Genomic DNA, 143777 nt, shown 5'->3' with positions numbered 1-143777 from the left:
ATATTGGTTTTCTGTTGATGTATCACCAAATGAAGCCAGAAAGATAAGGAATTCTTTTTTTCAGAAAAAATGAATCCATTTCTTATCTTTGGAAAAATTTGGCTGATCTCTATCCTTGAGTGATGTTATGTTATTTCTCTGAGCTAATAAAAAGACCAATGACTCAGCATCTGTAAGTTATAATTCAATCTCAGGTGAAAAGTTTGAACAGCATGCCAATATTTCATCCCAGTGTTAATGTATTATCTTCAGGAGAGACCAAGGGGAGCCTTCTGGAATGCAAAGATGAATACATTTAGCCATAATTATTTTTAAGTCCTCTGCTTGTTTTCCAGGTGGCACCTGTTATTCCTAAATGACTTTAATTCCTCATTTGGATTGACAGATCAAATTTACCATCAACTCTGCCACTTCCCTACCAAAACTGGCAGGAAATATACTGATACAGAAAAAAGGACAATTACAGCAAGAAGTATTTTCTCTTCTGTCTGGCGACTTGGTTTATTTTAATCTTCTGCACTATCAATTATTTCCAAAACCCTCAAGTGGAAAATGCAGATGTAAACAGAATTATGGGACTCCATAGAGTACAGCTTGCACAGTTTCAGGAGAAAAAGTAGTTTCAGGAATTGAACTCAGGTGACTTTTTTTAAAATTGCACTTCAAAGTTGTGGGGAGAAGGGGGGTGCACAGAGATAGGAGGCAGCCTCAGAGTATTTGTGGGGAGGCCACTGTGCAGCAGCAATGTTTTCCATGAGTTCACCAGCCCAGGGCCAGGCTGATCAGGAGCCCTCTTGGAGCAAGAGCACCTTGTCTGGGTCTCTCTTGCCTGTGTCACTGAGCAGCTCACATGTGTCATGATCTGATACAGCTCAAACCTACTAATTCTTTTTGCAGAGAGAAGAACAAGAGTTTCTCAAGTTGCTCGGTCACTACTAAATTGCAACATAATTAAAATAATAACACAAAAAGCTCTATACTGTTTCATGAGGGTTGCCATGAGGCTCCTGTGCAATACAGGCAGCTGACTGCTTCGTTTAGCTTTTCACAAATCTGGTGACTTGTCTGAAGTGAACCCTTTCAGAACCTCCTCTCCTGGCACTTCCAGTTTGCATTGCAGTTCTAACAACAGCTGCTCTTTGAGGGCTGTATGACTTGGGTGGCCCAGCTGCAGAAAGCAGCTATGCCCTGCACATTCTTGGAGAGAAGGCTGAAAAGGATTCCTGTGCTAGGGCTGAGAAGTTGGTTCAGGAATGGTAATTGTATTTTTAAGCTAACATTTTCCAGAATTGATACTAAAAGATGTAGTGTTGCCTCCCTCCTGTTCATTCCTACCCTCTCCCTTGAGTTTGCACAAGCTTGGTCTGAACAACAAAGGTATTAATCCAGTTGATGTCAGCCAATGGGAACAAAACCACAGCTGTAATGTGGCTTGGGGTTCTGATGTGGTTTTCCATCCAGCCACGTGGACCTGTGTGCCCACAGGAGGCAGAGCTCGAGGGAAGGGAGAGAACTGTCCCTCAGGAGACCAGGGAGGAGGATGCAGGGTGGTCTCTGGGAGCCTGTGCTTCCTCACAGGGTGAGGTTATGTGCGATGGCTGAGCCTGGGGGTGCCTGTTAACCTGGCGACAGTGACACCGACCTCCAGCAGAGCTCTGTGAGCATTTGTGAAATTTTTCTGATCCTTACTGCCCTGTGCTGGGCTGGTGCACACATGAGCACCAAGCCCCATGCCACAGCATGCCACAAGCAGGATGGAAGTGCTGGAGCAGCATGAGCAGGAGCCCTCAGACAGCGTATCCCAGGCAGCCACAAAAATTGCAGAGATGGGCATGTGGCAGCCTGGGATGGCTATGCACAATGGTGTGTAGGACATGCTGGGAAGTGCCCCAAGCCCAGCTGTCCTAGAATTTCACCCACAAAGTAAGTCATGAGCATTTATTGTACAACTGTGTGTTCAGGATGGCTTTTCACAATGAAGTTGCATTAAATTGACTTCTTTGTGTGTTGAGAAACCAAGTCAGTTGTGGAGCACCTCTGCATCTACACATGAGCCCATAGTAGGGATTTTGCATGCTAACTCCGGGGTTGGAGAAAGAGGCATGTGGAAACTTGGGCTGTCCTAAAAATAGGGCATTGCAAGAAAAAGTTTCAAGGTCCTTTACTAGTAAATTGTTGGTTTTTTTGTTTTGCAATACAGGACAACTAAATATTCTGATCTTGTTGAAACCAATATATCTCTTTCATCACTTTCTTTATCACCGACTAGAAAAATATACATTAATTCCTGGAAAAGCTTACAAAAACCAAAAAGGTAAGTGAACTAATTTCACCTTTGTGGAAGAGGGCAACTTGTTGGTACTTGTTCATTGATTTTATCTGGTGGAAAGATGGTGGTGACACCAGCATTGAGGTGCCTTGCTCTAACAACTCACACATGTACAGGAGCTGTTGAACAGATGGAGAGAGCTCAAAGAAGTGGTAGAAAATGTAGCATCTTCCTCTGTGAAAATATACACAAATATATTTTTGTTTTCTCACTCTTCCCAGTGGGAAGATTTTTTGATTTTTCAGCCTAGATGAAGGAAGACTCAGCAATCCCAGTGTCCATCCATCTATCCCACTCTAAAAGCTTTGAAAACAACCACCAGTTTTTAACATCATGAAGTGACACAGAGCTCAAAAGAATTACAGTAGGATTCATTTCACCTAAGTTTAGCCTTCTGTAGTACCAATGTCTTCATCTGACATAATCCCTATGGTTGCCCTTACAGTTAGTGGAGACCAGCTGGCATATTTAACCATGATTCAAATGGCCTGATTTAGATGTCTATTTTGGGATAAGATGAATCATGGACTAAGAGTGCCTTTCTCTCTTTTCTGCTTCGTTAGGATGACCATCTGAGATGAACAGTGGGATTTTCTACACGACTTCTGAAGACTGTCTCTATATAAGAAAGGAAATTTAATGAGGCAAAGCTGAAGTGTGTGCTCACCAGCAGTGGTTGTGCCACTCACCGTGGGTGTCAAGCTGCGAGACAGAACATGTCCCTTGTCAGGGCTTCAACTAGATGGTATTTAGAGGTCATGAGAAGAAACATGCTGAAGAAGTACAGCTGAGGTGAGGAGAAAGTCATAAAGAGCTTTAGGAGAGGTTATTGTGTTGGGCAGGTATGAAAATAAAACATGAGTTCGCAATAATCCAGGCTTCACCACTTTTACTGTTTGTGGAATTAAATGATTATTCCCAGGAACTCACCACAGCTCTGTGTGCTGTGACTGCTCAGATAAAACAACTTCTAAAATAACCCTTTCAGTATTTAGAGGTCAAGCCCTACCTCTGATCAGCTTATGATGCAATTTAGTAATTTTCCATTTCCAAACTGATAATTTTCAAACACATGCTTTTGATGATTTTTCCAAGAAGCACTCTCTCTTCTCTGAAAAAGTCATTGTAAACACCTCATGGCCACCTAATTATTTTCTCTGAAAGTCCTCAGGCCCGTTAAACTCTTGTTGATGGTTGAGTAGTTGCTATCCTGAAACTGCTGCCTCAGAATGATTGTTTCTGTTTGCTGTTACTTTCTACCTCATGGCTCCCAGTCCAAGTGCTTCTGTTCAGACCTTTTCTTTGTTGAACACAATGAAAGTCTGAGTCAATACATCTCCCTGTGTCTATAAAATTTATGGTAATGCAAGTAAATAAATGTGAATACATTACTGTACTAGCTCTGTCCTGAATGTGTGAATGTTAGTGGTGTCCCTTCTAAACTGAAGGGTCTGGAAGCTGTTATGACCATGTCTCTAAAACACGGTGAGACCTGAAAAGTTGCCTGGTTAAGCTGGGCACTCAGTTGTTTGCGGGAGGAGATTGAGAAGCAGGATCAAGCTATACCTGCAGAAGGGGCAGCTATGGACAACAACAAAAGAGGAAACAAAACTGAAGAATGTGCCACATCATTTGCTGATCCCTGTGATACCACTGAATGAAAAGAGTCACCTTAATAACCTTGGTAGCAATTTGTGCTTTGTCACAGTGACTCTCAGCCTTTTGTAAGGCAGGGTGTTATTCAAGACTCGCCTCAGTGAAAATGCAGCTGCTCCCACAAGCATATTCTTGTCTTAGGATCACTTGTTAATGCATATTTATATAGTAATTTACTTTCTGGGAACAATTCAATTCATGTTCACTTTTTCATTATCAGCAAAAACTCATTACCCTGTTTTTCAGAAGGCACAAATGAGACAGCAAGTGAGCTGGTTGCTAGCTTAAAGCCATGGAGTGGGTCAGTGAGTCATCAGCAGAGCAGTTTGAATGTCAGGCAGGTTTTGTTTTGTGTTTCATTCCAGCAAAAACAAAAGAATGCAGGCTGGAAGAAAAAGTTCAAAACAAATGAACTGGAACAATCACTCCCAAGCTGATCTTGACCAGAATTTGGTCCAGAGTCCAATGCTGCATGATGATCAGTGAATGCTAGATCCTCATCTCAACCTCAAAAACCTATGTCCCTCCATAAAACTTCAGCAAGGTTGCTGTCTGTTGTCCATGATACCTCTGTTCGGGTATCCTCATCTTCCTCATGGGACAGTGGAAGGAAGCATGTCCCATGTCACATCCTTTTTGCCATCCTCTTGCAGAGGGAGCAGAGGCCTTCTGGTCATGATATAAATGAAGAACTCATCCTTCAGCATTTTCCAGTCTGACTGCTTCCATACATGTCCTTGGTTATTAACACGGACCATTCCTTTGAACTCATTTTACTGTTTTTTTCTGATGTTCTTGAACACATTAATTCCCATGTCACCCATAACTCCCCATAAGTACAATTTTTGTCCCTGTATACTGAAGGAGGGCCACAAGTCTGCCTTCCAGGGATTTTCTGGCAAAACACGAGTAAAATTTGGATTTAGGAAAATTTGAATTCAGTCTCTAGAGCTACCTGTGTGCACATGTATTTGTTCTGTACCAGCCTGTTAAGGCATGAGAATGTGAACTGTTGATGGACATATTTCAGGTGAGTAAAACAAAGCATGAGAGCTTCTAAAATTAAAAAACAGAACAGCCTCAGAATGAAACTTCTAGCCAACAAAATTTTCAAGGACAGAGAAAAACAGGTAATATCAAGATAGAGGCTCTTAAATTAACATGCCTATATGTAGGTAAAGATATAAACATGCTTGCTGACTATATTATGACTGTGGAGATCAATAGATAAGTGGAAACCAGTGGTTTGATTCATTTGCCTAAATGTTGGTGCCTTTGGATGAATTTAAGAAGTCTGAGATGTGCCTGGCACTTGAAATATAAGGGAAACTCATGTCCTGTTGGGATGGCTGGATGCCAGACAGGACACCCACCCAGCATACAGGCAGTGCTGGACATTTATGTGTGAATCTTGTCTCGAGCCAATACAGACAGTAAAGCCTAAGGAGCAACTTGGGTTATCCTACAGCAGGACTTGTGGGTGACCAAATAAATCACTTTATATGCCTGCATTGGCTGGCAGTGTACCTTTGACTGTACTGCCTGTAACTGAAGGTTTAATAGCTTGTGCAGATATAGATGTCTAAATTTATGCTTCCTGACCTTGGTTTGTCCTCAGTGTTTCAAAGGGCCAGTGGCAGATATGAAAGCATTTAGCTTACACAGCAGCTGATACCTGCAACTCCTCAGCTTCATGACTTGCATGACTGATCTGGCCTTTTTAAGTGGTCTGCCCTTCCAAAGAGATATGATCCTATGGGGATTCTTTGAACACTTGCTTCTCATATGAACAGATCCCACTTCTGGATAGTGACCCAAACTGGCATATTCTCCTGTTCTGCTTCTGCTGCATGAACCAGTCTCTTTGCTGTGATTCCCAGTAACAATTTCCATCCAGGAGACAGGTGTATCTTTTGTTTCAAAGGATTTTGTGAGAAGAATTCAAGCTGCTGCTAATATCTTAGGGTGGTATTACTCACATAACACCTTAAGAGAGCTCTGCATTGAGTTTTAAGACATGATTTATGATCTTTGCTTTCATTTTTCCAGCTTTGTTAAGATTCCTTTGCAGTCTCAGTGCTGTGCAGTTCACCTGGCCTGCCACATCTGTTCCTCCTTCAGAAGAGCTGATCTGTTACGTCTGACAATGTGGCCAAGGTGTCCTTTTGCCAGAACTTGTTTGACACCAGTAATGAAGCAAAGGGACCTTGAAATGTCACTGAGAGCCTTTTTGGTGGCTTCAGTGCACTTGCTGTTGTTCCACTGAGTGTGATCTAATGGAAAGCAAAATATTCTTATTATAGCAAACCATAATTCACTGGCTGAACTCTCAAGTGTATGCAGTGACCAGCATAACATCTTTAGAGCAGCAGCTGGGCCAGGAATCTGTTGGCTGCACCATTCTCCCAGCAACATAGGAAATAACTGTTTTTCCCATCTGCTAAATGTCAATAATTTAAAAAATGTGTTCATACTGCACTGGGATGAAAGCAAAATATGTTCTTGCAAGAACTTGTCCAGCATTTAGCAGACTGGCTTAGGAAGCTGAAAAGAAATGTATTTCCTACCCTACAAGGGTGGTAAATATTAAGTTATATATTCAAACTGGAACAGCTCTGACAGAGGAGACTGAAGAACTTTCAGATAGGTTGATGGTGAGACCGTGTATCTGTAACATACAAACCAAGTCCCAGCCATGAAAGATGTATGTCCTCCCCAGTCAAGCCCATGTCCTTTTCCCTGTGAAAGCAGGGATGGTACTCTCTTGTGGTAACCACAAATTCATTCTGAATACAATAAACATTTCCCTGATGCTAATGTTGTCAAACCTTCTGCACCGCTGTGCACTTTGATTTTAGCAAATGGGAATTTTTTCACCTCATCCTTGTTGAAATGCACTTTGCTTTTTTAGGATCGTGGCACCAGCCTGCTGGGATCATCCGGACGTATGAATCTTTTCTTCCAGGATGTTTATGGACAATAGATGGACATGAGAGAAGGGACAGTGGGCAGACCACTGCTGAAATGCACATTTTTACATGACACAACAACTCTCGATTTGAATGTTCTTCCCCTCTTTCTCCCGCATCCCCGGAGCCGCCAGCAGCGCTGGCTGAAGTAAGCACTTGCTGGCTTTCCCTCCGCCTTTCCCCGGTTCTGCCGCCAGCTTCCCGGTGGGACGCCCTTGTCCCCTTGTCCCCTCGTCCCCGCGGCCCGGGCTGGCCGGGGCGCGTCAGCTCCGGCTCCGCTGCGGGCCCGTCCCCGGCTGTCCCCGCACGGAGCCCAGGGGAGCCCGGCGCCATCCCGGCCTCTGGTGCCCTCCAGTGTCTCCTTCCCGCAACAATTCGGGAGAGCAAAACTCTTCAGAGATCCCGAATTGTTGCGGGAAGGAGACACTGCAGAGTGATGATCCTTCGGGATGCGTGAGCATCAGCTGCCGACTTGGGGATTGAAACTAAACTGGGCAAGTCCTGTGCCCTTGACTAAAGGCAAGAAATAGAAGCGCCCAGCGGACATTAAGCAAGGCTGAGAAGGACAAGCTTTGCTACGTTCAGTAAAGCAACATGGCATTTCTGGTTATCTGAATAACAATTTGGAGAGCAGCTTTATCAAAGATATTCCCTGCATAATCACTTGCACCGTAGTTAAAAGGTGGCATTACCCAGCGCAGAATGAGAAATTGTGATTTGTTCTGTGGCCGCTTTCACTGAAAAGAACGCAAGTTGCAGACTGAAAGACCTTTAATCTGAATTTATTATCTTCCTTTAGGGAAGTAACTTCAATAAATTTAGCATTTGGCTCAGGATTATCCCATACATAACTATCACAAAACAAAAGCAGTCTGTTCGATTTGGCTGCTTCTAATTAAATTCAGCAGAATTCTGACCCTACTCAGTTATTCTCACATCACTACAGAATCAGAGGGCCACAGGATGGGTCAGGTTGAAAGGGACCACAGAGGATCATCTGGTCCAGCCTCCTGCCTAAGCAGGGTCATCCTAGAATATCTGGGACAGGATTGTGTCCAGGTGATTCTTGAGTGAGGGACACTCTACAGCTTCTCTGGGCAACCTGTTCCAGTGCATGTTCTTTCTCATATTCAGGTGGAATTTCTTGTGCTACTTAGGAATTTTACTTATAAAATACATGGTATCCTTCAAATGAAAAATGAATATGGTGCCATAGGATTGAGTAACATTTATCTTATAAGCATTCCATGAAAACAAGCAGCATACCAATTTATGGGCCTCTATGTACTGGGTTTAAGTTGCTATAATGGACACCATAAATCTATGCAAGGCCTAGTGCTAAATTATAGATAATTTACAGAAAACCAGCTTTTGCTAAGTAAATATTTCACTCATACTATTTAACTGTTTTGAAGGGAAAAGATGACATAATAAGCTCTAAAAGATAACTGCAATACAGAAATATAAGTTTTCTCAAACCCTTAAGTAACAAGGCAAATAGAAGAAATGAAGGATCCAGATAGTTTCTACTTTAATTCATGTTTACTTTAGCAATGCTGGCAAATAATGCATTTGTCAAGACTTGCTTAAAATATTTCTGCTTTTATATCATAGTCTAATTGTAGTCTATTTCTAGCAGTTTTTATGATACAGACTCATGGCTTGACTCTTCAAAACCATCCTTGAATTTTGAAGCACAATCATCTCTTGTGTTTCCTCAAATCCTTATCACTGTCCAAGGCAGCCAGGACTAGTGGACATATCAGCATACACACAGGTCAGCCACTCACTCTGGACTGCAGTGTAGGAGCAGAGGGGCAAACAAGTCCTCTTCTCCAGGCTTGACTTAGTGGCCATAGCTGGACACCCAGTGCCATTTGAAATGCTCTGCAGCACCTGGGGCATCTGCACAAGAGACATTGAGACAACTGGATCCTGACCTGCTGTGCAGGTAAGCACCCTCACAGTCATGCAGTGGCTTTTCAGGTGCCCTGAGGAGCCCAGCTGCTGCTCCAGGTGTGCATGGGTGCTGCTTCAGAGCCAGCAGGCTCACCTAGCTGCCTTGGCTCTCCCAGCTGTGAGCAACCTGGTTAGAAGAGGAAAACTGCTGTACAGAAAAATTTGTTGGTTGAAAATCATGAGCGAGAAAGGTCTACCAGCCTGGGATTGTGAGGCTGAGGACTAGGCCTGGGAACTGCAAGCATCCTTGAAAAATGCAGCCAAAGACCTAGAAACCAGAGACATCCCAAGGTACCAGGAAGAACTGCAAACCCAAGAGACTGTAATAACAATTTACTGTCTGAGAAAATGGAAAACAACACAGGGATATAAAAGTGATGCAAAAACAAATCAGAAAACAGAATCATCTATTGCCTGTTATAGGTGAAAAATGGAAATTAACATCATTTATTAGATTCTTAAAGCAGAATCTCCTACACACACTTAAGGTCTCTCTGTTATAAAACAGACTAAAGTTGTTTCCCTCTGAGAACTTTCCAGGTGAATCCCACATGAACTGTCCATTCTCTTGGACTCAGTGGGAATGCTGGCTGACTCCACACTGCGTCAGGGATCTGTTTTGAAGGGAAACTCTGTCTCTTGTCTTACTACTTGGATCTTTCTTCCCCTCTTTTAGGGATGGCTGGGGTGTCCTCTCCTGGATGTTTGTTCCTGCCTTTTGGGCTGGTTTGGCTTCTTCTTAAGTCTGGCTAATTTGCTGAATGTAAATATAATATATATTAAGCATATTTGGTGTTATATTATTGTTGATCAGTTTGTTTCAGTGGCAAGCTCCAGTAATTGCAGTAGTACACACCTACTTGGCTGTTGCTGTCATTTGGTGTACTACCATACTGCTTGATGCTAGTGTTGATTGGCACCATACTATTGACTGATATTATTGATTGCTGATAACAATTGTAATAGCTTGACATTCATATTCATTCATATTCATTCATACTCATTCATACTCATTCATATTCACTTTATTGATCTTCATATTGGCTGTAATAACTATTGGTATACTTGCTAGCAGTTATCTTTGCAGTAATCTGAAATGAAGTAGAAAATTTTAGAGGATAAAGCCTTTGTGTCCTTGAGTGTTATGGAAACTTAGGAACCCACAGTCATGACCTCTGCACAGCCACAGGCCAGGCAATGTTGGAGATTTTTTCAGGGATGGCCTAGAAGGCAGCTGTGAGGAGCAGATTCTCACAGCCTGCTTCTGTGAACATCAGAGGTTCTCAGGTTATTTTTAACTACAGGTAAAAGTGACAAGCATGAAGGCCTTGAGAGCCTTGCACATCACAGTTCTCAGGCAGCTTTCTCATAACAATTGTATGTTCTATCTTTGGCTGTTTTGGGAAAGCGAAAATAATTTTGAGAACCTAAATCTTGGTATTGGAAACATAAGGAGGAGTTGGTATGTTATCTCTGACCTATTGTGAGCTCAGATTTTGCAATATGCATGAAGTGAATTAACACTGTTAAAAAAGGTGCCTGATTGATGAATAAAGGGGAGTCGATGCTGACCAACGCAAGGTGGGTCGTCTCCCCTCCAACTTCAATAAGGCAACCCTTCAGGTTGTGACCTATAGAATCACACTTTGAACCAAGTCCTTGGTGTCACAAAACAGGGATCAATTTTTGGCATATCAAATCCTCTCATCTGTGGCACAACTTATTTGCTCTTCAGAATTTGGACTAATTTTTTTTTCCTTGAAATGTAGATGTTTTTATTTTTGGTACTGTTAGCCATACAATCAAAATGAAAACATATTCAGTTGCTAGTCAGACATCTGATTTATCATCACTTCTTGTCAGGCACTTTGATTACAACAAAAGACTGTGAAGCTAATTGTAAAAAAGCAAGTTGTTGTCTTTGTTATAAAATGGAAACAATAAAAATGGCTCTAGTGTCACATGGTGCAGCTTATTGTGAAGGTGGTTTGATAGCCTGGGTGTAACAAACATTCCAGTTGGCTGATATGAAAGCAAGGATCAGCCCAGGGCTCAGAAAACAAAGCATATTTCAACTGCAACCAGGCGTTTGTCAGAAAGGCAGTCTCGCAGTTTCCAACTGATTTTACAATAATTTGTTTGTGCCATGTGTCAACAGTTTTATTTAAAGCACACAATGAAAAATACCAACATGCTGTTTTCCTCTTAATGACAACTTGCTGCACCACAAATTTTAATTTTTAAGTCGTAACATTCTCACATTACACTTACAGATTTTTTTTCTGTTGTATTATGTTCCCTTGTGTTATCACAGTCCATCTTTAAAGTGTACACTTAGAAAACCCTTCTGTATAAGCAATCTAACAGTTATAAGCCAGGAAAATGCTTTATACAAATAAGTTATATTTTTAACTTTTCTTGTCAATAAAGCAACTGATAAGACTGCAATTAGAGTAACAACATCTTCCTTTCACAGTGTATCTAAATGTATGTGTTCCCATTCTTACCAATAGAAATTGCCCATTCCTCATAAGTTTATTAATTGCCTATATTGTTACTGAAAATTTTCATTGAGACAAGTATGTCTTTTGCATGGCAAAACTTATTTGGTATTAACCAAATCTCTCATACCAGCTGTATAGAATTGCATGTATTTTCCTTTATTCTTTAGGGAACTTCTGGGAACAGAGCTCTGTGCAGGGTCACACTTGCAAATGAGCACCAGCAACTCATTTCTTGACAAGGTTGTGGGTTTGATCCCCATACAGGCCATTCACTTAAAAGTTGGACTCTGTGATCCTTATGGTCCATTCCAACTCAGAATATTCTGTGATTCTGTGATGTTTCACCCTTTTTACCCAGCAGGTATTTCAGAATGTTTCCTTTTCTTTATTGTTGCCACCAGCAATGAGATTTTTAAAGATTCACAGTTGAGCTTTTATGTACTGTTCACATGTGTGCATCTTCTTTGGTGCTCTGATAGTCATTCAGTTATGGATAAGAAAAGAGAAACTAAAAGAAACAAGAGATCTTCCTCTTTCAAGAAGAAGCCAAAGTATAAATCTGTGCATTACAATGTGCTTATACTCATTACAATGAGTATTTATACAAAGAAAATCTTTGACAAAAGAGAGGATTCATTGTAAAAAGGTCAAGAATCTATAGCAGGACTACTGGTTCCAATTGCATTCTCTGAGCAGGTGAATTCAGACTTTGAAAAAGATTTCCCAGCTTGGCTAAACAGTTAAAACGGACTGAAAATTCAGTTCAACTGAGAATTGAAGTTACAGACAATTGAAAACTGGTACTTGCTTTCCATCAGAAAGATGATGAAAATCTCAGTACTGGAACATAAGCAAAGCTGCTTATGGAAAGGGATATGTTCAAGTAGGTGCTTCTTTCCAGCACATTTTTCTCAAACATCCTTGAGGACTCGGAACAAAATCTTACTTTGCTTATGGCTCTAAGTGGCTCCATTTTAGCTTTTCCATAGACTACAGCACCTCCCATCCTTGTGTGTGGCACAAAAAAAACCTTTGGAGTATACACAGGATTTCACTGAACAGCCATTCCCAGGAAATATTATCCTTATAGAGTAATTGAGTCTCAGAAAATGCCATGTGCTGGTATGGTAAGTGAATGGTGATGTTGAGGATCAGTCTAACACCCTCATGTTGGTTTTAGTTAGACATTGATGTTTGCCTGCTCATGGATTTAGTTCTTATATTTTATTTTTCCAAATATAAATCCTTGAGAGTAACTTCTGTAGCAGAAGTCCCTCTGAATGCAAGAAGGTATGCATGCTCATACAACTATTTGTGTGACTGCTGGGTTTGCAACTAGAATTACCAAGCCCAGCTGCTAAGGAAAAACTGCTCCCAAATCCAGTATGATTTGGTAAGAGTTAGAACTGTGAGATAAACTAATCTAGGTTTCAGGATAATATAAATGTTCTTACTCAGTCATTTCATTCATTGCATCTTTTTTTCCTGCAAGAACTGCCATTTAAAAATCTCAACACAAAGCCCTTTTTGAGACCTCACTGAGCTTGGTTGATGCTAATTTTGCCTGCTTCCCTCTTTGAAGGATTCAAGTTTACTGGACTCTTGACTGATCCACAGATGATCTTGCAGGTTAACTTCAAGAAGAGATTAAATGATCATGATCTCGTCTTGGTTAAGAACTAAACACAACATCTTCCTTTCAGCACAACTTTCCAACAGTAAGTTCCTCCCTCACAATCTCTAACACACTCTCCCATACAACTAACAGTCAGGAATAAACAAGAAAACAAACCCTTGCAAACTGCTTCTCTCACAGACTGAAGAAGGGCTCTTTCTCAGATCTGAATTTGAAGCACAGCTATTTGAAGTACAAAATGCATGGGTGTTTTATACAGAATTTTGAGGATAACAGCTTACATTAATTTGTGTTGTTTGGGTTTTCTTTTTCTATTACTAATATAGCATTAAAGAAGATCCCTAGTGCTTTAACAGTCTGCATCTCAGACAGTTGGAAGTCCTCTGCTCTACTTAATATTACCACATACAGTACTTCCTTGCACTTTAAAACTTCTTTTTGGTACACACAGTATTTCAAGTTCAACTGAGATGTCATTATTAAACATGTAGAGATTGAATATATGGTACCAGACAATTAAAGAACACCATCCCATAAAACAGAACATACAAGTAATTTTCACAGTTCTAACAAAAGAAGGTCACACATAAAATGTCACAAATAGCTCAGTACATAGCATGATTCAACATAATATTAAGTCCAGCTAATAGTGTCACATATTAAGGGCCAAATCCTGGCTCAATGTGCAGTTGAAGCCTAAACAGATGTTTAGAGAAAATAATGTAAAGCCAAACTGCAGTGCTCTATTGGTAACAATAAAATTTGTTAATCTACCTAAGATTTTTGGCCTGAAATATGTACCTAACTTGTGCTACAGAAGGAACACATGGCCAGTGGTATTTGGCTCCTGTCCTAGGACATGTCTTCACGGATTTGCCATGGCCAAGGGCACTGGAGGCAGAGCAGCAGTCTTCCTTCTGGCTATGACACTTTCATCTACTGTTCTGCCAGAATTTGGCCAAGAGTTCAAAATCCTGTACATCTTATTCAGCAGTCCCACTGAAGTCAGTGGAACCTTTTTTGTGAGTAAGATGAAAAGGATTTGGCCCCCAAAGTTTTTAACCCTTTAAGTAGTAAGAGAGAGGTTTCATTGCACTTAGCCCATCATTCATAAATAATTTACTACTCAAAAGCAAGATGGTTGTTGATGTAATGAAGTGCTAGATCATAAACAGGAAAGCATGCAGCAATGTCTGAATATTCATGGCATTTTGGAACTGAATTCCTAAAGGGAAAAAGAGACACTTTTATATGGCAATTCCATCCAATATCCGTTTGAGGCCATAATAGTTGTTTTTTCAATTCATAAATGCAACCTCATGGATATGTTATAAATACTACATAACTACACCATGAATACAGTTACAATTGAATTTGTACAGGTATCTTCATTGGACTGGATGGATTAAAAAAATTACAAAAGAATATTGGAATAGATGGTTCTTTCTAAAGAACTTCCTAAATGCATTCATATGGAACATGTGGTCATGACTTGGGAAAAGAAAATTTTTTTCTCTCCTTCAGTAAAAGCTTTTGGTGACTGGAAGGAGCAAGAACAGAATTTTCATACTTAAACTAAGACTACTCTGTTACACTGTTCCACATTTGTTATTATTTGAATTATTCAGAGTACAGAACAACTACATGCCAATTAAATGAATCAAAATTATAAGACAGTGCTACTCTGACCACAAGTCATTGGTGGCAGTATATTCTAATAATATTCAGCACTCAAAAATACAATTTGAAACCTAAAATTGTGTATTTGGGATGCAAAGATGAACTCTAAGTTAGAACTGGAAAACAGGACTGAGTACCATGGAGTTTAATCCCAACCAACAGAGTGAATTACTTAATCTCTAATACAATGTCACGCTCATGCTGATCCTCAATATGCAGCTTTAACAAAGCTACAAAGAGCTTGGGTCCTGAAAATGCTTGTCTCGACAACATCTGCACTGACAGACAATTTTATAGTGTTCCCTTTTTGCAAATGAGATAAAAATTTGTCTGCCTTATAAGCGTTGCTAAGAGCATGGCTTCTCATTGGCACTGAAGCCTGGAGGTGTCAATGATAATCTGAGGAAACTGAATGTGAAGCCTCCATTAATAGGTTAAGGTGAGTGCCCTTCTGTTTATAATAAGTAATTATAATTCCTTGTATTCTGTCTTTCCTCCCCAAAAGAAGGATGTAGACATTTCATGCTGATGTAGAAATTTTGTGCTGACAGCAGTCCTTCAACATCAAATCTTCACAGGACATGATGGGCTGCATATCCCTTTGGCTATGGGAATAGGATCAGGTTTCATGCTTAATTCCCTCGCCTCATGCTGAAATCAGGAAGAAAAGTTCCTGGAGGCAAACTAAGTTGAGTGAAGACTCCTGGGAAAACTTGAACACAAAGAGCATTAGTCTAGCCTTTGGAATAATATGAATGAAATCTCCATAGAAAGGACTCTAATGAAGGCTTCAGAAGGAGATGCATTAGGTAACCCAGGAGAAGGTTACTGTGGGTGTTGTGCCTATACCTGGCAAGAAGGGTGTTAAGGTATCTCTTTATTTCTAAAACTCTCTAAGGGAGTTTTCCCATGATTTCCTGTTTTCCGCACAAATTCTGAAGGGCAGATCCTGAATTCTTTATTCAATCTTTGTTCCTCATTCCACTGGTTATTTCCTGGGGTAATGTAAGGGAGTTTGCTCTGTGCATCTTCCCCATGTTCACATGCCATTAGCCCTAGGTGTCTCCTGGCATGAACTCAGCTTCCAGGTTTTTCCACCTAGAATGAGAGGGGTGTCTCCCTGGCATGAGGAGGAGGATGAGGTGATGTTGCCTGGTGTATACAGAGGTCAGGGGAGCCATCTGGCACCCAAAGTAGCCCCTGGGGGCTGGCCCATAGTGCTTATGGGAGCTACACTATTTCGTGGATCCAGATCTTGAAAGCCATGTCACAGCATTTGATACAGGAATTAAAGGGTCTCATGGCAGAAGATGAGGAACTCTTTCTACCTTCTGAAGGAGAAAATGCTTTGAGAAGTTTTTGTGAATACCACTGCACCAAAAGGAAAGTATGCACATGCTATGTGTGGTATTTTTTGTTTGCCTTTTTTTCCCCCCTTCTGTTTGTGAAAATAGAAAATACTTAGAAAAGAACAAAACTGATCAATGTTATGATGACATGGCACATTTCTGATCTATGTTGAGATTTATTACTAGTCATATTTGACTTTCATTTTGGGTTCTGAAAGTGTTTAAAAATTAGTATTAAAAAGCCTCAAACTTCTGAAGCAAGTTTATCTCAATTTTACAGGTAAGGAAACCAAGGAATAAAGAAATTAAATGATTTGCCACAAACAGTATAGTATGTCAGTGGCAAAGTCATGAAGAGAATGAAATTCATGGTTATGGGTTAACTCTCTTTTCCTGCTAAGAAAATCGATCTTATCCCTAATGTGCTGTTTCATGCCCCCTGTACTAAAGTTCATGAAAACTGGCCAGTTTGCACTGTTACAAAGCACATTTGCAAAGCCAATGTTTTTTTTTTTCTATATAAGCACAAAAATTCTACTTAAAGGGTTAATTATATTGCCATGCTGGTAAACATTTTTACTTATTGCTGGTTAGACCTGTCTTTAGATACTGACTGGGACAGAAGAGACTGAGCTGGCCCTGGACTCCCTTGTCTTGGTGTTGGGCATGGATATAGTACAACAAGATACGCCCACAGTGGCCTCAGGCAGCTCATCTTCCTCTGTCCATTCATTGAGATCTGGGTTATAGCACTGAATGCATTTCTTGTACTTTTTCTCTATTTCATTCCAGCCACCCACTAAGTAAATTTTCCCGTTGAGGGTGGAGGCGCCAGCCGTGCTAACTCCAGTTTGAAGCGGCGCCACGTAATTCCACTGGCCCGTGTACGGGCTGTAACGCTCCACAGGGAGAACATCGACCCTCTCCGCTCGCCCCCCCAGCTGAGACCCACCCATGACATAGACCCTCTCCAGAAGGGACACTGCGCAGTGCCAGCCCCTCGGGGTGCTGAGGCTGGCCTTGTCCTGCCAGCTGTCTTTGCTGGGGTCGTACATGCACACCGAGCGAGAGTAAGCGTTATTGATGTAACCTCCCGTGACCAGGATCTGGCCATCCACCACGGCGCTGGCGTGGCAGCACCGTGGCACCTCCAGCGGGGCCTTCATCTGCCACTGGTTAGTTGCAGGCACGTAGCACTCGACAGAGGAGAGGCAGCCCTCGGAGTTGCGGCCTCCCACGGCGAAGAGGAGCCCATTGAACACGCTCAGGCTGAAGTGCGTGCGCCGCTGATTCATGTTCGCCAGGTGAATCCAGCTATTGAAACGAGGGTCATATCTGAAAGGATTCAGAAAAGAAGGTAAGTCTTACTTACTGCTCTGCTAAATTATACAGGACTCCTATGCCACTGCTGCAAGAGCAAAGTTGATAGAATTTTAGTTAGTTATTTAGCCTACTAAAAGTCAGCATAATGAAACTGGTATTCCTGATTCAATTTCAAAATAAATTTAGCTTTTGATTGCAGAAAAAATATTTTTGTATCATTCAAACCTGGTATTATTTTAAAGAAGTAAATCTGATTCTTCTGTAATTTCATTTTGTAGAATAATCTCATTAGAATACTGGGAAGAGATAATTTCAAGATGCAACAGAAATTTTAGAAGTTCTTTTGCAATTTACACCCACAGCAAAGATATCTAAATTTACTCAGAGAGTTTTTAAAAACTTTAGGTTGTGATTTATACTTGTACCCTCTTCGTACTTTCTAAATGGTGAGTATGCCTTCCTTGCCACTCCCATGGAGTAAGTTTTATGTGGAAAGAGCATCTGTGCTTCCTAACACCTTTGCTATCTGAAATAACATTCTTTGTCCTTGGCATTTAAATGGCCTACTTTGCAATAAGAAATGGCAAATTATGACTCCTGAAGATGCTGCGTGAAGTACATTAGTGGACCCACACACTTCTGTTGCATGCTGAGGGGACCAGAGAACCACATGAGAAAAAGACTATGGGAAAGTAAATACTAATTATCATTCAGCATTCAGCATTGTCATCTGCAAGTCCGCAGACATACTGATGTGACTTGACATGCTCAAGGTCAAAGGCACGAGGATTCATTCCCCCACCTCCTCCCTGCAACCAAAGTCAGCACTGAGGACACAACTTCTTGTGACAGCGTGAGGCATAGCTTAAGGGCAGAAGGTCAAGAGAGCAGGTATTTTTCTGACAAAGTAGATTACGCAATAAAATTGATTTAGAGAATGTTCCTCATTCATTAACTCCTGGTGTCCTCAGGAGAAGCAGACTGTTCCTTCTGGGAGCAGAAAAGGAAGCACTGGTGGGACTGTGGCTGTGTAATGCCATTGCATGTCCATAGTATGTTAGTAGATAAAAGGCAGATAAAAATTTTCCCACCTCCAGCCTTTGCTTCAAGCTGCTGTGCACTGCCAGCCTTTAGGCTGAACTATTTAAAAACATGTGACATTGCATGTTAGTGCATGCACTCTTCTGACCTTGCTATCACCAGTGCAGTCTCAGATGACTATAGATAGGAACTGCAAAATTGTAGAAGCAAGGTTTTATTTGGGGTACACTGTAAAAGACAGCCTTCAAGCAATGGTACCATTGTTTTTAAACTCCTGATGATAATAATTAAAAAAAGAGGACGTGAAATTCAATACAATAGCTGTTGAAAATATGGTGAATGAACAGAAAATGAAGGCTATATCTAAAAGATGTTTTTCCAAATTTTCTGTGAGGCATCAAAAGGTTTTGAAAATTTGAGAAATCTTCTTAGATCATCCCATGACTTCCTATTTATGTTCCTATCTATTTCCTTCACTTGGAATAAATTTTCTTCAGTTTTTCCTCACTTCTCAGCGTGCATGTGTAACCATGGTGAAATTTTTTGCATAACTTCAGTTGTATATTTCTGTTCATTCAAAGTTTAATATAGAATAGCATCTATACCTCCCCTATATTGTCCCCTTTTTCTTTATCCAAGTGGTTCATGTTGCATGACACAAGCCAGCTTAGTCTATCTACCTGCCTTCTGTGGAACAGATACCTACATCCCTTTTAAAGAAATAGCAGTTACCTGCAGAAATTGCTGACTGCATGCTTGGCTTGGTTCCTGGCATCATTCTGGTCTTCCCCACCAGCCACATAGAGAAATCCATCCATCACTGTGACACACTGATTAAAACTTTTAGCAGGCATTTCACTTAGCTTCTTCCATCCGTTTTCAGGATCTCTGTACAAGATGTCTCTGCTAAGAGACTTTTCTGTTAAAGCAGGGCGTCCCCCAACAGTGACTAAGACTCTGAAACCTCCACGGATCCTTGTTCTTCTGGACTGAAGTGTATTCTGGTGATAGGGAAGCAAGTGATAGTTCATGGCATCCACTAGGAGCTTGTGGCAGTCTGCATCTTGCATCATTCTTGGCACAGTTTGAACATAATTGACAAGGTCTTGGGCTGAGATGGTACCAAAACGGATATTACTTAAGAGGTTGGCAGCAAACTTTACTCTTTTTTGGTCAAATTCCAGCCATTTTATTGCAATCTGGAATGCAACAATTTCAGAAGGCAACTGTAAGTCATCATCTGCAAGAAGTTCATTAATCTGATCAAAAGTAAGTTTTAGGAACTGATCAGTTTCTGAAAATTCAATGAAGTTGTCCCTAATAAATTTGTGCGCTGCTTCCTTGGTGGATTTTAGTCCGTATGTTTCTGCAATATTGGCAATGTACATGCAGTTCTCAACACTGATTTCTTGGACTAGAAAATCACAGCACATCTTTGTAAGGGTGTGAATCTGTAGATAAATGGCTGTGGAAATAATACTACCTATTGTGTAAAGTGAGAGAGTAAGTTTTCCAGTGTAAGCATAGGCGATAACAGTAGCTAGACCCACTGGGGACACATCATTGAGGTCCACTCTTTGAGTGGATGGATCTTTCTTTAAGATGTTGTGGAAGTATTCACTGCCTGAAGCCATCACTACCTTATGAACATTGAAAGATTTGGTTTTGGTACTGATAGTCAAGTCACAAAGGAAATTTTCTTGTCTCATTTTGCTTAGACCTTCCAAGAGGTTTGGGCAGTATGATGGGTCAGAAACCTCAGATGAGATGCAGCTGAAACCATTTCCTCCTTCCAAGAGTCCATTCAAGCCATTTAGTTTACTGAGGGGGCTGTCTTCCACAATGATAGTTGTTTCGTTGACATCTGCTTTGTTCTTTTTCACATTCTTCTTCTTAGGGGCCATGACTGCAATGAAATATTACAGCCAAGCACTTGCTAAAAATAAAATTAAACACCACAGTTGTGAAATTTAATAGCTAAGTGATTATGCAACAAATCTAACCTTTGTCAACGCGTATAATGCCACAAAACCAAACACACAGGATAATCTGTCTTCCTAAGTTCTAGGTTGCAGCATGGCTCCTTATTAGTAACAATCAATACTCCAACTGTGAAGAATATACCTACAAGTAATTCAGTAATTCCTTTTTGTTTTAAATAACAAGATCATAAAATAACATTCACCTATTATCACCACATTCAGAGAGTTAAATTCTCTAAATGGGTTTGCCAGAGTTTGTCATTAGAGAATGGCAAATCCATTCTCTCAATGGGTTTGTCAAATTTAACATTCTGGCAAACCCATTTAGAGAATTTATCTTTATATAATAAAGTTATATATTTATTTAGAATTTAACTTTATATAACAAATTTATATATTTATTTAAATTAGACAGGTTCTAGACCTGAATTCATTAGCCTGAAGCACAGGAAAAATATGGGCCCCCAACTTCATTCATCCTTACTCCAGAGCTACAGACTTACAGGTGAGTTCAGAACTTGAGCAAAAAAAACTTGGGAAAAAATCTTTAAGAAACAAAAGCCAGATGAGACATAAAGAAAAAGAGGATTGTAATACGATGTCATATTCATTTTAGATTTAGGTCCTGCTTGAAACTGCTTCCAGGTTTTTGTAACTTTTGGTTTTATAGACTGATAGTGTTCTATTTCCTGTGTCAGATGTGCAAATACTTTCTGCTTATAGCATAGCTGGATCACTTTTCAGTATCAGTAACTTGAAATCACACTTCTAGGATTTTGTTGAGATTTAGGGAGAAGATATCTAACTTCTGTTTGAAAAAATATCACGCAAACTCTATCAGGATGTGTTATTTTAAACAAGTTCTGCACATGAGAAGGTAAGAATCAGTCCCATTGTTATGTTAGAACACAAATTTAAATTATATATATCAGCTCTAGGTGAGCTCTCAATGAAATAAAGTTCCACTTTTTTGTCAGATGCAATGTGAGACAGTCCCTAGTAACAAAGGAGTTACTTTGAAAAAATATATGAATGTACAAATATACTTGAAGGAAAGCACTGATCTTCAATAACACAATTTAAACAGAATTGTGGAGATCAGTTTTCAAATAGATTCAAACACAGCATTTATCTCCAGTGTTGATTTTAAAACAATTTACACATGCTAATTTTCCTTGTGATCCTTGCAGTCATAAAAACTTGAACATGAAAAAATGATGTTAATTAATTATAAATCAAATGACTGGTTTATTGTAGATAATGAAATCAAAAAACTTCAGTAATATTTCAATCTAGAATCTCAGCACACCACTTCTTCCTTAAGCACAGAGCATGTAACAAAATGGTGATTTAATTATAGAAAGGAATGGCTGCTGCCTGTGAGCGCCAGCAGTTTTTTGCTGCTGCTGGGTGCCGGCCATGTGCAGAGCAGGCGAGGGAGAGGGCCATGTGTGCCCGGAGTGTCAGTGTCAGCCTGCGCTGACGCGAGCTGCGATCCCTGAGATGGTGCCGTGCCAGCGCAGGGGTCAGCTGCTGCCCGGCTCCCCCGCCCTGGCCGCATTCCAGGGCTGCATCTGTTGAGACCTATCAGAGTCACCTCCCAGAATAGCAACCTCCCAGCAGCTTGCCATTTTAAGACAGGTTCAGTTGAAGGTATAGCTGGTGTTTTAGTATACTTGGCTGTTTAACACAACTTTTGTTGCAAAAACACTATGATGTTGCAAGTGTCGCATATGTTTGTTGGCATGAAAAAGAAGCAAAACAAAACTTTTGGATAACTTTGTATTTTACACAGTTACAGCTTTGCATATTAATAGCCACAATTTTAAAGCTGGGAAGGGCATATTCTTTCAGCAGCCTTATCTGTTGTTCTAAAAAATTTTAGAGACTTGTAACTTAAAATTTTTAATACATGTAGCACTTAATGTTTATTATCTCATTGCATCATTGCAGAGCTCATTTAAATACAACATTTTAAGCTCTCTGTTCAAAAATGCTCACTATCCAAAGTTTTTTCCTGAGAAATGCTTTTTCATCAGCAGAAATTTCACAAGATAGCTTAGTGTACAAGCACTGTGACGGGACATGCAAACCTACTGAAACAAATCAAACAAACCTATAATAAAACCAAGTTATTGAACTTTGAAAACACTGAGCAATTTGGTTTTCTATGATTGTTTGCTTCCCCTTACTTTATTTTAACTTAAGTACTAGTCATGCTAAAGGACACTTGGGGTCCCAAAACAATGCATTATACCAACCAGCCTCCCCCCTGCTTTAAAATGCCACCTTCTAAAAACTATCAAAGTGAGGAGTTAAAAACTTCTTACCCTCCTCAGAAAGATACTGTTCCAGAGCTGTCCGTGAAAATGCCTCTTCCTTGGAAAACGTGAACACAAAAAGAGAGGAATTGTGGGGAAAAAGAGTGAGAACGATCAGAGGCCACTTAAGTCCCAGCTCACCGGTTTTCAGTGAGGCACTTGGCTGTCACAGCGAGCAAGAGAGACCGGAGCCTGTGCTCGGGTGCTCTTTCCAGTGACCCCTCCTCTCCATGCCTTGCTCCCTGCCTCTGCCCAGCCACAGGAGCTCAGCTTCCCTGCGCTGCCTGGCCACTGGAAATCAGGAGGACAAGCCTGGACCCTGCAAATGCACAGGTCCATGGCAGGAAAAGGAGGGGAAGGTGAAGATAACTACAGCAGGTTGTTCACCAGTAGGGTGAACACTGGGAAAGCCCTATGGTTAGGGAAGGGCACAGGTTTAGACTGGACATAAGGAAGACACTTTATGATGAGGGTGGTGAGGCACTGGAACAGAGAGCACAGAGAAGGTGTGGATGCCCCATTCCTGGAAGTGTTCAAGGCCAGGTTGGACAGACCTTTAAAAATCTTTGTCTAGCAAAATGAGCAGAAGATGTCCCATGGCAGGGGGGTTGGAGCTACATGGTCTTTGAAGGTCCCATCAAAACCCATTCTATGATTATTATTATTCTATGACCTAAAATAACCCACAGAAAACACCATGAAAATTCTGGCACTTTACACTTTCTTAGATTTTCCATGCTTAACTCCAGGCAGAGGAAAGGAGACCAGCTGATGGGGATTCAGTCATGTTCTGTTTTATGGAGTTAGGTCACTGCTTCCATAAAGACCTGCCTCAGCTTTCAAAGATTATGTCTCACATCCCGATATATTTTCACAGATGTGAACTTTGATCTTCTGTCTCTCATGTGTGTATCCTGACTTGGGGCTTATACCACACACTGGAATAATTTGTCTCCGCATCCTTGCCAGGCAACCTCAGGAATAACATAAAGCCAAATTGCCACATCCCAGGAGAATTTCATCCCACAGGAGAGATAAAAAGAGTGCAAGGGTCTGCATGGGAGGGGAAGAGTACTGGGGGAAGTGGAAGTCTGAGAACAGGAAGATTTCCTCTTGGCTGTGCTTTGTATAATGCTTAATCATACAGATTTATTTGGCTACCTTCAGGCTCAGATGGGCTTTTACAACATCTGCTGCAAAGTAACACTTGTCATTTTGAACAAAAGGGCATCACTGTATGGGTGGAGCTACATCACAAGGAAAGAATGAAAAAACAGAATAGGAAATTAGAGTCAGTCAAATGTGCAAAATGAGAGTGGACAAGAGGGACATAAGGCTCAGCCCTCTCAACAGCAACAAGGTAACCAGCTTTCCTTTTGAAAAATAGGGCCACAGCTACAAAAAACTAAGGACAAAGCCTCATTTTCATAGAATCATGGAATACCAGGTTGGAAAGAATACCAAGGATCACCTGGTTCCAACTTTCTTGGCAAAATTATTGTCTTGACCACACGGCCCAGCACCCTCTTACAAATCTTACAAGTGTCCAAGCTTGGGGAATCCACCACTTAGTTCCCTGGGGAGATTATATTCTCATTGTGAACATTTTTCCTCTTGTGTCAAATCATAATCTCCTCAGGAGTAATTTGTAGTCACCCCCCTTCACCTTTTCCTTGTGATTTCCTGTAAAAAGGGAGTCTCCATCTCCTACGTTGTTGTGGTTTGACACTGGCCAAATGCCAGGCACCCACAGGAGTCGCTCACTCACCCTCCCCTGCTACAGCTGGGCGGAGGAGACAAAAATAACAAAGGTTTCATGAGTGAGATAAGGACTGGGAGAAATATTTCAAGGGCAAACCAGGCTCAACTTAAGTTGCAAAGTGAATTACTAAAAAAATCAGAGAAGGATAATGAGAAGTAAAATAAGCCCTTAAAACATTGCTCCTGCCCCAGCCCCTTCCTCCTTCCCACTGACAGTGCAGGAAGACAGGGCATGGGACTTTGGTCAGTTCATCACCCGAGGTTTTCTTCTGCTGCTCAGGGAGAGAAGTCCTTCCCCTGTGAGGCCATGGAGTCCCTCCCATGGGAGACAGTTCTCCATGAACTTTTCTGGCATGGTTCTCTTCCCATGAGCAGCAGTCCTCCCAAAACTGCTGCAATGTGAGTCTCCCCCACAGGCAAGCAGTCCTCCCAAAACTGCTGTGACGTGGGTCACTCTTCCCTGGGGTGCAGTCCTCCAAGGACAGGCTGCTCCAGCCTGGAATCAAGGTCTCTCCCTCTCCATTTGGGCCTCCCACTGGATCACAGCCTCCTCCAGGCATCCACCTGATCCAGCATGGGCACCTCCCCCACGGGCTGAGAGTGGATCTCTGCATTCCCTGTGGATCCCCACGGGCTGAGGGTGGATCTCTGCATTCCCTGTGGATCCTCATGGGCTGTGGGTGGATCTCTGCATTCCCTGTGGATCCCCATGGGCTGCAGGTGGATTTTCAAATGCACTAATCTGAATGTATTGGGTAATCACACCAGTAATGCCTTTTAGGAAGGATGAAATTGCTTACACAGACAGGATGTAACTGTGAAAGCATACTGAATTTCAGCGGGAACTGCAGTCTTTAAAAAAAAAAGAGATGGAAAAGAAATGTGGGGTTTTTAAGCTGCTGAATTAATGTAAAAACAACATTGTTAGGAACAAATGCACAGGGCTTGATTTCACAGAGGTGGCTCTGAGTTACTGTGTTCAGCAAGGCACCCAGCCCCAGTGGGCCACTCAGACCTCCCCCTGTACTTGATCATTTCCTCTCACCTCCTTGCCTAGTTTGGCCAGTCAAGCCTCATTGATCCATCCCCTGAAATTCTACCAGGCTCTTCCTCTGAGCTCAAACAAAGCCTATTTCTCTTTCTGGTTTCAATCTTTCCTTGGAAACTCACTAAGCACTGGAAGTAGGGCATAGGGAGGTCCTTAAAGGTCAGAAGAGAGTGTGCAAGCCTTCAGCAGAGCTGATGGTACAACACATCCCTTGAGCATGGAGTGTCAGAGCAATTTTTGGAGCAATATGTGTATGTCAAGCGCACTTCTTCCTAAGAGGAGTCATGCATCAATGCCAAACAAACAAATCCTTGTAATAACCAGCATTGGCTGCAGTTTTGAAGGACTGAGTAAACTTGGAATTCTTTCCTCTTGACAGTTATGACAAGCAATACCAAAAATGCTTCAGTTAGGTCTGGGCTAAAAATATTTTTTGTGTTCTATTGAGATTTTAAATATTGTCTTCACTGTCCTGAAATCATTATTTTGCAGAATAACTGGGCAGCAAGAACATCCTCCTCATCCCAGGAAATCCAGTAGTTTGATAATTAGGCTTTCAAACAAGACAGGGGAATTCCAGCTTCAATCACACAATTCATATGACAATCTGACCCTCAACTTCCCTACTCAATAAGGATTTTAATCATAATGCTGGTGTGGGCTGAATTTTTCTGAAGATTTCTTCGGCATAAACGCCACTCTGAACAAATAATGTTATATTACTTGGGCCAGAAAACTGAAGAGTGACTAGTTGTGAATGGCCTATTTTAAGGTAGGGCTGATGAAGTCTCTACATTCTGTGAAAATGAGTTAATTATTTCTGTAAAATAAAAACATGAGTATGGTAGCTGGAGAAACAGTCTGCATCAGGGACCTGGATTTATTTTTTAAATTTCCAACCAGAGTGCTCTACCTACTGTATTGCCCTATCAGCTATTTTGGTTTCTCTACTGATGAATTTGCTATAAAGTGTGGCAAGCTGTAATAAGATCTATTTTGCAAGAGCAGCAATCCTAACGTGCAAATATCAACTTTTGCCTACTTAAAATTCTGTTGTAGTTAAGACTGGATGCAATTTTTTTTAACACTTCCCTCAAACACCACTTTAAAGGTGAAAGGGGGTCTGTGCACCTGCTCTGATTACATCTATAGTAACTTCACAGGGAATTCTGCAAACACACATTTTTAGGAAGGACTCATTCATCTTGGGAGTCTCACAAGCACATGCTCAGCCCCAGCAAGCTCCATGGCAGAGACCTCACTTCAGATGCGCAGTTCACACAGCGCAAAGACTGATTCCTTGTCACAAGCTTTTTAGGTAATCCATGGGAGATCCCCGCTGAAAGTTGCAGGTCCCAGAAGGGCTCAGGCCCTAAAAAAACCCCAAACAACAACAACAACAACCAACCAAACAAGAACCTAAAAGGACCTAAAAAAAAGGGTGTCCCCTTCAGCCCGAGTCAGGAGTGCAGCGGGCTGCCTCCGGGCTTCACGGCTCGGCCTCGGCACCCCAACACACGGCACCGTTCCACAGGGCAGCCTCGCTGCCACAGTCACCAGGGATGCCTCGGGGTTGCTGCAGGTAACAGGACAAGTACCAGCAAGTGACACTGTCCGTGTGCCACCTGCCGCACGCAGCACAGGGCCCGCGCCGAGGCGTTCCCTGGGCAGGCCGCTCCCTGACCCCTCTGCAGGGGCTCGCCCCAGCTACGCTGTGCCAGCTCAGTACCGCTGCCTCAGTACCGCACTGTGCGGTCAAATGGAGCCCAGCGGGGCAGAGGAAAGCACACAGTCCGCGCTGTTGTTGCTGGTAGCTGGGCAGCCAACAAGCAGCCCGGCCGGGATGAACGGCCAATGGCGGAGCGGGCGCGGCTACAAGAACGCCAGGCGGCAATAGAGGAGCCCCGGCGGCGGTGCCAAGGCGGGGAAGGGGCGGAGTGGCGGCGGTGCCATGGCGGAGAAAGGGCGGAGCGGCGGCGGTGCCGATGCCGGTGCCGTGGCGGAGAAAGGGCGGAGCGGCGGTGGCGGTGCTGCCATGGCGGAGAAGGGGCGGAGCGCTGTGCGGAGGCTGCTGGGGCTGCAGGAGAGGCTGCGCCGTGCGCGGCAGCCCGCCGAGGTACCCGGTCTGGCGGCCGAGCGTGGCAGCTGCTGGGCTGTTGTGAGAAATAGATGCTTCTGCTTGGTTTTAGCGGCACACAGCAAAGAGGAGCGGGGCCTGTCACGCCCTGCCTTGTTGTTATTCCTGGTCCAAGGAGGACTAAGCTGTTCTTGTGAAACAAGCGCTGTAGGGTGTCGGGGTGCTCAGTAGCTGTGAGGAGCAGCTAAGGGACGCCTGAGGCAGGCAGAGATGAGTGGGGAGCGCGATCAGAGCCGGTGCAGAGGCTGCAGCGGGCTTTGGAGGGGCAGAGGGGACCAAGGTGCAGAGGGGACACCCCCTCGGCTGTGAGGAAGGGAGGACACCCCCAGGCTGTGGGGCAGAGGGGACACCAAGGCACGCCCCGCTCTCTCTGAGCAGCAGCCGGCACTCCCAAGGAAATGGGAGCAAAGTAGCGTGTGCCAAATTGGCCTCAACGTTTTGTGAAATAATAAATTATATTTGACTGAGGATGGTGTATTCGAAATAGTGATGTGGTTTCTGCTTTTTTTTTTTTTTAATTCAATTTTTGGAGGGTCACATTCGCTTTGAAAATACAGGATGCTTTTATCTTTATGGGCTTCAAAGGCATTAAAACTTGATCGGAGTTCGTGGTTGGAGGCAGAGGGCAGCAGTAAAAATGGCATTGTATTTGGTAGTTGATGAGAATCTTAGCTATTAATCATGTCTACAGCGTGTTTTTAAAGTATGTGTGTATACATATAGAAGAAATACTGGTTTTCATAGCCAATAATGGCTTATATTCTTAAATTGTGATGTAGACAATATCTGTCTAGAATGCAAATATCTGTGTAGGTGCTTCTTAGAAGTTTTAATTTGCAGTTCAATGAGCCTAAGATTTCTTCCTATGCTACAGAAACGATTAGTTATTACAGTGTCTGAATTTGTACTTGGGATTAGTTTTGATACACTATTTGAACAAGAGGTAGCAAAGGAAAAGAAAATAATTCTAGAAGTAATAAGTTTTTAAGTAATCCCAAACCAGTAAGTTTCAAAGCATTCTAAAGGGAAAAATCAGAACAACTCTGTCTAATTTGGATTCATTGAGGGAGGAGATACAATGTTTTTATATGGCATAGCTTCACAGGCGCTGCATAAAATGGAGCTAATGGTGGTGCTGCAGCACTTCTGTCCCTGGTAAAACTGTCTAGTGAAACAGAAGTATTTATGGGTAACAGCCTGAGGAGTGGCAGGGAAAGTGAGAAACCGATAGCTGTAAATTGGCAGTCATGAAAGGTGCTCCTAACAGAAGTTGAATCTAACAAGAGAAATTATGTGGTTAGTATCTTTAAAGACAAAAAGGTGAGTTCTAGAAATTTGTGAAAAGGATTGCAAATCAATATCACAGATGTGTATGTAGGCTAGTGTTGTTGTTGTCAAATACTTCTGTTCCATACTGAGAATATTTAGCTTTGGATTTTTTAATATTGCTTAAAAGTTTTTGATAACCACAAAGAACATCAATTGCCTATTTCAAAAGCTTCCTGATGTGTGAGGTTTGATAGGTACCCACTGAGTTTTGGGAGAATTGACAAAGGAAAAACCAGTTATTGAATGATGCTTATGGTTCTAGGGAAAGTATGGAGAAAAAAGTACTGTGCTAGCATTAAAGGTCAGTGAGATGGTCTTCATTGACATTGATCATACAGGAATGATGCATGAGGTTAAGATTGTACCTGATGTAGAATTGAAGGGTGGTGCCGTGATCCATACCACTTCATGAGATGTTATGTAGATACATTCTGCCAAATCTGTCTCAAATTTTATTTGGCTGACACTAATTGTTGTGAATTAGTGTAGGCAAGCTTCAAGGCATCTGACTTGCTTCTGTATGGTGCTGATTAGAGCAGCAGTGGCATGGGCCTGATACAATACATGAAACTGATTTCAGCTGCACTCGCCAAAAATAAGTGCCAGACCTCAAAAGGAAACAATGTTGGGTTGTGGGTTTGTGGTGGTTTTTGGGGGGTAGGAGAGTGATTATGCATCTCTTTGTGACGTGATGCTGCTGAAACTTACTTAATTTAGAAGACAACAAACATTGTAGGGAAATGCTACCCAGACTGAAGTCATTTGTATGAAATGAAGTGAGTCCCTTCTAGAAACCAAATTTGATCGTGTGGTAGGCTACATTCATTTGAGCAACACATGTTTTACCATGGCTCAGTGGAAAGTCACAGCTAGGAGCTATGAATATAGGTCATTCAGCATAGGAGACTGTATTTTGGAAAGCATTGACTCAGAAAATGATTTGGAGCTCTGATGTATTACCAGTTGAGCATGAAATTGCAGTAGAGTGCAGTGGCTTATGGGGTAAATGCTATCTTTGGGTAGCTTAGCAGGGTTATGTTATTATTGCTATATAGCATTAGAGGGACAATTACAGGAATATTATGTCCTGTTCTGAGGACTGTTTTTAAAAACAACACTGGCCTAGCTGGAAAGATTATAAAATAGCCAGGAAAGATTATAAGATAGCCAGAGAATGGCTGTAGCTCTGGCTAGCATAACTTAATGAAACTAAAGAGCCAAGGTAAAGTGTGTGATTACTATTTACATTTATTTCTGTATTGTGTAAGATGATTGGAAGAAAGCTCCTTTAGTTAATAGATCATTAGATTTAGTAGCTAAACCAAAAACTAAGCAATTATTTTAGGTGAACAGCTGTGCTTGTTTTATTTGTTTTGAGAGGGTATTTGTTCAGGATTTTTTTTGGTTAGCTGAGGGCATAGGGATTATCTGCTTGGGACAGAGTTGGGTTTTTCTAAGGTGTTTTCCTCAAAGTCCTGGTATTCTTTCAAATGAGTTGTTACAGAAGAGAATAAGCTAAAGAATCATGTGGATCTCTGTGCAAGGGAAATGCAGCTATTGAGTGAAGAGAGAGAGAAAAGAGGAGTTACTATCGAGAAATGTTATCAGTCAGGACAGATGGTTAGTGAATCCCATCCTTCCTGAGGTTCCAGTCTCAGAGGGGAAAATAAGAGGAGACTACAGCACTTGGATGAAGGATGATGGAGCAACACTGGTGTAGTGGGAAAGACCAAACCCAGTGCACCTGGCAGCTGTTGGTACCACTCTGCTTTCAGTTTTGGCTCTGGAAAATTCTGTTTGCTTACATGCTTCTTTCCCATTGCTTATTACCATTGATCTCTGCTTTCCAAATTCCAGCCTGCTTTCCCTTCTTCCCTGCATCTTTGCTTGCTTTTGTTCCTCCTGTCATCTTTGCTTTTGTCTCACACCACGATGTGGGTGCCAGCTCTCAGTTTGTCCATAAGGCTTTGCCTGTTTATATTGCATGAAGACCTAGGTCTTGGTTTTTCTTGGAATGTATTTTATGGGAAAAAACCCTGTTCTATAGGGTTTTGATTGTTCTTTATAAATCAGTATTTAGGAATTATGTAGACTAGTTTAGGAATTGTATATGAAGATAAATTTTCTTCAAAATTTTTCTATGAAGTTTACAATCTCTTTTAAAGTAGATAGTTTTTCCATGAGGATATAGCTGATAGTGATATGTGAGGTAAAACAGTCTGAAAACCAGTGGAGGGTTACATATGTATTGTGTGTATATGGAAGGTCTTCCCTGAAGAAATTGCTAGATCCAGTCCAGTGAGATAAGGGCCAGATAGGCCACAAATGCTGTGGTGAAAGAAATGGTTAGAGAAAGATCCCTTGATAGTCAGTCTTTATTTTGTTTTTGAGGGCCTGCTCAGAACAGACTTCATCATTTTGCCTTATTTTATGCAATAATTATAATGGCATACTATATATAGGTATTAGGACAACAAAGTTGGTGTTTCAAGCAAGCTCTGGTTTTGGTGACAGACTTTTCTGTATCTTGTGGATCACAGTATACCTTTGTCCAAAGCCCAATATATAATACTGGAGCTTTGTATTTGTGCTTTGTCTTTGGTAGAGAAATGACAGATCTCTAGCAAATAGGATAAACACAAAGTTTCCCTGCTGCTACAGATGCTTGCCACAAATTACATTTGCTTATTTTCTGATTGTTTCTGTAAGTAAGTTTGGTTCTACATCCCAAGAACTTGGAGATGTGTGATTCCTACTGGCAGGCTGGATGCAGCCATTTACTTTGTCCAGGTACAGAACAGAGTCTTGTACTAGTCCTGCACGTGCAGAGCTGCTGATTGCCCTGCAGCCTGAGTGGTTGGTATCACTTCTAAAAACCTTAGCAGTGTGTCTGATCCACTTTTTCTGTTTTTTTTTAAATGAAACAGTGTTTTTTGTCTTAGTTTTCCAAATGTGATACACATTTCAAGTAACCAAAATGAGCAATGTGGTCTGTAGTTTAGAAGACTTTGAAAGTTTTGTTTTTCATTAAAATGTGTTGACTGCTTTTGAACATGCTTGTCATCTAGGTACTTTTGTAATTTAGCCTGTTGGTTTGAAGTTGTATGAATAGTAATTGCCTGCTTCCTGAATTTTTTCTTCTGAAATAAACTTGGCTTTATGAGTTAACTTAGTCCAAAATCCATCAAGAGAAACTATTCAAAACCCTTATTCTCTGTATTTTGATGAAAACATCCCTTAGTATTCTTCCACAAATAGGTTTGTCTCTGGCAAAGTAAATGGGATTTATTCCCAGTGGTTTGCATTGCTTGATTTTCTAGACATGTTAAATATCCCAATCTAACATGTCAGCAGTGGGTTACTTCCTTTTTCATTGCAAAATAAATTTAATCAATGAGGATATAAATTTTTTTAATTAAATAAAAGTGAACTAACTTGACACTGATCATCTCAAGCATTAAAAACTATGTCAACCTTGTGAGCAATTACAATTTTTCTTGGGGATTGCCTTATTTTAAGATAAGCAGAACTTCATATGGCTTTTGTGCTGGTTCTGAAATCTTGGTGAGGAAGCTTTTTTTAAAATTAATTATTTTATTTAATTTGTTTTTAGGTGTCCTGCCATTTTGTAGCCAGCTGAACTTTTTGGGAGAGATTTTATTTGTTGCCTCTGGTCCTAGCTGTATGTTTTACCTTGTCTCACAATTTGCCAGGCTGTGAAGCATTTCTGCTGTGCTTGTTTAGACCCAGAAGCACTGTTTCAGGGTGGAAGATTTACAGAAGAGCTGCATGCCAGGCATGTAGTTAGATCCCACTGAACACAATGAAGATCAGTGTCAAGTGTGGGATTCCACTACTCAAATGCATTGTGGGAGCAATGAGACTTAGAGCAGCAGTAGAGCAATATATCTCTGGAGTGCAACTTGCAAATTGTTTCTTTGAGCTTGCTATTCATTTTTAGTACCTCTTCCACCTCCTGCAATGCCTTTTCAGAAACAGTATCTAATAGAATAAATGACAGTTCATTGGTTATTTAAATTAATATAGCTGCTTTTGTTGCCAGAAGATTTCTGGGTAGTGTGTTTTGTGTTCCTGCTGTTACACTGAGAAGTGTCAATGATCTGAAACACTTGACTAGTATTTCAGGCTTTGTGAAAGCCCTCTGAAATGCTGCTATTTCAGTTGTGCATTAATTCTGTCATCTCTGTAGCATAGCTCCACGTGTGTGGTTGGCAGTGTTTTAGTGTCCACACTAAATTGGGGAATGCCATTCTTAAACAATGACAGAAAGATAAGACAAATTTGCTGTGTATGGTTAGCTGCAAGGCTCTGGGGTGCTGTATGCTACCCATTGCCAAATAAATTGGGTTATACTGCTGTCAAAATTTATACTCGGCTCATAAATGTGACTTCTTTGTTATTAAAACACTTCTCATAGAAAGATGAGCATTTTGTACGTGAAAAAACTTTCCTGCTTTTATGGAAGTGTTGAGTTTGCTAACAGGTGTAAGCTTTGACAGTGGAAAAGAAAACAGTTGTTCTAGCTCGAGCTTGTTTTGTTAAAATTCAAATTGCAGTTATATTTTCAACACCTTCTTTTGTGCAGTCTGGGCTTGCACCAGCTCTGTTGTCCTTTCTTGGCCTGGATTGATGGAGTAGTGCTGCTGACTGAGAGGCTTGCTGGTTTTTGCTTGGTGGCTTTGCACAATGCAGCTTTTGCACTGGCTCTGTGGCAAACGAGGGCCACTGCCACAGCATGAGTAGGCAAATATGTCTAGCCTCTACTACTGTGTTACTGATATTTACTGTAATCTCTGTAGCAGTAATTTCAAACTACTTACTGGATTTTCTGTTGTTACTGAAATTGAGGGGTTGGCAGGACTGTACTGGTTCACAGCACTGACTGCAAACACTGCTTGATGTGCAGTAAAGGAGTGCTTATGTTTTCCAGGAGTTACGGAATGTTCCTTTTAACACTGTTGTGTATTTTTGGGTTAAATATGTGAATGAGGATGAGAAGAACAGAGTAAGATTTCCAAGTATTTGTTTAAAACAATAAATCTGATGTTTCCTTCCAGATTATAAAAACACTTAAGGTATTACAAGGTTTGGATTTATCACTGGATATTTTACTGGTAAGTGATCAGTAATAATACATTACACTCTTCTATAGTGAATTACTATGTAAATGCCAAGAATGTGCATTTGTAGAAGTAGTGAACATGTTTCATTTTACAATTTTAAATTTATATCCTGTTTGGTTAGATTAATTTCCCAAAAGCTGGTCATCCAGTTTGATTAATGCAGTATTATGTCAACAGTGATAGAACTGAGCACATAGAGGACACTTTGCTAATCAGGATGGCTTCTTTTCAGTGTAAAACTGCCTTTAATCAATGCTTAAAGCAAATACAGGTGAACCATTCTTTAAGTCAGTTGTCTAACTCTCCCATCTTTCATTAGCAGCTCAAAGGTAGTTTCTTGCATTTAAGGAGGAGGAATCCCCAGTAATGATTCTATCCTCATCCAAGCTGCATCCTGTCAAATTCTATATTAGATATTCTCACACTGGTCGGTGAAGCTTCTAGCTATTATAAGCAATGTGTCTGTGTTTTGAAAAGAAGAAAAATGTTGGTTTTGTTACAGTTGAATTCTTTGAAGAGTAAGAGGAAAAATATAGTTGCCAAGATATTTGAATGGTCTATTCAGGTAAAGGCATTTGTCTGCCTAGGCACAGGCAGACTTCTACTGAAATGAAGCAATATTTATTTTGTTTTCCAATAAAAATGCATAATGTCACATTGCAATTAGTGCTTTAAAATGACAAAGGGTTTCTGCAGATGATTCATGTTCCCAGAATTTTTGCATGCTTTGTAATGGGACAGACTTTGATGGAAGCCTTCAAGTCAAATAGAGGAAAGTGATGTCTTACAGCAGAGGGCTCCACATATTTTAATGCATTTGAAGAACATAAATAGCTTTATGAAGTAGTCCCACCAGGATTCTTCCATCTGTTTGCAATGACTGACTTACCAAATCAGGTTGCTCAAATTATATACAAGCTAAATATACTTGAAGTGAATTTAAAGAAGCCCTTTCTGGAGGCGGAGCTGTTTATGTGGGAGTAACGTGTATAGCTCAGGCTTGGCAGGAGTATAGCTGTTAGCAAGAGCATTCACAGGTTGCAGTGAACCTACTCAATTCCATATTTTGCCTCATCTTAAAAGTGAGGGCTTGTGAATCAGATATTTATTGATAATACATTGTTAAAATCACCTGTGATTCTACAAATGCTCGAAGTCTGCAAGATATTTTTGCTTAAACAAAACACACTCGAATGAGACTTGAAGACACAATGGTACTGTGAAAAGAACTCTGCTGCTCTGACCCCTCAACCCTGTACTGCTGGTTGAGATGTATTTTATATTACCCCATGCCCAACATATATGCTTTCTAATATGCTCAAATGTACTTCATAAGCCTAAAGGAAATTTGAATTGATGCATGTTGTGGGCTTAAGCCTTTGAGAGAAGTGAAATTCCTGAAATATGTACATTTAAAGGAGGAAAATTACTTATCTCAGTTTTATGAATTAAACATTCATTTTGTTCCCCATATTTGGTTATAAATAACTACTTCCTTCATTTCTGTTTGCAGTATAAAGAGGGCATTTATTCTCTGGCTGCCATAGGACTGTTCTGAATACGAGGCTAATACTGTTTGTAGCAGTTGCAGAGGAGGTTTTATTTGGGAGGAGAGTTGTGATTTATTCTCCCCATCTTTCTTGCACTATCTTCAACAGGAAACTGGCATGGACAAAACAGTTAAAAGTTTTAGGGAACATGCCACTGCTGGGAATGTAGCTAAAAGTCTGTTAAAACAGTGGAAAAAGCTTATTTCTCCAGAAAGTAAAAGGTAGGTGTGAACTTTTTTATTTGAATTTAATTATATCGTAGTGTAATTTGAAAATACAGATTGGAAACTTAGGAAGGTGTTTGGAATGACACATGTATGTTGAATGTGGTGGTGTTGAATTGAAATGTGAATTGAGAGAATGCAGCTGTAAAATATGAGGAAAACAATCAAACCATTATTGGTCAACTAGCCAGTTGGTACTCTGACTTCAGCTGGTTTTTGTGACTGGCACAAGTTCTTAGGTCCCAGCTGGTGCAAACAGACTAAACCATGATGGGCACTGCTCTGCACTTGAGGAAGTTGGGAAACTTGCTCTTTCTTCCCAGAGGTGGTGGTTAAATGAGGCAGCTCTCTAGTGATGTGGTTGTATAGAGGTTTTTCTTGTAATGTTCTTGTGGACTGAGAGGGCCTTCCAACACTGGAGGAGGCACAGTGAAGAGATGCAGTTTCTTCTGAGACTGAAACAGCCACCACTGCCATGGCCAGGTCTGCTCTGCTTTAGAGAGTTCCAAACAGCTGAGCTGAGAAAGCCAAGGGAATAGTTTGACTAAAAAGTGTGTTTTAAATCTGAAAATGTTCAAATGACAGAGAAGTAAAATACTAGAATCTGTGATAAGCAAGTCATAAAGGCTGACCTGTTAATCTATTTCACCTACAGAACATGTTGTAAATTTTTCTGACTCCTAGTTATTTCAAGCACCATGTCTTTGTTATAAAGCACGCAGGGAAGCTTTGTGAAAAGTGGTATCCAGCATGTTATAAGCAGATAGTACTGCCAGGTTTATGTCCCTACTCCCCACTTGTTTTGCTATCAATTCTTGTTTCAATATTTAGCAGTGCTGGGCCCAGGAGCTCTGTGATTCTGTACTGATAATGGAAGAATAAGAACACAGTGCAGAACTAAGTTCTGAGCTTTGGGAAACTATGATACATGGTGTGATTTTATGCTTTCAGTTTTACTAATATTGGAAAACCAGATTGTTTAAGAATTTAGCATCAGCTACAGAATGGAATGTAATTTTTTATTGTTGCAGTGATCACAGGGGAAGAAAAAATAATGAAAAAGAAAAACGTGAGATGAAATCTTCTGTTTCCCAGGAGATTAAGCCTTCAGAGAAGCCTGAAACATCTGTCCCAGCCTTTACAAGTTCCAGCAGTGCTCCCATTAGTTCAAAGCTGAATAAGGAGCATATTTGTAATGAAAAGACCCATCAAAGTACAAATTCTGAGTCTCCAAAAGAATGTGATGATAAAGTATGTAACAGCAGTGGTTCTAAGCATGCTTCCCAGGGTACCAATTCTCAGGCTAAAGAAAGTGAGTTCAAAGGGAGCACCTCCACAGAGAGAAAGAAAATTTCAAAAAAGCAGCCTTCCTCTGCAGCCAATGAAGGCTTATTGTGCCTGAAAGAAAATCCTAGTAAGGATGCTTCCAAACAGAGAAATCCTAAACGTGTGAAGAAACCAAAACAAAATCATGTCATGAAAGACCAAGCCAAATCATCTAGTGATGAGGAATTTGAACCCCCTACTATGTCTTTTGAATCTTATCTTACTTACGATGAGGTTACCAACAAAAGAAAGAGAAAAGCTTGTTCTACAGGTGCACGGCCAAAAAAGTGCAGTAAAGAGAACAGCTCATTACTACAAAAAACTTCAAAACTTTCTCAGGCAAAAGAGGGAGTTGAAAATGTAAAAAAATGTGAGAGTGATCAATCAGAAACTCCAAGTAAAAAGGTAAATCACTACAGGGTTGAGATAAAAGCAGATAAACGGCAGACAAACAAGTGCTTTAGACTTTTAATTTCACTGAAATTTATCTGTGTTTTTTTTAAGGAACAGGTTGCATGACCCTGATGTATCAGCTGCATTGCAATTGCCAATAATGACAATAATGGGTAGAAAAGAGATACAGTTTTAAATTTAATTACTTGTATTTTTAGCATTGTTTCCAATATTACTATGGTGTTTGATCCTTACCAACTAATCTGCATTTGACTTGCAAAGTGCAAAGTGAGTTACCTTTGGAAAGATGTCCACCTTATTCTTTCTTGACCATCCTGGTTTGTGGCTGCTACAGATCTTTTTGTATAGAACAGTCCTTTTGTCAGATGCTATGGTTCTTTAATAGTGAATGTTAATGTTTGCAGTGGAACTGAACATTCTTTAAATGCATTATTGCATATAACACTATATCATACATATAATACTCTGAGCTGTCCTAGTGTCTTGAAATGCAACAAGCTTAAGTAACTCCTCTGCGGAAATGTGTATGCAAAAAAATGTTTTAATTATACCTTTTAAATGGAGACCTTTTGTGCACTGAAAATTAGGGTTATCTTCAGATTTATATCTTCACTGCGATGTGAAAGCTTTAGGCTTTTTTTATTATGGAAGATCTGCAATCTGAATGTGGGATCTTCTGTCCCAGATGGGGAAGTATTAATGTAGAGGCTTATGTATGGTACTCTAACATAAACTGTTTGAGGAAAAACCTCAGATATTCAAGCAGTTGTGAAAAGTTACTATAGATACTTAAATGAAGTGCAGGGAATGTAAATTTTGGGCTGTAAGTGCCTGACTTGCAATTGGAGGACACCCGAGATGCAATTTAGATGTTGATGCATTTGTAGGGATGCTGATCCATTTGTAGGGACCCATACTTAACATGCTGCTGCATCTTTAGGTCCCTTTTTAGGGAGTTAGCTGTGAATGTTTTAGGCTGAATGGCTTACTGAGTGTGGTCTAGGAGACTTGATAGGACTAGGTGTAAAGCTGTTTCTTGTCGTTTAGAATTATGCCTTTTTCATCTTGCAGTTTTGCCTTATTTGCTGCATGCCTCAGTAGAGATTTATCTGAAAGCTCGTTAGCTCTGCATACCTACTCTGTTCTTTAATCTTTCTGTGTGCTAATTGCAGATGTCCCAATAAGTTCCTTCTGTGGTATAGTCTTGGTTAGTGGAGTATGAAAGGATATACTGCAAAGTAATCCTGTGAATAAATGTTAGTGTAGAAAAGCAAGAATTCTAGTTATCCTAGTTAATCTTGGGATTTGCATAAATGTTTGGGGGTTTATGTAGCTTGTTTTAAGCCTGGTTAACCCCAAATTTGTAATATTGAAGCAATCTTTCCTTAATTGTGCACAGGCCAAAGTGGCATCCCTCCAAGAGCTTCTTAATACTCCACTACCTAAAACTCTGCCAGGCATCTCAGAATCATCTCCCCCATATGCTGCAGACTTTACAGGTGAGTAATACACAAGGCCGATAAATGGGAAATAGTGCAGATGTTTATAGCTCTGCATAGAAATGTTTTATCCCCTTTTCCAATAAACTGTATTAGCTCATCAGTCCGTGGCAAAGAAGGGCCTCACTTCCTCATCTGTAGAAACTCTGTTGAAGCTGAAGGGAGTTACAAGGCCTTCCTTCTAATGGCTTACTGAGGAAAGTTACAACAGACTTAGACAAGGCATAAACCAAGTGGCTCTTCTACAGGCTCCGTTTATCTTTACTCATGTCTATACTTAGAGCAGGCAAAGCCGTAGCAGAAATGATCTTAGGTCAAACAAATATGAGGCACTAGGTCCAGCTTTGGCATAGGAACCATTAGTATCATTATAGGTAGGTGACATGAAGTGCCAGTGCTTCCCCTAGCATCTCATGTGACTTCTAACAACTGGGGTCTTGAAACATTGCTACTGCTATTGAAGCTTCTGGCTTCTCTGAGATAACTCAGAATGATTAGTGAAGTTCTGTGGATGGGTAACAGAGCAATTGAGATGTGAATACAGTTCATGTAGACTGGATATAAATAATGCAGGGCTGGTTTGAGTTGGTGCAGCTCACTTGCAGTGTACATCTTGGAGTTAAGATGATGGTGAATGGACTTCTGCAATTTACAATACATGCAAGGGTCCCATGCTGTCATGCAGTAACTTTGTATTAAGAAAATAATTTGTATATGTAAGTAAAAGTCATTTATGTTTATCTCAGAGCTGAATGTTTAAAGCCTGGTGAAACCTGCCTGATGTTTTGCTTGCAGCATTCACAGTACCTGCTGTAGAAGCACCCCAACAAGTCAGTGAGATAGTTCAATTCACAGGGCAGAGACTGAACTCCAAAATGCAAGTTTACTCTGGCTCCAAGGCAGTCTGCCTTTCCAAGATGCTTACACTGTACGAGCAGTGTGTCCGTGTGCTTCACAACAATATTGAGTGTGAGTACTTCAGGGGATTTGTAGCACTTGTGACTCTAAGGGTATGAGATTATTTCTCCATGCCAACTACTGGCCTACTAAAATGTATTGTCCCTCCCTACAAATGGTGACTTGGAGCAGGATGAAAAGCACTTGCAGAAATGGATTGATGACTGTGCTAAAATGTAGCTTTGTTTTGCAAGCTTACAAATTTTAAAGGTCCAAGTTTACTTAAAATAATGTCTTATAAATGATAAACTAAAAATTCTGCCCTTCCATCCCCATGTTTGTTGTGACCAAGACATTCTTCATTGCATTGGCAGAGGAAGAAATTATGTATATCAGTAAAGATGGGGCAATTACTATTCAAAGATACTTTATCCTTCCTCAAGTATAACTGCTAGTCAGTATGGAACTGCTGACTTATAAATATTTTCAAAGCCTGGCATAGGATGTTGTGTTAGTGCTTGCTAAAATTAACTTGTATTTTTTTTTTAGCTGAGTGGTGTTACCCACTGAGTAAAATAAGTGAGATACTGAAAGTACTGTCCTCTTTTGTAGTGCTACAAGAAGCAGGAGGTGTGCCCTTTGAAATTCTTGAGCCTGTGCTAACACGTTGCACACCAGAGCAGTTGTTTCGAGTAGAGAAATGTAATCTGGTAAATTCTGCCTTGTTAAATTTGGTAAACCACAGAGTTCCCTAACTTCATGGGCTGCACTGGTTTTCTATCTTGCATACTAATTTATTTGAATTCAGCTGTCATTATTAAGTCCCCCTTTCTGAAGTTTCAAACATGCAGGAGAATTACTACTGATGACTAAGTGAAAGACAGTGTGTATACAAGAGTTTCTGATAGTAAGAAAGAAAAAAGATGACCATAGTATTTACCAATGAAATACCTGGGAAAGTCAGAAACAACTGTATTCAAGTTACAAAACATTAAGCCTGCAACACATATCAGTCAGGAAGTAGCTGCTGTGAGATTGCATGTATGTGGTAGATTTATCTGCACTGTCAGGACCTGAGCTCCATGATGCACTTGGACATTGATATTCTGAGTGTGCAGTCCTTTGTAGGGCAAGTTAGCCTTTCCTCTGTGTGCCTCAAGTTGAGAGCTGGAGTGGCCTGGGCCTGTGCTGCAGACACAAGTCTGGCCTGTAACTGTGCTCACAGACTCCAGCTCTGCTGCTTGAAGCTGTGTCATTTCCAGGCTGCAGTCAGTGTCCCTGCATGGTATTGCCACGGTGTGGGTACCTGGGTCAGCACACGTGGTGGGATTTGCTCTGCACCTTCTTCCACCAAAGGTTTGGGTTGTGTCTGCAGGCTCAGAGAATAGGTACTCTTGAAAATGTTATTTTTAAATCTCTGATTTAAGATGTCTGTGCTTTAAATTAGATGTTTATAGAAGAGACTGACCACTTGTGGAAGAAACACTGCCAAAGAGACTTTAAAAATGAGAGCCTTCTGGAATATGAGTCTTGGCGTGAAATGTACTGGAGACTGTTTAATCAGAGAGAAGAAAAACTGAAGATCCTTACAAAAAATATTCTTTCAGCTCAGTCTGAGAAACCAAAAGGTAAAATCTCTGATTAGCTTTACAAAACCCCTTGACAATATGTTTGGTTTAGTGATTTCTTTGCAGTGAGTACTAATGCTGTACTTCCAGGAGAAATCATCAAGAGCAAACACTGTTACACTTAAAATGAAATTTGCTTAAAAATAAACAGATGCATTAATACAATACATTGGTGTATCCTGCAAATATTATGCATTAGACAAATCTTACCTTACTGGTTGGACTAAGGATTCTTAGCTGCAATGCAAAGAGTTTTGGACATTAAGGATGTGAAAAGTCATGTATCCTCTGCTCCTTGCTTTTATATTAGGCAGGCAAGTAAAAATGGCTTATGTGATTGGGGCAGCAAAACCAGCCAGGAACATTTGCCGACAGCATGAAATCCATGGGGCAGCAGGACCTGTCATCCAGCTTCATCCCACAGGGAAGTGCAAGTAAGTGCTATGTACTATGCTTTTGAGTTTGTGTCTTTCAGTTCAAAATTATACTTGTAAAATAATTTTCAAGTTCTGCATAACTCTATTTACTTTCCTTTTTAAAGTGTCTAGTAGCTAGAAACAAACTTTAAGTCTTGTGTACTCCTCGGCCATGTGTGCATTGTCATTGCACATTTCTCACAAGTGCCAGTGAAGTCACTGTCCCAGCTGGAGTGTAAGTGGATGCTGTTTCTTTTCTCCAGATTGCACTAAAGCTGCTTGGCATCCTAGGGCAATTCCATTGTTGATGTTTTGGGTGTATTAACCTGCCTAGTAGCCTCACGTGTTCTCCTGCTTTGATAAAATCCCAATCAGCTGCTTGGTGTGATACAGCTGACCAGAATGAACCTCAGGAACTTTAATACTTTTTTTCCCCTGTGAATTTCAGAAGCTGAGTCAAACAAACTTGCTGCTCAAGGTGGTTGTAAGTATGGGTTAGGAAGAGCAGCCTGGATGTAAGAATTTTCTTAAACTCAGCTTTTATACCAGATAAATTTTCATAACTGTGCCTTCAGCTGGTGAGATTTGGAAGGTTCTTTCCATATTGTTGCTATTTCCATTGAAAAGATAGTCCTTCACCAAGGCAGTAGCTTAAGGCACTTTGAGATTTACTTTTGCTTTCAGCTGCTCTGTGGGAGGTTGATTCTGTATTGTGACAGACCTGCCTTTCCAGTTTGTGTTTCAAGTACAATAGCATACAAGTACATATGTCCTTTGTGCTCCAGTAATCTCTGGACCAGTAGATGAATGATGTAGACCAAGCCTTGCATGATTTTTTTCTCAGACATGAAAGAAGTTCTAAGAAAGTCATTGGTTTGCCTTCTGGAGAACCAAAGGGTTTGTTTAGGCACAGTGAGTTAAACAATGAGTTAAACTTCACTGCTTTGACCTGTTGGTTTTTTAAGCTGCAGAATTTGTATAGCTGAAATTCTCACTTGAGAAGCTGGTCTTGCAGGAGCTAAACAATCCTGCTAAGGATTTGTGTGCAGACATGCAGCTCCTTAGCAGGCTGCTGTTCTCACTCAGGGTGCAGTGGTGCTGAGTGCTGGCAGAATGCTCAGTGACTGGCTCTGAGGAGCACAGGGCTGGACATTCTGGGTGACATTGTGCTGACACTGAAATGCTGTGTTGGGTTAATGGTCTTTAGCAGGAGGCACCAGCTCTGTGTATGGATCTGCCTCAGTCCTTGTCTAGCTGATTGAGGATTCCAACATGATGTTTAGTTAGTTACTGTGCCTTTTGCTAGTCAGATACAAAAGTTGTTTTTAAACATTTGCCCTCATTTTCTGTCAATGAGTCAGTTAGCAGTTCAGCTGTGTTCAAAGAGGAAAATAAACACAAGGTTTATTTTGTGCAAACTAGAGCACAGGGCATTATGAATCACAGTGGTATTGCTGGCCATTTTGATTTGTCACAGACTCTGATTATTTGACTTTAAAGACTAATAGGAGACATGAAATCTTATAAATGTAATATTTGTTCAACAATTAAAATGGAAAAGATGGTCGTCTGTAATCCCTTCTAACCTGAATTAACCTATGACTTTGAAATGTATAAAGTCTCTTAAATGTACCAAATCAAGCTGTTGGTTTTGATTTTTTTTTTCAAAATGAGCCAGAGCAAATAGTAGTTTGATATTAAACACTAACTTTTTTCTTAACTTGCTTGTTTTAAAAGAACAGAGATTCCAGAAATGAGAGACAGAAATAACACATTATCAAATCTGATATGTGCTGGCACTAGTAGAAGTTCTAGCTCAGGTGTCATGATTCAAGATGGAAAGAAGCCTCCCAAAAGTAAGTAGCATTTCCTAAGATGATCAATTTAATTGTTTTAACCTTCTGCCTAATTTTAAGTTGCTCATAGCTGTAATACTAACTGGTCTCTTTGTTTTGTTGTTATTGAAGAAATAGCACCAATCATGAAGAAAGCATTGAAAGCACTGAGGAGTAGAGTTGGACAATGATAAAATGAGGCTGTGTATTTGAAGCTTATTTGATGTGACTGTATGTATATTATGCTACAGTGAATGAAAGTAATGTCCATGTAAGCACTGTTCAATTTGCTTTAGTTAAAATAGTTCTGAAAAATTGCATGAGTGAATAATAAGCAATAAATACTGAAACCCCAGAGTCCTTTCATACTGCTGCATTCTTACTTGATTTGGAATAAGGTCAGTACACACTAATGACAAATCAGTTTATGTGAACCCTTATAGGTGATGTATTTATGAGTTTAAGCTGGTGAAGGGTCTGGGGCACAAGTTTTGTAAGAATGGCTGAGGGAAGGGGGTGATTTAGTGTGGAGAAAAGCAGGCTGAAGGGAAGACCTTATTGTTCTCTATGGGTACCTGAAAGGAGGTTGTACACGGGTTGATCTCTCCTCCCAAGTTACAGGACAAGAGAAAATGGCCTCAAATTGCACAAGTGAAGGTTTAGATTGAATATTAGGAAAAATTTCACTGAAAGGGTTGTCATCATTGGAACAGGCTGCCCAGGGACGTGGCTGTGTTGTCATTCCTAGAGATTTTTAAAAGACGTGTTGATGTGGCATTTGAGGATTAGAGTGCTGGATTAACAGTTAGACATTGAGCCCAAACAATTCTGTGATTCTATGATTGTATGTAAGTGTGGAGATGAAAGAAAACGTGGAATACCCTGATCTGCTACTCTGAGTCTGTCATGAAGAGGCCTAGCTCAAAACCTCACAGCCAGTTGTCTTAAAGTAAGGAAGCTATTTGGTCATGCATGGCTGTCCTTTCAAGAGTTAGGGACTGCTGCAATTTGGGATTGGTCTATGAATGGGTTTTGTTTTAGAAATGAGATTTCTTTGTAGTTTCTTTTTCTAAACCAGTTCATTTGCCTGAATTGTAAGCCTGACTTTGCCTTGAAGGCATGCCTTAGAAATGGAGGAGCTCTATCAAATGCACTCAGTAGTTGCAAGTAGGTCTCATTTCTTCCTTTGTACTTCCATAGGATTTGGCATTTTAGAACTCCTTATGAAGCACAGGGTAAGGTTGTCATGAAACCTTTGAGTTGATGTCTCTTACTCAAAACACCTTATGTGTGAATTTCCTCATCCTACATGTTAGGTACTACAGGTAGATTACAAAAATACTGCTACTAAAAATGGCTTTTACAGCCATTAACTTAGTCACCCATACATAACACCTTGTGCAAATGCCTTGTTTATACAGGTGTGCTGTTGTGTTGTGGGTTTTTTCCTTGTGTTACAGTGGCAGTAAAAAGAAGGGAAGTTGAAAACATGCATGTTGAACTGGAAGTGCTGGGGGAAGCTTTTGCTGTTTCTGGAATCAAAACATGCATTAACTAGTAGGAGAGGTAATGCAGCATCTGTCATACATACCTGAACAGTTCATCCCAGAAGCATTCTTTACAAGACTTAAATCTGGCTGAATGACCAATATACCACTCTTTATTGCTAATCAGTTGGTGGCAGAAGCTAAACTCAGCTGAAGGTTTCTATCAAGTGTGGTATCCTTTTGTGTAAGAAAAGACAAAGTCATTGTTTTGGTTCTGGCATTTGAGAACACAGCTGTAGCCATCCAGAACAGATATAGATGATGAGAATATCCACTATGGAGTTTGAAGGATAAATAGTTGTTTTAACTAATAGAATTATATTGTTGATTGGCAATAACTTTTCCTATCCTTGACAATGGTAGTAGAGTTATGTGGAGGACAAATTTTACTTCAAGATTAGGTGACTTTAATTTTCTCTTCTCACTTTCTCTCACTTCAAAGGCTCTAGATATAGCTCTGGTAAGAGGTGTGCAGAGGGTGCTTGTGGGATCAGATTGTCATCCTGACAATTTCTAATTTAGAAAATACAGTAGACAAGCAAGTCTCTTTACTATAAATTATTTAGTGCTACACACACTTTAGGGTAGGGTTTTCTTTTGCTCATGCTGTGGTCTGTTCCTATGGACTAATGCCTACATGAGGCTGCAGTATGCTGGGATGCTCTGGGAATGCATTTTTGTGAGGAATCTTGTTTTTGTGGTTTATGGTACAATAAACCACAACACTGGTTTATTGTATGGTACAACACTGCTTGATGGTACAATATAAATCAATTGTGGAGGCAAATTCAAAGCCAACTTCAAAGATATACCCTTTTAATCTGAACCAGAATGCTAATGTAGATGCTTCTGCAGTCTCCTGCCTATATACAGTTAGTTTAGTGTACAGGAATTATTGCTGGATATGTGTTCCTGGCATCTGGCATACCTAACAGAACAGATGGTATTGGAGTATATTTGCCTGAGGTAGATGATTTCCCTTCTGGTGGATGGGTGAAAGATGTTTGGTTGGTTTTGTTGCATATTCCCCAGGCTGGCTGCCACATCTCATCAGAGGAGACCTCTGATCCTTCTTGGACAAGGGATTATTTTCACAGAAAGACTGAATGTTACAAGTGCACGATGGAGTTCTCTTCCCTAAAAACACATTGCAGCTCTGAGTCCTCCTGCAGTATCTCTGGAGCCTTTTATCCCAGCAGCATAATGCTTTTCCAGGTGATAAGCAACTTCCATATTAATTTATGGAAAATTAAATAAGTAATGGGAGAAAAATATGGGCACAAAAGGAATGCCCTGCTGTTGTGGAAAGGACCACAAATGTGTAATGTTTCTTTTCCTCTTGAGCTTTTTTCTTTCAAGCATAGAAACCACTTTCCACTTCCTGACAGTGTTTGTTTCATAGCCTTCAGGAACATTTTCCATCCTCTTAGTGGTTGGGCCCAAGAAGAAAGCTTGGCCTGACTGCTATACCACTTAAAAAGGAGGATGTCTGATGCTACCATCTAGACAGTCCCTGTGGCACAAGGAAAACAGTTTTGAGGTGAAATGTTTGATCTTATGAGACTCTGCTCAGAAGGCATGTGAATTCCATGAGTTAAGCTCTTCTTGGGGACCTTGTAGGCATTTAAATGTTAGCTTTAGTGTAGGGCTTGGCATGATCCTTCTAGAAGAGTTTGTAGACATCATTGTAGCGCCCCAAGCATGCTGTTGTCAATTGTTGCTGTTCAGGGATCAGTATCTGAGCTGCTGCTAAAGCAAGGCACAGCTGGGATCCCTGTGAGCAGGGAGGTTGTTACAGCTCTGAGCCTGATGCCATTGGCTGTGTGGTACCTGGGGATGTCTGAGGATTTCTGGTAGTCATAGGAGATGACCTCAGCAGAGGGAAAAGAAATCCCCTTGCACAATGCAGATCTCAGACTTGCCATCTGAAAGCTTGGCAAAAGGTCTGTGCCAAGGTTTAGTGTGGTGAAAAATGTTGATGCACTGATGGATAAGAAGACCATCCTTTATACACTGCTGTTGGGGAAAAAAACCAATCAAACAAAACACTACTTGACAAAACCCCAAATCACCCAGTGAGAGTTGCCTCGTTCTTTATTTATTTCCTTTCTTTGCCCTTCCTTTAAAGAGAGAAAAGATTTTTGAGTGGGTGATTGAAGGTCTTGGTTAGACAGCCTACTGTCCCCCTTTTCAGCCACTCCTACCATTGAACAGAGGTAAAATTTATCAAGATTGTTTTTCTGCAGTTGTAACTAGTTACTGCCAGTGAAGGAACAAGTCTCTCCTGGGTCACCACAGTGGCAGAAATGATCTTGGGTTTGTTTTATTTACAGGACAAATGTATTGTTTATTTTTTCTTTTATTTTCTCTCTCACTAATTTCCATATGAGCAATTCTTGCCTTCAGCCCCCAAAATATTTCCTTTTTGATCTGCTGAATCAGTTGGAGGAGAAAAAGAATGCTGTTGGGTTCTTCTGATCAATCGTATTTGATCCAGGGTAGGGGCTGGGTTCAGCATTTCTTGGTGTGATCATTTGCCTTGGGTTTTCAGTGGTCCCTGTTTTGGGTACCATTGTTCAGCAGTGACACCTTTCAGCAAAGTGCTGGAGTCACTCTGCAGTTGTGCTGCTTGACACAAGAATGGGAACAGATTGTTCTTCTTCCTGCTTAATGGAAGTGATGTGCAATGTATCTGCCTCCTCTCTTACAAATTCTGGTAAACATTTTTTAATGTGCTTTATTCGGTTTTCTGTTTTTCACACATGAGTTGCATCCTTACACAGCTGTCCCATCTTCTCCCGCTCTGAACTTTTTTCACAGAGCTGAATTATGTTTCATTCTGTGGTACAGAATTCTTTGTGCAAAGTCCGTTTGATTACAAGTCTTGGGCTGTTTTTAAAACTTCAACCCTAATTGTTAGCAAAAAAAGGGGCTCTGTGACTACACACATTATGGGGACAGAATTGCAGGCTTTTCAAAAGATAAATATAATATGTTGACAGTTCAGATCTAAACCAACAAAAAAGCAGATGAAGAACAAGCATTCCCAGATGTGTAAAGGAATGTACTAATCCCAGAAGACTTGAGGAGATTGTTTCCACAGATGGACATACCAAATCCAACTTTGTGATGGCCTGGAGATCAAACATCCTGGAATATGAAGTCTAACAGTCCTGTACCTACCCAATGTCCTCACCAGTGTGCCCTAGACAAAAATGATACTAGAAATGGAGCTTGGAAGTACTAGGTTTTCTAGAAGAAAATACATGATGAGACTGTCATAGTTTTTCAGAAATGAAGCATCAAAACCTCAGAAAATTGCCAATTTTTTAAAGGCATAAACATCTAGTTTTAGAATCCAAGTGTTTCTCCTAATTTCTGATGATAAAACTAATTCAAGTCAGAATAGTGCGGGAGGTTGCAGTTTTATTTTTTCCCCCTTCAAATTGCAAAATTTTAAAATTCCTGCTTTAAATGTGAAACCACAAAGTCATGAATGTAATCTTTGTAGCTTAAGCCCTAAATGGTGTGCTTGCTGTGGGAAGTGCTGGTGGAAGCTTTCAGCAGCATATGTTATGTGAACTCTGTTTACAGAGAAGTTCCCTCTTTTTATCCCTGGTGACAGACCTAAAAATGGCACTTGCTGAGGGACAGGACTGAACAACTCTGGAAAATCTTCTCTAGCTGTCCTCCTACAGAACTGTAAATAGGTATCCCAGCAGTAGACAAAGCTTTTTATGGCATCTCCAGGGCCTATGCCTTTGTGTTTATGGAATTGCTGAGGCTGCAGAAAGAGATGCTGCTTCAGAAGCAGGAAACTTAGCTGCTCAGGCAGAGATAAAGAGGAGCAAAGTACTGCTAGCCTCTGGAAGAACTGAGTCTAACCTGCAAGACTGGGAAAAAACTGCTGAGACAGATTGGGAAGCAATATTCCCTCTTTTCAAGTTGCTGACCTCTCTGAGGGGCAAACATTGAAGCCCTCTTCCTTATACTATCTAGCTCAGTGAATTATATGAGTTTCTTTCACCAGACAAGGCACATTTGCTGCTTACAGCTCTTCACAATGCTTGGGGTTCTCAGCTTTTCTCTCCCACGGATGTGCTGTAGCTGGCTCTCTGCAAAATGCATTTTACCACAGATAACTTTGTGCTTTTTAATACTTTCAGACCTTTCAGATTAAAAGTTAGATAATTAGTCTGTCTCAAATTTTAGATAACCACTAAAGTAGTGTATTAAGCATCAGTATCGTGTTTGAGGTGTGCTGACAGCTGGGCTGTGGGCTTAGGTATTTAGAAAAGCATGGAGAGAATGAAATTTTTTAAAGAAGTCCCAAAGGCTTATGCACAAAGCAGCTTCTCCAGGTTTCCAGAAAGCCTGAGACTTGAGTTTGCTTCTGCAGCTGAGGGATGGAAGATCACAGGCCCTGACCAGAGGTAGCAATCCCTCTATAGATAAGGAGAAAAGTATTCTATGTGCCTCTGAAAAGGCAAAATTGATATACTGGGCACCTCACAACAAGGAGGTCTCTGTGCCACAAGGTTTTGTTGTGACCTGGATGTTGATCACCAGCTGATTAATTAGCTGGCATCATTTCAAATTCCTTTCTTGGGTAAGGTGCAAGATCCATCACTTGTCCTTGTTAAACTTCATATGGATGGTGATTGCCCAGCTGTCTGATTTGTCTGTGTTTCTCTGCAGGGCTTCTCTGTTCTCAAGGGAGTCAACGGCCCCCCTCAATTTAGTGTCACCTGCAAACTTGCTCAGTATCCCTTCCTGTCCTGCATCCAAGTCACTTATGAAGATGTGGAAGAGCACAGGGCCCAAGATGGAGCCCTGGAACTCCACCAGTGACAGGTCACCAGTCTCATGCCACCCCAGTCACTGTCACCCTTTGTGCCTGACCCATGAGCCAGTTGCTCACCCATCACATGATGTGTTTATTCAGCTGTGTGCTATTTTGTCCAGAAGGATCCTGTGAGAGACACTATCAAAAGCTTTGCTGAAATCCAAGATTACATCAACTGGCTTCCCTTGATCAGTTAGGTGGGCTACTTTGTTATAAAAGGAAATTAGGTTTGACCAGTAGGACTTTCCCTTTATGAAGCCATGCTGGCTGTGAGTGATGACTGTGTCATCCTTCAGGTGTTTTTCAATAACTTTCAGAATAATATTCTGCATAATTTTGCCAGTTATAGAAGATACACTGACAGGCCTGCTTTTCCTGTAGTTTCCAAGTTCATCCTTCTTGCATTTTTTGAAAATTGGGCCAACATTTGCCAGCTTCCAGCCAGCTGGGGCCTTTCCAGATTTCCAAGACCATTCAAAAGTCATTGAGAAAGATCTTGTGATGACATCAGCCAGCTCTTTAAATATCCTTGGATGAGTTGTGTCAGGTCCCATAGACTTAGAGGGATCCAGGTGGAACAGCAGATCCCATGGACTTTCAGGGTTGACTGGGATCATAAAAGGTTTTAGTGGTCTTAAGAAGCAGTTAAAATTTAACATTCTCAGCAAGGTATGGGTCCCTAGAAGGGAAATGTCTGTGGTCTGTATTGAATGCCTTTTCCAGAAGTTTCCTCATCTGGAGAGCTGTAGTAAGCCTGTGTTTGGCTTACCTGCCAAACCTGTGTTTGCTCTGATGTTGGTTCAGCAACATGTTCTTCATTACTGAGAGCTCCAGTCTCCTTGGCTTGCCTAGTGAGAGAAGTGTAGGAAAGAGTTTCCTCAAGAAAACCTTAGGGTTTGATTTACTATGAAGTTATTTAATCATTCAGTGTTATCAAAACTTTCAACACTCAGTGTATCTTGTTTCTCTATAATTTGTATCAAGATCTTTGTGGAAGAACTCATGCATAATTTATGAAGTGTTTTTCTAGATTGTTTAAATAAGACTGAGCTATATTTTGCATATAAGTCAGTGTTAAGCATTGAAAACATGGTATAATTTTCTAAAATTATGGCACTTACTGCACAGAAAGAATTTTTCTGACGATTTAAAGGAAAAACCAAGGATGGAACAGACCATGTTTTTAGTGCTGCTGTGACTAGCAGCAGCTGTTTACATTCTTAGTTCTGGTGGTTAAAACCCACTGATATCTTTGACCTGCTCAGTGAGAAGACAGCCATTCTTTTTCACCAGTATTTTTCTCATTGCTCTGCAATAGGAAGCTTCATCTCTTATCCCTTGTTTATAATAATCTGCTGAATTATTTTGAGAATGCTTTTCTTCTAGGAGTGAATTCTCAAAAAATGACTATTTCCTATGGCACTACTGTTTCCCTTGGAGAGAAGACACTTTTCCTTGGGTGCTGACTGTCTTCCTGGATGCCCATCTAGTATTCCCTGCTTTCTGTCAGCGTGCTGATACTGGGGAAGTTACGGGTCTTACCTGTGGGGAGAGAGCAAAGAGCTGCCTTTTGCTTATTATGCTTATTAAACCTAAGTTTAAAGGTTATTCAGTCTTTTAAAGGTAGTTATTAGGGAACAGAATGTGGTAAGAATTTTGACAGCAAAAGGCTAACAGTGTCACCACAAGAGTGCAGTCCTGAGGGTGGTAAGGATTTGGGAGGGTGCTGTGCATCCCATCTCCTGTGCCCTTCTTGGAGCATGGCTCCTGTCATTGCTTGTCCATCCTTCGTGGTGGCTGCTCCATTGCCCAGGAAGGATTGTTACTGAGGGTTTCAAGTGCTGCAAAGAAGCTCTGAGAACCAGGTCGCTGATTCCTCCTGAAGCTGGGCACAGTTGGACTCTGTAACTCCTCTGGGCAATTATGGAAATTATTGTTTGGGTCATTTCCGCCTTAACCGCCCCTTTCCGAGAATGCTGGTGTGCAGCTTAGAGGGTTTATTTCCTCAAGACAGATGCCAAGCCACAAGCATGGAAAATCTGAAAGATCTGGGAAACCTCTGAGAGGTCAAGAATAAGATAAAGTTTTTTCAGTCTGTCATCCAAAATGCTAGTGTAGCACTGTGCCTTGACAGCTCTCCCAGTAACACTGAGTAAGGAGAGTTTTGGTTCTACCTCTTTTTTTATCCAAAGCCTGCTGTGTCCTTACCTGCCCTCCCACCCCAACCTTCTGTGTTCACCCAGATCCTGCAGTCTTTGTGCCTCCTATTCTTATCATAATCCTTCCTCCTCCAGCTCCTGATGCCATATAGCAATGCTGCACAAAGAAATATCTCTGTGAGAAGCCCTAGGGTGTACTCTGCTTTCTCTTGTGTAGCACATGCTTTTCTTTTCTTATTTTTAGGGGTGTCACCATAGTTTAGCTCCAACATCAAAACCATTCCCTGTTCCTCATTATAGATAATTCCATAAATGTATTTCCAGTGGCATTTTTTATTTTTCATGACACTCCAACAGGAAATTAAAGCTTCCTAGTTTCAGAGATGCAGCTGTTCCTTGCTAATGTATTCAAAATAATCCCAAAAATGAGGATGTGTTTGCTGTCTTCAAGTGTTTGTTCATACTTTTCAATCTGCTAAATTTGTTTTCTTTGCACTTTGACTTGCTGATTTGTTGTTAAGTGTTCCTGAAAGCAGGTGCTTCAAATTCAGGTTTAGAAAGTAATTTCCTGTGCTTGAAAATGGGACTTTACAAAAAAGGGAGCTTTCTCTTTGCCCAAACCTGCCTTGCTCTGAGGTATTGCTTGTCTGCAGCTCTGCTTACAGCCTCAGATGATGAGTGGGCTGTCCCTCTTTGGAAGTCAATAGATAAACATGCTGTCCTGTGCTCACCTAACCCTGGCTCCCGTGCCTTTTGGCAGGTTTAAAAAAAGGCTGTTTTTTCCCTTGTTTTCACAGAGGAAGAACATTGTGCTATTTTATCTGAGACAGGATACTTCAAAGCAGTAGTAACTGTGTTGGTCTCTATACAAGACCACACATGGCTCTGGTGTCCTCAGCATAGCAGTCTGCAAAGACCAGAGAGCAATGTCTGTACTTGCATTTTTTGTAATTTAATCAGGTGTCACTTGTCCCTGTTAAATAAGAGGAAGACTTGCTGGAGGGAAGACTTCCTCAAATGCCTTGTAAGAGCATCATAATTTTCCATCTGGGCTATGCAAAATAAATCCTCTTGTCACACCAGTCCCTGTGGTCCAGCCTCGTGACAGGCAGCATGGCTGTGGCAGGCAGCAAACCTCCAGCTTTCATTCAGGAGGAGCCAGCAATTCACCTGAGTGTGCTGCTAATGGCCTGCCACTTTGCACTGCAGAAAATGAAGCACAAAAGGTTGATGGAGAGTGACATTAGTTTCAAGATATGCCATAAAGTGTCTGTGTACAAACTGTGAGGCCCACTGCTTCTCTTCATGGGGAGCTTCACTGTCCCTTTATACTCATCCTCTTTTTACCTGCTCTAAATAGAGCAGGTTGTTAGGTCATCTACAAATCTCTTGTTTGCATGAGATAAAGCTTACATCAAAATGGGTGTTTCAGAAAGTTAGAGAAACCCAGTGCTGCCAGGACAGAGAGGTGGTAATGCTTACCTTAGGGGAATGTTAACAGGAATCATCCACTGAAGTCCTCCAGACTCTGATTGGAAAGTAAATCTGAGTGGACATGTTGACTTCAAACACGGCAGTGGATGGGCAGGGGAGGGCATGCAGATTGAACATGGAAAAACTAATTTTCCATTGCTTGGACAATCCCTTCAGAATCTGTTTTTTAAGCATCAGGGCAAGATCCTATCTTTTTATTAATGCCTCTCTGGTGCCTGTGTTGGAGTGGAATGGGTGTTGGTGGATGAGTAGCTGTGCAAAGGCTGTTCCATAACCGGTCAGCAGGAGATAGCTGTGAAGCTGAACTATTTAAATCTGTGCTAATATGCAGCACTTGGGATTTATTCTAGAAAATTATGCTGGAACTTGAGCAACACAGGAATGGCAATATGCACTCAAACAGTCACATGATTTGTAATATTCACAGTCCATTAAGTCCAATAAAAAAATCCACTATCATTAAAGTGGAAAACCAAAGGCCTGTGATATACATCTGTTATTTTTCAATATGTTAAGCGTAACTTTAATCCATTCAAAATTCAAAATTGTAAGCTAATCTGGTGAATGGATGAATCTTTTCAAAACACAGCATATGTTGCATCACTATTTTCAAACCTCACCAGGAAATGGCCAGGAATTCTCTTATATTTTTTGGGGATCTTTTACAGACAACTGGGTTAGATCCAGATCACTGGCTCAGGCTGATACAGACAAAATGACGATGTTTTAACATCCGGTTTGTGTTAAAGGAGAGTAGGGATTTATTTATTTATATTTTTACTCTGCAGAGGATGAGCCATAGGTGCTGCATAACTTTCTGAATGTTTTTAGCTGAAAAGAACAGCTTTCATATATTATGAAGTGGAAGGGGGAGGGAGAATTTAGTCACTTCCACAGACATCTAAGGTTGATTCTTATTTCAATAATGGCTCTATAAACTTTGTACTACTGGAAAAATCAAAATACATATTTGCTGTTATTTTTTTACTTACCATACTTACACTTTTTCTCCCTGAAGTGGAAAGGATGACAAAATTTTTGCCTTTATGCCTCTCAGATGAAAACAGGCACTATGAAAGCAAATTAGACACATGAGCGGGAAGTAATGTGGTTGTTTTGTCATTTTTCAGCCTGCGTACAGTGAGGTTTCTGTCTGATGGGCTGGTGAAAGGAATGCAAGGATGAGTTGTTTGTCACTGTGTAATCTGTCAATATATAATTTGTCAACATATAATCTAAAGCAGCCTCTGGAGAAATAAGTGCATGCTTTGTGGTTGCACTCATAATGAATTCAATGAAATGCAGATACCTTGTGTAAAGCCCGGATAATCTAGCCATAAAACTATGCTAATTGAAAAGATCTTTCTCATTTCAGGATGAAGTTCTTGTCAGCTGGCAGGGGCTCTATGTAAAAAACATGTGTCAGTGCTGTTGAAGGAAGGAAAGGACCTTCCAGTATTGGTATTCAGTTGTTTTGCCAGTTTCAGCACAGGTTGCAACACCTCTCAGAGTTCCAAGCCACTTTTTCCCCACCTGTCCCTGCCTGCTGTCTGTAATTTAGGTGTGCCTTATGAGCTCCTCTGTGAAGTTTATGTAATTAAAATAACCTTTGTGGAGGAACAAAGAGCAATTCAGTTTGACTGGGAACCTTGACTTGACTTTGCTTAGTGCACTGGTTTTCTCAACACAATGTAAAATCAAGCAGCTGAGTATGACACTAATGGTCCAGAAAATATGCAAGATACTAGAGACACAGAACAATAAGAGTAATGGGGAGAAAAATAACCTGAATTTCTCACTCATGCTCTTTGCTTCCACATTCCAATGCAGAAGCTTATATGCTGTTAGCCAGCAGGCATGGCCTCCCCACATACCACCTATCATACAGGAACTTTTTAAGTTAGGGTCCAGAAATCCATGGTGGGATTCTCATTCTACTCTTCCTAAGTCCCAAGCTAGAGAAGAGAAATGTGTTACAATTCTAAAGAGTCAGTCTGTGAACACTACAGCTCTCCTTCAAAGAAAGTAAATTCCAGGTACTTCCCAGCACACTTTTTGCTCACCGTTTTATTTTTATGAGCTCTAAATATATGAAAATGAAATGAAAAAGCTGTAAAATTTTCAAGTCTAAGATAGAACAATGTGAACTGATCAAAACTGGCATTGATACAGTCTCTCTTTCCTCTTGCTGTATGCTCCTGGCACCTTCTTTACACCAAGCTGAGTGTTTTTCTGACTAAGCTGCGAGCCAAATTGGTAAAAATAGACTCCCAAACTGCTGACCAAACATTTCCTCTCCTTTCTTCAATCAGATCTAATGCTCATGTACTATATGCTGTGTTGATTCAGCATTCAAAACCAATGAAATAAAGAGCTGGTCTGTTTCTTTGTATTTCTCATACCGGTTTGGTTTCCCACAAGGATCAGCAAGCTTGCTCTTACCCCACAGCTGTGACCAATACACAGGAGAGCTTGAGGAAGGGGAGGCAAAGGAGAAGAGCTTTTGTTGTTGTTGTTGTTAGTAGAAGCCTAACTAGAGATGTTTAGGCTTAAGAGTGGTTCAGGATACTCAAAATTGACCTGAAGCCCTCTGAGAAATGGTCTTGCCTGTGCTTGGCTGCAAGAGCACTGGCAAAGTGTGAGAGAGTTGTCTTGCTGGGGAGTTTCAGGGCTAAACCATCTGTTTTGCTGATCACAGTTCTGGGTTCAGTTTCTGACATAGTGTAGAAGCCTAAAGCAACTCACTGTGTAAGTGGTTTAAGCTTAGACTGAAAGTGTGGCCTCAGAGTCTAAAAATGTGCAACTGATAAAAAGCATATTGAATTGGTACTTGTCCCATGGAATTGGGGACTGAAGTAGTTCAGAGAGCAGATTCAGCTACTGATGATGGCTGGATTGGATTCCAGTTGCATCAGCTTGCATGAACTGTCTATAATGTGCCTGCATGAGCATCAGTGCTGGCTGACACAGCAGAGAGAGCAGGGGAGAGGAGGAAAAGGCCATAGCATCATAGGCTTAAATTGCAATGACATTTTGTGCTGGAGTGAGCTGAGCAGCAGGTTACATCTGTCCAGGTGGGGAGACTTAATCAGTGCAACTACAATCAGCCTAGACCAGAAAAAAGAAGTGGGAGCAGAAGGTGGAGACTGCACCATGCACTCCATGTTGAAATGGATTGGTGGAGGGTGGGAGGAGGTCTGGGGTGCTCTTTTCCTCTCTGTTTTTAAGCACTTGGCTTTGCTGGTTCAGAGGTATGAATTGTATGAAGCACTACCTGAAAAATCTTCTGGGGCATGTAGATACAGTCCAGAGTGACATTTGTTCAAATCAGCTTTTGAGGAAGGTAAGGTTTTTCTTCTTGTTGGCCTTACCCAGCTCATCCTGGAAACTCAGCACAGTTTTGCAATTCTGAGCTGTGACATTCAGTTCCAAATGAAATTCAGTTCCTAATGTTGGGTGAGATGTTTCTTATAGCAGACAGTGATATTATACATGTTATACAGGCCATTCCCTAGGGGAATTCATGGCCTGCAAATGTGCAAAATCTCTGGTGGCCCATTTTCTTTAGATGTTACTTTACTTTTTTTCATATTTTCATTCTGCTTCTTCTATGTTCTGTACAAGGCACAACATTCTTGCCCTAGAATGTGATATTGTTGACTCACGTGTTACTGCACTTTCATGGCAGGAAAGCATGAATTTGATCTATCATTATTTTAGTTCTTCTCCTACTCTGTGCATTTAGAATTTAGATTAATTACTGCAACTATTATTGTAATATAGGAACTAGGTGTAAATATTCAAATTGGTACTTCTAAGGCTAAATTACTAAAAGCAAGGTGTACAACACTTGCTGTACAGATTGGTTCCAAAGGGACTGGCTAGGTGCTGAGGGTTTCTAAAACTCCCAGCCATGTTTACTCTCTGCTGGTAAATAAGAGACCTAGAGACCAAACTAGAAACATGATGGGACTTGGAAACTTGCATTTTATGAAATTGTTTTTACTTTTTTGTTTGTTTTTTTCAATGTAAATATCAGCACAAGCCTATGATGACAGGGAAGCAGAGAAAGAAAGGTGAAACAATCTGTTCTCGGTATTGCTGAGTTATTGGAGCTTGCCTCAGTTTGTCACAACCATGAGCCCTGTAATTAAATAGAATTCATTCCAGCACAGAGGATTTCTGTAAAAGTCTTTGCTCCACACACACCTATTTCAGGTCTCTGTGAAGGGCAGAAGTTTGGCATAACTGGTGAGGTTCTACCCCAGACATAAATCCTTGATGAAAATCCCAGTTATAATATTCAGCCACTGGATGTCCTCATTTTCAAAGGTCTGCAAAGGTTGATCAGCTGGAAAGCCACGTGTTGTTGACAGTTTGCAGAGCATTGCATAAAAATATTCTTGCATAAAAATATTCTGTGTGTATTGGTGTTGCTAAACTCCAAGCTTACCACCCATGTAGCAATGGAATCAGTTTCACTTATCAAAATAATTGAACTACTACTGGATAGAGAACATGTATTCTCAAATCTCTCTTTCTTTTCTGTTATTTTCTTGGTTTTTTGGGGGGCTTTTTTAATGACTTAACAGTAATTTATGTAACACTTTGCTTTGCAGGACTTGCATTCCTAAACACTGAGAAGTACACTACATTTCTTCCTTTTTCCAGTGCTACCTTTGCTGGAATTTACTGTAGTTTTTACTGTGACTTTGGACAGCTGGTTTGGTTTTTAAAGTTCCTGTGAATTCTCTAGGGCACATCCCTTTGCTTACCAGAGTCCTGATTGCCTGATCCCACAAAGACTTTGCCAGGGTTGGGTAATCACATTGTCTGTGTAGCTACACCTGCCCAGAGAGCTTAACTTTGCTTCCTCTCAGAATCATGGAATGGTTTGGATTGGAAGCAACCTCAAAGATCATCTAGTTCCAATGCCCCTGCCATGGACAGGCACACCTTTCACTCCACCAGGCTGCTCAGAGCCCCATCCAACCTGGCCTGCTTTCTCCTGCAGCTCATGAGCCATCATCACCCATCTTTCCTGGGCTGCAGGCATTTCTCAGCCCAAACTTCCCCTGCAGCTAAAGCTCTCATCCAGCCTCCTCATTCTTGCAGCTCTAACAGCATCATCCTCATTGCCAAACATTCCTGTCTTCTGATTATGATTTTACATTGCGTGTCAGACATCCTCCAACAACTCATAAAAATCTGAGCTGGCAGAAAGATTGACAATGGCCTGTCTGTAGTGTGTGTGGGCTTCTTGTTTGTTCATGAAATGTGGAAAAGCATTCATGAAAATCTGTATTGCTGATGTTTTCAGTTTGAAATTGCAAGGAAAAAAGGTCTACTTCTCTTATCTTTCTGCCTTTTATTTATTTAATATAAGCTGTTCTTAAACCACATTCTACCAAAGCAGCAGCTTGTACTTGCTTTATAAACAAATTATAATTTGTTTGAAATTGTGAAAGCAGGTTTTACTGTGAGTGGAAGACAAACTCAGAAAAAAAAAATTAAGGCTAGGCTTCTTTCCTTCATTAGGGAAACTGACCTTCTGGTATTAATGGATACACTTACATTAGATACCTACCCTTCATGTACCAGTTTTGTTCTTACCAGGCTGGTGCCTAAGGCACATCTCCAGCAGGAGTCAGCCTCTGTAGCTGCTGAAGTCTCTCCTAAGATGACTGATGCCAGCTATGCATTTATTTATCTCCTCACTCAGTAGTTCAGCACCAAGTGAATGCTTCAGAAAAAGAGATGTACATGTTATGTTTCCACACACTGTTCTGCAGGACTGGTAGATGCTCATGGAAAGTTGCTCACCCCCTTTGCATTCTTTCATGCAGACTGTTGAAAGGGAGTCGTGCCCAGGGCTGCTCAGGTGAGCAGAAACCTGGGGTGCTCCTGATAGGAGTCTCAGTCCTGGAATTTGCTCCAGCTAACTAAATGTGGTGATTTCTGGCCTCTGGAACAAGAGTTCATAAATTTCTTTCAAAATTCTTGTGAAAGATTCAGAAGATGGAAGACAGAAGAAAACACCATGGGCAGATCTGGATGACACAATTCTTGTCACAATTCTTCTGTTACCTTAATCCCAAGTATGTGCTTATGTTTCCATAATGGGGAGAAGAGCCAGGGGTGGTAGGAGCAGATGGCTCTGCAGACACAGTGAGGAGCAAAGAGCAGCTTCTGAAGGAGATGGATGTTGCAGGGCTTCTCCCACCCCAGAGCTGCCAGCAGCTGAGGAGCCAGGAAATGGTTGACTGGAAATGAGCTCTCTCCACTCTTGGAGGCTAACTTGGCTGTGGGAGTGAATCAGAAGTCATTTCCCTGCCCTAGAAATTGTGATACTCTGAAATTTGCTCACGTAAAGCTAAATGATTGTGTCTCAGAAAACACAGCTTCTAAACTGTGGAACTGTAGGAACTGGTGACAGTCTGCAGACAGCTCAGCCTTCTCCCTCTAGGCGAAGACTTATTGATCCCTTTTTGTCATTCTGAAGGGCATTGTGGGCCATGCAAGCAGTGGTGGCAAAAACAGGTGAAGAAGAAATGGGATTGGAGGCCAACACCTAAGCACTGAGGTTGGACACTTCCACTTTTCCCTCTGGTGCTCATGGTCATCCCTGGAAAGCTGAAGCCTCTGTGATTTTGCAGGGATCTACCTACTCTTTCCTCTTGTGGCTTTTGAAGAGCTCTTTGGAAAATGTCAGGTGCTGCTTTTAGGGATTGTAAAACTGGAGATTTAACTTGGAGAGATGAAAAGAGATTAAAGGTTTTGCAAGCACCAAACCCTAGATTTACAGCAAACACAGAGGATTTTGCTTCCTCAGGACAAAAGCCCTGATGCGGCTCAAAATCAATAATTGATCTATTTCCATTTACAGATACATCTGCATTCATTCAGGCTAGGAAACCTTAGTCCTAGGTGCAAATTTTCCTTTTAAGCAGCTTGTACTCAGGCTGCCTACATATGTATCTGTTCATCAAGTGGGCAACACTTAGTCCCTTCTAGAAATGAGCCAGGGACATTTTTTTCTACAGGAAGCCAAGAGTAGGACTGTCAAGACAGATGGAAGCTGCTGAACTGTTACACAGCTTGTTAGGGAAGTGCAGAGCCCTTTAAAGCTGAGGCTGCAGCCAGGATTTACCTCTTGAGAAATGGCAGCAATCCCCAAAGTAAGTAGTTTGCATGGGCTACAAATCTGCCTCAAAATAAGCAGCATGGATGCAGCCAGTAAGGCTGAACTCCAAATAAACCCTTTTTATTTCAGCTGTAATATGGGATGATACAAACATAGTGTGACTCTCCCTTGTTTGGTGCTCTGTGTCCCAGATCCCTGACTCTGCAACCACTTCAAGTTGTGGGTCACACATCTATAGACCACCTCTAGGTAAAAATTCCTGCTATGTTCACAAGAGATCTGTGAGGAATTTTGGTTTTGCTTCAGCTGGTTAATGAACCAGTGTTTTGCTCCAGCTGGATGCTTAATGCAGCACCTGGGCAGCACGACGCAGTCCATGGGGGATTTGTGGGATTTTTAGCTGCTAAATACTAGGCTTGTTACATGCACATGCTGCTGGCCTTTGTGAACTGTTTTGTTTTTTTTTTTCCCCAAAGGAATCTTGGACAAGTTTCATGATTGTGGCACCAAAAGGCCCATTGGTGGCAGGAGGCTGAGCTTGCTGCTTTCTGGTAAAAAGGCTCTTTTTTGTCCAAAGCAAATGGTCACAGCAGCAAAACCACTGTGCATCTTTTCAAGATACACATAGTGTATTGTCTGCTAAGTGTATTCTTAGAACCAGATGATCATTTCAGCTGAAACTTTGTTAAAATACCTGAATCTGAGCCAGACATGTAAGGCAGAAGACATTGTCCTGACAGCTGGAGTTTGGGGAGGTTGCAAGCAAGTAGAAACTAGATTTTACAGAAGGAAGTGCTGGGCTAGCTAATGATGGAGATTATAATCTCCTTGCATTGCTCCTGATGACAGAAGGACAAAAGGTGCCCTTCTGCTTCCTAGGGAGGATTCCAGATTAAAGAAAGGGCCTTTGTTTTTGGTGAGGGGGATTTTGGCTGAGGAAAGTTAGCAGGTAAGCCAAGATAGGAAACCTGCAGCAGCTTGGCATTGTGTGTGAGGTAGAAGCTGCCTATTTGGTGCTGAGTGTACCTCCAGGAGCTAGAAAGGGCAACATGCTTTTGGTTTTGGCTTTATTTATAGCTGCTGTGTACTCTCAACTTCCCTCTTTTCAAATTCCAGCCCTGAGATCAATTAAAAATACAGCATAAAGCTTCCCACCTTCCAGAAAATAAATTATGTGATCTCATGGTGGTCCTGTAGGAGATGCACAGGGTTGAAGTGGGAGATTGAAAAGAATCAAGGAAAAACTGCATCATACAGCTATATCTGTATTGGAGCCAACATCTTTATCCTGGGATCAGATTCCTGCTGAGATTTTGCTTGAGGGCAGCTTGTCCTTCCTGCTGGGAAGAGAATACAGGGTGAGCCACAAGATGACCATGGCTGTGTTGGGAAAGTTGGAGGAAAAGTGACATACAGGAAAGGGGGCCCTGGCTGTGCTCTGTTTCTTGGGGGTGGCCCATGACCTAGCAGCACTTCTATCTGGAGACAGCCCCATCTGTACAGCTCTTAAACCTGAGAGCACTGATGTATCTGGACAGCCTAAACCAAGGAAGCCCATGGTAGGGAGTGGGAGATGAGAAGTCAAGTCCCTGCCACAAGCAAGGAGCCTGGCGCCATGCACAGCAAAGTGGTATGGACAGCTGGGCTGCAAAATTACAGCCAAAATTACAAACTGCTGCTTGCCAACTGTGTGGCTGAAGCAGCTTGATGTCAGAGCAGAGTGGGTTTCCCTCTCACCCCTGTCTGGCCTCCTGTCAGCCTACGCCTCTGTGCAGTGCCTGGACAAAGCACTAAAAACTGGAAATAGAAATACAGAATTAAAAACTGGAGTAAAATGTCCAGGCCCAGGGTCTGTGTTTCAGTGATGGTTGGAAAACTGGTGGGTATAATAGAGGTGGCCTTTGAGTCCTAGTAAAATATCAGTATTGTACTTGAATATCTGTATATAGGGCTTACCCCAGTAGGTCCCAGTTGTTCTTGATGGGCTGCAGCTGTGATGCCCTTCATTGGGCTGCAGCTGTGGCTAGTGAAGATAACTGGGATAAAAGGGGGTGGGTTGGCCAGTCAGGGAGAGCCTTGAAGGAGCCCTGACTAAGAAGGAATCACATGTAGAAGGAGGAGTCTGTGCTGTGAAGATCTGCAGCCATAAGAAAACACTGAGAGAAGGTATGGGACTCTAGAAATCTAATAACAACAGTATGGGACTCTAGAAATATGAGTACAACAGGTAGGCATTTCACAGTTAAAGCTGAGCAGTATCCACAGTGGGTGGGGTGCTTCCATGCCAGGATTCCCACAATGGGCAAAACAAGCTATATATTGCACCTCTGGTGTCAGCTGGAAGAAGCCTATTTCTTGAAGCACCATGCTATTCTGGTCCACATATTTTCAAGTAATCTCATTTCACATTTGCAGTCATCTCAGATCTTCTCACAATCAAATTAATTTCAATATTTTCTTCCAACATAAAACAGTCCTAACTGAGCACATGGTACCTTGGAAAACCTCTTCTCTCATAAAATGAGCAAGGAGAGGCAGAGCAGTTCTCTGTGGTGGGATGTGCAGTGACCATCTAGCTGAGCTTCTGGGCTGATGGAAGTTCCTTGCAGTGAGGAGTTTGCTGAGGGGTCACACTCCAGCCCACCTTGCTTTCCATTCACTCCTCCTGTTTGCCTGCAGAGCTTTGGAGGTGCATGCATGGACTTCCTAGTTCACCACTGTATCTCTGTTTGCCAAGTGTTTACTTGACCTAAATTCTTTTGAAAACCATCATTTGTGACAACTTAGCACAGGCTCTACAGAACTGGGTAGCTGATTAATAAGCCCTGTGAACTGGATTCACAAGCTCTGACATTTTATCAACAGTACAAGCAGGGTTTTTTTTAAATTTTATTTTATTAATTTTTTAATGCTACTGATTTCTTAAACTATATTTTTTTCTAACTGTAAGATTGACCTGTTGTATATTTATCCTAAATTGTTAGTCCACCTTTCAGTCCTCAGCATAACATCTCTCCAGAAAGGGATTTAATTCTGAAGACAGTTGTGATTCTTACTGAGTAGTCACATCATACCAGGTAAACTCACTGGATTTGGAGGTCTGCTTTTAATGCCAGTTGTAACTGGGATATGATTAATGGCAGAAATATATTTTACCTGGTGCAGTGGCTTACTATACTTTTTCCATTTGGTATTCCAAATAATTACTATTATATTTTATTTGTCCTTGGTCTAATTCCTTAAATAAGCAACTTTCACAGTTCAGTTCCTCTTTCTCCGAGGAGAAGTGTCAGAAATTTCTTCATCTTTTTCCTGAAGATAAGTAACACTTTTATAACATGATATTTTATAACTTCAATGAATTTTACCACAGATTATTTTTTTAATTTAAGTACAGCTTTCCAGTTAACATGCATTTATATGAGTAATATAGGAAATTAGTGAAGGGTGGACTTAACATTAAACTTGCATTTCTGAATGCTAAATATGGAATTGTGTGTATGCAATTGTTGATAATACCCCATTTGAATTGGGCATTGAATTCCCTTTCAGCTGAGAGGAAGAAAATAAGAAACCACATATATAAAAGCCAAGGTTAAAAAAAAATTACAAGGCAGTCAAAATACTCTTTGTTGCAGTAAAATTTACATTAGCCCTGGTACTAGCTGCTTCTTCCTCCTCTCCATAAAACATGCTCCAGGTCCACCAATGAGTCCACCAAATGATGGGCTGTAAGAATGCTCCTGATATGGGTTCTTGAAGTGCTGTTCCTTGTCACCACCCTGGCACTGGTGGGAACCACCAGCTCAGCTTCCCCCAGGGAGATGTGATCTCCCGACCCTCATGATGCTGGAAGCCCACGGGAAGCTGAGGGTCTCTCATCATTCGGATAGTAGAGGTCATGAAATGATGATGAGATTTAATGGCCACCCAAATCCTCAGGCTGGGCTGATGGGCAGCAGGGTGACTGACCTACCTTGTGCTTGTATCTGCCTTTTTACTTCATGCCAAGTCCAGCAGTGTGGTGGTTTCTGCTGGCCATAGGAAATTGAGCACCGAACTACATCCGGTCAAGGATTATTTAGTTACATCATGGTGTTGATATGAAAAAATAAACATAGACCTGAATGCATGTCTCTACTTGCTCTCTTCGTGGTGGTTGAAGAAGCAAAATTTTTTGTGCAAAGTTGTATAGAACCATTTGAAAACAGCAAAAACTTGAAAAAATGATTGGGACCCAGAATCTACCCATCAGCTGCCATAGCCAGCCCAGCAACTGGGAGGGGGAAAAAAAATAAGGAAAAAGCCCATCCCGGCTGCCAGACTGTCTTTTCCTTATTTGCATGAACACATTATTAATTCTTCTGGCCAAAGAAGATGAGGGGTGTCAGCCCTTGAAACTTGGTGTGAAATATGAAACTACTGGATACAATTCAACCACATATGACTGGCCACTCCTTACAAACCAAACTGAAGCAAGAAGGATTAAACCAAAGTAATACCTCATGTGATTACAGCTCATTGTGTTCAAATAAAAGCTGACGTTAACATGAATGATTTGTTTGGTGGTGGGGGTGGAGAGGATAGGAGATGCTACAACTTCTGCTCACAGTGATTGCTATTTATAACTCTGTAAAACCACAGTGAACGTGTTAAATGCGCTGCCACGAGCGTGTGCTGCTTCAGCTTGATATTATGGCTAGAATAATTCATTGTGGCTCTTAGCCCTGCCTTTGTACTAGCAATACATTATGTGATCCTGTATCAGTTATTCTAGGCATACAAAAACCTTGTAGATGTGGTGGTACCTGTGATGATTAAACCATAATTTGTGACTGTAGCTGTGTAATCGGTGTGGGAACGCTTTACAGTCACATCTACCTGCTGTTTTTACAGCCCTCCTCTAAACAATTTACATAGAAACGAAGAACAAATGAGACCAGAGTCCTCAGCCAGCAAAACTGAGCAAAGAGAAGTATGTCAGTGCTAATTACCTCCAGCACCCTGCTGGGGCTGCCTTCAGCAGCTCTGCAGGCTGTGATACAGTGGGTTCAGTAGTATTCCAGTTTAATTTGCTTAGAGATGCTGGGGAACTAATCTTTCAGTAGAAATTCCGTGCTAGTTGAATTATTTTTTCCCCAAAACTAGTCCTGTTAGCTATAGTACTTGGGTCTTTCTGGCTTCATACTTTTCTTGTTTTGCCCTGGATTCTCTGTGCCATGTAACCATATCTCTTTATAGCAAGGCTTAGAAATCTGGGGGAAGGAAGAAGTCCTGAATGCAGAAAGAGACTTAAGCAACTTGGCCTGCTTTATTTTAATTTTACCAGTGTGGGTTTTTTTCCTGGGGAAGGGGGGGTTTGCATTTTTTTAGTATTCATTGTACTTTTCCTAGTGCTAAGTAGATTTTGAACTATGAGCTTTATGAATTACTTAAACTATGCTGATGCAAAATCTATTTCTATCCATTCTTTGTTTTCTCTATATCCCACTATGTACATTACTATTACATTCTGATTATTCTGAGTATTACTGCTTTCCTTGTAGTAGCACTAACCTCCTCTGCACTCACTCAAGCCCATGGATATCCTTGCTCTAGGCCTTTTTATAAGAATCTCAACTTGAAACTTGATGTTCTTGCTTGAATTGCCTTTGGACGAGCCAGAAAGCAATTCTGTCTGAGCTGTGCTGAGAAGGGAGAGTTACAGCATGACCTTGCTCTTGCTTCTTTCAAATCATAACTTCCAGGAACACTCCTGAGATCAGTCCAGCCTTATCTTTATTTCACATTTCATTGTCTGAGTTCTTTGTAAGTCACAGAAACCTAATTTTTTGTTCAGGATCACTCAGGATGATGGTATCTAGTAAGAGAAATTGAGATTTTCAGCACTGAAGCTCTTGGCTATATGCCCAGACCAGGCTGGAGTGACTGAAGGATGGCTCTTTGTTTGATGGACTTAAGACATTAATTTTTTTGATCATGACCAGTCTCCCAGGTTTCAACTATGAAGTGACTGTGTGTATAATTGGTACCCCTGGTGTCATTCCCAACAGAGGGCCCTGGAAGCACTGAGCTGTTCAGCTGGGTGATCTCTTGCAGCTCTACTGGCAGTGCCACGCAGGAGAGTTTGCTCACCTCCTGCTGTGTATGGCCTGCAAATAACCGGCTGCAGCCTTTGTTAATGAGCACCTTAACACCATTTATTGGGGGCAACTGGGACTGTCACAAACCCTGATGCGGGCTCCCTGATCACAGTGTGAATAGCAGGAAGATATGTGAACTGTGATCTCACATGAGAGCAGACTTCATCTGTTCCCCTCTGAATCAGAGCTGGTAGAAGTCTGACCTTGTCTGCACAAGACTGAAGAAAGCGGTCGGCTGGGAGAGAAGCACAAAGCTGCTCCCCACACTCATTTACTCCTCCTGCAGAAGAGGTACTGGCTCTACCTCTCTTATCAAATGGCAGCTGGAGCCAGGTAATCCTCCTGCAGGACTGTGAGACCAGCACAACTTAATTCCTTCTGCATGTGAGCCACACCTTGGCTTGCTGTGGAAATGTGTGATGCAGCAGGACTGCTTCAATGAGAGAGGGCAACACTGCTCTGACCCCCCAGGGGCACAGTGCCCCAAGTAATAAGCTTGTCAGGTATGTGTTAGTATGAATCCTGGCAACGTGCTGTCCTCCCTTCTCACAACTTGCATGCCTGGCTATAGCTTCTAGTTACTGTATTGTATCACAATTCTGTTTTCTCACCCTTTTTTCAAGACCTCTCCCACCAAAACTTGTCCCAATATGAATGTCTTCTTCATTTAGAGAAGGTTTTTTATTGCTGCTATTTCCTAGTGCAGAAGAACACAGATACCAGTAACTTATTACACTGACCAAAGCTGAACAAATTTGCTTGCTTGGGAGGTTGCTTTCTACAGTGAGAATACTATTTTCTCAAGAATGGCACTGGTTTGCCTTTTGACTTCCTCAGTGACCGTTTCCACACCATAGCTTCAGGCTGTACTTTCACCTCTGCAGTGGGCCAGGGGCACTAACACTGATTTAATGTCCTAAGCTTCCAAGGATTTTATCAAAATTCTGTGACACTAGCTGGCCAACGTAGAGAAAGGAAAGATCTTTATCCTTGTATTGAGAGTCAGCTGGTGAAGGCAGATCTCATAAATAAGTATTAAGCTTTCTTGCAATCACTCTGTCCCCCCCGGACTCCCTGAGACTCATGAGAAGCGTGTAAATTTTGACTCATTCTTCATTAAAGTACACAGACTCACCCGATTGTCAGTCACCCTCCTGTTATTGCCTAGACTTGTCACAGTGAGGCCTAGTCATGAGGCACATGACAGCATCTGCAGAAGTGACATCTCATGTCAGATTTTGTGTCCATGTCATGGAAGAAAGGTTTAAGCTGTTTATAAGCATCTGAGACAATCAGTGTAGTGCTGGGATCTGAAGTCCTCTTTGTCTGGAGGACATGCTGGGCGCTTCTCCCAAATGGCACAGAGGATGGTGGGACAGAGAGCAGTGTAAGATGGTGAGAGAACCTTTCCACTGAGGCCACTGCTAGAGATCTTGCCTGTTGTCAGATTCAGCTGATTCTGGACAATGTGGATGCTTCCAGACAAGCAGAAGATGGACACAAGGTCCTGAGGTGCCACTGACCAGTCTGTTTTTTAGAGCCATCCTTCTGTTCAGCAATTAAGCAAATCACGTTGTTCTCCAGTTTCAAACGCTTTGATTTATCCCATCTCCATGATGTAGTCCTTTGTAGTACTGCATGTCCTAGGCAAACTGGGGGTAGTCAGCAGTAGCCCTCCCTTGTTCATGTGCCCTGCTGCATGGCTCCTCTGTAGTCTCACTTCTTCAGAGGGTACCCTAGGAACAGAGGCACTGAGGTCGCTGAATTTAGGCAAAGCAGTCTTGGCAGCAAATCTGCTGTTGGTCACAGAGGCTTGTGAGCAGTTTAAACCTTATATCTACCTCAGTATTTGTTCAGTTGATCTCTGCTGAGCCTCCACATTCCCTGCATCTGGTTCAATACCTTCTGTGTCAAATCTTGGATTGGATCTGCCATGAGAAGATTGGTTTTCCTAACCTGGCTCCTCTGCCTGGAATCAGGGAGGACCAGTCTCACCAGCAGCTGCAAGAAGTGCATCTGAAGTGCCTGGCTGGGACCCACTAATTGTGACAGAGATGGTCCTCATCTCCACCTCTGAAATCTGCTGGGCAGCTTCTTGCATCCCTGTCTTTGCCAATCTCTGCCAGAGTGCAACAATGGTTTGATTGGTTGGTTTGATTTCTCCTGTTGAAGTTATCTAATCTCCTGCTGTGGGGCTGGGAAGGTTCAGGAGTGCTGGTGTGTGCCTGCCCTGTTTCTGAGCACATGTGAACACATTTATGAATGCTCTTTTGTAATTATGGAATATATTGATGGAAGGAAGAAACAATTGGTTCTGACAGCTATTTTAAAAGGATATTTAAGAAAAAGATATATAAGATATATAAGAAAAAGTTAACATTTTAAAAGTTTCTTGTTTTGTAGGTCTGCAAAGAATAACAGTATGTAAGTACCTAAGATGTTGTTTTTAAAACTAAAAAATAGGCAGATCACTCCAATTCCCACAGAAATTTAACAAGTGCAGCTTGCAGGATTTATCAGCTGATTTAAGAAGAACCCAACAATAAATACATTGCAACTTTGTAAGATTAAGTATTGTTGGTACCATGCAGGGATTGAAGAACAGAGACAATTACAATAAACTCCCTCTCCTCTATTCCTATATCTGCACCCAATTATAATTATGCAAGAAATTAGCAATATTTCAAGAACAGTGCTGATGTTAACTCCCTCTTTTCAAAAGTATTTTGTGTTGCTGTGTAGATTACAAAATTGCTATTATGCAACCAGAAAAACGAGATCCTTTAGACTGTTTTGCCATCAGAGCTCAGGAGCACGTCGCCCCACTCGCAGGGCTGGGGAGTGGGACTGCCGGAGCCCATAGCCGGCGGACGCGGGCAGAGAACTGCGGGAGTATTTGTCTTTGTTAACCCTTGTGACCTAACGATTGCCCTTTTGAAAGGGAATTTTAAGCCCCCATATTTCAGAAAGCCTTGAGTATAGTATATATTTCTCTCTTTTTTTTAATTTTTTTTTTAATGTTAGACCAATGCAGTTTGAGAGGGAAAACATTATTCACGGCCAGGTACCTAGAGTGCGTTCCATGCATTTTATTGTGTTACTTTCTAGACAGAGTTCCAACAATTGAAAAGAAACTGTGAGCGTGGTCTGCGCACGCTCCCGCTCGGTGTTCGCGGGCGCTTCAGGTAGGGATCGGCATGTCCCAGAGTGGGTACAATGAGCGTCCCGAACCGCTCCCCGGCACTCCCGGGGATTGCGCCCGCCGCCCGCCTCGCGGGGCGCTGGCCGAGCCCGCCCGGAGCGGCTGCGGGCCCGGCCCTGCGGGGGAGCCGCGCCCCGCCAGTCCCCGGCGCGGAGGGGCGCGGTGCGAGCCCCGCTGCCGGGCAGCACGCTACGCTTCCAGCCGGGGGAAGCTCCGTGCCGGCGCCGCTTTTCTTTCCCTTGGCAGAAAGTTGTGCGGCCGCCCGCCCCCGGCTGCCCGGGGCGAGGCGGCGCCGGGGCGGGAGCGGGGGGGTGTGCGAGCGGCGGGCCGGGTCCGGGCCCGGGGCGGGGCAGGGCGGCAGGGCCCGGCCCCGCTGATGTCAGCCGGGACGGGGGAGGAGAGGAGGGGGAGCGGGAGCGGCCGCCCGTGTTCCGGGTCAGGCGCGGGAATGCGCGGCGGCGGCCGGCAGCGCTGCGCTCGGCGCCCCGCGATGCCCCTGCGGAGCGGGCAGCGGCCCGCCGAGAGGCTCTAGGGGGACGCCCCCGGTTCCGCCCCGCTCCGGCTCCCGCCCATTGTTCTCCCGGGGCCGCCGCGCTCGCCCGGGGCTGCTTCCCGCCGGTGGCGGCGGCGCGCTGGATGCGGCTTGCGGCCGCTGGCTCGCCGGGACCCGCGCTGCGCGGCGGCGGAGCGGGCAGCAGCTCCCGCGGCCGGCGGCGAGGAGGGGGCGGCGGTGAGCGGCGGCGCCCGCCCCGCGGCCCCCGGCGGCGGGGCGATGTTCCACTGCATCCCCCTGTGGCGGTGCAACCGCCATGTGGAGTCCATCGACAAGCGGCACTGCTCGCTGGCCGCCGTGCCCGAGGAGATCTACCGCTACAGCCGCAGCCTGGAGGAGCTCCTGCTGGACGCCAACCAGCTCCGCGAGCTGCCCAAGGTGAGCAGGAGTGGGAGCGGGGACCGGGTGAGCTGCCCCGGCAGGTGCCCGCCGAGCTCCCGGTCCAGCGCCCGCACCGAGGCGGCGGTGAGGGGCTCCTGGGGCCGAGGGTCTGTGCTGGCAGCCCTCGGAGTTGAAGGAAGACCTGGAGTTTCAGGTTAGCGTTTCCCCGGAGTTTGATGGGAAATGAGCTTTTAGGAGCAAAACCTGGAGATCCGCGTCTTGCGGCAGGACAGGTCCTGTTGGAGGGCAGGGGGGTTGGTGCCGGAGTCGCAGGACATGAGTGTATATTGTGATTAACATTCACGTCATCGGAATTACGAGACCTTGGAGGGTATTCTGCCCTCCCCTTTTTTCCCCTTTCGGTAGATACTATCTGCTCCGTACATGGGAAAACCAAAACCCTCAAGCAGATAACCGCGTTCCCGTTTCTGCTTTCTACTCCTGGAAACTTCGTTGTGCAAAACACCAGAGACGAATAAGCCTTTTCTGTGTCTCGGTCTAAGTCCCGTGCAGTTGTCAGTGTTTTGCTTCTTACTTGAAGCTTGTACTCAGAGTTTAATGCATACTGTGTTTTTGGTAGTATTGTCAAAGAGGAATTCGCTTTAAATTCAACATGATTTTGAGACCTTGAAGTGGGTACCTACCAGTGTTCCTCTCCCGGTGGCACTTGCAGGTTTTGCCGGAGGGGCTCCATGAGAGTGGTTCCAGCGAGGCACTGCGGCTCCACAGATGCAGAGGGGGTGGGAGGCATGCTCCGCTTCTGACTTGAGGACCCCCGGGCTTTTTCCCCCGTGTGGGTTCCTTAAACTTTGGACAACTCAGAAACATTTGCGAGTTGTGGTTGGTAGAGTTTGACACGGGAAGTGTTACCTGGAAGCTACATCTTAAAGCTATGTGGACTCTTACTTACTAACTTGGAATCCAAGAAACTGAACTCACTAGCCAGAAAATTTTTCAAAAGCACCTTTGTTTGTACCTGAACCAAAGTTGCTCTGTTCATACCCAGACTTAAACAGCCGTACTTTTTCCTTTTTGAAATTCAGTGCACTCACATACACTCTCTTTTTTCAACTCTACATAGTAACAGTAGTCGTGGTGGCCAGGTTTTCCTTCAGACAGTAGTAAAAATAGTCAGCTGCACCGATGTATTAAATTTGGCTTTTTCTTTTGAAAAACCAAGGCACAAGTTTGCATCTTGTTGTGACTGAACTCTTTATCCTTCTGAAGTAGAGCAAAACTGGTTTGCATAGACTGTGTGTGGGTGCTATTTTTACTTCCAGCAGTTTTTACTGGCTTTGTGCACGGACCAAACTCAGGAGTCCCTTTGTACTAGATCTTTCTTATTAGTGTTGGCTTTCAGGCTGGTACACATCATGTTACAGAGGTATTTAATGTGTGTGTGACTAAAATCCCATTGACACTCATGGCTCTTGAATTTTAAAGAAAAGTAATAAATTCACTGCTGACTGGTTGCTGTGTACAAATGTAAAGGATGATGTCTGTTCATGGTGTTATATGGTATTAATTTCTGTAAATAGAGTGCAGCTATTTACTGTTTCTCTTCTATTCCTTGAACCATAATATATGAAATTGCCTTTATTTGCCCTGTGATGCTTAAAAAGACCACTTTTTTCCCATTAGTTGTGTGTGACTATGCATTACATTCCATACCTGTAAGAAATAGCTGAGGTGGTTAAAAAACTCCAAAAATCAGCCTAGGCTCCTTGGCATTGTGGTGAAATCAAGCAGAAGTTGAAGTCAGAAAGAAGGTTCTTTTTTTCTTCCCTTTTTTTGTTTTAATGTGCATGGATCATGTTACAGGAGTGCCTAAATATACTGTAGGAATATGTTTGTGGGTTTTTAGCTGGACTAGGAGGAATCTGAAGAAATACAACCACAGAAACATACTTGTATCTATCCTAAGTACTTTGTGCCTTGTCAGCAATGCAGGGAGGCATTTTTATTGGGGCTTCCTGCACAAACCTATGAACTATCCTTGTCAGTTCCTTATTAATGATTTCTGATAAATGGAATAATAGCACCATCACCTCATGTAAGTGCTGACTCTGCAGAATTGTGAGGTACGAAAACAGAGCTGCAGTCCTGAATGTGAAACTAATGTATTGAGGGTAAAACTGATAGGAAGAGCCCTTTTCAACTTTTCTACCAGTTCTGAAAGTTCTCCTCTAGGAATCTGGTTGAGGAGAATCATGGAAGATCTCTCAGTGGAAGGTAGCTACAGCATACATTGCTAATTGCTGTTATATTTAAATGGTAGTGTCAATGCAAAGTACAGATTCAGAATTGGTAATCAGTGCAAAAAGCTGGGGTAGACCATACCTCTGGTAGAGAAAACATGAGGGAAATCATCAGAGTGTGTAATTAACAAACTGTTGGGTCAGCATAGATAAAAGTGGTTGTTACATCCTTAATTTAGTGTAATTCATTATATTAGTTTGACCTTACCTCCATTAAGTTTCTTCTCTACGTACATAAAGGCAGTAATACAAAATCAAGCTAGATTTTGGCTGAGTTGAGGCCTAAACAAGTCAGGAGAATTATGTAACTCTCCGTGGCTGGTTAGTTAGGTGTTTTTCAGTGCTTGATGAAGTCCTGAAGTTCACAGTGATCTGTGCCAATTCCTGGTGAATCACCTGTGGGCTGTGCTGATGCCATAATATAATCCTTCAACACTGATAAGGTGTTTGTGCTGCTGAGATGGTTGTGATGCCCCTTAGGAAATTGCTGCTGTAAAGCCTCACCTTGGCAGAGTGAAGAAGAATCTCCCTGTAAACTCTGTCACTTGCAGCAGAAGTTGCCATGGATGGAGGAGGAGACCCCAGCTCTGCTGCTCAGCTCTTCATTGTGCACACAGGTAGCTCAGACTCACTTCCCAGTGTGGGCAGCTGTGGTCTGAAAGGTCTTCTACAGCAGGCAAGAGGTCTTGTAAAGCTTCTGGGAAATCGAGTAGATACTCGTGAGTTCTTTTACCAACTTTGCCATGGCTACAAGACTGAGAGTGATGATGGCTTTTTTTCTAGACATTCACTCTACATCCACTTGTATTTTTTTTTCATCCCTTCAAATGTAAAGCTTTCTGAGGGAGATAAATATCAGCAAGTGGCATGATGAAATATGTGGATCTGCTGCATTTCTCTCAAGCTGATGAGGCAATTTGTGTTGGATGCACACACTTCCCCCCTCCCCCCCACTTCTCTCTGCCCCCATTTCTATCAAGTAGCTATAAAAGGTGTCCTTTGGTTGGTTTGATCCAATACACCAGTAAAAGAATATACTCTAATGCGTCCTAAAATCTCCATTTTCAGACACAGAAGTAGTCTTAGGCTTTGTTTAATTTGTAGGCTTTCCTAGCATACTTAAAACCTCTCTTATTCTAGAATAAGCTAGTAGAACGTGGCATATGTGAGAGTTAATGAAAAAACCCAACAGAAGAAACACACATAAGAATCCTATCAAAATATGGAAGACAACTTAGAGAGTTTTAGCACCTCGAAGGAAAATGACTAGCAGGACTCAGCACTATTGCTGAATTGTGTGTTATGAGAGTCATGTGAAATATCCTCAGGAGAAACAAGGAATACACTTGCATTATGTTGAGGGAGTTACTTTGCTAGTTTTATTTCTGTTCTGTAAGCTGACCAAAATGCATGGTAGAATTCTTCACCTTTTTCTAAGGGGAGAGGGTAGAAAGGGTTCATCTGGAAAATACCTGAAAAAAAATGTCTGAGGATCAGAGAGAGGTGCCCCTGTTATTTCTACTCTTCCCCATGTTTGCTTCCTTGTGGATTCATATGTGGCCCAGAAAAAGAACTGTTTCTCTGACCCCCTTTTCCCTACAAATACTTTTTCTTTATCAAGTTGTATCTGTCAGCATTTTAAGAATACAAGGTAATAATTTTTGTTTGTAGAGTAACATAAAGGTTTTTTTATATAATTTTGTTGCTGCACATTTGGTTTCCATGTCAGTCAGTGAATCTTTGTCAAGGTTTCCTTAGCTGCTCTGCTGGATCCTGGGGTCCCTTCTTTGCTCCATTCCCCAGTTACATGATGCAGAACTTGTTCCTACATTGACAGTGACCCTTTTCTGTCTTTACCACTGGTGTCTCAGACTCCTCACCCTGAATGTTCATACTTTCCCATCCTCCCCCATCCTTCATGTTCCAGGATCTTTCTTATTTCTTCCAACCCAAAGAGCTCGGTCTACTGTCTGTTGCTGATGCTTTGCTTCCTCTCCCATCCCTTCTGTGCTGGGTTCTCGACTGCCCTTGCAAACATCTCTTTCCTTTGTGCTCTGCTCTTTCCCCTTCCTTCCTGCTGCCTCCCAGGTTCCCTCCTCTGCTCTTACCCTTCTTGCAGGATAAGCCAGCCTGGTGGGATGTGCTGGAGGAGCAAGCTGTATGCTATTAAGCTGCTGGTGGTTTTCCACAATAATGAAGTCTCTCTGAAGCCTTTCTCAGCAGATGTGGCTGTTTTCCCACAGAACAGCAATTTCTAGCTGTCAGCATGCTTCTCGCCACTTCTGTTTTACAAGACAAATTAAAGAGCTGCACCCTTTGGTCTGAAAAGGATGGGCTGTGTATAGAGTCGGTGGTAAAGTGTAACTCTTAACTTGCTTAAATAGTTCCTTCTCCTGTGTTGGATCCCATGTGCCTTCTGTTGATTATTTTGTGTATCTGATTTTATTGGAAAAAAAAAAATGGTTGCCAGTGTGCATAGAGCAATTTAAAATTGTAGTTTGTGTGGTTTTCTTTTCTAAACCCATAGCATTTTTGTTTTCCTTGGGAGTGAAAACTTGATGAATTTTTCAACTCAGGCTGTAATGTGCAGTATATCATTTGCTGCACGTCAAAAACTATTCTTCACTGAAGAGTAGGCTTTCTGGCAAATTGCTTTGATAGAAGAAAATAACACATTCTGCATGATGCGTTTCAATAGCTTTTCTAATGAAAAGCATCAGATAAAAGTAAAATGCTTTCAATTCTATAGATCAGTCTGTAGTTGATGAAATGATGTTTTCTATTCCAGTACATTAGAATTTAAGGGCAAATACATCCTGTCAGCTTAATTTCTCTGTAATTCAGATTTGCAGTACAAAATTGAATCGCTGCATATTTCTTTCCCAGTGATAGAAAAGAAAATAATCTTAGGAACCCTTGAATGCAGTATTATATTTTGGCCTTTGTATTAAATCACAGCATTCTTTACATTGGTGGGTGGTGGAAATAGCTTATAACACTTGTTTTGCTGCTGTTTTGTCTTGCTGCTGCTCAGTTCTTTAACTCAAAGAATAAAGACCACTTTCCCATGATACTTCTAGCAGATGTTGTTTATGGAAAAACTCCAGTGGCAGAAAAAATTTCAAAATTTTTTCTATGCACTTAGTTTAGCCTAAGAGTCTAAGGAAGTTTTTTTTCCCTTTGGGGAATGATTTTTATGTAGTGTTTGTAAACCTAATGTAGTGCAGCACTGAATCATTTTGCATCTCCGAGCTTACAAATTATATCTGTCATCTGTAATTTTTCTTCTTGGTGTTATATATTAAAGCTTCTCTGTAGAGTTACTAGATAGATGTGAGACCCTTTTCCCAAGAGACCTGTTTAAACCCTGGCCTTGTCCTGTGCCCCAGTTTCTTTGTTAGAGATGCTGCTGGTCTGCTCTGCTTGACATTCAGCACTGTTGGTATCTCTTATGTGTGCTGTTGAAATCCAGGGTGCTATTATCTTACTAAAATCATATGAAAGCTCCTTAAGAAACAGTCCCACTGTTCTTCCCATACCATACCTTTGTCTCAGGAAAAAACCTGTTCTGAACTGAGTTTCACTGTTCTACCATTGTTTCTATCATTATGCAACCATAAGCCTGAAAGACACTTGTTTGGTCAGTGGCCAGTAATCTGTGGAAAGACATGATTATCGTACTGTGCCTCTCTTTAAATTTGTGTTTATAGCTGCTTAAGTTGTGTGTATATAGGATCTTTATTTCCTTTTATTGAATGCACAGATCTCCTTGAGTTTGGAGAGATGTGGTGGGATGTCTCACGTGGCTGGAGTGCTGCAGTGAATAAACACAGGCTCTTTAACAATAGGCCAGGAAAGCAAGGATGGGGAGTTGCCCTTTGGATGAGAGAGTAGCAGGGATTTGTGGAGTTTTTCTTTGGGGTGGATGATGGTCCAGCTGAGAGTAGGTTGGGATTAGTGGATGGCATTGTTTTGGGTGTCTGCTGATCAGGATGAAGTAGTGGATGATGCCTTCTTCACATAACTGGAAGAAGTCTCATTTTTACAGGCTCAGGCCCTCACATGGGTCTTGAACGACATGACAGCTGGAAGGACAACACATCAGGACATAAACAATCCAGGAGTTTCTGAAATGCTTTGATGGCTTCCTAACACAGCTGCTCAAGGATTTAGTGGACAGAGGTGATCTGTTAGACCTCATACTTAAAAAGAAGAAAAGGCAGGTTGAGATGTGAAGATCAGGGTTGTAGTAGCTGTATTGACCTTGGTCACCTTGGCTGTAGTGACCATGAGATGGTGGAGTTCTGGGTTCTGAGAGGAAGGAACAGAAATAAGCAGCATCTTGAGAAAACAAACTTTGGTATGTTTAGGATTCTCCTTGGAAAAGGTTGGTAAAAATGATGTTTATGCTACCATTCAGCAGGACAGGTAGAGGCTGGAGAAATGGGCAGAGAGGAATCTCATCAAGTTCAGTAAAGAGAAATACACCTGCACCTGGAGAGAAATAACCTAGTTCTCCAGTACAGGCTGAGGGCTGACCATCTGGAAAACAGTTTTCCAGTAAAAAACTATGGGTAACCTGGTGGACAAGTTGTCTGTCAGCCAGCAATGCTCCTTCATGACAGAGAGAACCAACAATATCCTGGGCTGTGCAACACAAAGCATTGCTAGCAGGATCCTTGTCCTCTGGCTAGCATTGGGGAAACAGGCCTGGAGTGCTTTGTCTAGTGCTGGGTGTCCCAAAAGAAGAAACATGGACATACTGGACATACACTGTAGGGACCACGAAGACTGTTAAGGGCTTGGAGCATCTCTCAGGAGAGAAGGCTAAAGGAGCCAGAGTAGTTAAGCCTTGAGAAGAAAAAGGCTCATGGTTTTATATAAATACATGTCAATCAGCATGAAATCTTGCTTGGGGTGCCCCGTGACCTTACAAGAGGCAGTGGGCAAGGACTGAAACACAGGGACTGTCTGAAATATGAAAATACTTTTTTACTATGAGGGTGGTCAAACACTGGCATGGGTTGTCCAGAGAGGTTGTGCAGTCTCTGTTCATGAAGATGCTGTAAGCCTGGCTGAACATGGTCCTAGGTGACCTTCTCTAGGTGGTCCATGCTTTGAGCAGGGGTGCACTAGGGGATTTCTAGAGCCCCTTCCAACCTCACCTGTTTTATGATTCTGTAGAGGGCATATCAAAGATTTTGCTCATCTTTAACTTGGGCGGTTTTAATTATACAGATGGAATTGTTGTGGTTTTCCAGGTTTATTCACCCTCAAATGTTTAATTGTTTTACTTTCTACATTGATAATGTCATGGTGGTTTTACAGCACATGGATTTACAGCACATCTCACTGTAAATCCTTAAAGAAATACCACTGTATGATTTGAACAACCATGTATTTACAGTTAGTGTCAGAGAGAGAACTGTGCCACTGGGTGAAGCTGAAGCAGACTGTACACACAGTAAAAGTAGTTTTATTGAAAGTTTGAGATTTTTTTCAGTATGACAAATGTTAAAATACTTGCTAAGAGCACTGGTATCTTGAGACTATGTTACCTTTTGTAACCTGTTGTGATTATTGTCAGTTAGTACTATCTATCATGCAATACATACTTGAATTATTAAAATCCATAATAGTTTGTAGAGAAGCAACATTGCATCCTTATATTAACATACCTCTAAACATAGAACTCTGTGTTGAAAGCTACAAAGAAGTTTATTACCAGTTAAGTATGTCTAGGTTTTCTCCTCCTACTTTCCAGATTTTTCTGTTGTATTGCTTCACACTTGATAAATTCTTTACCTTTTGACATCAAATGAAAGACCACAGTCTGATGGAAGAACTTAGTCTGTTTCCTAAACAAAGGAAAGTCATTGTCTTCCCTGGTAGTGTCCCTGCAATTGTTCAGAAGATTTTTGAAGTGTGCTTGGTTTGAAATATTTTCTAATGGCAGTTTTTTGTAGTAACAGCTCAGTTCTACTGATTTTTGTTCTGAGTTGAAAATAATTAAGTAGTTGTGTTTCAATACCTTTAACTTTTTTTTTTTTGTAAGGTGTGTACTGTTGTAGTAAACTGGTAGCATTCTCTTCTCTTTGCGATGTACGTAGGTGAGACAAGGTTTGTGGGTTTGTACATCTGTACCTCTAAAATAAATTTTATGATTATACATAGAGTTATTTTTGTAATTATATCAGTTGGTCAAAAATAAAGACATTACCTCCTGCCAACAGTCTTGTATACTGGAAAAATGCATGCTAGAAATTCATTAGAGAGATTAATGTGGGCTTTGGTTGTTTTTTTTTTTTCCTCCAAATGGCAAATGCATTTAACTGCAATGAATCTGTTTCATTGTTGTAGATGTTTTCTGGCCTCTCTTAAAGGCAGAGGTAGTCCCTCTCACCATTGTACTTTAACAAACACCTCTAGCATGGAGTGCTCTTTAACCTTTGTTGCTTCTGCTTAATTGATATAAAAGAGAAAGTAAATCCTTGTCTGCCAGGAACAGTGGGAGACAACCTGGTCAGTGCATTGCTTGGTAGGTAGCACTTGATTCAGTGCTGCAGTGTATTGGTTTTTGAGAGTGGATAGTTCCTCATTTGTCTTCTTTTAAAAGGAATGCTAACAACTGAGAGTAGGACCTGCAATTGGCCCATCCCTGTTAGTGGTTCAGAAAATGGCATATGCTTTGAAAATAGGGTGTCAGAAGTGTAGCAGGTCGATGCTGAATACCAGCTTCAGTGAGGCATTGGTGTAATTTTTGCTTTGTCTTCTGTAGGCCTTCCGCCACAGCCTGGCTTATTTTTCTCTTGGGCTTTCATTTCAAGTACCCATTGGAGGGAGAGGCAGCAGTTGCAGCATCTGGTTCTGTTTAGTATATGTGCCCATGAACTGTGCTGTTTTAGTAATATTTTTCTCTTATTGTGAAATCCAGTAGTTTTATTAATGTTTTGTATGGACTCCTGCTTCAATGTCCACCTCCATGATGTTTTTCACTAATATTCATGATCACAAAGTTGGTAGTAGAATGTTGCAAGACCAAAGGATAGCTTGAATATATTCCCCATACATGGCTGGATGTGTGAAACAATCTTTCATCATGCCAAGTATATGTAACAGTTCTGTCTTTGCTTATGGCACGTGTGAAGACAGAATTGGAGACCTCAGCTGCATGGAGTGGTTGTCCATTTGCCAGGCAGGCAGAGGTCTGTGTGCTGCTGTCCATCCCCAGCTGCTGCTGCATCTCCTCATGGCTCAGAGCAAGTCCATCAGCTGCTGCTTTGATGCAGTCACCAATTGCATGATGACCCTGCTGTGCTGCACTGTGAGTTCATCCCTGCCCTCAGAAGTTGCTTCTGTATCTAAGGGAGTATTTTATTTGAAAATTACAGGGTGTTGTGCCCAAAGGATCACATGGGATCCATATTTGTGAAACCCTGTTGCCTTTGCCAGCTGTCCTTGCTCACAGGTGAAAGGAGACAGAGTGACTTGAGGAGTCCTGATGTTGCCAGCAGGCTTTGTGCGAGATGCCAAACTGAGAATGACCATGCTAGGCTTTACTGGAGTCTCTTTTCACACTTCATGAGTCCATAGTAGGATTCAGCTTCCTCAGCATTTTATTGTGCAGCTAGTTTGGATGTGCTTCTACAGGAAAGGTTTCTGTTCTCTGTGCTCTTGCTGGTTTTCCTCTGCGCTCCTCCCGTGCTACTGGCAGAAGTCTCTGGGTTGGATTTTAAGACAATGATGTACAGGACTGCATCCTAGAAAGAGTTTTTTGCTCGCAGGTTAGTTGTGGATTTCGATGAGGGTGATGTCTTGAGGCTGGAGTGGAGTGCAGGGTGCATTACAGCTTGCTGGGAGCTCCAGACTGGGATGTCCACTGGAGTAGAAGTGGTACTTGAAATCCCACCAGAGTGTAGGGCACTGAGTGTCCTCTCTCCTTGGAATCCTTAGCACTGAGTGACCCCTACTGATATGATAGTCTGTCAGAGGCCTTTCTGTTGATGCCTTGGACAGAAGTGGAGTGGAGAGGAACGAGGAAAAGCTCACCCTTCCCTCTTTGCCTTTGCCCTTCAGGGAGATGGGGAATGTGTATGCTTGTGCCAGAGCCTGGTTATTAAACCCATTCTGAGGAAGTTGAATGCTTGGATTCACTGGTGCTGCTTCACTACGGGATTTAATCCTTGTTTTCCTCATGGTGTCCTGAGCACCAAGCAGTGTGTTCACCTAAAGTGGGTTGGGCTTCTGTTGCATTGCACAAAATAGCATGATATTCTCACAGGCTTCCTCTGCTGCCACTGAAGCCAAGCAACAGTGCAGACAAAGTGGTAACTCCCAGGGGCCAGAAGCAAGGGGCAGGGACCTTGTTGGACAGCAGCTGTGTTGCAAGGTTATTTCATGGATTTGATGCCTTGTCTCTTATTCACTGCTTTGCTTATTACCAAAATTGCCTCTTCTACTTGTATTTTCTTGAAGAAAGACCTCAGAAAAAGATTTTTCTGAAGCACTATAAAAAGTGTGGGGAAGGATTTACTGTAATTTCCCTTATCCGAGGACCGAAGGAGGACACATAGCTGGTGATTGGAAGTAAACAAATGAAATGGTGTCCTCATTGATTTTTGTTTACAATGTAGGAGAAGAAAATGGAGCCTGAAGTAAGATTTAAAACAAGAATGCATTTAGGAGTTAAACTGTGTTTAAATTGCTATGTACCACTTCTTAATTCTAAAGCATAGATAGCCTTTAGTTGGTCATTTGTAAGTTTGGAAAATGGGTCAAATAAATACAGACATACTTACGAAACAGAACCTAATAACATACTCTGTCTTAGAGCTTACTTAATTCGTTTTAATATAATAATTTAATTGCCTGAAGAAGCCTTAAAAGCTGAGGCAGCATGTGTATGTGGAAAATCCATATTGGCATCTGAAGGAAATCTGACATAAGAGCAAATGCTTACAAATTCTTAATCTTGTCAGCAACAGCTCAAGTGCTTGCAAAAAAAAATCCTGAAGCAAAAAACCACCAAACCCTCATCTTATCTGGTGTGTGTGTAACCATGGAGCAAGTTAATTTGCAATTTTCTTTCTCCTTTACATCTCATTCTAATGTCTACTGCTTATGCTAGCCCATTGTGAGAATTAGGCAGTGGATTCTGCCTAAAGAGAATTTTTAATTCTCTTTGCTGCTAGTTGTGGTCACAATAGCTAGTAGTAGTCTTTTTATGGAAATGTTTTGCTTAACACAGTAAACATTTAGTTATGGTACCTGTGCCAGGTGGGTTTGGAGTGTGACATGTCTCTAGCCCTGCAAAGGCTCTAGCAGTTCAGATGATGCTGGAATGTTGCTCCTCCCCTTAGAAAGCATTAACTGCAAAAACATCTTTGTTCCCTCCTATGTGTTTTACTTCAACTGTTTATTGTTTTCATGTATTTCCATTTATGTTTTTTTTATTCCCATCAGCTAAGGTGCTGAATTTTCAGGGAAAATTCTCAGGCATGAGTATTTTTTGTTTTGGGAGAGAACCATTGAAAGAAACGCAGAGATATGTTTTGTTGGCCACTTGCATGGAAGAAAATATCCTACTAGTTTGGCTTAATTCTCTTAACTTTTTTTCAATAGAATTGAGTACCAGTTGTAGTGGTATTCTTAAAAAAAAGGTATGAAAATGAGGGCTGTGGGATCACAGTCTGTTTATACTTTTCAGTGAGTCATGCACTTATCTGTTACTTTTTTTCTTCTGTTGGCTGACATCGACCCAATTTTGTCAGAATGAAGTTTTTTTTTAAATATGTGTCTGGGTGAGAGAATCTTGGTTAGTTTTCCAGTGAGAGAAGGGATCTGTTCAAGATGTATATTCTTAAAAAATCCATATAATAGAAACCTCTGTAAATTCTTTGATAGCAGGAAAAGCTTAAGTTGAGGGTCAGGAACTGGTACTAAATAGCAAGTTGTAGGCTACTTCAGTGCTTATGCTCATGGCATTATTTTTCTCATTGAGGCACTATTAATTAGGCTGGCTAAACTAAGCAGCATTAGAAGTGTTGCCAAGATACTCATAGAGGCATTGGGTCTGCAATCAAAACCAGCTATTAGAGCGTGCTGGGTGGATATGCTGCTCTGGCCAACAGCCCCATTGCACTTTGGATTGTGTTAGAGCTTATCAAATAGAGACATCAAATTAGGAACATGTTTCTTGTTGGCATGTATTTTAAAAATCTCAGACATTTAAACACATACATATGTATACATATATATGTTTATGTTTGTTGAACTCTATTGAGTAAGTTTTTAATTCTCTTCGTTCTCTGTTTTCCAATCATTCCTTTGTGGCCTTTTTGAAAGATAAAACATATATGGCTAAAAGGAATTGCTTGCCTCGCCAGCAGTGCTTCAGAGCACTAATGATGTGTCTTAGAGAAAGGAAGAGCACTTAATGAAATGGGACTAGGATGCACTAAACATGCAAGAGTGATTGAGTCCTGTAGTTTAAAGGGAAAGAAACAACCAAACCAGAAGTTCAAAGAAATGCCATTCGTGTAACTGCAGTTTGATTTTATCTAGGAAATAGTGTCATTCATTAAAAATTGTTATGCAGATGGAAAATAAACCTTCCAGTTAATTATTCTTTTATGTAGTAGTCAGCTGAAGAAAGAGGAATGTCTTTAAATATTGTGTAATATTGCTTGTTGCACACGTGCTCTGCACATTTAATAAATACGAACTGCATTGACACGTGGTACTGTGGGTGCCCTCAAACCTTCCTGAGGATATCCAGCTCTTTGGAGGACTGCTCTGTCTTTTAACCATGTTCCTGCTGCCTTTGCTCACTTGCCATTGTGAATATCTCTCAGGGACAACTGTTGCTCAGATAAGATTTGAAGGAGAACATCAATATTTATAACTTTCATACAGTTTGGCAGCTACACACTGCTTTGAGGAACACATTTTGGCAAGTATTTACTTTGGAGTGTTAGGACAGATTGGGATCTCTTCTGCAGAGTGTATTCCTGCTGTGTTTTCACAAAAGTGTCTTTAAGTGCTTTTCTAAGCTTCTGATGGATTTTTAGTTTAGGCATATTAATAAATATTTAGAGAAAGGGCTACATTTGTTTTAAGGTAAGAATGGTAATGATACAAAAATGCAGTTATGGATCTTTTGAGGACAAGGAAGGATTAAAAAGCATTTGTGGCTATTTTAATTGGAATATAAGTTTTTAGGGAGCTAGAAATATGGAATTACTGAGAATTTTACCTTTCTCTTAAATTTTCAACTGTGTTATAAAACACTTTTAATACGGGGAACGGTGGAGGAATGCCATTCTGACTCAAAAATGCCTTTGAAATTCCACATTCAAATCTGGTGCATCTTTTACTGTCGAGTGTTTATAAACTTTTTAAAGCTCTATCCTTCTTATCCCCTAAAAGGAACCCATGTTTTGGAGGGAAAGCACATTTGTTTCAGATGTGGTTTATTTTTCTGTGACACAATGTGTACTGAAAGATTGATGCAGAAGTGCAAAACTTGGCACTTAACCTGATTTATGATCTTGACCACTCAAAATAAGATTGAAACCCTGTATTTTAATACAGATTGATGAAACTGCTTTTGCCTTGTGTCCTAGTGAGATGCCTTACTGTCCCTTTTTTGTGTCAATCTGAGTAATATCTGAGTGACATTTAGAGCACATACTCCATCACCTAAATAAAAAAAAAAACCTCAAGAAGAGGTGCTAATTTCCTAGAAGGGATTGCAGGTGATGAAATGTAAGTGGGTATCCCAAATTGACAATATCTTCCAGTTTCCCCAAGGTGGCAAGACCGTGGGGGTGCAGGCATGCACACATGCTGTGAGTGGGTGAGGTGCAGGTGTTTGACTGCTGGGTCAAACTCCCTGTGCACTCCAGGGGCACAAAACTCACTCAAAATTGGAGGAGTCTGTGCAGTTTTGATCAAGATGACTTGTGTGTGAAGTCATTTCATTCTGCACAAATCCTCACCCCATGAAATGCCTGTCTGGAAGAAAGGAAAGTTTCTGTAAGAGCTCCACAACTTTCTTAGCAATGCCTGCATCTCAATATGTTTTAAATGATCCTGTGTCAGTCGCCAGCTGCTCCCAGTGCCTGGGGTTGGCCTGACTTTCAGCTTGGCCTGTTTGATGGTTGTTTTGTCTTGGGGGCCGCCAGACGCCCGTAGCTGGGGTCAGGGAATGGTAGCATGCTGCCAGCCTGGTGTGCCGCGCTCTCACGTGGGCTGGGCTGGGCTGGGCTTTTCCTCAAGCAAAGGAGACCTGAAATGCTGCCCAAGTTTCCTTAGTCCTTCTGAAACTGGGCCATAGAACAGAGGGTGTTTGAGGCTGGAAGGAAAGCCTGCCTGGGGGAGGCTGGTTCTGTAACCTAGTTGGTGTTGGTGTTCACTGCTGAAGACCACCTTGTCAGCCCCTCTTCATCACTTTTCTGGATCTTGTTCTTTAGAGGTCTTCCTCTGTATTAACTTCCTAATGAGCCCTGGTGTGTAATTAGGATGCTTTTAATTACTCTGCTTGGTAGCCTTGCCCCATTAATGACGTTAAACTGGCACTCTGGATTTTGCTAGTGTCTATCTGCAATGATCTTTAACAGCAAGCTGTATGGATTTTTTTTTTTTACATGCATTTTCATTTTAGGTAAAATACAGGTTATAGTTTGTCTGCATGTGAAAATGAAAACAAAATGTTTGTTCTGGTACAGATGTGAAGGAGATCTGCATAACTAATGCCATGCAATAGGTTTAATTAGCTCACATTTCGAAAGTGATTATAGTTATTCCTCATCATTTATCATGCATATATGTGAGTTATGTGAATATTTTCTGAAATGCAGTTTTTTCTTTCTTTCAGCCTTTCTTCCAGCTTGTGAAGTTACGGAAACTTGGGCTTAGTGATAATGAAATCCAACGGCTCCCCCCAGAAATAGCAAATTTCATGCAGCTGGTGGAACTTGATTTGTCTCGAAATGGTAAGCTTCAAGGTTAATTTGTTTGATTCTATACTGTGCTATGATATGGTCTAGAAAACTGTGTTAGTAGGGTTTTTGTGTCTCAGAAATTGTTACCTATGTCCTACAGAACACTTTCTTGTCTAATTCATGGATTTACCTCTGGTTCTAGAGGGAAGGAGGGAAAGAGGAGAAGGGTGCTTGTGGTATAAATACAGTAATAAAATAGTGCTTGGCTGTAGTTCTGTTTCTGAGAGCCTGTTTTATTTTTCAATTTAAAAAGTGCTTCATGTGGTAGTTTCATATGTGTATCTGTCACAATGTTGACTTCATTCCCCAAGCTCTCTGAAATGCCTGGCATTTAGAGATGGAAAAAAACAGAAAAAAAAGAAAAAAAAAGAAGTTGAAAAAAAATAAAGCTGCTTTCTGTCCTAAAAAAAGGACTGCCTGTGGGTTAGAAGTCCAGTTCTTTATCTCTGCTTTGGTCTTTACCTGGGATTAGCAAGAGGCAGAGTGCTGGTATTTCTAGTTGTACTTTTGGAAGAAGAATCAGTCTGTTTGTCAACTGCAAAGATAAATTCAGAAAAGAATGCTGGAGAAACTACCTTCTAAAATGTGTTGTTGGAAGCAACATGGGTTTATTGTTTGCTTGCAATGCTTGCTGTGTATATTGTCCTGCATTGTGATGAAGTGAAAACAACTATTTATTTTCTGTGGCCTGGTGAACTTACTAGTTTTACAAGAAGTTCAGGGGCTGCTGGGTCACCTTTAAGCAGTCTTTTGACCCAGTGATCTAAAACCAGTGAATCTGTGTTACCAAATTAGAGCAACTGTCAGCTATTTTTGCTTCCTTACATGCAGTGGATGTGCTCAAAATGCTCTCTCAGTTGTGATGGAAGGGGTGGGAGCGATCAAGGTTGTGTAACCTTGTAAATAAATGAGGGTTGTAATTGAATATTCAAGAAAATAAACAGTGTAACAGGGAGCCTTTTTTTCTTGATGGTTTAACTTCACATCGACTCTTTGTGACTGAGAATATTGTTGGTACTTCACCTTTCTATAGCATATTTCCTTTATTTGTTTTGGTGCTTTAAATTCTATCTCGATCTGATAATGTAATTGATGAAGCGTGATGAGTCTCCAGGCAATTGCTGAAAAATTTCTGTGAACCATATAATTTTATGCACATTTGGAAAACCTTTTAAGAGAAGAAAACTGGAAAAAAAACCCAGAGACTGAAGAGACAGATTAGTTAGAACATTTTAGAAGTACATGAACATTAGTTGATGTGGTATTTGGCTACTGAGTTTGGCTGAGTTGGGTGCTGTCAGTGACAGACCTCATACAAAAAGAAACCCTCTGTTGGCTTAGTAATTCTCTTTGCAAATGAATAACTAGTTGGAAAAGAGCTGGTGGATCAGAGCCATGTGAACTCTTGTCAGCCTGGCTTGGAAGCTGGCTTGAGAACTGAGCTGTAACAAGAGCAGATGGTGTGAATGTTTATGGCTGGGTAGATGCGTGTGTCAGTAGAAGTTACTGCACAGGGAAGTATTTTTTCCAGTAATGGGTTGAACTAATGCAGGTGGCAGGGAGCTGTTCCTTTCCTATATCCAAGGTTCAGTGTTAATTACCCATTTTATGGCATTGCTTTCTTTTCTCTGTGGTTCATTGCAGAAGGTGACTGATACCATTTCCCTCTGCTTAATTATGTCACAGTTACTGCATGACTTGACTTTTCAAATTAAAAATGCACCGTGCAATGTGGTGCAGGGGGGCCGTGGTGGAAAATAACTAGTCTTACTTTCCACTGTTTGGCCATTTTTATGATTGTCTCATGGTTCTCCAAATCAAAAGGCATAAAACACCATCTGGGGTGCTTCAGGGGGAATTCTCACAAAAGGTTTTTGAGCTTTACAGTACTTTAATTTATTGGCTTTGTATTTTGAATCCACCTCCCGGTATGTCTCATTCTAAACCTGCCACAGGTTTGTCCTGTTCAGTTCTTTGCACTCCAAAAGGTTTTTCTTTTTCTGACTGCCCAAAATTACTTAGGAAAAAAATAGGAACTCTTCATATTCCTTTCAGGCAGAGAAAAACAGCTCTGCTTTTCAAAATGCAGTATGCTGCATGAATAGGAGAGTGTGATGGTGACATCTGAGCTTGGGAAATAAGAGATCATTGTTCTGTGTTTTTTGTTGTTCTAGTTGTCTGGTTTGGTGCACTAATTGCCTTCAGTTCTGGCCATTCTGTTTCCTCAAGAGCTTAAAAATGCAGATATAAATTCATTTAATGTTCTCTCCATGGGAATAGCCTTTTCTGTTTTAATCTCTCATCACAGAAGGAGGAAATGGTTTTGAATAAACTGAGTATTTCCATTTCTGCCATAATAAAATGATAACATGTCTTCCTTTCTCCTAGTTTATAACCCTTTGGCCAACATATGAACATATGGCTTCACATTTGAAGCCACGTGAGATGATGTGTGTGTCATAGGGATGGACTTGGGTGCCCTTCCAAGCTGTGGTGGCCAGTTGTGCTTGGAGCAGCTGTGGGGTGCTGAATCTAGAGGAAGGATCAGTCTCTGCTGATCTCTGCAGGTAGCTCTGTGTACGTGTGCCATACAGCATTATGTGCCATGCAGGTAGCATTGTTTTGTACACACCTGGGAAGGGTCCATAGGGAAATTCTGACACGTGTCTCTCTTAAACTCTCAGGTGTTCTAAAATGCCCAAGACATGTTAGTATATATGTTAAAAATGTGCTACAATAATAAATTCTTTAAGCAGTTTCTTGGTTAATGAGTGACTCTAGAACTACAAACATCCTTCAAAGAGATAAAACTAAAAAGTCTTGAGCAGATGTAAATTTGATGCTCCCTGTGTATGTGAGAGAAGTCTGGGGAAGGTAAGGATAGCCTCAGTGGTGCATAAGGAAAAGCATTTGGGAAGGCTAGCAGCCATATATTCTTAAACTTTTCCTGGAGTATTTGCATGTTGATGCTATTTCTCATGCCCTGGAAGGCCCATGTGTTCATGCAGATTTTCCTAGGAAGCATCCCTACTGTGCTTTTCTAGTCTGGCTGAGGCTGTTATTTGTGCTAAGGTTGAAAGGATGAATCAAGGACTGGAATATAAGAGGGCACAGAAGCTGTGCTAAGAAAACAGCATAGTGATGGTGAACACTTTGAAGGTTATTTGGCAATCCAGTTTGTCTCTGCTTCTTGGTATCAAGTTGTTCAAAAAGCTCATGTGCTCATTCTAAGGCTAAAGAAAACAGACACGGTAGGATTTCAACAGTGCGTGCCTGCGCTTTTGACTTGCTGGCAAAGCATGTCTGAAACTCAGGAGTGTTCCCTGAAGAATCTTCTGAGATAGAAACTCACTTGGCTGACTCGCCAGGGTTGATCAAATCTTTTCCTGGATTCTCATACCACAGGTGAATTCTGTGAAGACGCTGGGTCACTGAAGCATTCTTGCTTGATCACCCTAAAGCTTGGGTAGGGCTCAGGTGCTTTGCTTGGAGCTCCAGTGCAAGTCTTTGCTCTGCATGAGGGAGGGGAGGATTCTGCTCCAAGCCCAGTCACAAGTGCCCGTGTGCTATTTTGTTCCCCACAGAACTCAGATATTTCTCTCAGGTAAGTCCTGATAGACCCTGTGATTTATGAAGTGCCGTCTCCAAAGACAGAAAGATGTGCTCAAATGTCAGCAGTTCTTTCCTGGTGCCTCGACTGGATCTTCATTTATCTTCCCTTTCTTCCAAAGGCATGCCCTGTGTTTCAGATCCCTGTGAGCTGTAGCAGGTTGCTATCCCGTGCTGCTCATCCCCCAGAGATTTCCTTCAGTGACTCCATCCCCCCTTTTCTTCTTGCACAACCCCTGGAGGCCAAATTCTTAAAGCTTAGGGCCCTGCTATCCCGGGTTCATTAAAATGTTAATGGCTTTTCTTGTTCTGTAGCTTCTTCTGGACAGGAGGGGCAATGCATAAAGTTTCTGCAGTTAATTTAATGCATGCTGATATTTAGGATTATGTATACTATGCATGTATGCTGTATTTTTGCAGAGGTGGTGCAATCCTTTTTAGTATCCCTCTTCTCCAAGAAGAGGGGCATTTTTTGCCTTTGACAAATAATAAATCCTCCAAGCTCCACTCATGTGTTTTTGTCATGATATTGCATGTTCCTTAAAATGCCCTGAAGCTGTTAATTTAACTGTTGTATTCCTACTTGAAAGAAATTTCTATCCTGCACACGCTTTCTCTTAACAGGTGTGCTGTGGAACCCAGGCCTTTTGTTCTTAATGTCATACACCTTTCACAGCCATTGACAGATTGTCAGCAGCTTGTTTCATTCAGCTCTTTTAGCACAAAAAGAAAATCACTGTGAGCTAAGATAGTAGGAATTAGGCACTGGAGTGGCTTTCCTATCCTTCCCAGCTTCAGGAGTGCCATTTGAACCGTCCTGCTGTCCACCCCTTTCTCTGGTGCAGGCTGACCCTGTTGCTTTTGTAGGAGAGGAGCTTCTTGCACTGCTGTGTCTGCCTGTGAGTTGCTGTCTGTTTGTGATCAAAGCCTGGCAGGCTTTTCTGCTGCTCCTCTTGCTTCCATTGAATGTGTATACCAAGGACTTGGTGATGCTAGCCCATAGCACTGGTAATTGCTCTGTGCTGGCAGTTTTGCACTGGCTGTCTATAGTGACTTTCCAGCTGGCAGCTGGTAAGGGGACTCAGATGGTGTGGTCTTCTGTGGAAGTGGTCTGTAACCTTGCAGTTTGGTGTTATGATCAAACCCCAAGACTCAAAATCGTGGAAAATATGCAAGTGTGAGTGCAGTGGGAGAATGAAATAGTTTTTTATCTTATTGGTAGATAGGTTATTCCTGTTCTGTTTGCTGATTCAGCTCTTGGTGGAGCTGAGATCCATTACTTTGTGAACTGAGAAGTGATGGCTTTTGCTGTGGCACCTGCTGAGGAAATCTCTGTGTGGGCACATCTTGTTAAGCTTTATTTGGCTCTGCATGATGCTTGATACCAAACTCTCAATATGGTTCTTTATTATGATGACCAGTAAGAATAATACTGTTTGTTTAATGTGTACAGTTCCTATTTTATACCTACCATAGAGATGAACTCTGGTTACATGATATATTAGTTGCTACCCATTTTTGTAGTTTCTGATTAAACTGAACTTACAACAGTATTGATAGTGTGCTTGTTCTGGATACAAGTCTTGAGACATGAGAATATTCTCATTTCAAAATCCTCTCTCCTCACAGTTGCCATATGCTGTCATTTATATGAAAATAATTACAGATTTAACCAAAGATGAACATGCTACTTTAGGATTACCATAACAGTAGAGATGGTTCCTCACAAGCATGTCAATAATCACTACACCGTGTGAGGAAAGACTACATTGCTGCTATGCAAGGTCTGAGCAGAGTCCAAGATTTTGGAAGTCAGTCTCTAGAAGATCAGTATTCCAAGTGCTCCATGACCCTGATTCTTAAGTTTTCCTTGCTTCCAAAATGGATCACAGTTGCAAATTTAGAAACTTATATTTTGTTTTGTCTTCAGCTCTCAGGGTGCTTGGAGAACTCTGCAACAATGGTATTTAACTGTCCTACTTTCAGCTGCAGACAATTTGATATTTCTGCTTTTTGTTTGAAGTCTTTGTTCTTTTTAGTCATTTTACAACCTGATTGAAAGTCTCTTTAGAGATCTTGGTCATCATCAGGACACCACATGCATTGTGTGGTAGATAAATTTTATTCAACAAGTAATTAGAAGGCCAAGTGAGTAGGCCTTGCTGAAGGGTGATGTAGAATCTTTGCTTTGCTGTCTGAGACTCACCTCGCTTGTTTGTAGCAGCGCCTGCACATCAGTGCTTCCCATTCTTCATTCAGCCACCTGCTTTCCAAGGTGTGCCTGTCATCTGTACTGCAGGATCCTTCTCTTCTGCCCACAAAGTGAGCAAGTATTCCTCTTTCCCTCTCCCGCACTGAAAACAAGATAACCAATGTTTTTTCAAACTAGATATTCTGATGAAAGAAAGGCTTGAACACTTGTTTTGGTTCAGCCTGGGCTGGTGATCCAGCTGTTGTACAGTGAAAAGATAAGCTAAGTAGGGAGAAGCACTTTTGAGTCTTCTGACCTTGTCCCGCAGCCTCACATCCAGTCCCTGGATTCTGCTCTCTCATCTGGCAGCTGCTGCTGTTGCTTTGTGCTCTTGCCTGGAGTCTGGCTGTCCACCTCTGCTGCATTTCCACAGCATCTGAGCAGAGACTTCCTCCATTAAATCCTCTTCTTCTCTGCCTGCCACCAACTGCCTTAACATCAATGTGCTGGTATCGGTCTGGTGGTGAATAGCACAACCCAGGATGCTGAGAAATAGATGGGAATTGATGCTTTCTTTCTCACGGGACAAGGAAAAATCCTGAAGCCAGCAATCTGTGCTGGAAGTCAGTATAGTTGACAAATACATCTTTTTTGTTAACATATGCAACTCCTGGTGTTGCTTGTTTGCCTTCTGAACTGATTGGTGTGCAAGTGACTGCTTACAGACAAACAAGATTTGCTCTCCTACTCCTGTATGGACTTGTCTTATCTGATACAAGAAAGCATCCTGTGAACGCAGTTGCTGCAACCCTGGTGTGTACACCTGAAAGTGATGGAACACCCCACCAGAGACTGTTGTGTTCTGTATGGTGGTAGAGTAACTTAAGTCTGCATATAGTAACTGCATGTAGTCTGCATATAGTCTGAATAGTAACTGGTTTTTGGTTTTGTGGGGATTTGGGGGATTTTTTTGTGCTAATGAAAGCAGAGCAGACTTGGAGATAAGTTTTTGCTCTTTTAGATGGCTGCTTGCTAACAATTGTGTTGCATACTTAAGTTTTGATTTTTTTTGAGTTGAGCTTTTTTTGACACATCTGATTTCTTGTGACACACCTTTTCTTTATATTATCTCCCATTTCTCCCTTGAGGTTAGTTTAAAATTTGTGCTTAAAAACATCATCACTTTAATGTCTTACACATGAGGTTTAGGGATTGATGTACAAAGGAGCAGATTAGGGAAGAAAGAAACACCTCCTGCAAATTACTTTTGGACTCTGGAACTCTGCACAGTGCCTCAGACATGTAGAAATTCTTACTTACTTTGAAGAAGTGATGTAAAAGCGAATCTGATTTGTAAATCTGTCACTAAAATCAATTTGATGTCAGTAGGCTGGAGGAAGAGGAGAGCTTTATATGCAGCAGGAGAAGTAAGGTGAGGAGAGAAATTACTGGACCATGTCCTTGTGCAGGGTTTCTCATCAAGGAGAGGGAAGAAGCAGCAAGTGGTGACTGTGATTGAGAAAGAGAAGATAAATGAAATCTCATGATAGAATAATTTAATTAGAGAAGTCTAGAAGATGTTATTTTTAAAAGGATTGCAGAAGAGTGGATTTTTCCATCATGGCATGTTCTCCCATATTTAACTGTTCTTTCTGATGAGACTTTGCTAATGTATTTATGTGTCTTCATAAGGATCTAGCAATCTAGATAGTGCATCTAGCAATAGTGCCTTCATACAAAGCTAAAGGAAAGTTGTGGAGAGGAGCAGGAAAGGTTGGAGGCAGAAACCTTAGGCCTGCCTCAAGTGTCAGCTGGAGTGTTAAACATCAGACAGTACATATAGGAGTGACATAAAATAAAAACTTAATTTTCTGAATAATCTAGTTTAGAGATGATAAAATGGTAATCTGCAGACAAGTTGTTAGTGCTTGTATTCACAGATTTACTTGGGTTTCAGTTTCCATTTTATTGAGAATGTAAGATGACATGACAATGAAGTTAATGAAGAATTATTCTGGAATAAATTTCTCTCATCCACAGCTTCATAGGTATTCATAGAATACTAGTTTTCACAATTTTTACTTACTTCTCAGACTAAAAGTATTTAATTCCTGTTATCCTTGAGGTCCATGGTGGAAATTCTTATAAAAATATCTCCATTAACTCTTCTGTTCAACTCTTGACTGGCATGTATAAGTGAAAAGGTAGAATACATAAATTTGTTGTCAAACTTGGGCTCTTGCACCTAATTCACCTGAAACTATTTTTTGCCTTGTGATCTGGTCTTCCAGCTCTTCCCTCTCCCTCCCCCCTTCTTTTTTCCTCCTGTTTCAAATTTACAGCTCCTGATCTCTGTTCCTGCTGCTTGCTGCAGCTGAGAAGGATAGTCTGTTGACTTACAACATGCTATCTGTTCAAAAATCCAGCTTGTTCTTATGTCCCTGCAGTTTTCTTTCAAGTAACATGTCCAATATAAATGTATATGTGAAATGCTGTTTTGTGAGGACTTTGTCCCTGGTGCCTCAGGTGTTTTGGAAAGGGATGTTTCCAGAAGCAGTGAGGAGGAGAAATGAGACATGTCTCTTCGGTTTCTTGTTAATTATTCAGTAAGGGATTTACTTGAGAAAATGCAACCTGAACCTGTTGGTGAATTTTCCTTAAAGCTTTAAAGACAAGTCTTGAAAGAACTTTACCTCTTGTGTGTTGTATATCCTCAGCTTCAGAGCCTGAAGAGGAAAATGTTACAGCCTGTTAAAAGAGCCACTTAATCTCAATAGACTTTGCAAGAACCACATGACTCCTGTCACATTGTGCCCCAAAACTTGTAGCACTTCATCACAAGAGGTTGATTACTTCTGACTTCAGGGCTAGTAGCAGAGCCTCCTGGTTTTAAAAAAAGGGAAACCTGTCTGATCAATGAGAATGTCATGATATCAGTATGGAAATGGAGGGAGAGGATGAGTAACCTTGCTCCATCCCTTCCCCCTGCAGGATCAGACCCTTGGGAGCTGCATTTGGGAGGGTGCAGAGATATGGTGGGGACATTTGTGTCACAGCAGCCTGCTCAGCTGGGCTTTCCAGCTGGAGAGCCCTTCAGAAAGACAAACAAATGCTTGCAGCACAAATTCCCACTTGAAAGGTATTTGACAAAGTGAGCAGTTTCCTTCCATGTTTGGTAGAGGGAGGAGAGGTGGAGAGCAGGGCTGGAAAGCTGAGCTTTTCCAGGAGCAGGCTTCTCAGGGATCCTTCTGAGAAGGTGGGTGGCACAGAGGAGCCCCCCTGGAAGTGACAAGAGAACCTTTAGGCTCCTAAATCACTTGAGCATTGTGGTGCTTAATGCTTCCATGGACCTTCGGTGTGTGTGGGTGTATGTGTAAATACCATAGTTGATAATGTATATTATATATGAGAAATAATCTGTGTATTGAATTGGGTGGGTGAGACCTGATTTGTTGCTGATTATCTCTCCTGAGGGGTAATGCTGCATGGATTCACAGTCTTTGAGTCTAGAATGGGCTTCCTTGGGTATAAATTTGGTGTAAACTAATCAAATGTTAAATTACATTTATGAGTTACTACTAGTTGCTAAGCAGTTAAAGGTGTTTTATGTAAAAGTACTGTATATATACCTCTTGGTGGACTTTCCACTATGACCAGGTAAATCTGTTCTGCTGATTCTGGCTGGGGTGTATGCAGTGTGCCAGCTCCTGTGCTCCTAACACACAGTGCTCTGTGTTGCCTTCATAGCTGGAAAATATGACTGCATCCAGTAGTTGCTCCCTCAAGGACTCTTGAGCGTGGTAAACTCTCCCTGAGGAATGTGGGGCATCTCTCATATCTGAGAATTCAGCAAAGTTCTTGCAAAAATACTTTTTTGACCTCTACCCTTATACTCGAGAGTCACTGTTTGAGTAGCTCTGGTCTGGCAGCCCTGTCACAGCCCAGGACTTTCCTGGCCATTGGTGTTGTGATATTGATTAGGTGTTGGAAATGTTGTTCAATGTTGTAGGATGTATAAAGGGTGCTGGCTGCACTGTGTAGCCTTTTTGTAGATGGAATATTATCAGTTCTTGAAATTTAATATGGAATGCTGGAAAAATGTGCCCTACAAAAATTTTATCAGTTTTAAAATAACCCTCCCAGCCATTAGAGGAAGAAAAGTGGGGGAATGTGGATTGACTGATGTAACTGTTGTAAAAATCTTCAAAAAAAAAAAAAAATGGTGGGGGGGGGGAGAGGAGAAAAGGATTATCATCAATCAGAAGGATTTTTCGAAGTAATTTCCTTATCTAGGCAGTACAGAATTCCCTAGTGTCAAATTTACTTCTGAAGTTACTTGTACAGGGCTTGCTAAATTGTTAGCAAATTCTTGTGCAAACTGTAACAATAAACAGATAAACATCAGAAGAGGTGCTTTGAATGGAGAGGGGGACACATGCCCTCTTGTATACATGACTGCTGAGTCTGATTTTGATCCACTGCTGCTGCCACAATTTCATTTCTGCTGTCAGTGTATCTGTACTGTCACACGTCACAGGGCTTATGTTTGGTTTATGGCTGTATTATTAGCAGTGCTGCACAATCTGCATACCAGGACATCTGGGGCAGCGTGTAAATGCAAAGCATTCATCAGAGTGTAGCATTAGAAGAATCCTAGATATTTAAGTAGGATTTGAGCTGGTTATTCAGCAGTGGCAAGAAAAGGATTCAACCTTACTGTTGCTGATACTGGCAGGTACGTATATGTTAGTGTCTGTAACAAAATTGAGTACTCAACACTACTGGTGAAAGGTTCTTAATCCATCAAGAGACACAAGGACTTCTTTATATATTTTAATATCCTCTGCTGCATTCCATTGATTATGTCAGTGGTTTTATTATGGACCGTTATCTTCTCTGCTACAATGATCACTCATTCATTTTGTCATATAGTAAAATGTGCCTCTTCTTTTCTCTTCTGAATTCATTTATTCAATGCAATGTTACACTAATCTTCACACATAGTGATGAAGTATCTTAACTTGTGTTTTGCTTGAGAAATCTTTTTAAGATGCTTGGCAATGAAAATGAGTTACATTTCAACCTTTTTGAATTCAGTAAATGTATAATGATCCTTGCTTCAGAGAGCTGCACTGAATTTTTGTCCATCCTTTTGTCCATATTAGGCAGAAGAGAGAAATGAATAGTGAAAAAGAATCAAGTGAGGGGGATGCACTTTACAAAATCAGAGAATGGGTAATATTGGAAAGGATCACAGTGGGTCATTGATCCAACCTCCCTGGTCAAGCAGGATTGTCCTGTACCACAGGATTGCATAGGATTGTGTCCAGCTGATTCTTGAATATTTCCAGGGAAAAGATTCTACAGCCTCTCTGGGCAACCTATTTCAGTGCTTGGCCACTTGCATAGTAAAGATGTTTTTCCTTATAGTCATGTGGAACTTCCTGTGCATCAGTTTCCATCTGTTGCCTTTTGTCCTATTGCTTGGCACCACCAAGAAGAGCCCGGAAACATCCTCTTGACACCCTCCCTTCAGACACTGATAGACGTTGAGGAGATTCCCTCTCAGTTGTCTCTTCTTGAGGTGAACAGGCCCAAGTCCCTCAGCCTTTCTTGTAAGAGAGGTGCTCCTGCCCCTTAACCACCTTTTGGAGCTGTTTCAGGAGCTCCCTGTCTCACACTGAGGAGCCCAGAATGTGGCACAGCTCTCTAGGTGTGGACTCACAGCTCACTGAGTTCTCTGTCCACCTGTCTCTGTCCTCTGTCCATTTGTTCAGTCTGCACCTACTGGGTTTGCCTACAAGGTTGTTGTGGAAGACAGTGTCAAAAGCCTTGCTAAAGTCCAAAGAGACAATATCCATTGCTCTCCCCTCATCCATCCAGATAGTTGTTTCAGTGTGGAAGGCAATAAATTTCGTCAGGTGAGAATCCATGCTGACTATTCCTGATCACCTTCTTATCATCTGTTTGAAGGGATTGAGGTGAAGCTGGCAGGCCAGCAGTTCCCTTCTTGCTTTTTTTGTAGACTGGGCTGACATTTACTTTTGTCCAATCCTCAGACACCTCTCTTCATCCCCATGACCTTTCATGAGTGGCCTGGCCATGGTGTCCACCAGCTCCCTCAGCACACATGAGCGTGCACCAACAGGGCCCTTGGACTTGTGGAAGTCAAGTCTGCCTAGGTGTTCTCTAACCCAATGCCTCTTGTCCATGGAAAACTCTTCCTTCCAACATTGCTTTACCCATGTCTCCTGGGTCAGAGATTATGTGAGAAAAACCCACAAAAATGAAATTTCTCTTGTTTTTGCTGTGTCTGTTTGCTGTCTCTTCTTTTTATTGAAGAATTTTGGTCGTGTAGTGACTTCATAGTCTGGGAAAGCACATTTTATTTTCAGAACAGATTCAGTAATTTCCAAATACATCTGGACTATAAGCAGTACCTATACTGTGTTTTTGCAAGTGGTATCTTATATATATTGGAGTAATTTTTTCCTTAGCGTAGGTGATTGTTGGCTTTTACAGATAGTATCCAAGACCATTACAACAGGAAAAGCATGTCAAAATAGTTTTGTTGAGAAGGCATATTTTCTGGGTTTTGTAGTACCTCTTACAGAAGTACAAGAGAAACTATTTGCAGAATGGCAGTGAAACTGTATTTCGGGAGAGGAAATCAGTAGCATGATTAGTTTTAGAAATTTCTTCATTGAGGATTTATCTTCTGCTTTATATGTTATATTTTTATGTATATATAATTTTTTCCCCAAACAAGTTAGCATAGTTATTTTTACTTTAGCTTTACTTTTTGTCGTTTGCTTGCTGGTTTGTTTTTAATCAGTGAGAATGATTGTCATGCCAAAGTGTGTATCTCTGTGGGAAAGGATTCTGTGTGTACATAAATGCATTCAAAGTTTGTGGATGCTGGCTTGGTTGCACAGAAATAAGTAATTCTTCATCCTCAGAAGGTTTGAAATAGAGATGCCTGTTCCAGAACATTTCCAGCTAGTTCCCAGGGAAGAATAGCATGAAGACTGGATAGTGGATGACATTTTTTACTTGCTGTTGGTTAGCCAAGTTCAGTGTCCATATTTGTTGTTGCTGTAATGCAAGATAAAAGTTCCAGTGTCTATTTGACTAGGTTTAGATGAGATTTTAGGAAGAAATTAACTGCCGTGGGGGTGATGAGGGACTGGAACAGGTTGCCCAGAGAAGCTGTGGATGCCCCATTACTGGAAGTCTTCAAGGCCAGGTTGGATGGGGCTTTGAGCAACCTTTCCTTAGTGGAAAGGTGTTCCTGCATGTGGCAGGGGGTGGGACTGGGTGATGCTTTTGGTGCTTTCCTACTCAAACCATTCTGTGATTTTGTTCTGAGTTGGGAAGCATTCAAAATAGATGGTTTCGGTGAGATTACTTTGCAAGAGATAAACCTGGTGAGCAGGTACTTTCCTCTTTTCTGCGCTTCTTTCTCCATCACACCTCTTTTGGGGAGAAAATCTGAACAAATTTCATGGGCATTCAATTCTGAGTTAGTCAGGTAGGTAGGAAAAGAACTAATTCTCTTTTTTTTTTTTACAATGTATTTAGGTCATACATGGCTGCTGAGGTCAGTGGAAATAGCCAAAATCTTTGAAACAGAAGTCCAACCTTTACTTAAAATTTTAATTTTTAAAATTACTTTCAAAATCAGTCATAAAGATTAATTTTGACATTCAAGGAAACATAAATATTTGTTTAATTTTTGCTGGATCTCAGTGACAGTAAACAGGTACTTAATCAGAAGACTCATAGCCTATTTGTGGATATTCGATTTGCTGTAAGAGGGCCAGAAGACAATTTTATTTCTAAGATGTACTTGACGTGACCATATATATGTGCTGTATTGAAGTTCCTTGAAAAAAATCCACCTGTTTTCATGTACAAATATCTCTGTTTACTTCCTGGCAATCTGAAATGGTGTAGTTATGGTAGTACTTATTTGCAACCTGTGAGTGTAAATATAATTTTTTAATTACTTGGCTGTGGTGTAAGGGAGGTTGTTTCTGCTCCATGAGTGTAAATTGCATGTGGAGAGACTTGCACATTCTCTTCTTCCTTCCACTGTTTTCCTTTCCCATGTTCTTTCTTCCACTACAGAATGTGGGCATGTATTGATCAATTCACCAGAGGTTCAGATTATAACTGGCTCTTTAGGGCAGCCCTAGCATATTGGTTGTCTGATTCTTTTGATGGGCAGAGTCTGATAAAGATCAGTCCAAGGACAGGTGAGTAGTAGGAAGATGAACGTGGAGCAGGAGGGGGAAATGAGGTGAGAAAAGCACAAAATGGGTCTGCTTCTATAGTTCTGTACTTGGACAGGGAGCAGTCTTGCATGTTAAAATGTCTTGAAAGATACCAAGATAACACCTTGCAGTAGTGAGTTACTTACTGACATTAAGCAATAGTTTCAATGCAGATGCCATACAGTTACTGACAACTTTTTCCTTTTTTTTTCTTCTGCAGATATTCCTGAAATACCAGAAAGCATCTCATTCTGCAGAGCACTACAGGTAGCAGATTTCAGTGGCAATCCACTGACTAGGTAACTTCACCTTCTTCTTGGTATATGACATACCAGAATTGCAGTCCTGCTGTAACAATTATGATTTTACATAAGCCCTTAAAAATTGTGACCCAGAGCGTTTGCCTCTGGCAGGGACTGCAGCAAAAGTTCAGATTTAAAAAGTGATGTGCATCCTTCTTTGGGTGGGGATGAAATTTGTTAGCCAGCCAGAAAAATCTGATTCGGTAAATCTGATAGTCTATAAAATGATTTTCATTCCTTTTCTTAAATGCATAGCAAAACCATGTTCGTACGTGGGAAAGATACAGCAGTGGTTAGAGGGAATCAATTGGCACAAACCCAGGTGCCTGACGATTTGGAATAGGCTTTAGATCAGCTGCTGCAGATAATGGCTTTTACTAATGATTAAAGCTTGGACTAGCATTTCATCACCCTGCCGTCAATTGGGACACAGTGACATGCAGTAACATGAGGCAGAAATGTGCTGTGTTTGTCAGTGGCTGCTGAGTCTGCTGCCAGCCTCTGTTCTCAGCAGCTGAGGTTTTGGGGTTATGCACACTTCTAGTATGGAAGAGGAGTTTTGTTTACATTTCTCTGTTCAATTTTCTAAAGAATTTTGAATTTGTCTAGTAAAGTGAGGGTGGAACTGGTGAAGAGGAGGTGATTTGCTAGTTAAAGCCTTTGAATACTATTTGGAGAACTATTTCTTGAACCAGCCGTTGCCACAGAGCTGCTTTGTGATGCTGAGCAAGTCACATAAGGCAGAGTGTTCACAGTGGGTGCTCAGTGACCTGCTTTGCTTTGTACTGGGATACTTGCAGGGCTGGCTGGCTTGCTGGGCTGCTGCAGTGCTAACAAACAGGAGTCTGTAAGAGCTTAAGCCGCTCCAGTGGTTTTGCAAGACTGCTTCTCCCACGTGTACAGCTCAGATTCTTCAGAAGTGTGCTTTGAATATTGCCCATAGTGCCTCCTAAGTTCTCTGAAAGTCACATCGCTGAGCATTAAAGGGACACTTGTGATCTTAATCCCCCTGGCTCTGTAGCCTATTTATATAGTGAGGATAATAATACCACAAAAATCCGGCAAAGCAAACTGAGGCTGAACTGATGTTTGGATACACAAGTGGTGAGGGTCACTGAGCAGCTTTTTTCCAGGCATCAGTTGCAGTGTATAAAGCTCAGATCTGTGTCTCCTGGTATTGAAATCAGAAGTGTCAGTAATAGTATTCTAGTTACCCTCCTTCATTCATTCTGTGTGCTCAGTAAGGCCTGAGGCCTGAGTAATGTGTTTCCTTAAACAATAGCTGTAATGCACAGCTACTGCTTTGTGAAATTCACAAAAGAGTTTTCAGTGATGTTGAAATAGATCTCCTAACTCTGTGTTGATAATTTAAGGGAATTCTAAAAATTCTTGATAAAGTGGCTCCTAAGCATGTGCATGTCTTGGAAGACATCACTCCAAGCAGTCCAAGTTAGAAAGATTCCAGGAACTGTTTACATATGGTTGCCAGGTATTTCTGTGATGAGATCCAGAATTTCAGTTTTACCTATATAATAGCATGTAAGTTTTTACACTGATTTGCCCAGGCAAAGTGGGAAGTCAAATAGTTACTCTTGTGTAATATTCTGGAACATTTTTTTAGCCATTGATTCTTGTCTTTAATTCCTGTAAGCTTAAAAGCCAGTTGGAGATCTTTGCAATCCATGTCCTACCACTAATACAGTATGCTGCCTCATTGCCAAACTTAAATCTCTGATGAAACTGAGCATTAAAGATGGCTGGCAGACCATTTTTCCAGCTGTTTTCAGATTATTTCTGGTTTATATATTATTTATATCAGTAAAAAGCAGATGCATTTATTTATATTTATGCACATGTATAGATTAATTTTAGATATGGAAGTCCACTGCCTGCTGTAGAGAGAATAGAATAGTTCTAGTTGGAAGGGACCTGCAGTAATTATTGACTCCAGCTGCCTGTTAACATCAGGGTGAGCAAAAGACAATCAAATGATTTAAGGCCACTCTCAAACCTGTTAAGAGTCTAAATGGTAATGAGTGGTCCCAGTGGAGCTTTTGAAGCTCCATTTTGAAGATATTGAGCATCTTCTGTTAATAAGGTCCAGAATATGAAGTAGTGCAGTACAGAATTGATCACATGAAAACTCCCTTTCACCCCACACTGTAATTTGCCTTTTTCTTTCTCCCCATCCCCCCTGTGCAGAGTTGTATTTTCCTGTTAATGTGTCTCCATTTCAGGTTGCCTGCAGGTCATACCATGTGCCTTGAGCTGGGTGATGGGAGAGCAGGAGCCAAACCAAATGCTACAGCTTGATCTTAGGTTGCATGCTCTGGGGGCTGAGCAGAAGTTGAGTGGCTGGGCCGGGGGCTTCTGCCTCTTTACCTAATTGGTCCCTTTAGCTCATCCTGTCTCTCGTTTGGTGTGAGCTTCTTGGTATGGCCAGTGAGGAGCAAGGGCACAGGAGCCCCTCAGGGTGAGGGAGTGGAGAGCCACACCTTGCAGAGCACCAGCTGGGTGATGGACCTAAAGGCGTTGGGAGCTCTGCAAGTGTTCTGCATGTGACTGCATTTTATAGTGTAAGAAGGAGGGGTTAACATGCTGTTGTGCTGTGAACCAGTCAATGTGCAATGCTGTAACAGCAGAACATTGTCTTTGCAGTGAACAGCATGTTTCTTCAAAAAAGCAGCAATTGAAGAGTAGCCCAGCAGCTAATAGAAAATGGCCATACTATTAGCCTGTATGTAACTGGAGCCTGAATAAGATTAAAATTTAATCATTTTGCCATTTGGTTATACAGGAAAATAATAGTAAAAAAGTTTGTGTTATTTTTTTAATGTGTTTGATTTTGTTTTTCAGTTTTCTGAAAATGCTTAAAATGTTCTCAAGCCCTATAGTATTTTGAAGTTGCAAATTGGGTGCAGGGAAGGAGTGGTATATCACCTGTTCTTTGACACAGAATAAACTTTAAAGTCCCTAAACTTTGGGTGGCTTTTTATGATCTTTAGAATTTTCATGCTAAAATCTGGGCTTTCCTCCCTCTGTGTATAATTGTTAGAGTCTTACTCACATGAAAGTGAGTACTTCTGGAAGTCCTTGATTTGAATTAATATCTCCACAGGTTGCCTGAAAGCTTTCCTGAATTGCAGAATCTGACGTGTCTTTCAGTAAATGACATCTCTCTGCAAGCACTACCTGAAAACATTGGGAAGTAAGTTCTTTGCACTTTGTTACCTTTTAATTTTTTTTCTTTATTGTTGCACTTCCTGTATAAATGATTCACATAATTGTATTTAATACATCTATAAAATTATTTACAGGTCTACCCTTATTTTTTTCTGTTCTTTGAAGTTGGAGGGATCTCTTAAAAAAAATCCTAAAAAATGGTATTATCACTTGCATTGAGCAGCTTAATGCAGAACTTGTAGTGTGTATGTGTACAGTTAAACTCTGTTCTTTGGAATTTAAAATAGCTTGGAATTTTAGGTGCAAAATTAATTCGGTGTTTTGTCATGCTGATCTGACCTTTTGCTTTCCTAAGTAGACCATTGATCCATTATTGTGAACATGTCAGATGGCTTGCAGCTTAGCTCAAAACCAGGCAATTGCTGGCACAAGAACAGATGGGTAAAAGCTGGTAGAGATCAGGATGGAAATTTAGAAGCTTCCTAACTAGCTATGGGAGCAGTCTGGTTTTGAAAAAAAACTTTTGTGGGAGTTGTGGAGATGAAAATTCATGGAACAGCTTTTAAGATGAAATTTTATGCATTTTTAAGATGTTTGTTCACTCTGGAAAGTAGATCAGCTTTGCAAGGAGAGACTTTCAAAGTGGATACATGTGGAAAGTGAAGTGAGCAATGTTTATGTGCCTCCTTTTGACTGAAATAAACATCCACACGGTCAGATGGGAAATCTCTCTCTCCTTAGTGGAGGGAAGGGGGTCTTTTCCAATTTGAGAGAGAAGTAGTAGTTCCATGGCTCCTCACTTAAACATTTGAGAATGGCTGTGCTGATTCAGCCCAAAGGCTCATCTGGCCCAGCTTCCTTCTGCCTTGCCCCTAAGTGGATGCCTGGTGAGGGTTTGGAAAAACAACGTGTGTGTGTGTGTGTGTGTATGATGACTCTTTTTTCCATCCCCTGACTGTTTCTGGTTCAGAGGGTTTCCTGAGCTTTGGATTTTGGTTTGTCTAATTGATAGCCCATAATGAATCTGTTTTGTGTACTTGTCCAGTTTCTCCTTGAGCATATGTAGGCATCTTTAGTATTCTCTCCTGGCAAATAGCTGCACACACAACTATTACCCATTTTACTGGTTTGTTGTTAGTTCAGTAAAATCCAGATGTTTCTGAAGAGAGGAGTCCTGCAGAAAGGATCTTAATCATAAGAGCTACTGCAATGTAGTCAAGTTCAGACTGGCATTACTTCAGCCACTTCCCATGGGTATGAGAACTCCCAGCTGGCATCACACCAGCTGCAATAGAAGTGGAAAATCTCTTTTGAAACCTCCCACAAGCACTAACAGGTACAGATAGTGTGAGCCCAGTGATTAGGGCAGAGTCTTCCCTAAAAATTGCATGGGCCATGTTGTGATATTCATACTGTGAGATATTGGGGTATTCTTCCTTCACTGTAAGAGTTCACATAACTTTTCATGCAGCTTTTTCAGCACTGGCAGCTAAGAAAAGGCCTGTTCAAGCTTTGCATTTACCGAAAATCAAGGCAAAAAATTGGGGATCCCACCTGATTCTGAAAATAAATAGAACAAACAGGACAAGCACAAATTCCAAAAGCATGCTGTGGGACTGCTGCTTTGCAGACAGTAGCTGCAGGAAGGTTGGTGGCTTCCCTGACACCTCACTGGCTATGGTGGCTCTGCCTTCTTGGTTGTTCTGTCTCTCATTTGGTGGTGTCACTGGTGATAGTCTCTGTTTTGGAGCAGATGACTGCAAACAGGTACAGTTAAAATGGGGATACCAGAACTTGTAGTGATGTTGATATGCGGAGCTGTGCAAGAAAGAAAGGTAAAAATTTACCTCTTACTGATCCTAAGCAGTTTCAGCATGAGCTCTCACAGAATAGAGCAATGCAACCCATCCTCTTTTAAAATCAGTATCTGATCCTTGATATTGAAACTAAAAATCTGGTGTCCTCGCTTGTGCTGGGAAGAGCCACAGGCTTGTCCTGGTGCTCTTGGTGAGTTCTCATGGAGGGATAGGCTTTATTAAAGTCTGACAGGTGCTTTGATCTGGGAAGTATTCCCACATTAGCTGTTTAGAACATGAATATTGTATTTTTACAAAAACATTTTAATCTCATTAGTAGAAACTTTTATTATCAGGTTTATATTTAAAGAAGCAGAAACAGATGTGTGGGGTTGTTGTTTTTGCCTTATCAGGTATTCAAAATAGGTAGGAATGTGTTGGGAAGTCAACAGGAAGCTTGGACTGAAAATGCTCGTTTTGAACTCAGGAGAATGATAATGTTGCATGAGGGAAACTCATGGGGTGTCCACCCAAAATGTACTTGTTCCTGAAGTCTATTGAGGAATGTCCAACAGAGAGTTCCTGTCTGATTCCAACTCAAAATTATTGGGAAGTCTTGTAGTGAACTGAAACCTAAAATCCTTATGGATCACTTGAGAGTGAATTTTACTGATTTTTTAGCATTAGATCTGTAAGTAAGAATTTTTTTTTTTCAGTCTGGCTACCAACACGTGCAGCTGTCCTATTTTAGTTGGCAAAATTTTCATCATTTACTGGAAGTGAATTTGATGGTGCTGCCAATCACCTTGTATTTGGTAAAAGCAGTGGAATGCTCTGTGGCATTTCCAAAGGTAAAACCCACACATTTGTACTTGTACTTGTTCCTTCCTTTGTTATTTTTCATCTGCTGGGACTCCATTCCCCCAACGCTGGGAGTTGAAAGGTAGTGCTAGTTTTGGTTTTCTGGCTGAGCAGAGTAAGTCTGTAAAAGGTGTTTGGATGTGTTTGCAAAATGCCTTATTGGCGTTTCAGTATGCTTTGGATAATAATGCATGTTGTTATTTGATGGAATAAGCTGGACCAATGAGATCTGCCAAACAGTGAGTAAAAATATACCGGTAGTTATTCTACTATAGTTGGACTTGTTCGAGGAAAGATTTGAAGTTCCTGTGCTTTCTGCAGGTCTTCTGGCCACTGGAGTATGTGGAAACTTGGAGAAATGCATCCTGATTGCTTACAGTCTTATGGTGCTGTCTAGGAAATGCCTATAACAGCCAGTGAAATCTCCAACTCATCTTTATGTAGCACAGAGATCAGTATGTACTTAGTGTCTCTCTCTCTGTATTTGAGCTACCTACTTATAATCTTGTGGTGATGGCAGTTTGCCCTTAAATGGGGAAAGCAGCAAAAGCAATGGCAAATCTTTTACAAACAGCAGTACTTTAATGTTAGTGAGTACTTACTAATGGCAGATAATAGAGCTGAATTGCCTTGCTGGGAGTCCTTACTGGAAGTGTGTCTTCCTTGTGAATTGGACAGACATCTCCAGTCTGTTTTTCCCATGGTCTGATGTATGAGTGCCAGAGTTCAGCTTCACTGTCCCAGGCCAGTGTCTGAACTTGTTCAAACTGCTGATATGTAGAGTTCCATCAGTACTTTTACTGTGCTGTTAGGCATTCTTCTGCACAGATCTTCTATATTTTTCTTTTCCTTTGTATTGCCAGAAGGAATATTTTTAAATACTTACAACTGGAAGTTCGAAGAACATAGGCAAGGCTTTCCTTGAACATTTGGTCTTTCCTCTTGCTTATGCATAGCCATGCTCCGAGTATGTCAGCTTTTCTTACTCTGTGTGACCACTTCACTCTGCTTTCCTGCTGCTGTTACATGTGCTGTATTTTCTTGCTGGATTAAACCTACTTCTTTTAAGCTCATATACTGTTTCAGGGCTTTCTAGAAAGATGTGTGATGAACACAGGACTGGATAACAGACTAGGTATCCTCATATTACCAGTGCTGCTTTTTGTGTTTCTCTGTGATTTGTGTTCTCTTGACTCGTGGTTTGGTTCCTATTTGGAGTAAAGCAGTGAATGAGAGATACTTAAGCTGATAATTAGGTGGGTGCAGTTTGGAGCAGGACTTGTCCTGCTGGCTAGCTGAACCATTTGGAGAGACAAGTTACACCATTTAAGCTGTGAGTAGGAGTGTCTTTTACAGCCTTTCTCAGACTAATGAGAGCAAGTCTAATTTCCTTGCCTATTCTGCAGGGCCGTCTTTGTCTAGAGCTGCCCAACAAGCAGGCATAACCTGTTCCTCCCAGCGTGGGTAACATTTAGGAATTTCCCCTTGCTTCTAGGATTATTTTTCTTCAATACTTCCTTATTCACATAGCAGCCAAAACACAGGGCATGACTTTTTCCTGAAATTGAAAATAGAGTATTTGTACATAAGGATATTTGAATAAATTGGGATGTCTGTAAGGCTTCCTAGGGCATGTCTTATAATAATAGTATGAATACTCCAGCACCTTTCTTGTCCATATGTGTTCATTCTGTAGTGTTGGCTTCAGGCCACTGTAATATTGGCTTTTTCCCAGTGAAGACTGATGATTTTAGAGATCTGCATAGTGGTCCTCCAGCTTAATGTCTAGAAGGAGAAGAGAGATTGTGTCAGCTTTGTGTGTTTGTTATTTATTTGTGGTTCTTAGGCTTGAATAAGATCCAGGTACCTTCTTTGGAAAGACTTTTATGTGTCTGCAATGTTTAATCTAGCATTGGACTCTCAGAACAGTACTTCATGAGGAATTGGCCTTAGCTGGAAAAACAGTCATTTCAGCATGAAATGCATATCTGAAAAAGACAGTTATTTGTCACGTTCTCTACGGGTGCCAAAATCAACTAAATTCTTAAACAGCTGAAGCAAAGGGCAGAGCTTTAAAATAGTGTATTTTAAATTACGATTGAAGACCTGCTGCCCATTGGCACACCAGACACCTAACTCATATCCAGTTTTTAGCTTTCAGCATTTTTTCAGCATGGGAAAGATAAAGATTACCAGATGACTTTTTTTTTTTTTAATGGATGTTAAACTTTAAAGTAAAAGATTATTCATGACTGGCAGGTAGGGTATTTTGAAAGTTCCATACATGGCAGATGAAAAAAATCTTTCCTCTGCTATACACAATTTTTAATCTTCCCCTAAAAATACACAGATGGTCATGTGTGTATTTGGACATGATTTCAAAATCGTGAGGATTCAACAAATATCACAGAAATATCATGATTTGTAGTATCCCCATCATTCACAGTTTCCCCCTCCCCCTCCACTCTTTTTTTTTAAAAGACAATTGCGCAATCTGTGATGCAAGAAAGTAGCATAGCTTTATTTTAGCTTCAGAACCTTTTGATGTGGGGAGGGGTGAATTTTTTTAGATGTGAAGGATATTCTGATGCTGATGACTGATGAGTCTGGTTTACCCCCAAGCTGCAAGCAGGCTGAATGGATCTGTGGAACGTTACTACTGAAAGGGAATTACCAGGTAAGCAGAGATATTTTCCTCTTAACATTTGCAGCTAGCAGGTAGAATGCTGAAATAGGCCTTTCATTATGAAAGTGAACATAATGAAAAGAATAGAACAAATGTTGGTGTGCTTTAGGAGCATTGTTTTGGAGAAAGATTTGTTACAGGCATGCTTTTCAACAGTCATGGAACCACAAGTACCCAAAGACTTCATGTTAGTCACTGGGGTGATGGTTTTGCATATGTATGTTTAATTCTAGAGGTTTCAAAGTTTTCAGCAGCTTTTGAAACAGAATCTGTAATGTTGATCATGGAAGAAGTAGCTGGAGAATAAAAGATCTTCAAAGGCAAGGGTGATCTGCTTAGTGCAGATGGTCCAGAAGCAGATCAGAATGGCATACTAATCCTTAGAATGGGTTCTTGGGCCAGTCTGTGCCTGTGTTTTTCTTAGTGTAGGCCTGGATGTTTCAAGTGTAGATTATGCATCTGGTGGCATCACACAGAATGGAAAATGTTCTTAAAATTGCATGGAACAAGACAATTTAATTATCTTTTCAGGTTTAGCATAATAATGTCTCATTAACATAGAGTCTTACATGATAGGACAGAAGTGATGGGGAAGCTTATCTCACAAATACGTAGAAGGACGACTATATGTAGGTGGTCTGGCTAGGCTGATATAAATAGTATTAAGAACTCCTACTGTGGCTTAACTGAATTTAGCATGGCAAGAAATATTTACAAAGTTTGAGTAGGTAAAGCATTCAGTGTTAATCACAGCTGGTTGGTAAATGACAAAACTGAATGTTAAGAACTCGGAAGTTTATTTCAGGAACACTAGCAATGTAATAGTGAATGCAGTGCCATCTGGCCTTCAAATAGGAGATGTTGCATCCTTTATTTTGCACAAGAAAAAGATATTTAACATATCTTTAGCAGTATTTTTTAAAAGTAAAATAATTCTATTTTTGTTGAAGTCATTGAAGATTGATGTTGCATGAGTGGACAATATTTTAAAAACAAAAATTTTGTTGTAATAGTGGGCTTAGCCTTCTCAATCCATTTCAGTAGTCTTGAGAAGCAAGTAAGACCAATTTAGACTATCCCTGCAACACATTTAGAGAATTCCTTGGGCATAAAATGTAGAACTTTATTTTTAAAATTTGAATGTGACTTGTCCTACTGGCCATCTATTGAGGCTTTCCCTCAGTTAGTGGCTGATGACAATTTTGATCCAGTTTTTACTTGTGGAGATATGTAGGTTTTTATGAGGCAATTAATGGTAATGACAGTTCAATTCAGGTAACTGACTATGCAAATGCACTTTTCTCTGACTTTCAGTCAGAGTCCTTGCGTTAAAACCCAGGATGACGAAATTGTCAACTTCACTTCTTTGGTCTCTATTTAAAATCAGTCTTTGGAAGTTGTATTTCCCCACCCTAATTTGTGTCCAATTCTCCCAGCTCTGTAGAAATTACAAATGTTAAGAACATAATCCTTAATTTCAGATATTGTTACAAGAATTACTGCTAGGCTGCTGTTCTGCTTATCAAACTCTAGAAGTAGACTGCTATGGCAAGCCTCATGCCTTTCCCCTGAATGTTATACATTTAAACTTGAGAGTAAAGAATAATGTTTAATTTAGATACAAGTTTTGTGAAGCTGCTTTGCCTCCAAAAAGGAGGAGGAGGAAAGCTTTCAAAGATATTTCTGGAAGAATAGTCTTTAATAATACTGGTGAGACAAAATTAACAATTTCATCAAAACCAAATTTAGTTACTTTGCTTTCTAGTTGTTTTTCCAGCTTCTCTTGTATTCTGGCATAGAACCACAGGACTTGATGTGTGTGAAGATCAGTTTGTTTTGAAATAAGGAAGTGCCCTCAATTAGGAAATTAATACTTCCTGTAATTTCTAACTCATCTAAGGATTTTTGGCATTCAGTACCTAAGAATTTGCATAGATCATTCTCTCCTATTGCATGGTGTGGACAGAAGGTCTCTTTTTCAGTTCTGTCAGATTAGCTCTGCAAAAGTTCATCAATGCTCTTTTTTATCATTCACATTGTAAAACAAGTTTCTATGAGCAAAAAGTAACCAAGGCAGGACTACTCTGCTATTTGTAGGTTGCCATATAATCGATATGAATTCTTACGTGGCCGATACTGCTTCTGTTGCATTGGAGATGTCATTACACCAAAAACCCACATGGAGCTGGTTGTTCAGGCACAGGGAAGATAAGATAGGTTGCTGGCAGGTATAGTAACTGGGTGAAGTAATGCAGACTCAGGGAAGAACTGAAGTGGTAATTAACTCTGAAGATGGGTACATGCTACAGGTGCTCTTGAGACAATGCAACTTTAAGCACCTAATTTGATAGAGTGGTTTGGGTTGGTTGGAAGGGACCTTCAGAGATCATCTAATCCAACCCTTCTGTTGTGGGCAGGAATGCCTCTCATTAGATATGGTTGCTCGAAGCCCTGTTCTATCTGACTGTGGCTTCTAAGGAGGAGGCATCTGCAGCTTCTCAGAGTGTCCTGTTACAGTGTCTCATTACCCTCATAGTAAAAAATTTCTTCTCCTAACTGAAAAATGCCAGCTCTCCGAGCCTGTTCTCACAGGATAGGTGCTCCAGTCCTCTTATCATTTTTGTGGCCCTCCTCTGGATCCAGCAAGACTGTGCCTTTCCTGTGCTGGGGCCCCTGGAGCTGGTTGCAGTGCTCCAGGTGGGGTCTCAGCAGGGCAGAATTGAATCACTTCCCTCGACCTGCTAGCCACACTGTTTTTTATGCAGACCAGGATGATGTGGTTGATGTAGCCTTGGGAGTTTGGACATTTGGTCTTTCCAGGGTTTGTGCAGTTGAGGAAACAGTCACGAGAGGAGAAGAGAAAGGTTGTTTTTGGGAGTGATTTGGAACAGGAGCCTATCCCAAAGGTATATGTTGTACCTTCAAATACTTAAAGTCTGAGTAAGAGGTATTTTGAGAGCTAGCTAGTTATTGATTAACTCTGTCATTTTCCTGGAGAATAAAAGCTGCTAAATGCCAGGCTCTCAGTGCATTGTTGATCTGCAGCTGGGAGCCTTGTGGGATGGGAGTAGCTTACTGGGATCCTTTCACATGAGTCTGTAGTCATCTAACTAGCCCCAGCTGTGTCCTGGGGCAGGGTCATACATGTCACTGGTAGTTTTATTTGGCCAGTGGCTATGGGCTGGAATATATTTAAATATGGCTAGTTTAATGCATTTTTATGCCATTGTCAGAGTACCACAGTTAGCTTATATCTTGGAAGACCCTTGAATAGACAGAGACACCATATTCTTTTTCTGCACAAAAAAAAAAAAGGACAGTAAATTGCCTACTTTTGGGTCCTTTCCTTCCCAGTGTACTGTCATGATGGATGTTTCAGTGTATGTGCTGTATACCCAGGCAGGGTATCTAAGAACCAGTAATCTTCAGATGCTGGTCCAGTGAACTGAAATCATTTGGAACTGGTGTGCTGGTCAAAATGTGGACTAAATCTCCCATTTCTGTGTGCTGTATCCTTGGGCTGTGGTTTGAAGTCATTGCTGCTGCATAAAGAGTGTAATACCAGACCATATTCAGAATCTATACTGTGTTCTCACCTTACCTATCATTATTGTGCAGGACCTTATTTTATTCTGTATAAATATGGGGGCTATGCCTATTCTTCTATCTTCCCTTCTTTTTGCAGTTTTACAAATGTGAGAAGAAATTACATTTGGGATTTTATATTCCCCCAACCAGCTGAAGCTTGCTGGAAGGGGTGTGTATTGTGCCATGGATTTCTGCAGGTTCTTTAGATCTTCATCTCTTCCAGCTTTGCTTCCTTATTTCCCAAAGCCTGTACTCTTGTTGTGCTGGCTCAGCTGTGTGCTGCTTTTGACATCAGGTGAAAAAGTGGAGCTTTTATTAATCAAGAGAAGGGCTTTGTTCAGTTTTTATTGACTGAGCATCTTCAGCTTTTATATCAATTCTTTTTTTGTCATCTATCCTGTTTTCTCCTAGCTCTTCCGACATTTCTCTTTCCATTTCCATCATTTTAGCCTTTTTTTTTTCTTCCCACAAGGAAATAGCATATGTCTTATCATGCTTCCCAGTGCCTCTCTCAGGAACCTTTGCTGATCTCTGCCAAGGGCTTGGAGCTCCCAGTCTTTTTGCAGGGGCTGTGACAGAAATGGGCTGTATGTATTGTGCTGTCTGTTGTTACTCCTAAGGCTGACTTTCTGTCCCCATGGGTTGAGGAATATGCTGCAACTGTCTCTCAAGGTTAAAGTTCTAGGATAAACTCATAGCAGTTTTGTATTTTATAACTTTAAAAAATAAAGTACATTTAATGTCTGCTGTATGCTGAAAATGTAATTTCATCCAGAGTAACTACAGAACAGCTGTCTTTTTTTTCTCCTGGTTTTATTTTTTTTTTAACTTCAGTGATGTTTTTAAACCTATTGCAGTAAATCTCTGTTGTTTAGAGAGTCATCTGTCAGTGAAAAGGTTGTTTTGTGGAACATGGTGGTGCTGATAATCCCGTTGTAATCAGTGCAAACTGACTTGCTTTGGAAGAAAAAGAGCAACAGGCTTTGTTTCTGGTTTTAGTGGATGATTCTAGTCTATTTTTTGTTTTAGAGTAGACTGCTGCAGTTGATGAAGGAATATTTGTGGTATTCCCTGTCTGTAGATTGTGTTGAATTGCACGTTTGTCTTTCAAAACCTGACTGGAACGATCAGGAAAAAACACTTTAGCATTTTTGTCTACTTTGTTGCTATTAGTTTTGTTCTCAGTTATTGATTTCGCATTCTCTTCATTTCTCTAGCTCACACAATGAATACCAATATTTACAGTTACTGTAGGTAGATTGCTGAACGAGTATATCTGGTTTATACTGAAACTGACATTTTTAGCCATGTTGTACCTTTAAATTCAACTTGGTTCCAGCCTTACACTGGAAGTTGTAAAGAATGTTGAGATGGAAAACTTGTAATTATTTTAGTTACCTTCATCCTCTGCTTGGTTTGTCTGTTTCCTTGTGCTCAGTAATTTCACACATGTGCTCAGTGTTTGAGGTCTGTGTGGTAGCTTTTATAGTGAGAATTATTACAATATTAATACTTTTTTCAACTGTGGTGAAATAATTCCTTCTGATAGTATTTTTTTTGTATGGTTTTTTTTTGGGGTTTTTTTTTTTCCCTCTTTTTGCTGTTGTTTCGGATTTTTTTTTTCTCATTTAGAAGATAAATTACATTTGCTTGTGCATTTTCTGTTGGATTTTTTGTTTTGGGGAGTAAGGACTGTTCATTGGAAAGCAGCCTGCAATGCTCTGTGGTGCATTTGCATTTCTAAATGCAGTTGGTGAACAGCTCCTGATGGGTCTCTCTTTAGTCTGAGTAAATTAGATTGCTATTGCTTTTGTGTTTTATGGTAACTTCCCATGACTGATATTTCCCTACAAGATAGAGATTAGAATTAGGGGAAGATTCTGAAATCAATAAGGTATGGCTTACTTTAGTTCTTTTCAGGGACTTTAGAAATACTGGACTGGCAGTGCACCTGTAAAATTAAGGACATAGGGAAAAAATAAATTATTTCATTTAGTATATTGTGAAAAAATAGTTATTTGTAGCTGAGAAAAGGAAGGATTGCACTTTCTGGAGAGAGTGTTACTAAATCAGAAAAGATATTTGAAAAATAACAAGTCATGTCAACTTTTTCTTGCAAATGACTCAAAATTGTGTTTCTCAACAGAACGTAAAATCAGAAAAATGTTAGTACAGACACAATTTGTTAATACCCTGTTGGTAAGTGTAAGGACCAGCTGTACCTCTGCTTTTTACTGTATTGGAGATTAATGCTTCAGTACGTCAGCCTGTCTTTTATGTGGTGCTGTTTTATCCAGTAGCTGTCACATTTTAGATTGCAGCACATAGGTTTGCTGGGAGCCATATCTGTAACTAGGCACGATATAAGAATAATAAGTGGGAAATTTCCTTTCATTTTCTGACCTCTTTATGAAATGGATCCATCTTAAACATGGTATTTCACTCTAATGATGCAGCTTTGCTGGTTTAAACTTTGTGGATTTAAATCTCTGTGTTGGTGGGAAGCTTAATTTTGCTTATTGGGGTCTGCTTATATTGGATTTGGACTCAAGACCTTGGAAGAATAGAAAGGATAAAGGAGTGTGGGGCAGTATCATTTCTTTTGTTCCAGAGCGAAGTTAGGGTTGTGAACATGCTCTGGGTGAGAGTAGCTGTAGAATAAATAAAGCATTTCTCCCTCAGAAAGCTGTGTCCTTAGCGATGAAAACATAATCTGGCTGAATGCTGCAAGAAGAGAAGCTAGGCTGGGGCTGTGGGCTGTGGTGGGCCACAGTCACTCTGCAGAGATGCTCACAGGGGCACAGCTGCCAGGGAGTGCTCACAGTGCTGCAGCACAGCTGCCTCCTTGCACCACCTTGGCAGCTGTGCTGGCCCAGGTGTTTAAGGGGATTTATTCTGTTTTGGATTGAGGATCTGTGCTACTCTCCTTGTGGGGTTATTTTTAAGCAGGATCAGTTTCTTGATCTGATTCACTGGCCTGCCCCAGTCTAATGATATGATGCAGCTGGTTAACATGGTGGTTCCCGAGTTCTTGCAGTTGAATATGCTATTCTGACAAAGATTTCTGTTCAGCCACAGCCAAAGTGGTGTCTGAGGTAACAAAAGAAATTAAGAGATTGCACCATTTTACTCATCAATGCTTCAGCGTGATGGGGAGGGAGATAAATAGATGTGGGGTGATGTGTAAACACAAGATTACAAGGCAGCTTGGAGGTGTGCACACCCCTTTTGTATTCTCTTGATAAAAATGAATCATGGACCTCACCTAATATAAGCTTGAAGAGAAAGTGGAACATTCAAAGGAAGGTGGAAAGGGGTTTCTAGAAAACCTGTGAACACAAGGGTAATGGCAGTCTGTGGGTAGCAATGCCAGCAACACCAGACCCACATTGCTTTTGGAGAGAAGGGTTCTCATCACCCCTTTCCTCTCCCACTTGTTTGGACTCATTGAGGATGCTGGATACCCTGTCCCATCTTGACTTGTGTTTTATAGTGTTAAAATTTTTATGTGTGAATATTCTCTTGTGTTGTTGGAGTGATGGCTTGCTTATTTCTGTCAATGATTTTGAGTGGCAGTAGCAGAATTATTCTCACTTATCTTTTAATTGAATTTGTAATAGACTTCTACTAAAGTATCTTTGTCTGTATGGTATATTTAAACTGTACTTCTGGAGGGATACAGAACCCAGTGAGTAAAATGTGCTTATTTTAAAAGCTGGAAAGGGCTGCTGAGACCGTAATCAAAGCTGCCGTGGGATTTCATTCACTGTTTTTTGAATGCAGTATGAACAGGTGCATGAGATAAGGATTTGTTTTTCAGACACCATCAAAAGTCAATCCATGAAAAAATTTTTCCCTTTTAACTAATCATTAAATCAATTCTGTTGCTTTTCTCTGCTTAGATAACTGTACTGAAGTTGCAATGTGAAGATTTCTCTCTTTTTTTTTTTTTTTTTTTTTTCCTTTAGGTTTAAGTTTTATTATCAGCTGTTTTTTTACTGGGGCTAACTAATTATTCTGTAATTTCGTAAGCTGGTATTGTTTGAGATGAGAAAAATATTTCAGTTTTATGTAGTCTTAATGCATGGACTTGTCTGGCTTTTTTCCCTAAAGTGTACAATTTAAAATTAACATCCATTTTAAATTTAGTGGAATTCTTGTTTTTTATCTAGATTTTATTCAAGGCCTAGCACACTGTCCCCCTTCCCTGCACACCAGGACAGAACATATTTCTGTTACGGAAAACTTACTTGCAGTCACCATATCTGATTTTCATTTTTCCCTGGGATGGCAGAGGATTAGAGCAGATTATAGTGTTGGGATAATGTCTGACTCCTTGTGTTCCATTTAGTCATAAATAAACCCCTGAGAAATCGGAATGTTGCTATGGTGATGCTAGTAAAAGCCTGGGATCTGGAGTAAGCGAGCTGCTTAGCAGCATAATGTCACTTAGAGTAATGAGCACGCTGTCGTTAGGACAGTGATGGGCTTACCTGGGGCTCTCTGACTTTGGTAGCCCATGCCACATTCATGCCAGTGAGTAAAGCAGTTCAGATATAATATAGCATATTCTGTTTAGTAACTTGCAGCTACAAACCTTCTAACAAATGGAAATCTCTGTTTTGTCTGTTTACCTTCTAGCTTTAATGTGTTGAAGTATCACAGAGAAACAAGCAAAAACTTATTCTTTCTATTTTGCCTTTCACAAGATGATCTGGTGTAATCAAAACAACAAATAATCAGTTTATAGCAACTTGTTTTAAACTGTGTTAATGCACATTTTTCTTCATAGAATATGGAATATAAAAAGTAAACTGGTATTACTGGTATTAAATTGTGGTTTTTTTTTTTTTTAGTCTTTATAACCTGGCTTCACTGGAACTGAGAGAAAATTTGCTGACGTATTTACCTGAGTAAGTCACATTGGACATGTTTCATTATATTAATATAAAATGTTCTTATTCTTAAAATCTGCTAACATTATGAAACAAAATGACAATTAGAAAAAAAATATTCAAAGTCAATTGACAACATGAGATACAGCCTTTTTTTAGCAACATTTACTTATATCCTTTACTTCTAGTTGTACTTGATTTGTAGCAGGAACCTGCAGTCTGCATGGAGTGTATTTGTTCTATAAAAAAGTATTCTGTATGACATACAGCATCACCAAACATGTCCTGCATGCATTGGACAAGCCCATCTGCAGTGGGAGTGGTGGTTTGGGTTGTTCTCATGGTGAAATTTTGTAACTGTGAAAGTATAGCAGTAAGAGCTTCGAGATTTTCACTCCAGACCTTTATGGCATTTAAATAAGTGTTTGTATTCAGGGCTGAGTAGCCAAAAGCTTCTAAAACCTGGAGGTAAAACCCTTAGTAGCAAGCTAGGCCTACTGATATCTGAAGTCTGACTTCACCCACTGTGATTTTTGGAGAAAAAAGTTATCTAGATGTCTCTGTCTGTATTGTGGCAGAGGAACTGGTGGTCTTTTGTTAGACTAATATGGTATCTTATACTTTGGGGATCCTTTCTGTCCGCTTGGGAGCAGCTTCTTTCTCTAGTGAAGGAGTTTTCTTCCTTCCTTCACTATCTGGTTGCTTCTTGCAAGAGTTTTGGTGACTCCTGTTCTGCTTGTTTATCTAATAGATACTGTGCAGGATTTAACTTTTTAAAATCAGAATCTCTTCCCCAGTTGCTTTGGGGTAATTTTTTCCTGTCAGTCTACCCAAGTGCCTTGGTTGTGACTGTTCATAGCAGTGAGCCACAAGACACTTAATTGTCAGTGGTCAGAAGATAGGAATTGCTAGCTGAGTTCGGCCATGCAGTGTCAGTATGAAGCTATCAAAAACATTGACAATTTTATTGCTTCATGAAAATCCTGACTCTCAGTAATGTAGCTGACAATTCTCTCTGGTTTTCGTGCTACTGCAGCTTTGGGGAAAGTAAGCAAGAGCTCTATGAGCCTGATTTGAAGGGTGGCCCTCTCTTGTCTGTTGCTTTGAACTTCTTTTCCATCCTTTTGTGTTTCCCTCTGTTTGCAGTCTCAAAAGCAGAAGTATTTCAGAAATTGATGGATCATGTTAAGATGATCAATGATGGATATTGAGTCTTGAGTCACATAGTTATGTGATCACTATGGGGAATTTTTATCCAGTTGCAAACTGTAAAAAAGAAAAAAAAACTTCCCCTAAAAGTGAATCTAACTAACTATACTAAAGTATGTGGCATTTGCTACCCTGGGGACTTACTGTTAAAATAAAAAAAAAAAAATAATGATTTCATTGTCTCTACTAAGTTTTAAGTTTCAAGGTCATACAGTTACACTGACAAACCAAATTATTTTTTTCAGTAAGATACTACTGCAAACAGTCTGTGCCTGGTAAAATAACTGTCTGCCTACCGTACATTGTAATTTGAAATGCAAGTTTCAGTAAAATGAGCTTATTCAAATACATGGGGTTTCTGTTGCTTTAGTCTAATGTGGTTTTGTTTTGATTTATCTCATCTCACAGATCACTTGCCCAGCTGCAGCGACTAGAAGAACTTGATTTAGGAAACAATGAACTTTATCATTTGGTAAGAGAACATACCACTGAAACTGCACATTGGTCTTGTTTTATGCATAATTTAGATTAAATAGGTTGTAGGATGTCCAAAACTGAGGAAAGAAAAATGCATGGAGGGTGGGTCTTTTTGTAGGTACAGATGAATTTTGACAGTGAGCTGGTGCTTTAATATCTGTTTAGTCTTGTTCAGTACAGTATCACTTTACTCAAAAAACCTCAGCTGATCTCTAGAAAATGAGAGTGCAGCACAGCTTTTTTTATGGAAATAAGGAGGAGTGGAGGGACAAAAAATCTTGTCTGTGCTTGCAGTTACAGTGACCTCATGGACTTGTGTCAGGAGCTGGATGGGCTAAGCACAGATGGAACTTAAATTTCCAGGGTGAGAGAGGGAGTGTTCGGGAAGGGACTGAAGCAAAACTGTTGAGGGTCTAGAGGTCCTACATTGTTGCAGGTTGATCTACCAAAAATATATCTGTCATCTCCTAAAGGTGATTCAGGTAAATGTTGGATGGATTTTCAGTAGGTCAAGGGTGTGCAGGCAATTTGTTAGTGCATGCCAGGAAAGAATGGTAGATTACTAAGCTGTAGCAATTAATTTGTATGATGGAGTTCCCAAACACAGTTCCCTTGCTACTTCTAATCAAGGTACCTCTAAATAGTGCAGTAAGAATTGGTTTATTTAGACTGTAATTGTGGGATGGCAATTTTTTTTTACTTGAAGCTCCTATGCTACTTAACTTTACTGCTTTTTATGTTATAGCCAGAAACAATTGGTGCACTTTTCAATCTTAAAGACCTTTGGTTGGATGGAAACCAATTAGCTGAAATACCTCAGGTAAAAATGAGCTCTACTGCTACTGTTTTGAAGATGTTCTTGAAAGAAAACATTTTCATTCATTCCTACAGGGAAGTGCTTTAAAATGGAATATTTTCTCAGTCTACTTTGCCTGGGTTTGGTTTTGGGTGTGTAAGCGGTTTCTCTTGAAAAATTCCTTTGCAAGGGATTGGCCATGATACTGTGTGTTGTCAGAAATTTTCTTTTAAGCATTTTGACACAGGAGTTGTTTCCTAATAGGCACGTTGTTCAGTTTGTAGGATGACACATCCTCTGTTTATAGTTCTTGCCCTAAGATCAGGAAGCCATTAGTTGTCTGAGCTAACCCTCACCTTGTGTATCTGTCTGAATTGCAGTTTTAAAAGTTTTTGAGTATGATTTTTTTTTAAACTTTTTGTAGTCATCTTCATCCATTTAAGCATGGTGTTTAGAAGAAGTACAATAGTGGAACTGCTGCCATAAATAGAAATTTTGATTTATGCAGGCAAATCCCCCATCTGATATCAGTCACAGGATAAGGGAACTTAGCATTTAAAGCTTATAGCACTCTAAATTCTTATAATATGTGAGATGGTTCCTCTTCCCTCTTTTTCCCTTATAGCCAAGTCAAAACCTGTTTTCTTCTGTTCCTCTTCCAGTTTGCTGTTACTTGCTGCATGGATCTCATTGTCAATTGTGTGTCTTGTAAATCACTTACAGTTTAGTGGGCTTAGTTGACTTTGTTTTTGTGGGCTTGGCCTAGTAAGTAGAGATGATCGCTCATAAAAGGTGAAGTGTGACTTTAGCAGCCATTTTTATTGAAACCAGCCATTATTGTGTATTTTGTCCAAAGTTGAAAGGATGAACTTGTAGGATAGGATAAAGGGTATGTGGTTAATGCAAGATCCTCTTGAGGGGCAGACAGTTCAAAAGTAAAAGGATTGATCTTGTAAATTAGTATCAAGGCCATTGCTGTATGAAAACTAATATATGTAAAAGTAAAAGGCACTTCTTCCTCAGCCTTTTTTCTGAAAGGTGATTTGGATGACTAAAATGAGAACTGTCCTCAGGTGTGTATAAGGATGCCTGTGTGTGTGGGGAATGGGGGGTGCTCTGATAGCTAACAAAGGTATTTCTCTGTCTAATGGTTGGATTGCCATGATAAAAACTTAATTAGTCATTAATAATATTGGGTGATAGCAGTATAACTTGGCAGTTCAAACATAATTGCTAGAGCAATACTCCCAATTCTTATTTCTGCATTTGTTGTAGTTGGGAGATGTGCAGATATGAAATCCCTAGATGTCATGACATGTTGCTGTAGCAGCCAAGAGAGACTAATCTTAATTTGCCTAGGGTTGATTGGGAGGGGTAGGCTTTAATTAGGTGGTGGTTGATAATCTGCCATACTGAAAAAATCAACTCTGCAGTCTTTACTTGAGGAAAACTCTGGGTTTGGCTGGTGCTTGCCTGGGTGTGCTCAGCATAGCTTGCCTGACTACCAAAGCAAGTTTAATATTTAAAATCAGAAAGTGTGACTGAATCACTTGGTTAGTTTATCATATGTAAAGTGTAAATATTTACTTTTTTTCTGCGTTTAGAAGTCATACAAAGAATGGTCAATTAAGAGGTCATACAGATAATTGTTTTTCTTTGTGGAATTTCATTGTGATGGTACATTTTTCAAAGTGCTTTCTTACGTGTTTGGGCATGACTTAATTTTTTTTCCTTGTATTGCAGGAAGTAGGAAACCTGAAAAACCTGCTTTGTCTGGATGTTTCTGAAAATAAATTGGAATGCCTTCCTGAAGAAATTAGTGGTCTGACTTCTTTAACAGACTTGCTTGTTTCTCAGAATTTACTTCAGGTCTTACCTGATGGCATTGGTGAGTCCAAAGTGAATGCTATCACTCAGAACCATTTAACCCACTGTAACTGGAAGTCATTTGGGTTTTTAAAGTCTTTTTGTGCAAGAGATGAGCTTGTCTCATGTTGGTTATTATTCCTTTTGCTGAGTAACAAATGCATAGCTCTATTAATGCTGCATTTTAATTGTCTTCATAATGATTCCCTCATAATCCTCTTTCAGTCTTAACTTGATATCTCCCAACAACATAAATGTTAATATGTCCCTTCAATTCCCATTGTATCCATTTCACTGTCAGAACTTTTTAACACTGCAAAATTTTAGCTTGTAATGTGCTGTGGGTCAAGTGATAAGACTGACTGAAAGTATCACTACAAAAAATACTGAATTTTGAATGGTGATGTGTATTTATCTTCAGCTAGATAATGTGATTAATCCTCTACTGAACCTAGTGGAAGACTCTTTGCCTTGCAGTGCATTAATCCTTGCCTTGAGGATTCAAGCTACAACCTTTCTGTGTCTGACCCCTTAGACTGGGTTCAGTAAATGAAGAATGTTTCCTGAAGCATTACCAGTGTCTTTTTTAAGGTGTATGTTTTTTACCTATGCCATACTTGTCACAAGTAAATGGGCAAGCTTTTTTTTTTCCTCTACTCATCAGCTGTTTTTCTGGAAGGTTCCACGTTGTAGGAGTATGCCTTCTCCTTAGCAGGACTTTTTTTTTTAAAGACCCCCCAAAGTAAAGATGTAGGGGAAAGAGGACGCGTGAATATGGTTTAACACTATTTAACATTCAGAAAAGAGTGGTCAGACCTTCCCCCTTCCTATATATTCTGTATAAGACCAAGAAAAGCTTCTCTAGAAGTTGACTTGTGGGAGTGGGCTGACAACTGTGGGTCCTACAGCTGCCTAATATGTGTTTGACAGGGAGTTGTAGCAGCCCTCTCTGCTGACCTGTGCTGGCCAAAACAGTTGTTGTCCATCAGAAATGGAGGTCAGTGCCATTTGTTGCACATCAGAAATGGAACTGTAGCTTCTGAAAGGCAGCAGCCCATGCACCTGGCTGGACAGAGCTTGTTGGCAGAAGAGAACTTTGCTGGTCTCTGTGGCAGCTCCTGGGCATTGCCCTGCTTATCACTGGATCCGTGGTGGGACTGGTGAATCTGCAGAGCTCTCGAAGCAGGCTCTCACCAGCAGCAGTGGCTCAGTCAGCTGTGCCTGTGTCCCCTCAGTCCCCAGAGCTCTGATGGAGCTCCAGCACCCCCAGGCAGCCTGTGCCAGTGCTGCACCACCTCCCACTGAGGAAGCTGCTCCTGGGCTCCAGATGGGATCACCCACGCTGGGGTTTGCAGCCATTGCTGCCTCACCTGCCCCTGCAGAGGAGAGTTTGGCTCTGTCGTGTCCATAACTGCCCTGCAAGGGGCTCTGGGCAGCTCCCAGATGCCTCCTTGGCTGTCTCTTGGGAGTCTCTTGGTGGGAGTCAAAAAACAAAGCCAGCTCCTTCAGCCTCAGCTCACGTGTTCTCTGGCTGTTCTGATAGCTTCCTACTGGATCCCCATCACTTGAACAGGGGAGTTGAGGTGGAAGACAGGACATCGCATGAAGCTGAGAATGATTTTACAGGTGTGGTTTCACTAATTGCAGGTTGATAGGATACGGAAACTTCCATTGATCTGTTGGCTATAATTCTGATATAGTCTAGTTGGTGTTTGTTTCTGATGAGAGCTCACTGCTGTTTTCTATTCAGCCTGGTGCTCACCATAAATATCCATGTCCTTTCCAGCAGGGCTCTTGTATAGCTGTGTATTCCACTTCCCAGCCTGTGTGGATGAACAGGTTTATTCTTTCTGGGTGCAGAGCTCTGCACTTCTCTGTGCTAAGCCTCAGGTTTCTGTTTAGGTTGCTATCTTTCTGTGTCAGACATCCCTTCGTGATTTAGCATCATCAGTGAATTGACACTCTGGACTATTACAGCTGTTTCGGACACACAGGGATGGCAGTGAGGTATCAGCCCCTAGTGTTGTCTCCTGAATTCTCTGTTATGGGCTCTGCCTGAGTTAGCTTTTGCACCAAAGACCATTCTGATACAAAGGAATAGAACAAATTGAGTTTTCTGCCCTGAAACAGTATTTTGTTCTTCATGAGAAAATGACCTTCAAGAGAAGTTTGATTTCTCATCTAAAGAATAAACTTGGGTTTCCTGTCTGACTAATTAGGCTCCCTGTTAGGACAAAGATACCATGATCCTGTTTGGGTTTGGGCTGTCACTTCAGTGCAAGATAATCTCACTGTGGCTGATTAGGTGTAGGTGATCTTCTGAACATTCCTTTATTAATAAACATGTATAATTGAGGAACAAACAGGTAATTTTCACTTGTTTATAGGCATTTGGGTTGACACATCCTTGGTATTTACATGAGATATCCTTCAGATTGTAACTTTATTACAGTTTATTATGCTTAAATGTTGACTATCAATATTTATATTGAGTATGAATTCAGTGGTATTAAAACGTACAGAAATAGTGCAAGCACTAAATGAAATGTGCTTGGGTTATTTTATTTTACCTAAAAAAAATAATTCATTGTTTTAGAAGACTTCTGGAAATTTTGCAGCAGCAGTAAAAATGTACATATTTAAAGGTACACTAGACTAAAAATCCATGTTGTTGTTTCTGTCCAGGAAAATTGCGGAGGCTGTCCATTTTGAAGGTTGATCAGAACAAACTGATCCAGCTAACTGATTCCATTGGAGACTGTGAAAGCCTTACTGAACTAGTTCTCACAGAAAACCAACTGCAGGTATGCATGGTCATGGCTGCTCAAATGGCAGGTGGTAATAAGAGCTGCTGTTAAGTGCTGAATCACTTGGCTCATTAGGTTACTCACCCTTGCTACTGCTAAGCAGTGCATTTTCTTTAAATGCATCTTATTTCTTACCTGTTAAATGAATGTGGAGATCACATTGTATGTAGTAACAATCCACCCTTCAAATGCTTAAGCAATTGCATATTCACTCCTGAGTCTTTCATGACCAGTGAGAGAATTGGAGCATGTGGAGTGCAGGTATCACTTACTGAGTTGTGGTTTTGATGGGGGATTTGTGTTGTACTGCATTATTGCCAGTTTTTGCTGTGCATTATCTGGATCAGTCTTGCAGGAACTGAATAGAAGCCCAGAGCATTGCAGAACTTGTACTGCTCCTTGCTCTGCTGATCTGCTCTAGACAGGTGTTAAATATGATGTGTGGTCAATTAAAATAAAATCTCAGAATTCCTTCTGTTAGGTGTTTCCTTCCATTATTTTGAAACTTCATGTGACACTGGCACTTGGAGAGTAACTCTTTAAATAAACTAGGTTTGAGCATTTCTTAAGCTCAGTTGGTACTTGGTTGAGTTAAAAGCTTAAGACTGTTAAAAAAATGCCTCTCCAACAGTCAATTCATAGCACCTGAGTTAGGGGATAGCTAACTGAGAAGCAAATTTGGGAATGTAAAGTTGGATGATACACCTATGTACATGCATTCTGTACACAGCTGTTGTGTGTCTGTTACTGTAGTGCAGAGATAATTAATGAGTGAATTTGTGTTAGAAACTGACATTCCTAGACACTTGCTCTGCAATATAAACCTTTGGATCTTCTTTGGAAAGTCTGGCAGTAATGAGGATTAATTACATTGCAATTTTAAAAGTGGATCAACTGTTAATTAATTTTAAAAGTGAGTTAAGTGGTTTTTCCTGACTCTGTTTATTTATGAATTGTTTGTATATTATTTTGTTTTTGTTGGCACAGTCATTGCCGAAGAGCATTGGAAAGCTAAAGAAGCTGAACAATTTGAATGCTGATAGAAACAAATTAACATCTTTGCCCAAAGAGGTAAGTTTTGTGCAGATGACTTTGTAGAAACAGAAAACTCTTGATTTCAAATGCCTATGAGAAGTAGCAGGCAACTTTGGTCCAGTGGGTATTCTTTGCAAACTGATCACAACCAGAAACTTGTCCTCTAGATCTGAACTGTAGTGATTTGGTGGCTTGGAAGTCCAAAATGTCTTTGCACTTGAACAGAAAGGCTTGGATCTAATTAGCTTGTAATTAACTTGGGTCTAATTAGCTTTTAACTGGTAATTCACAGTGTGGATGTTGGTCCTGCACTGTTTGAAGTCTTGGAGTTCTGGCAGGGTGAATGCAACACCAGTATGTCTCTTCTGCATGTAGTATGAAACCACTGCCCCACTCTTCCTTACCTCACTGCTGTGACCAATATCAAAGGGAAGTTTCATACTCTGAAGAGTGGCTCAGTGACTGTCTTGACAGTCTTTTTGGTGTTGGAGATGTCTGGACTACTTTTGCCCTTAAATATAGGAACCTAATATGACCAAGATACCTCAAATTTTACAGCATGAGCACTAGGACTTCTTGTCTGTTGTAACAGAATGGAATGAAATGAGGCTAGAGTTTGTGTTGTGAAACTAAATATAATGAAGGCTTTACAAGTTTAGTTCATCAGTAAATTGTGGAAAGAATCTGGGAAAGCAGCATCCTGTGATAGGAGCATGGAGCTATGAGTTGGTTCTGTTTGTACTATTTTTTTCTCTCTAATTTTTATCCAAGTAGTTCTCCCTTTAAATTTTGCTATCTAGCATGTGGCTCTTAGTTTTTGTTTTCCACTTTCAGTCACTTAAGGAGAAGGAAGGTTATGTACTCAGGTGACAGCCAATGGATGGAAATTGAGAGGAGTATCAGCTCTGGCTCACTTCCTTATGGAGCTTGGACAGCTCAAGAAGGAGATGTGAGGAGGAAGTGAAGTGGCAAGGAGATGGGTGAGAGCTGTTTGTCTGAAGAAAAGGGATCGAGCAGGGGCAGAGGATGCTGCTGTGGCACTGGCAGCAATAATTCCAGCTCAGCATGGGTCTGAGTTGCCACATGCCAATCACCTAATTAGGGAAGGTGACATGTGAGTACTGCAGCTTTTCTAGCACAACAGTGCCTTCCCTGCTGTAGTGCTTTTGGTTTTGAACAAAGAATTGTGACAGGGCTTACCCAGACAAGTTTCATGATGGCTAGCAAGAGACAGGACCCTGGGAAGACTACTAGGATTGGTATGTGATAGCAGTTTTCATCATAAGATATGCTGAGTTGGAAGGAGCCCATCAGGAGTCCACATGGCACCCCAAGAGTCACACCATGTGCCTGAGGGCATTGTCCAAACACTTCCTGAACTCTGTCAGGCTGTGCTGGGACCACTGTCCTGGGGAGCTGTTCCAGTGCCCAACCACCCTGGGTGAAGAACCATCCTGTAATACCCAGCCTACACCTCCCTTGGCACAACTTCAGGACATTCCCTCAGTTCCTCTCACTGTCACCACAGAGCAGGGATCAGTGCCTGCCCCTCCTCCTCCTCCATGAGGAAGCTGTACCTGCAGTGAGGTCTCCCCTCAGTCTTCTCCTCTCCAGGCTGAACAGACCCAGTGAGCTCAGTCGCTCCTCACACAGCTTCTCCTCAAGCCCTTCACTATCTTTGTTGCCCTCTTTTGGATGCTGCTCTCTATTAGCTTAGTGTCTTTCTGATCTTGTGTTCATTCAGCAGAAGACTTTCTTTGCTAAAATACCTGTACTTCAGACTTGTGCAATTTTATGTCCACTCCACCTTTGAGCAGAATTGTTCTGAGTTTTGCATGGAAAGTTTTACTGGTACAGTTTATTTCCAGATTGGCCATTAATAGCTTGTGTTGTGTATAAGTACTTTTCTCAGTAAATGGAATATATAGTATTGGAGGTGGTGCATAAGGGCAGTCAGTGTGGCTTGGAAGGAGCAGGGACAGGAGCAGGCAAGAGGAGAGGGCTCAGCTGCAGAGGCAGGTGAAGCAGGGTGAGCATGGAGTGTGTTTGTTTGGGGGTAGAGTGGGGTCAGGAGCTCAGTGCAGAACAATAGAGGCATTAATACTGAGCAAGATACTGAAGGCTTGGAACCAGCAATGTTTTTCAGAGGGAGAGTGTGCTGCTCAGTTGGTGAAGGAGCTGGGAGATATCCAAGGGTGAAGTGAAAGATGAGAAAGAGTCTAGAGAACATCAGTGCACATGAGAGAGGAAGGGGGACACCTGCACAGAAGTGGAATGAAGATAGGGATGAGCCTGTGTTTGGAGAAGGTGAGTAATGAGAAAATGGAAGGTAGTGTCTGGAATCAGGTGAGCTTTGGGGCGTTGTGGAAGTCCAGGAAATAAAAATGAGATAGGGTGGTTCCCAGGGGAGCTTGGCAGGGAAACAGAGGAAACAGAGCTCTTTGGCTCCCTATCAATGATTTTGAAATAGAATTTTTGTATTTCCTTTAAAGGTGTCCACACAAATATGTCTGTCTCATTAGAACAAATGCCTTGAAATTACATGTAAAGATTTTATGCTTTGCTCTGCCAATATTTAATTTTTTATTATTTAATTTTGGAGTAAGTCAGCCCTTCTCTAACTGCGGGGTCACCTCACTCTTGATCAGTGCATTTGAATTCCAAGCTGGTAATGTTAAAGACAGAAAGAATAAACAACTCAAGCTCAAGGCTCTGACAGAAGTAATTTTAAACACCCTGCCTGCTCTGTGTTGCTTAAGATGTTTCCTGAGACAATAAGGCCAAGACTGGGGTCTCAGACCTCTGCACATCAAAGTTAGTACTTGTACAAAATCAATACTTGTGAGTCCCAACTCACAGAAGCAGAGTTGGATGCAGAAGTAGAGTATACACTGGAGATATTGTTCCTCAGTATCTTTTCCTCTGTGTGTTTTCTTACCTCTTCCATTCTTTCTCTGCCTTACAGAGTGCTAGAGCACCTGTGCATGTGTGGTCTTCATCCCAATAACAACTGGATGCGGGAGAGGCTGTTACTGGTTTCTGTTGGAGAGGGGTAGAGACAGAGTTTGTAGTGTGTGTAGAAAAAAGTGGAATTCAGCTGTAGAGAAGAGTACATGTACCCAATATTGTATCTGCTTGGTGTTGCCAGAATTAGTCCTGTAGCAAAGACCACTTTTATCAGTAGGATGGTGAAAATTATGTGCCTGGTGATATAATCTCTGAGTTTTAGCTTTTCTGTGGTGGAGTGTGGTTTTTTGGGGGAAAGGGATAGAAGGATGTTGATTTGATTTTGTTTTGTTAACAGTTTAAGAGAATTTGATTTTGAGTCAGTGTGTTAAACCACTACATTGCAAGATGGCTTCAAGGCACACTTGTAAAACCATTCTTTATCTTTTGGTGTAAAGTGTCTTGACTTGGGATTATTGAGAAGTTTGTATGCAAGTACACCTTCAAAGTTTCCTGGTTCAAAGGTCCTTCTGTATTGTATGGTGATAAAGGTAAAACCTGGAAGAACTGAATGTGTGACCAAGGCTTGAGTCACTGACAGATTTCATCTGCAGCATCTCGTTCTGCAGCTCAGTGCTCTCTGACTGAAGTGGTAAAACAGACTTCAGCAAGAACTGAGAATGTCTAAACCTGTTCATAGTTAGAAATGTTTTTCCCCTTAAACTTGAAAGACCTGCCTGGTGACTCTTTGGTGTTGAAATCCCACCCTGGCACAGGAATGCTGATGAAACTGGTGTGTTGATTTTGGCGCTTGCATAAATAACCTCCTTGGAATGTTTTCCAGTTTATAGCTTTTGTTAATGAGTCTTTACACCCAGAAGAGATCTGGTAATGTGTCCTTCCTGGCTCTGAGGTATATTGTGAGAATTATTACTCCATTAGGTAAAACTACAGGGTTTTTTTTTGGCAATAGCCGTGCTTTGTAAATTTTATTAAAATTGAGACCACTTTGTTTTTTCTGATTTTAACTTTTGATGTCCTGTCTCTTTCTTCATTTGTGTAGAAGAATGTGTGTCTCAGAGGTAAAAAGAAAAAGGGTACTAAGCAAAAGTGCAGGAGAACTTAAACTTGTCAGAGGGCTGAGAAGCTGTCTTGGTGAGCTCCTCTCCTACCATTCACCAGTGGTGCAGGAGGTGTTGAAGTGAGTTTGCTGAAGATTTTCGTGGCAAATTTAAAGTTAATAATAAAAAGAGAATAATAGTTAATAATTATGAATCGGGCAGTTCTTTCCACCCCTAAATGTATTCTGTGCTTGCAGTTAAAGAATTAGCATACTTTTTGTGGAGCCAAGGAAAATTCTGACTTTATTTACTTTGAACCCAAACAAAATGTTGGATATGACATGCTGTAAAAGATTTTGCAACACAAGAGGAACTGTGTTTAAATTACCACTATATTTATCAGGCTTGTATAAGTCTGTGAGAGGTTTTGGTGCTGACAGCTGTTTTGAGAGTTGAGTAAAAGAGATGTGTCACTGGACTTTCAGCTATTCACACGACAACTGAAGACTGATCATTACAGTATTTGTCATAATGTATTTTTTTTTGCATTGCTTGTAGCTGTGTGGAAGATGCTAATTGGTAAAGGACAGCAGAATTGATTCAGAGCTTTTGAGTAGTAAATGGATGTACTTTAGAGTCATTAGAAACACCAGCATTCTTCTAAGGCTTGCAGTTTGTGGAAGATTGTCTAAGATGTCTAGTACTGGATGTGTGAATGGAAAAAAGCAGGAGGGTGAAATGCTAAATGCTGGTCATGATGAGAACATGGGGGGAGTTTTAGCAGCTGAGCTGACGTCCTGTGTTTGTCCAAGCCTTACTGTTCCTCCAGAATGAGGAAGCTGTTAGAAAGATGAACCTCAGACTGAGACAGAAGAAAAGAGCAATAAGATCATCCATTAAAGGGTTTAAAGGGTTGAAGTTTTGTGTGGAATCCAGAGGTCTCCTAGTGACAGTCATCCTCTCAATCAAGCCCACCGGAATGCAAATATGCAGTTTTGTTCCATCTTCATAGTACCAACGATCTTAAAACTAGCACTTCATAGTAATGACCATTTACTGCCTGACTGACCTGTGGGCTTTGTTTTTGTGGTTTTCCTTTATCTAGGCTCACTGTTCTTTGGAGTTGGCGTGATGTGACAAGTCAATAACCCTTAAACTAAAGTTGCTAAAATGAACTAAGTCTCAGGAGTACGACTTAGGCATGCACAACTCATGTGAGATGTTTTCTTGATGTCCTGCTCACTACAGAAGAGTGTGAGGACTTCTTTAAGCCTCCAGTCCTTGGAACAGTTACTCATGTGCCTAGAACTGAGCACATGCTTGTCCCCATTAAGTGAAGTCCATGCTGGAAATGCAGTGTGTGCTGAACTGGTGAATGGGCTTGTGGCCTCAGCTGTGTCCTTGGTGCAGCTGTGGTGGTCTGGCACAGTTTGTTGTGAGCATGTGACCCTTGGAAAGCATGGCTCTGCCTCAGTTAGCCTCTCTGAGCCAAACCAGTGATGTTCTGGTACTGTGTGACTTCATGGTGGCCCCAATGGTGTTTTCCTTTCCGCATGCCGTGTAGTGTGTGCACTTTGCCTCCGTGGTATGGCTTCGTGTTTAGGTTTTCAGACATTGGACCTGGTGTCTTTCTGTACTGCTGGATGGGTGCCATCTTTGTTTGAAATGACAAAGATTTTAGTTGATTTTTAACTGTCAGCTTGTCTTTTTTTCCTTTGTGGTATCTCATTCAATGCTGCCTGTTAAATGCTGTCTGCATTTTCTAAAAACAGTTCAATTAAAAAAATTCAGTGTCTCTTTTTTATCTACCCTACTATCCTATTAAAATAAAAGGTCTTCACTACCTTTGAATGAAACAAAACCTTTGAACAGCAGCCTGGTGACTGATAGAGAGCAAAGTTAAATTAACTGAAGTTTAAATGATTTATGAGTTACAACCCTCTTTGGCAGTAGAAGAATGTATGTTCTGTCTCCATTTGTTGGCATGCTCTTGTCCAGTATGGATAAAGAAAAATAAATTGAACATCTCTTGTATTTTCTTAATTGTTAGCCGCTTGGAAAATTATGGGTCAGGTAAATTGATAACCCTGTAAGTATTCTTCAGTCCATGGTTCTCCTATTCCTTTCATTAAGCTGCTTTAAATGCATGATGACTCAGGCTGTCCCAATTCCACTGCTGCATTTTTCCATTGTCAAAATTACAGAAATTTTGGTCTCATCAGGGCTGCATGGCTTTACTTTGTTTGTTTGGCTAACCTGTTTGGATCTCCATGCTCCAAGACTGAGTAACACAAATTTCATTCATGGAAAGGGACACTTGTGTACACTGAGGGCATCACTTGCCAGCTCATTAACATTCCCTAATTGTATTTCTTGCTTTTCACGGCTCCTCATGTTAGCAACACCAATTAGACACTTAGTGTGTATATATTGTTTTAAATATCACACTGTGTTCTGTGAACGTGTGAAGGCACATTATTTAAGAATTTATACACGCTTTAAAGTGAACAGTGGAATTCTTGAACCAAGAAATGTTTGCTTACTGTTTGAGTGCTAGTTTCTAAGGGCTTTGATTCACAAGCTAAAATGGCTTGCAAGGTTCATGCTTCTGTTGTGCACACAGGGCTGGGAAAACTGATAATCTTGTGAAATAGCTGCATCTTAAAAGTGCAGTGATTTAAGAGAAATAGCACAGATTTTGTTTTGTTAAGAATGTAGCACTTGAACTTTCTGCTGTAAATAGCTTGTGAATCAGAAGCCTTGAGCAGCTGATTACTGTTTTCTTCTGTTAAAAAGCATTTATGATACAAAGGAAGGTGAGTGAAATGTAAATGCTCCATTTGTTTTATTTTGTGAGTCACAGTTGCATCCTTTAAAAGTGGTTTTTTCCTTAGTAAATAGTGTATGTTAAATCAACACTATTTTTCCTTTGACTAGTTAAAATATTTTGTGCTGTTTATCTTTAAAACTCAGTCTTGGGTTTGGACTGAATTGTGGGTTTTGCAAGGACACAACTGACAGTTAACAAGAACACAATAATTTCATCTTAGTTTTGGGGACTCCTGGCCAAGGCATAGTTGCATATTGGCTGTAGTGTGAGAGGAGAACCTTCTTAGATGTATGTCACTATAGATGTCCTCTCATTTTTGAACTGAGATTTTCCACTGTGCTTAGTTTGGACTCTAACTCTATAATTAGATTCCAAGTCAGCTTAACTTGAAAGCTTGAAATGGCTATTATTTTACTATTACTTGGAGTAAGACAAGAAAAAATCTTTTTTCCCCTTCTTCTGGTGAGTTTTGGAACTGGCAAACAAACAACAATGCTCTTTGAAACTGTATGATAAGCAAACAAAGGTAAGTTTCCTTTGTTAATATTAACAAAGAATTACTTGAAGCAGCTTTTGAGTTGCTACAGCTAATAATCTTCCTGTTTATAGAAGTTCCCTCTCGAACATAAAGTTGGAATGAGTTTTTTTAAATCAATTGTGGGGAGTTTGTCTTTCTGAAAGCAGCTGCCTTTGGTGCAAGATGTAGATTTTTAAAGGTAAAACTGAAAAATGCCGTCTTTGTACTCAAAGAATGCAAATGGTTATATTTGGATAAACTGATAGAGACAGAAGATATTAGATTAAAGAAGGCCAGTTCATGTGGGAATTGTGTTGAAATGAGGTGCTTCTAATGAATCAGGGCATCAAAGATTTTACTCAGTGTTCTGCTTCTAGTGAGCTCTTCATTAATCTTTGTGGACTCAACAAATTTTGGGAGTTGGTTGGTATATTTAGCATTTTGTCTTGCTTCAAGGCCCATTGCACTTGCTTGGATAAAAAGTTGCCATGAGGAAAGAATGAATTCATATGTAAAACCTAGAGCTAGAAAACGTTAAGTGTATGGTTGTTTGTGAATGTTGGGCACAGAATAGCTTCTGTGTGGTTACTGGTTTCTTCTGGGTGTGGAAGGCTCTGAAAGGTAGCTAGAATGTGACCTATATGTAAAGTTATCCTTTATTTGCAGATACAGATGTTCAAGACAGTGCTCCTACAGACTTGCTTTAGGTCAGACTTCTCAGAAGCTGACACTTGTTTGCAGTCTATACCTCTGGGGCAGTGTCTGGCAGGCATTGTAACTTGAATGTGCAGTGACACGCTCCATGACCTGCACTGCATGCCTTTGTTACACTGTGGTACTGCAACAAAACCAGACTTGCTTTTTTTTTTTTTTTTTTCCCCTCTTCTCAAATGTAGGTTGGGGGCTGCTGCAGTCTTAACGTCTTTTCTGTACGTGACAACAGATTATCCCGAATTCCCTCTGAAATTTCACAGGCCACTGAACTTCACGTCCTGGATGTTGCTGGAAACAGGCAAGAGATTTTTGTATTTTCATGTTCTTTTGCTGTATTTACTGAATTCTTTCTGATAGCAAAAGATATTATGTCTAAGAAGAGAGTAATAAAAAACCAGTTATGACATTCATGTCAGTGTTACTGTTGAAATTGTCAAAGTAGTCTTCCCCCTGGGCCAAAAGTAACATAAATTGTGTGTTGTCATGAGTGTGATTTTTGGATTACTTTGACCGTGAGGAAGAAATTGGATTTTTTAAAAAAACCTTCTGGATTCTTATATTTCTGTATTAAAACAGAGAATCTAGGCATGGATAGAGTTTCAGGTGGAACTACCAAGTTGTAATGTCAAGTGGCACCAATATTGAGTGTTGTATCTTCATGATACAGTGTGAGTAACCAGGAAGGCCACTTTGATCTTGCAGCTTCTCAAAAATCTTCAAATATCAACACAAAAAAATGAGTGGATTAAAGCATAAACCAGCAAATTAGTTCAGCTTCTTAGTAGGAAGTTAAATAAAAAAGCAACTCCAAAACAGAAGAAAAGCTAATGGTATCTCATCTGTGCAATGCAATTGTCTCACAGGCCCTTACGTATTTCTGTTCAAGCCACTGTTCACATGTAAAGCTCCTGATGGGAAGCAGCTGTCTGCCTTCCAGGGCACTTTACTGCAGTAGAGAAAGCTCAGCATAGTTTTACCTGGTTTTCAGCTTCAGAGGATTATAAAGTTATAATAAATTAAGCTGCACGTTTGTTGTTTGTTGTTTTTTGTTTTTGTTTTCTTAAGAATGGAGTAGTTGAAATTGATGACTACTGCAATGCCTTCTATTACAGGCATTAATTTCAGTCCTGTTTGTTCCAACTTGTATACTTGATACATGACCATCTATTAAGACTCTCAGGCATTGCCCTGACTTTTTTACTTTCCTTTTTTGAACTAGGCTGACGCATCTTCCCATTTCACTGACTACGTTAAGGCTGAAGGCTTTGTGGCTGTCTGATAACCAGTCCCAACCTCTGCTGACATTTCAGACTGACACAGACCCTGAAACAGGAGAAAAGATTTTAACATGTGTATTACTTCCTCAAATGCCTTCTGAGTCTGGTTGCCAAGGTGAGTGCCTAGAGCCAGCTTTTCATTATGTACAGAATTATTACTTCTTTGTTAACTGAGTTGTCCCATAAAGGTTTGTAAAATGTGCATAAGCTCTAGTGAGCAAAGTAGCAAAGTTCTGGTTGAATTTTCAATATTAAACCTTTTGTTTCTATTATCCTGTTAGTCTTCAGAAGACTTCAAAAATTGGCACTGAGTGTTATTGAAAATACAATGACAGCTACAATAAATAAAATACAGATCTGGAAGAAAAATCATTACTCATATCACTGTTTTGAGTCTTGCCAAGTGGGCCCAGTAGCGGTGTCCATATTTGTGTACATTGATTATACATCTTATATACATATATATATATATATGGAAAAATGGTGGCTTTCCCTCTTCAATTTCTTTACCAGCAAAATAAATTGCATAGCATATAGTAAACAGTGGACTTTTTAGCAAGCTAATTTTCTTTCAAGCAGAGGTGCTGTACAGTAGCTTTATTATATTCATTAACAAGTGTAGAATTGCAGTATAAGTTGCTTTTACCTCCTGTGATGAAACTTACCTCTTGGTAAGTGGGCCAGGTGGAACCATAAACTCTTTTGTTGGCTGTGTTGCTGCTCCAGTAACTTCGGAATGTTTTTCTCCTCAAGCTTTTAGAGCTGTATGTGAACATTCAAGGGGATTCATCTGAGCTAATACTTAAATTTCTGTTGTAATGACTGGAGAGTGATTTATCCCATCCAAGAATGGACTTTTAAAAGAAAATCATGTGGATTCTTCTCCACTGAGTACAAAGGGGCCTGAGGAGAAAAATTCTGCTCTGGGTATCTGTATTGTAGGTACCCAGGCTTAATTCCAATGTTTCAATCATGTATGGCTGGAGCAAATAGAAAACATTAAAACAGAAGTAGTGTAGAAAAGTCTGTTTTCAGCTCCTGGATTTTAAGAATAGTTAAGAATTAAAATAGATGTATGAATTAACCCCATTGGAATTAGAGAGGATTAAGCTAGTTCAAGAAAAGTAACAGAGGTTGACTTGACTTTCTTTAAAGACGTCACTACTAGAAATTAGATTTCCTCTTCTCCAGATGAATCTCATGACTTCAAGGGTAGAAAGCATGGAATTTAGATTGTTGGATGTGTTTGCCTAGCAATACTGAAAGGATGAGGTTAGTAAAAGCAGTGATCCTATGTTATGGAATGCTGTTTAGGGAACTGGCTAATGTCAGCTGGCAGCCATGTTCCACAAGAAAAGCATTATAGTGGCAAGTATATTAAATTATATATACAGTCCAAGTACAGAAATTCCTAATTTATACAGAAACCATTAAGTATATGTACTTGATAACAGAAAACTGATGCAAGTTCTGTTTTCTTCCAAAACCAGTAAAAATAGACACTTGTAAGTATTGGATGAGTGATTGTGCAGATGTTGCAATTATGAACAATAAAGCATGTTGATTGTGTGACTTCACATGCATGTTGCTGTGAATCTTGAGTTACATTTTCCTGTTCTAACAGATAACCTACCACGATGTGGTGCATTGGAGAGTTTGGTGAATGAGATGTCAGATGAAACGTGGAATGAGCGGGCGGTGAACAGAGTCAGTGCAATTCGCTTCTTAGAAGATGAAAAAGATGAAGAGGAAAATGAAATGGTATGTTTTCCAAGCCTTTGGATACCTCCAGATACTGTGAAATTAATGCAGAAGTATAAAAAGTCTGTGAGCATTCTTGCTGTAAATATTTCAGCTTGGACTGCATGCTTTGTGTGTACATTTGGAAAAGAAACTGTTCATGTTGGCTGCTGAAACTTTTTATGTTGACTTTGAATGCCTTTGTTTTTTCTGCTTTGAATATAACTTTCGTATTCTGATGCAGGATAGTCTTCTGTTTTGCTTTGTTTTCCTCTGTCTGCTCAGGATGTTTTGTTCCCAGAAAGAAGATAGGATCTTTCTCTGCATCTGTGAAGCTTTACTGCCTGAAAGTATATAGGGTCTAATTTAGGATTCCAGCACTCTTGCATGTGTCTCCATTAAGTTTGCTATTGTTTGTCTCTCTAATTTCTATTTCCAGTCTCTTTTGTGCTCTCTCTCATTCTTTTTTTCTTTTTTCTTTTTTTTTTTTTTTTAACTCCACCATTTGCATTTGAACCAACCATAGTATCCATGAACAGCAGGAATGTTGCTCATTAGTTTCCCACCTAAAAAAAGGATGTGGGAACATCTGTCACTGTACTTATAAGACCTCTCCATTAAGTTGGGCTCTGCATATCCTGAAGATCAAAACACATCACAATCTGTAGTTTTACTAGCTTTTATTAACAATTAAAACTCCTTGTAAAGATTAACACTGCTTCAGTCACATTTTCAGTGTGCTCTGATGCTCTGAGACGTTGCTGGTGGTCCTCATTAGATCTCAGCTTGAGATCCTTCAGGGCACTGTGTGGATTGTTTTAGTTTAAAAAGTGACTACAAAACCTCTTACTTTAGTTTGGAAATGAACAAGTAAGGTAGTTGCTTACTCCAAAGCAGCAGAAAGAAAGTGTCTCTTAGCAGGCTTGGTTCACTGACTGATAGGGAGTTCAGAAGGATGCTGCTTACCAGCTCTGCCAACCTGAGAATGTCCATAGAGTAGTGAGGGCTCAGCTGTTGAGGATAAGTGCTTGATTTGCCTGATTTGAAGCAAGAATCTTCTTTTTGGAAAAGTTAATGATCTTACTGAGGAGAACAAAGGGCAGATTTCCAAAGCAGTCTTGACCAAAGCACCCACGTGGGTCATCAGTTCTGCTGTTCTCTGTACAGTTTACATGCATGCCACTAAAAAGTAATTGCATGTATACATGTATTATACCTATATTGTATTTGTGGTGTTCTGTTGTCTCCAGCTTGGGTGCTAACTGGAGTTTTTGTCAATCTTGTTTTCCTTGTAAAGGTTTCAGCACAATGATATACATTCTTCTGTCTAAGGTGGGAGAGAAATGCTCCCTCTCAAGGTGCTTGTTCTCAATTAACTAGAGAGCTAGACTGTATGCTGGGGCTGAAAGGCAAATGGAGCTCCACACAAGCACTGTTTAAAACTTTAAAGAGATCTTGTGGGATTCTTTCAAAATCAGATGAATGCTTTAAGTGTGATCTTAAATCACTTGTATGGTTTTGCGGAGAAAGAAAGTCCCGAAGTATAGTTATGAAAGAAATCTTCACTTCATAACTTTTAATTGTACTTCACATAAGTGGCTTTCAGATTAGTATTCCAAAAGAGGACAAAATTTGCTCTTAGAGACTTCTGAAAACCTCTTTCCCTGTCTTCATACACAAGTAGCTTTTAAAGTAATGCTCAGCACAGAGCATGTAGTTTGAAAAGGAAAAGGGGGGAAAAAAGGAAAAAAATTGATACTTACTATTTGGTATGTGAATGCTGAAGCCTTTTAAGTGTGTGTTGTTTTTGCAGAGGGACAAAGGCAAAACCACTTATTGCACTGTTTATTTTTAGAGAACACTTCTAAGGCGAGCCACTCCACACCCTGGAGAATTAAAGAACATGAAAAAGACAGTGGAGAATTTACGGAATGATATGAATGCTGCTAAAGGACTGGATTCAAACAAAAACGAGGTCAATAATGCCATTGACAGAGTGACCACTTCTGTGTAGAGTTCCATCTCCAGGTTTTACCTCCTGTGTCTTCCCCTGCTGTTGAAATGTTCCTGTCGTCTCCTGGGACCTCACTGAGCCCCTTTTTGTTTTTAACCAGAATCTGATTCATCGTCTCCATACACACAAAAAGTGCAGCCCGCTGGAAGAAAGTGCCTTATTTCATCCAGGCAGTAAACCAATAATTTCCAAATCAATATTGTAATTTTAATAGTCCTAGGCTTTTTAAAGTTTAATACACTACTGTATGCAGAATACAATATTTTTGTCTTAAACACAGGGGAAATAATGCTTTTCTTTTCCAGAGTGCTGGGATATCTTCTTCCCAGTGGCTGGATGTGCTGGTGAGAAATATAGTTTTGGGGGAAATCGATACACTTTTTTTATTTTTTTGGCAGCTCAGATGGTGTAAATTTAAAATTTTTGTATAGGACTTTCATAACAAGATGATGTATTTCATTTTTAAGAGAAAATTTATCTTGAGCGGTACATATTTTAGTATTTGTGGAAGAGAACAAGTTTCATGGACAACTGTATTCATTTGTTTGTACCACCCATTGTGCCTTATTGTGTTTGGTATGTCATATTAGTCTTAAATATAGCAATTCTTGAGGAAAGTGAGTAGATTTGGTCTCCTGCTTTAGATATGTTTTTCTTTTTGGACAATAATTTGTCGGGAATTTTACAGCACAGAATTTATGTTTATATTATGGGATCTTAGGATGTGAAGCACAAATGTTAGTTTTGTTGTAAACAGAATTAAGATGAAATGACCAAACTGCTATTGTTTATTACATAATGCACTCACACTTTAACTTAGTTGTAATGAAACATCTTGGTTTGGATGCCTTGTTGCATTGCAGTCACTAGAAGTTCATGCTTCCATTGTTTTTTTTTAAATGTGCCATCTGTAAAATAACTTGAAAAACAGCACGGTAGACTTTCAGAAGCACAGTATGAAATTAGTTTTATGTATTACACAAGAAAGCATGATTCTTTAAAGTGCTTTGGTGGTTTTATAAAAATTTATAAAACCATAATAAAAACATCTTTAAAAGCTTCAGTAGATGTGATGTATCATTAAAACAGCAATTAAAGTATCTCTGCATTAATGCTGTCATTGTAACTGTGTTGCACTTCTATTGCCCAATGCTGATTTCAAGGTCTTACTAAATCTGTGAGTTTTGATTTGTTTATAAAGGTAAGTATTAACTGAGTTTAATTCAGTAAATAACAATTTTGTAAAAGCCTGATAAAGACTGATGTTGATGTCTCTGGGTTCTGTTCATTTCTCTTCCCCAAGATTCCTCATTTAAGCTTCAAGACATGGTTTTGCAGGAGGATGCTGGAGGTTTGTAGATGTTAGGTCAGTTCAGTGGTAGTGAAGTTTTATTCTTCTCAAGGCACAGTTCTCCTGGTTATTCTTGGTAAGCTGCTGTTAAAATAAAACCAAAAATAAAATCAGGTTTTGGTACAGCTGACTCCAGCCTTGGGTAGAATTTTCTTTTTAAAGTACTTACTGGAATTGACACAACAGAAGTTTAAAAGTGTAGTAAAGCCTATACCCAAGAAAGCAGCAACAAACCCATTTGAGATGAAAGGAAGTTCCTAAAAAAAGCCATAGGCAGCAAGACTCTGTGATGCCAGTTTCTCATTTGGAGGCTGTGGCTTGCTTTGTTTTTAGCATCTGCTCCATCAGCAAGATGAATGTGTAAAGCCTTGCCTGACCTGCCACCAGATGAAAATAATGAATTGCCCTTGTGCACCTACTGCAGTCAGAACAAGATGTAACTCCTGTTGCAGCTCTGTGACATGTGCTGTGTTGTTTGCTTTTTGTACATTCCAGCAGGCTCGTGGAGGCTGCTGCAGCCCACAAACTCACCACAGGGCAAGCACTACTTGCTGCATCCACTTGGGCACAAAGTAACTGGTCAGCAGTCAGTATTTTTTACTTTGGTGATTTTTTTTTTTTAAATAGAGGAAGGAATATTTGTTGTGGTTTCTCTGGCTTCAGTTAAATGAGTGAGTGATCCAGGCTGGTTGCCTTCATTTGGAAGTTTCACACTCCTGCACCCAAGGGTGGCTGGTATTGTTTCCTTGTGGTCATCTCAAGCCAAAGATGGGTGCTGTGATGGGTGTATTGCATATTGAAGGTGTTTGCTTAATGGGAGATTAGAGGAGCTGAAATCCATCATCAGACCAGCCAGCTACTTATGAGTGTTGGCATTCCTTGCTTTTCACTGCCATCTTTTTTCACTTTGTTAACCTGTGTAGTGGAAATCTGGATTTTTGTTATGTTTTTTCAGTCAGTATCTGGGGAGAGATAAAGGAGGAGGTGTATTTTTCAGGCTTCTACAGTAATACCGTGTAGCACTGTATCTCATTAGTGTTCTTTGTTTATGCTTTTTGGTGAGGCAGTTTGAAATTCAGGTCTGCTGCAGGTAGTTCAGCAGTGTGTACAAGGTGTGTAGTGTTTGAGTGTGGCAGTAAGTGTAATTCCAGATTGCACCCTGAGGTATGGCAGCAGCCACTGGTGGTATGGAATAGGAGCAGATGAAGTGTTGTTTTTCAGGGCTGACAGGGTGCTTGGATTCTTGCTGTGCAAACAGAGACAAGTGGCTACGCTCTCTCTCCTCCTAATGCTGGTTCAGTGACTTGCCTGTCATTCTGTTTGATCAAACCCCCATCAGTCTAGACCTTAGGAGCCCCTCTCATCTCTTGAGTGATCCGTGTGTGTGCTGTTTTATGGAGTGGTTGAAGTACCCTTCTCCACCCAACAGCGCTGATAACATTCCAGGCAGTTTTAACTCTGTTTTATAACCAGAAAAAGTTGATGACACATGTTCTGATGTGTGTCTGTCCTTGAAAGCTTGAGTCCTCTCTTCCTAGTCTCCGTTTGTTTTTCTCTTGCTGATGCTGTGAGGAGCCTGAGTAGTGAATATGATTGACTTCTTTCTCTATAAACTTTTCCTTCTTTACTTTGTCTATTGAGAGGTGGGTTTAATGGAAAGAGGCTACAAAATTTGCATGCTGTTTTATTAGCTGTAAACAGGTAACCAGGGTAAATCAACTGACCACAGTGGTGGAATGGATTTAATATTAACCTGCCAGTTACTGCATACAAGTTCTCTTTATTCAAAGTCACAATTCCTAGTCTTAAAAGAAGAAGAAGAAAAAAGGCACTGTGGTGCTACTGTAGTTAGTGTAGCAATGGCTTTTTCCATCCCCTGTGTGTTGCTCCAGGCTTTTCCCACAACTTCCCACAAATTTATGTGTTGAGATTATTTTTCTGGCTTAAGTTCCATATTTTTGATAATCAGTGTATTGTAGGAAAGTATGTACTGGAAACTTGTATAACGCTGTTCTTTCCAGCAAGTGACTTGTTTGTGTCCTGCTTGGCCTGCTTCTGGTCTAGCACTGATGCTTTACCAGGGCTGGGTGAGCAGCTGTTTGCTGATCAGCTGCTTAACAGGTTTCACTACTTGGAGCTCATAATTTCAGTTTTTAAGAGAGAGTAGTGACGCCAGGAATTTAATTTTATTAAAAGTGCATTTTTTAGTATATTGGTTGATACTATCCAGGTTTGCTGTAAATGTCTGCCCGCCACTGAGACAGAAGCACACTGTTTATCAGAAATGTCTAGACTTTTTGTTAATGGAAAATTCACCCCCGTTCTTTGCCTTGACTCCAGAAAATAAAATTACTTTAGTTTTTCAATTGACTTGATAAGAGTGTTTCCCATCTTCAGTTTCTGACAAACACACAAATGGGTTTTTGTGCTTGGATTGCTGTCAGGGAATGTGACAAAAGCTGGTCTTGAGTATCAGTAATTGTTTTGGGTGTTCCCTTTCTCCTGAAGCAATTGTGAAATTTTCAGTGGGATGGTGCCTCTGTCTTTTATTGTAAAGTCAGGGCTATAATCATTGTTCCACCAGCTGAATGAGAAATGTGATTTTTTAATTTTTTCTAAAGTGGGTAGCATATGCTTGATTTGAGCTGCCTCTGTGAGCTGCTTTGCAGGAGCCATCCTGTCTCCTCTTCTGGTGGGTGTTGGAGACACTGTTTGTTTCATTCCCTGGTGTGCAGTTGTTGTGGCAGTGGGCTGGTCAGTCATGGGTTCTGCCACAGCACAGGGCTCGGAGGAAGGAGCTCAGTGAGTGCTGCTGGACTGTGAGCTGACTTCAGGTTCCAGCGTTCATGGCAGTCTGGTTTTGAATTTGCAACCTGTTCAGGGTGTTTGCCTCTAAACACTATTGTTACTGGCCCATCAACTCTGAGATCTTAACAAGTAGTTTATCTTTTCCCAGGAGAAGACCTCTCCTGAAAATACAGTATCACTGCTGTCCGTGGAGAGAACTGTGTGGCTCCTCAGTGATGTTTCAGAGAAGGGTTTTAGCAAACCTTCCTCGGCAT

General features: G+C 40.9%; 3 protein-coding genes across 3 annotated transcripts; 2 read left to right on the top strand and 1 right to left on the bottom strand.

Annotated features, from left to right (window-relative positions):
• Positions 1-16684: 16684 nt before the first annotated feature.
• Positions 16685-22809, bottom strand: KLHL31 (kelch like family member 31). The gene is made up of 3 exons (XM_064710123.1): positions 22759-22809; positions 19179-20382; positions 16685-17417 (listed from the first exon to the last, which is right to left on the bottom strand). Exons 2-3 carry the CDS (start codon positions 20348-20350, stop codon positions 16685-16687), a joined length of 1905 nt encoding a protein of 634 aa, XP_064566193.1. The 5' UTR covers positions 20351-20382; positions 22759-22809.
• Positions 22810-27487: 4678 nt separating this feature from the next.
• LOC135446347 (elongin-A-like) lies at positions 27488-44312 on the top strand. The gene is made up of 11 exons (XM_064710122.1): positions 27488-27674; positions 34103-34159; positions 35827-35939; positions 36974-37673; positions 39082-39181; positions 39977-40150; positions 40691-40788; positions 41526-41706; positions 42017-42140; positions 43860-43978; positions 44090-44312. Exons 1-11 carry the CDS (start codon positions 27510-27512, stop codon positions 44146-44148), a joined length of 1890 nt encoding a protein of 629 aa, XP_064566192.1. The 5' UTR covers positions 27488-27509; the 3' UTR covers positions 44149-44312.
• A 26627-nt stretch (positions 44313-70939) lies between these two features.
• LRRC1 (leucine rich repeat containing 1) lies at positions 70940-140484 on the top strand. The gene is made up of 14 exons (XM_064707568.1): positions 70940-71423; positions 86562-86679; positions 100985-101063; positions 104185-104274; positions 118037-118093; positions 119693-119756; positions 120507-120581; positions 122301-122445; positions 125109-125227; positions 126218-126301; positions 134516-134631; positions 135553-135725; positions 137235-137371; positions 139206-140484. Exons 1-14 carry the CDS (start codon positions 71265-71267, stop codon positions 139362-139364), a joined length of 1575 nt encoding a protein of 524 aa, XP_064563638.1. The 5' UTR covers positions 70940-71264; the 3' UTR covers positions 139365-140484.
• The last annotated feature ends 3293 nt before the right edge of the window (positions 140485-143777 follow it).

This window comes from Zonotrichia leucophrys, chromosome 3 (genome assembly GCF_028769735.1).
Source record: "Zonotrichia leucophrys gambelii isolate GWCS_2022_RI chromosome 3, RI_Zleu_2.0, whole genome shotgun sequence".
Lineage (NCBI taxonomy): Eukaryota > Metazoa > Chordata > Aves > Passeriformes > Passerellidae > Zonotrichia > Zonotrichia leucophrys.
This window is presented reverse-complemented; position numbering and strand designations above follow the sequence as displayed.

Excerpts from the sequence above, each read along its gene's own strand:
- KLHL31 (XM_064710123.1), bottom strand. The coding sequence starts at position 20,350 with ATGGCCCCTAAGAAGAAGAATGTGAAAAAGAACAAAGCAGATGTCAAC. Across the intron at positions 17,418-19,178 it reads GCAGTCAGCAATTTCTGCAG|ATATGACCCTCGTTTCAATA; the intron begins GTAACTGCTATT and ends GAATCCTTTCAG.
- LRRC1 (XM_064707568.1), top strand. The coding sequence starts at position 71,265 with ATGTTCCACTGCATCCCCCTGTGGCGGTGCAACCGCCATGTGGAGTCC. Across the intron at positions 119,757-120,506 it reads ACAATGAACTTTATCATTTG|CCAGAAACAATTGGTGCACT; the intron begins GTAAGAGAACAT and ends TTTATGTTATAG. Across the intron at positions 122,446-125,108 it reads GGTCTTACCTGATGGCATTG|GAAAATTGCGGAGGCTGTCC; the intron begins GTGAGTCCAAAG and ends GTTTCTGTCCAG.
- LOC135446347 (XM_064710122.1), top strand. The coding sequence starts at position 27,510 with ATGGCGGAGAAAGGGCGGAGCGGCGGCGGTGCCGATGCCGGTGCCGTG. Across the intron at positions 34,160-35,826 it reads TATCACTGGATATTTTACTG|GAAACTGGCATGGACAAAAC; the intron begins GTAAGTGATCAG and ends TATCTTCAACAG. Across the intron at positions 35,940-36,973 it reads ATTTCTCCAGAAAGTAAAAG|TGATCACAGGGGAAGAAAAA; the intron begins GTAGGTGTGAAC and ends TTATTGTTGCAG.